Source organism: Macrosteles quadrilineatus, unplaced genomic scaffold, assembly GCF_028750875.1.
Source record: "Macrosteles quadrilineatus isolate MER2022 unplaced genomic scaffold, UCM_ALF_1.0 Scaffold_2__2_contigs__length_208266976, whole genome shotgun sequence".
In the NCBI taxonomy this organism is placed as follows: domain Eukaryota; kingdom Metazoa; phylum Arthropoda; class Insecta; order Hemiptera; family Cicadellidae; genus Macrosteles; species Macrosteles quadrilineatus.
Window position 1 is genome coordinate 193,148,382 of NW_026542595.1, and position 144,179 is coordinate 193,292,560.

The window sequence follows — 144,179 nt, forward strand, 5'->3', positions numbered from 1 at the left end:
TTCTTTTGATCGTGCATTTTCTAACTCCATGAACTCTACTTCAGATGTTGGTTCTGTGGGTCTTAAAGAAAGTATTTCATGTAATGTTGTGTTTTATTTCAAAAGATATTTGATTTTTAACAAACAATCGTTCAATAATCAAAATTGAAACTTTTGAAGAGTTGAGGGTTAAATATCCATGTAATTTCTAAATATTAGTTAAACGTTATTTGTGTTTCACAATTCAAACATATTAACTTTAACTTATTGCATGCAAAGATCCGTTTTGCATTCAATAACTTCTTGCAATTTCCCATTGCTTTGATAATTCACTATGCTCCATGAACCCTACTTTAGATGGTGGTTCTGTAAGAATTAAAGAAAGTATTTAATATAATATGGACATTTTATTTTCGAGTTTATTGTAGTATTAAATTATATATTGGTTGAGGGCTCAAGTATTTGTGAAATTTCAAAATTTGTTATATATTTTTTCCAAAACGATAGTGTATAGTATTGAATTTGTTTTAATAAATGCTTCGCTATCTTAATCTCTCATTTGAATGCTATTATGATCTTTTACTATAATAAGGTTAATTCAAAGGCATTTCATTGATAAGAAAATACAACAAACTTACTGCACAAAACCAATTTTAGTAAATGCCTAAATCTTTGAGGGAGGCATAGTTTATAGTTTAAAGAACTTGAATTCCTTATTATTTACACATATTTACTCAATCGTCCGTACTTTTATAATTTCATTTATTGGGTCTTTTGTCTTTTGACGAACATAGATGCTCTTATCACAATATATATATATTTTTTTTAATATTAAATATGATTTTATTACCTTCATCGAAAGTTAGATGTTTTAACGCCATAACCTAACTAGCAACATTTAGTCAGTTCTCTAAGTGTATCAAACAAGAATAAACTAAATACAACGTTTTACCTTGTTAATTAGGCAGATTTTTTTGTGAGAGTACTTTAAAATAAGTTTGTAACTTTATTTAAATGAGATATTATACAAGTTAACACTAATTAATTAATTATCTTGGCTTTAAAATGGTGCATCTTCTGCATTTGAGTATGTTACTCATCTTTAAGTATTGTATAACTTTAATCAGTGATAAGTGCTTATACTTTACTTATATGAATAATAATAATATTATTCATTTTTACTTGACAGAACATTCAGTAGATATCAAAGAGAAAAGTTTACCAGGGAAAGACATAATCTTCACCACCATTCTCATACGATCGTTACAATGGAGATACATGGTGGTTTGGTGCAGTCAGGAAATCACCTCACTTATCTTATGTCCCTCTTTCTCTCTTTTACCCCTTCCTATTTTACATGGTTTTTGGGTGGTTAGAGCCTCTTACTTGCTATGTATATTGTGTGTTATAAATATATAAATCTAGGTGTTAATAATTATTGTTATCAGAAAGAGAACTTATCATAAGTGTGTGAAATTGAATTAGGTGCATACTCTTATATGTATAATAGAACAGGCAATTGGTTCCTTAGTCTATGATAAGAGACATTCGAACTAGTTGTCATAAAAAAATAAATTACCTATTAAACATTTTTGTTTCTATTTTGGGTTGAAATCTATCTCCTCGGTAAAAAAAAACACACTCAACAGATACAAATTTTAAATTTTTAAATTAGTTAGATCGCTTTGCAGTACAATAAACATGATGATATGCCAACAATACAAATTGGTTATAACTAGTATTAGTTTTGTATCAACTATTTAGACTGGTAACTAGTAATAAACTATGTTTACGTTTTTACTGAATGCTTCAATATAGATTACGAAGACCGTATAACATATCCCCCGCCACAAAGGCTTGGAGAGCATCAACGGAGGGTAGCGGAAATGTTTCTTATCGCAATCCTGCAGACACCGTAAATCGTCGCCACATCATCCTTCATCCCATACATAGAGTAACAACCAATGATTGAGGACGAAACTGTGAACAGAAATACATAAAAAGGATGCAGAAATACATATGCACCTGAGTAGTAAAAACTTTTGTGAAGCAACACTAAAGTATAACATTGGTTAGCGTGTCAAGTCTTTTCTGAAAAAAACCTATATACGTCTAATAACACTTGTAATAATATATTTACAAAATACTGTTGATTCACAAGGTGCTAAATATAAAATATGGTAAGTTATGGTGATCGATTTTGATTGGACACTCCAATACTCCAATCATCATCAGACCAATGGCGAATGACAAGAATCTCAATGTCGTCCCTTATAAACTATCGGCTACCGGAAGTAGTGGCCAATATAATTCTGTAAGTGCAACTGGAGTCAAAACGTACTTGTTCTTTGATGAGTTTGTTTCTATGTTTAAATTTTTCCCTGTAAGAATGCAATATATGATTGGAGTGTCCAATCGAAATCGAAATCGAAATCGATCACATCTTACTATATTTTTTATGTTACCGTCTTGTGAGTCAAAAGTATCTATCCTGTAAACTGAATTACACCTGAAAGGAAATCTTATCAAAATGAGAAATGCAAAATTTCTATATTATAGTGAATATTTAAATGTTATTGCGTCACAATTAATTTCTCCTAAGAATTAGGTAGTGTTTAGACAATACTTTCAAACTGCAATGTTTTGCTGGAGTAAAACGTGGCAGCGGGCAAATCCCTGTATAACAACAAATCCCGTATTTGTTATTCATATGAGCCCCACGCTAAGCTGAAAAGTCGGGAATAATTACATATTATTTAAAGTTGTGGAATGTTTGTTAAACTCAAATTTAATTTTAAAGTAGCTTATTTAAAATAAAAAATTATATGAATAGTATTGAGTTCACTCAAGTTTTGAAGTCATTTAAACTTTAAATTAGTGTAATGTTTTGGTTGTTTATATTTTTTTAATTTTATCAAGGAGCAGCAACTTAACACTAATTATTATTCTGTACTAATGTATCGGCATTTTATCCGTCTATGCATCTTATAGAAACAATCAGTCCAATTCAGCTTAAACGTTGTAAAAAGATTATATACAAGAATAGGGTTGGAATTATCGTGTTTTTACGTTAAGCTTTTCCTCCAGCTTTTGCTATTTTTGTTGTTGAGTTATTTTAATCGATTTCAATTTCTTTTTCATTGTAGTTATGAGAGCCAAAATGTGCATTTTTAAATTTGCGTTTTTTTATAAAACTATTTAATTAGTTCGTTTGACTGAATATTTTACAAAACTAACTGGTTCAACCAATTGAGATATTTAAAGTTAAATATGGTCTAGGGTCTAGTCGTATATATTACTAATAACAAATAAAATACTTAAATGTATTTAAAATATATAATATTACTCTGATATTGCATTTTAATGCATCAATTGCATATGTTTTGTTATAAGTGTCAATATCTCCGTAAATGCCAATTTTCCGACTTAAACATTTTCACGTTGCCCGCCGATCACCAAACTTATCTTGAAAAAACTGTAAGAAAATAGCTTTATTATTTATATATATTTTGGCTGAAACAAAATCTAAATGTACAATAAACTATAATTACCACTGTATAATATAGTTATGACTTTTTATTTCATTTCAAATAACAGAAGAACAACTACAATCAATATTTGAAACTAGATAAATGCTAAGTAGTAAATTACGTTTGCTAAAATAATTTTCATTGCACATGATATCCTCCATAAAGCAAGTAGACGTTTGTGTTATAGAAAATCGGCTATCTGAGGCAGACAGGCATCTTAAATAATACCTTGCCAGCTTAAGAACAACATGTCTCCTAGTATGCATGTAGCTATGTACTTATCAGGAGCCACTTTCCAGTCGGGAAACACATCTTAAATCGTTACGTTAATAAACGTAAAATTATTATGCTTGATTTTATACGATGGATTGAATTTTCGTTCAAGGACAGTAAGTAAAAATGTACTTCATGTTTATTTGATAAGTTCAGTGGCTTTGATATCATTGTGATCTTATTGCTGAGGATTAATTTATAATGTGGCTTATATATCTTATGTTAGGTACTTTTAGTTTATTATGTTCACGTGAAATATTGGACTTTTTTCGTAATTGGGGTTTGCAATTTAAAATGTTATTTAGTTACAAAAAATACCCCAAATGCAAATAAAATTACTCCAAAACTATGACAAATGGTATAAAAGTCAAATTTACTCATGTCGTAATCCTTTTAAAGGATATTTTAATATTTACAATAGTTCATATCAATATCATACATCCATTTTAAATTTAAATAACCAATGAAACACGCCGCAAATATCTAAAGCCTCTCAACACTGACATCGACAGATTATCATGTTACTGGTTTGACATAGGATTTTGTCGTCAGAGTGGATTATGTTTAAAATGTATAAGCTGTTTCTCACCGTTTTCGGTATTTAAAGTTAAATTTTCCATCTACAAAATTTTTCATTGCCCAACATCCTCGGTTTAAATACATCCTTAAACTGATATGTACTTCGAAGATAAATAACGATGAGATCGTTTTCTATATCAACAATTTAAACTCAATTCCATGTCTTTGGCGCCAAGAAGCAATATCTAGTGATATATGTTGGGATGCAGCCGACACATATGTGGGATATAAACTTGGAAGCAAACACTTTCTTCAGGGTGGTTTCCAAGATTGCATTGTTTTGGGACTTTTTTCTTTGAATTTTTTGTTGTTCAATATCATTAATCGACACATTTGCTAAAGGATGTACTTGAAGTACGATTTAAGCATTCATTAATTGCAAGCTTCTCAATTTTACCTCTTATGCCACTAAAACCCAAGTAGGCTTTTGTCTACACTTATAACTCTTCACTTAATTCTTTGTTCTCTTCTGCAGCTTGAATTGTAAAACAAACAATGACTATGTATTTTTAACCTTTTTTCTGCCAAGAGACCATTGTCATCCAGAGTTATGCATGTATTTATTTCTGTTTATTTCTTCATTTTTACAGTCAACCTGGTTCTTTGCTTCTCCAAACATACATTGTATACCTCAACCATTCTCGTCAGGTAATTTAATAAAATAAGACAGGCAAAAGACCATGAATGATGATGAAACGTGGTTGAATATATATGCTTTGCTAAATTAAAACATTTTCTATCTATTATTATTGTAATTCTTCCCTGATTTATTTAAAGTAAATTCATCTATGAATGTCTAGTCTAGATTTACTACTGATCATTACTATAAACATACTCTGTGCTTCAGAAGAGCAATAGGAAAGTCTTCTGAGGGGGAACTGAGGGGAATTGCTGAGATGAACTGAAGGATATGTATTACATCCGTCTCTAGATCAATGCTCTTCCTAGCATATGGTTCAGGGGGAGAGGGTCGCTTAGGGTCTCGATATTTTGAAAGATGATCTCCAAAAATATCTCGATCTTTGTGACGATCTTCATAAAATTAAAGAGTGTATTTCAAAGTTAGAAAATTAATTGTGTATTTACATTGAATCATTTTAAATTCAAAATGTACATTTCAATAAAAATACCATTGAACCCTTAACATTTTCCGTTAGTGTTTTTATTTATATAATTTTTTGTCAGTAGGTTATTCCTACTCAATTTAATACAAAATCAACAATACGATGTTTTATAAGTTATAGTTTTCAAGTACCATTCGATGAAAACCTATTTTAAACATTGTTATTTCCCGTGATTAAATAAAAATAAATGAGTTACCTTAACTACATTAAGCTATTTAAGCCTTTGTTTTGAACACAGTACTTTAAACTATCGAGTGACTTTTAAATATATATTAAACTTCAATTTGTGAAGAAAAAAACTCCGTGCCGAAAGTGCCTATTTATCTTCGATACTTACTCTAATTGATATAATTTGTAAAGTTGTAAAAGGTATTCTTATAATGCACCTAATGTATTAAATACGTATTCTATAGGCTATATTTAATAATAATATAATTATTAAAGTTTTGTTTAGTATATTTACTTATTTCCATTATTATGCGACTGTTTTGTGCTATGGTTTTCAATGATTTGTTACATTTGAAATAAATGCTGTACGACTTTATATTATCACTAAAATATTACATAACTACTGCTAACTACTATGAAATTACATCAAATAGCGTTTCTATTATGATATTATGCTACTATAACGTTCTCGCTTATGCTGCTAACTTATTTTACAATTCTTATTGCCAATGGTAAGTATTATATCACTCCGGCATTACTTTAAATTACACACACAACGTTCAGCAGTTTCAAAAGGGGTTATCAAACATTTCGAATCCATTTACCAACTTAAGCCACTATCCATTAGTTACAAACTTAACAAACATCATAAACTAATGGAAGGTAGACAGCTTTAGTTCGAAAAGAGACTAGTTTTAAGTAAATAACTCGAGGTTTACCACGGGTGTGGAATGTTTGTTTTCAATTACAAGTGAAAATATTTATTACGGCAAACACAAAAGTGTGTTTACTGTTTCACAAAACCACTCCGTTTGTATGAATGAGGCCATAATTGTTTTGGCTATAAAAATCTCTTAATCGGCAGAATCATTGGGTTTTTTTTTAAGACCATCGCAAAAAAAATTTGTCGATAACAATATGTATAACAACCTAAAATAACGAAAATTCCTAACCCTCAGAACTAACTATCTTGAAGCATTTTCGAACGAAAGGGTTTGAAGTGAAATATTCCTATATAAATAACTGATTATCATTTGTAGGTTGAAATAAATGCCCACAAACTAATAACATTTCTAGTTTAAATGTATATGTCCACGCATTAAAGTTGCATCCATAGCACATACCTCTTCGTCGTATCTCATTAATAACGTTTCTTTGGGATTTTCCTCGTGTATATAGAAATCTCCTCCAAAACAATGCTCTACTAGGCTTGTTTAATCAATCAATCAATCAATCAGTTATCAATTATTTAAGATGGGGACGCCACTATGTGCGTATTTTAACCCAAATATGAGTGAAGGATGAGTGTAGGATGAGTGGCGCGATCTTGTAGTCTTGTTAGTGACTAAGGCCGACATATTCCTTAGACACAGCTGCTAATTAATAGCCCATACAGCTAATGGCAACTAAGGGACCTACAGTTTATAGTGGAATCCGAACCACATTTTCGCCTTGGTGTATACAAATTGGTCTAATTATCAGGATAGTACTGCGGACGTTAATCCACACCAGAGAGTATCGCATCCACAGTGCATGCCTATAAATATCCACAATTCTATATCCACAAATCATACCTTACCCATTAGTTAAATAATCAAAGTATTTTCAAACACTAATCATTGTCAACTCAACATGTTTAATACAAGTTGGCTGATCCATCATATATGTACCAAGAGGGTATGTCCACGTAGCAATCCAATATAAAGGACAGTCTGTACCCTGTAGCAGGTTTGTATTGGACAATGTGCTCTTTGTAGAGTTTGATTGTCCACGAGTCCTCGACGAACAGACAATGCCTAAGGTGAGTTTAAGCCAATCTGGCTAAATAATTTGAACAATTGAACTTGCCAATACATTAGTAATGCGTTTATGCCTAATAGTATTTCTCCTAATTTAAGTACAAACTACACTCCGTTTTATTACACATCATTTTAATGTTTACATTTAATCTATGTTTTAATTAATAAAATACTGGTAATAAAGGCTTTAAAGCATATAAACAAGTTCACCATAATATAATTTAGAATTTAGTAAACGAATCTATTGTGTTTCATACATATTACATAAAATAATAGTAGTCATCTAAGTTGATGAACTAAAATTTGATGAATGGTATATGTGTTTCCAAATAGGTATAGAAATGAAATCAAGGCCATTGTTAAACGTTAAATTAATTACTGCAGCATTGTATTAGGTTCTTTAATTTGAGTTGTAATTGAATTCACGTTAATTAAGCTTGACTATAATTAAATTCAGCACAGAGAAGGATGTTAAATTAACACACTCATTACGCATGACGTTTTAAAGGGTGTGCATGTTATATTGCTGATATAAAAAGTCATTATTCAAATCTACGGTAGACTATCACACTCGCAAACCCTGTTACCCGAATCGTTTTAGATTGATCTCCTTAGATGCAGATATCTGTTAATATATCTAAATGTATGGGATTTGTATACGTTATCTAGTAAAGTTCATAATCATTTCTTCAAGTTATGTAAAACACTGACTAGAAATAGTGTCACAAACAGAATTGTATACGTATATAGTCTAAAATAAGGGGATAACTTATAAAAAAGAATATTTTTCTATTCCAATGTTTTACTGCCAAAACTCTAACTACTATAAAAATAAAAATAAATCATTATTGATGATTAATAGCAGCAATCATACAAAGATCTCTAATTGAAAATAATTCACAAACTAATTATTTACTGGTCAAATTTCTAGGGTTATTCAAGTTCGTTGCCTTAATTAAAGTCATTTGTCATGTCCCTCCTACTCGTACCAATTCATTCCAGGTGGTGTAAAATGCATTGATTCACATTTTAAGGTATTATGTATATATTCTTGGATAAGGGAAATAATTTATAAAACACAATGTTTATCGGTGTTTATAGTCAGGTAGCGCAGAACATATGGTACATTAATTGAATGAAAATAGTAGACGTTAGCTTGATTGTTAAGGGTTATTAGTCCAGGTGATACTTTAACACACGATAAATTATATTTCAAAATTGTTTGCCAATAGAGTTTGTTTTTAATACCATAAATAAACTGTTCTTAAACATCAACATTTAATGGGTAAAAATTTAAACAGTATTGAAAGAAGTACACAAATGTGTTTTATAAACATGTAAAATCCACAATTTATTCTTTCTTTTTACTTCTAAGTTTTAAAGTACAAGATTAAAACCTATTACATTACATTCAATATCTTATTGCTATAAAAGTGTCTAATGTTAAGGTTTACCAACATGAAAGCCATAATCTTTACACATTTTACCCACCATCGCCGCAATGGAGACATATGGAGGTTTGGTGCAGACAGAAAATCTCCTCACTTTTCTTTTACCTCTCTTTCTTTCTCTTCTTAATACATCCATTCTATAAATTTTGATGGGTTGATTCTTGTTTCTAAGTAATTTTTAATTCATAAAAGGATTATGATAAATAAATACCATGCACTCTCTATAACTTGCTTTCAAGAAATTTAAGCTAAGTATAGAAAGTTTCTAGAAGATCTAAATAAACTTTACCGTTCAGATATTTTTATTATTTTTTACACTACCAACACAAAGCTTTTGTATCACAACAGCTTACGAATGTTAACATTTTTTGTTTCCTATATTCTCATACTAAACACTCTTTGTAGATTTAATAATCTTATCAATATATGTATAGTCTTAAACACTGACAAATAAATATATGTAGCATACAGGTGGAATAGTGGTTTAATGAGTAGAAGTAAAACTATTTTCAATTTTATTATTTTCAAATTATACGTGTTATTTTTTTATATATTTTATTTGACTGCTGCTTGAAGCAAACGGTTGAGTATGATAAAAATGATATTGCAATTTTTTTCAGCATATCGCTATACGTAACACGTGTTGTTTTATTAAAGAAATGTTATGCGGACTAATACCCCTTGGCATGTTTTAATTATCGTAATTAAATTACGCTTTCAGCAAAACAAAGTGTCCGCATCACGGATGTTTTAATAACGTAACATGATGATGCGCTTTTACTGTTTACCTCTGTTTCTCATATAAGTAACGAGCAAGTTTATTAATTATTCTTCTTCATATGGTTATTTGAAGGTATTTTCGTTTGGTTGCACTTTCAAAAAGTCTATTATTTGAAAGAATACTATTGTAAAAAATAAGGTTAAGAGATTCAATTTAAAGAATAATGTATGATTAGGTTGACATGATCTTCTAATACTTGGCATTTTAAAATCAATAAAAACTGACTATTGATGAATAAACCTGTATTTTGAACGTATATAGTGGCTATTTTATTGTGAAGCTTATTTGGCTTAAAGTACATTATCGCTTGTTAACAATTGTTTTATACAATGTTTGGCAATATGCAGTTACTTTGAGAATACACCTTAACTTAGAATATATCTCATAGCATATGGAATTTGTAATCTTAAATTTTTTTATGTATATTTAAATTATAAACGTATTTAGTTTTAAGTAGGCCTATATTATCTTTACACATTTTGCATAGAGCAGTACATTTTACATAGATATTATATAAAATCTTAATTTGTTTTTGTACACAAAATAATTTTTGTATGCCTTTCAAATGTTATCAATTTTACGGAAACAATTTAATTATATTATTTTATCATAATATTTTAAAGAGCACCCACATAAAATAAGGATCATAAATGTTGTTGTAAGTTTTTTGGTTAGGTTGGGTTAAAAGTTTATCACCTTGAGGAGTATATGCGGGAAGAAACGACAAAGGGTTTGAAAAATATATAATGCTCAATGATATAACTTTATATATCTCACATTTATGATTGAATTAGTTATATTAAAAATCTTATAATACAACTATGGGTTATGGGGTTAATATTCCAATTATATTTTTTTCGTAATTATCTGTCTTTTAAATTTGCCAACACCTAAACCCCAGAGTAGTTTTGATACCAATTATCAAATTTGGAAACTAATTTAAATTAAACTAATTTAAATCTGATTAACTTAAGCTGCGATCTGATTAACTGATTGCTGACCCGATGCGTTTCTCTGGTTGATGACTCGTGTACAAGTTTACTCTACAATACAAGAGCTCATTGTCCCACACAAACTTCCCACGAGGAAAGAGACGCCATTATATTACTACACTTTCATATAATTCTGCTTTCATGTTTTCAATCCGCCATGAGAACTGGTATTAATTGCTTAAAAGTAATCGTTTGAATTACAGGTGAAATCTATACACAAGGTTTGTACCCCGTTTTATAAGTTTTAAGTAGACAATATCAGGTTAACTAATAAATATGTACACTTATTTGGGTAAATCAACTTTTTGAGTTACAGCTGGTTTTTTCATCGCACTGAAATGTAAGCAGACGAAATTTCTAAAAAGGGGCCTACATAAAAAAACGCATATCAGCTAAAAACTAGAGAATTTCTGTACTCAGCATAAGTTCACAATAACCTATTAACTGCACACAGACTTATATTTATAAATTCGATGAAACCAAGTTCAGGTGTTTTGCTATAGTGTAGACACATCTTTGGTATTAATAAAAATTTATAGGGTGAAATTAATGTTGTGTTAGAGTTCAATAATTTTAACAGTTTAGGATTCTATTTCATAAATAATAATAAAAAAAATTATTATTCTGTGCTACAACCCTAAATTACTTTTATGTTACCTGTGAACCTGCAGTTCAGGTAAACCTATGTAGGGGAATGTTTAAAATCATGGTGGTAATATGCATTTCAAATTTACTCAAAATCTAATTTATATTGAAATTGTTACTGCTACTAGTTAACAGATTAGGACACTGTGAAATGTAAATCGTTATCTAAGTGACCATCGTAACGAAATCAACGCTTGGGAATCAACACCTGGCTAATAGGATTGTTGAATCATATTTAAGTAGATTATAGCCTTGGTGAGCAAAGTCCCGACGTTATAAAATAATTATATTTAAATGGTCGTTTGGATTATTGGTTAGTAACTATTGTGTTTATAATATCCTTGAAAAAAAAAAATAATTAAATCTTGAGATGGGTAATTTGATAAAAACACATCTCCTTAGGTTATTGCTTTTTTAACCTTATTTTGTTCCATGACACACATTATTTAAGTGTATACACTACAATATGAGCTTTTAATTTTTTTATGTTATTTGTGTTTGTAATATTTATTATATATGTTTGCAAACGATTTCGAAAGCTAGTAGTATATTTTCACCACATTCACTATTAAATGGCCCACGCTACACGTAGGGATGGTTTATTTTATTTTATTTACCAACTGCATATATATATATAGGTATACCAATTTACATAGATCATTCATTGACACCTAACAACAGAAAAATCTTGTGTTTTGAGTCTGAGTTAATAATATTAATTATAATGCAATGACTAAAATTAATAAATAATAATTAGAGATATCATGCAATAAAGATTGATTAAACTCTAATAATGTTAAATAATTATTGTTCCTCCGCAGCCACTCGCCTAACAGCCTCCAAACAGGATTAGAAGAAATCAACCGACCTTTGGTTTAGAATATTTGCAGAGTACGTGTTCAAATATAAAACAAATTGAAGATATCAGTTGATTTGCACTAAACCAAATGTAGATTTTTGCCAACAGTGAAATCTGCTCATTCCCACTCTTAGAGCGCCAGGAAAAATCATATACTAGATAGCTAAGTATTTTTGTACAGCATATTCATAATGGATTTTTATGCCAAAGCATGCAGTAAATGTAAAAAGCTACAACTTAAAAGAAAATTTTAAAACTGCGAGGTCGTTTTCCAGTAATTCATCCATCGTTAATGTTTATATTCCTTCAGACTTATCTTAAGAGAAAACTTTGGTTGGTTTAATAGCCAAAGTTGCTGCCGATGTTGAATAAATAATATTTTAATAGGAAAACGTAAAGGAAATGGTAAAACTATATTAGATCGTACAATTGTATAAACTATATAAAATAAATCGATTTAAACATAAATACAACAAGTAGAAATTATGGAAATGTGTTCAAGTGTTCTGTAATCTTGCTTCCGAAATTTCTAACAATCGAGGTGTACTTATCTATCCTATTAATTTTGTTGATCTTGGTAAAATAACCCTTGCTGTGGAAAGCAGTGCTTACATAATTACACTTAAGTATCTCACTATAAACATGTAAAATGTACGTTCCAAAAGACCAAAGCCACCGAATCAAACAATACCGCTGACTTAGAGGTTGTTTTGATAAAAACACGTTTGTGCCAGCGGCTCCATAACAAACAAGCCCCACAAAGTGGAACAGCTTATTGTGACACGATTGTCAATGTCACCATAATAACGCGTACATTTTCTAAACATTTTTTCTTTCCATTTATTTATATAAATTATGAACGTCTACATAACACTCATTCAATAACAGTCGTAGGCGATTCCCAGTACATATTAAACGGGTATTCTCATAGAGAAATTTTAGTTTGCAACTATTTACTTTTCTTTTTTTTATTCAAACACAAAAATAAAAATTTACAAACAATAACTTCCATTAAGCTGCAAAAGCCTCACATGTGATATCTGGAGCTAAGTTTAAATAAAATTCATGTTACTCAAAAAACAAAAAAAATCATCAGATAGCAGAATTCCAATATACTCTTGATTCAGCAAACAGCATCAATTGTGCTATGAGTATGAATGAATATATCGTTAATAAATAAACTTAAAACAAATTAGTAATTTATCAGGTAAAAATGTTTTGTAATTATTTGTAGTGCAAAATATTATTGGTTTGTGACATGTTTGTAGATATAATTCCAGCTGATTTCTTACCTACGCTATACAACTTTAAAACTGTATATAGGACTCTAAATACGATTAAAAACAAAGCGGGTTTGGATTTTAATTTATCATTTTAGTTGACAACAGATAATTGATAGAAATCGACCCATGAAACCAATTTGTATTCTGCGAAACAATTTTGAAGGAATGAAAACTCCATTACGTTTCTTTGCAAGCTTTACCAAAATTGTTTAACCGATCTTAATTGAGATAAAGTTTCTTTTCAATTTTACATTTAATTATTGTTTTAGTCTTGTCAATCTATTATTCATTATTGTTATTGTTTATAGTTTAACCGAGGAGAGTTTAAATCAATTATTAAATACAAATATTCTATGAGAAAGAACAGTCACGTCCAGACTGAAAGCTCTTCAAGATAACTTAATTAGTGAAGCCACTCTGTGCTGTGATGTTTCAGGGGAACATCTTCATTTCCTTTCTAAGCAACAGAGGATAATATATTATAAGTCGTTGTTTTTTTACCAAATCTTCTATATTTATAAAGTTAAATATACTGGGTGTAATACATACCCCTAGAAAAATTTGAGTATTGTCCTTGGGTGGATAAAGTATAAACAATATTCAAAAAATTCAAACCTCAAATAAAAGCGAAGCTGGAAACGAAAGGATTGTGTAAAACTACTGTATAATTGTTTTACATCCTATTTTAATAGTCACGAGTATATTTTAAACTGTAAAATGTAATTTCCATAGTTAAAGAGTAAGTTATAGGTATTGTACAAAATATTTGGTGATAAAATAGCAGCAAGGTTTTAATGTCTAGTAATGAAATTTAAGAAATAGATACTAACATCGTTTTGAAAATGCGTAGTAGCAAACAGTCTACTTGAAAACACAATATTGTTCTTAAATAGTTACAATTTCTAGCGATTGATTACAAAAAGAATTCCAGTTATGAAAAAGTACCAACAATGCCAAAGTATCCAACCCGGTAACGAAAGAAATATAAAGGGTGACATTTACCTCGTAAAACATTGCGGCAAATGAAATTTAAATATTCATGTTTGATATGGTGGGGTAGGATATTACTTAAGACAATTGTTACTTCTTAGAACTTGGCATTTCAATTAGGAATCAAAATGATAGAAACATTTCCATCATGTTGTATCAAGTATATAATTAAACATATACTTTATTATAGCGACATCAGCACTCATGTGTGAGTTTTCAGTTATATTTGTAAGTTGATTATTTATTTATTGTTAGCCCTAATACCAGTGGATTTCTATAGTATTTTAGAATTTGTATTTTCATAGTACAGACCAAACATTAAAATAATATTTAATTTTTTTAAGTTATACAAAAAATACTTGGCATTACATATTGGCAGTGATTGGTAGAATTCGCAAACTTCGTTTAAATAAACGCGTCAAAATATATAGGATATTAAATCAACAAAAAAGACCACAAGAAGCAAGTAGTCAAAAGCGGTTTGTGATTTAGAAAATCCTTCTAAGCAGATTTCCCAGTGTTGTCAAAGATAAACCATAATCATTCGGCTACTCTAATTGTATACTAACCGTGTATTGATTCATGCTAATCCATTGTTAGAAAAACAAACTTAAAACCTTTTAGTCTAACCTAGAACTACGAAAGCCAATCTAAGAGGTCAGATGAAAGTATTAAAACGTGAATTCCATATTTAATTCGTTATACAAATAAGTTATAGATTTGCGAGCATTATTTTTTTATTTATTGCAATGTGAAGAATATTATACATGGAAATGCATTAAAAAACTCATTAACCTATTACAATTCCCATTATAAAAGAGAATTTTTCTACATAGGAGGAAACCTATTTAGTAAAATATATATTGTTGGTATAATTGATAGTGAACAGCAGATATGCAAATTTGAAATTGATAATAGCTTAGAAAATACCATTCGTGAAAAATTTTTCATTCACTTTCTTCTTTTCCATTACTAATTTTATAATAAGTATACTAGTTACTGTGATCTAGTAGTATTTAAGGCGTGTTTCTTTCAGTAAAATTGTGTATGCAAGTAGCAGCGTTGTAGTGTGTCCTTTATATACTAGTAATATCTTTGTATCAATAGACTCTCTCACTTTTCTTTTAAAACGTGGTATTATATCACATAAAATCAAAACTATTAATTGCTTTGAAAACAACCATTCTTAAACATGAAAATATAAATAAATGAATAATTTCACAAGCTATAAAAGTAAAAGATTTGTAAGAAAAGATTTAGTTGGTTTCCCAAATTTAATCAAAAGAACACAATCTAGTCTCCGAAGAATCTAAAATCAAAGATTTAGTTGGATTTTGAATATTTTGTTTTTTGTACATGTTTTAAAGCCTAAGTACATTAAAGATAATCAAATTAGTCCAGCCTGGGTTAAAATAAAACTCTTTTTGTTATGCTTAGGATCCTCAGTGAAGATTAAGTGTACTATTTTGCCCTGTACCCGATTGTAAGTAGATCATGTTTTACTAACATGATAAATATTACTTTTAACGACCTACCCCCTAAATTAGTAAAAATTCACTAAAAATTTAATTTAAATTAAATTTTTTTATTAATTTTAATTTTTTTATTTTTTAAGTTAAATTTTTATCAGTATATTGTCTACTTTTAAAATAAACCTGTTACGTAAAACTGTTGTAAATTTATAAACGAACGTCATTTCGTGGAGCCAATTGAGTCATAACTAAATTCTATCAGAGATTTGTTTGTTTTACGTTGTAAATTTCTCCTTGACTCCATCCAACTCAGCGGCAGCCAATAACCTACAATCATGTCTGTTTTATAACATTCGTGTTCGAACACTCCGCTCTTAATCTGTCAGTAGATAATCTAACAAATCGTTGCCAACACGCAGCCCACTCTTGTATCCAATCTTTGAAGTACTCAAAATTAACCGTCTTGACCAATTCAAATATTCAGAAGATAAATTTGTGTGTTTTCCACAATAACTAAACAATTTTCTCGTGCTTTAAGGCTAAGCCTTACTATCATAAAATTCCCCATTGGAAGTATTTTAATGTTACAAAAATTATGAAATATACAGAGTGTCCCGTAACTCTCTGGACAGTTGTATATAGCGTTGTTCCTTAGGTCAAGACAAACACATTTCACCATAGGAACATGGGTCTGTGGTGTCTAGTTTACCGGCTGTCGGTATTTATGTGTTTTTTACAAAAAAATAATAACTCCTAAACGGTTTGTGATACAGCTTTGATATTTTGCAAAAATGTTAATCTTATTACGACCTATTAAATTTAGAAATTAAACTAAAAAATCATTAACCGTTTCAAAATAGCGGCCATTTAAAATATTTGATGCCAAATTTTACGAAAACCGTTAACTTTACAAAAAAATTGCAAGTAACAAAAAGGTTTGTAAATTTTATGTAGTTTTCAATAATACCTTATTTGTTAAGATTGAATAAATAATAACAGAGAAACTAGTTGTTTTCGTAATGTATGACCACTTTTCTCCATTTAAACAATGCTAATACTCCTTTTACGTTGTTTAGCATTGTTTAAATGGAGAAAATTGGTCATACATTACGAAAACAACACGTTTCTCTGTTATTATTTATTCAATCTTAACAAATAAGGTATCATTGAAAAGTACATAAAAATTACTAACTTTTTTTGTCCCTTGCAATATTTTTGTACAGTTAACGGTTTTCGTGAAATTTGGAATCAAGTATTTTAAATGGCCGCTATTTTGAAATGGTTAATGATTTTTTAGTATAATTTCTAAATTTAATAGGTCTTAATAAGGTTAACATTTTTGCAAAATATCAAAGCTGTATATGAAATTGTTTAGGGGTTATTAGTTTTTTGTAAAAGACACATAAATAGCGACAGTCGGTAAATTAGACACCACAGACCCATGTTCCTATTGTGAAATGTGTTTGTCTTGACCTAAGGAATAACGCTATATAGAAGTGTCCAGAGAGTTACGGACACCCTGATAACCCTTGTGTTTAATTAAAAAAATATATATTCCGATAAACGTATGTGATACGTAGTGAGACATTGTAGGATAAAATACACTACGAGGTTGTGAACATGCTAGCTTTTATACTCTTTAAAATAAATCAATTAATTTAATAACTGCCATTAGCCACCGGCGAAAATTCTGAAAGCCTAGGACTAACTTATGCAAAAGATTGAGGTTGGGAATAAGTTAGAAATCTTGCCAAGGCATATATGGATCAATTTCTAAATGTTAAACAGAGAAAAAGCGGACAGCTCATAGAACGGGTTGCGTATAATAGACAAACAAAAAACAATAGATTGTACTCGTACAAATAAAAAGACAAGCATCCAATATGTGAATAAATCACAGAAGCCCCTGAGTGTGTACTTGCACTGTATGATTTCGTTTGCATATGCAATTGCATATGAAACAATTTTTATACTTTAAATCCAAAAACTGAACCTCATTTCAAAGATAGAGTATTCTTTATTTTGTGTCAAGGGGTCGGTTTTGTCAGGTGGTGCGGTAGTAAATTACTAACTTTTGCGCCCCTAAAGCCCTTAACAATAACAAGATATTTCCCATAGGATAGCCTTGAAATTGAATAAAAAGTGTCTTTTAAGATTTGTTGAGCTATCATTGTGCCGTTATGGCATAAAAAATATGTAAGAGAACCAAAAATGTTTTATCAAGTATTTAGTTATTCGTGTGGTAAATTCTTGGTGTAATAGTGTTCTTTGTTGTTTTTTTTTCAACAATTGCAGGTTAAAATTAGTTAATGATGTAAGTGTTTTGCTAGTCAAGTGCTTAGTGTCTTAAGCTTTAGTGTTGGAGTACGGGTTTAATTCTTGGCCAATCCACAAAACATTAGTGTTTTGACTGCTTTCCCAATATCATAAAGTTTTAGACATTGAATAAAGATTAATTCTTGGTTAATTCCGTATTACTTTACAATTAATCTAATATTCCTTTAAAATATTTTATCTTCATTAATATTATAATAATATTATAAGTATTACATCATAATACCTAAATTATTAAAGATAAAACCTTCCATAATTACTGTACTAAAGTGTACATAACTGTTAAATTATTTATTAAATTTTCCAATCTATTATATTACATTTATAAATTGTAAAATGAAATAATTGAAATCCGCAAGTTTGGCTTTCACAGCACGAGGCAAGCATTTTCTCCGCAACAGCTGTTTCCCATTTGGAATCAGTCTTCCGTATAACACAACGTTTGTGGTACTAATGTGCTTTCATAGCATGGTTCAACACCTTCGATGCATCATGTGTTTACCATCAATGGAGCATAATGTTTGGTGTTCATAATCCTTGAATATTTAAGTATTTCATCACAATAAAAAATACATATACTGTTTTAAAATTAATTTTTCAATAAACTAAACTTTTAAGCATAACGTAAAATATTTTTACTTACCTTAGGGAATCAAAGATCCGAAAACTCAGGTTAACAAAGCAAGAATATTTCACGATTCAGGTAGCAGTAAGAGTTCGTTTCATATAGCTAATTAATTTCCCTTTGTGGAAAACTCTTTGAAGGCGGCCATTTGTAAAAGAGCTCACATAAGTCGTATTATATTTTAATTATTACCACATAAGCCTATATTTTTTTGTAACAAAGCTTGTAAGTTATAATTTATCAGGTCAGTTTTATTATTAGACAATGTTAGCAAAATGTTAGAAAATAGACGCAAACATCTTCTGGACATTAGCTATTTCCATATATTGTTCTTTTACAAAATGTCTTCAAAATGTGATTTCCTCAATGCACGGATTAATAATAACTGTAGAGATACATATTTAATTAACTGATTGTTTGTGTTATTGAATACTACGCATGTTCGTACGAGGAGTGGAGCTTAGAAAGGCTGTCCCATTGAAACGTTTTCTTTTATATACACAGGGTGTCCCGTAACTCTCTGGACACTTGTACATAGCGTTATTCCTTAGGTCAAGACAAACACATTTCACCATAGGAACATGGGTCTGTGGTGTCATTTATGTGTTTTTTACATAAACATTAATAACTCCTAAACGGTTTGAGATACAGCTTTGATATTTTGCAAAAATGTTAACCTTATTAAGACCTATTTTCGTTAGAAATAAAAAAAAATTGAAAACTAAATAAAATTTACAAACTTTTTTGTCTCTTGCAATTTTTTTGTAAAGTTAACGGTTTTCGTGAAATTTGATATCAAATATTTTAAATGGCTGCCATTTTTAAACGGATAATGATTTTTTAGTATAATTTCTAACGATAATAGGTCTTAATAAAGTTAACATTTTCGCAAGATATCAAAGCTGTATCTCAAACCGTTTAGGAGTTATTAATGTTTATGTACAAAACACATAAATGCCGACAGTCGGTAAACTAGGAACTATAGTCCGCGCGCGATAACTTTGCACTTGGGATTTTTGGTGTTCCGTGTGAATTTTGTATCGGCAACGTCGCACCGCCGAGGCGAGCGCCCGCTTCTTGTCGCTTTGGCTCGACATGTGACAGGTATAGGATGGGGTAGCGAGCCCTACAGCGTTGCCAAGTTGTGCAAGTCCCAAGTGAAAAGTTATCGCGCGTGGAGTATAGACCATGTTCCTATGGTGAAATGGGTTTGTCTTGACCTAAGGAATAACGCTATATACAAGTGTCCAGAGTGTTACGGGACACCCTGTATATATGTATATTTTTAGCAATAAATAAAACAAATAAATTATGGTTTTACCTTAAATTAAATTTCATATAATAGTTACCACTTAAAAGACTCAGTAAAGGTTGCGTGTTTTATCAAAACTAAGTAGTGACACTGTTTCCAAGCCTAATAGTAACTAACTACTTGTGCAAAGATGCTGAATGAAATTTAAGTCCTCATAGGACAAATTGACTATTTGCTGGTCCACACTTCCTTTAAGTCCTTCAAGGTCAGGGACATCAAATACATAAACAATAGGTTTACGGAGTTATTAACCATGGAGATCTAACATAACATTAACCTCTCTTAAGTGAAAACTCAAATGATATGACAATACAGAAATGTATACAGATTTTACCAACACTTACAAATCAAAAAACATTACAATGATAACATAAAATGTATAATAATAATAATAATAATAATAATAATAATAATAATAATAATAATATCTTTATTGCCGTGAAACAAATATAAAATTGCATGGCATCCGTCAACATTTAATACAGGCATAACAAGCGGCAAAACAAATAAATACAACATCATAAAACAATTAATAATACAAATGATTAAAAAATTACACAGAACTTGTCATTTGATTGATTGAAAACCTCAGAGCAGCCGAACACCATCTACTCATTTGTGTCAAAAAACTCACCCACAGTGTAATATTCTTTATTAATCAGATATCTTTTCAAAATCCGTTTGAACCGTTTTTCGTTCCTTTCTTTCCTTATCTGTTCAGGAAGACTATTCAAAAATCTCACCCCCGTCTGAGAGGGCAAGCTTGAGGCTGCACGGGACCTGTTTTGGGCCAACCTATATTGTTCTCTGCCTCTAGTTGAATAGGAGTGAATGTCCTGGCCTTGTGTTAGGCTGCATTTAAATTTGGAAAACGTGGAAGCTTCCAAGATGTACAGAGAGGCAAGAGTAAGCAGGCCTAGCTCCCTGAAGACGGTCCTACAAGACTCTCTCACCTGTAGTTTAGCCACTATTCTGAGTGCTCTCTTTTGAAGACGGAACAACCTATGGAAGTCCGCTTCTGCACATCCACCCCAAATTGCAATTCCATAAGAAAGATGGGGGTAAATAAGGCCAAAGTAGGCCATTAGCAAGACATTTTCTGGACAAAATTTTGAGAGGACTCTTAAGGCAAAACAGCCTGAAGATACCCTCGTGCAGACGTTGTCAAGGTGGTTACTCCAAGTGAGCCCCCGGTCAATGGTGATGCCCAGAAACTTAAAAGAATTTACTTGTTCAATTTGTGAGTCATCAATCATGACCGTTACAGTCTCACTTGGTTCACCGTGCCTGTAAAAACGGATGAAATTTGTTTTTTGAGAATTTATTTTCAAATTGATGTTTTCAAAAAATTGAACACATGAATTTAGATCTACAAAAGTTTTGATTTCTAGATTTGGAAGATTTTTGGCACTGCAACAGAGAGTCGTATCATCAGCATACTGAACCAATTCGCTAGATCCAGATGCTGAAGACAGATCGTTAACGTAAATTAAAAATAAAATTGGACCAAGAATGGATCCCTGCGGGACACCATACTTTAACAGAGCTGGTTTGGAAAGATGATTTGAGACCTGCACCTGTTGAGTTCTGTTTGAAAGGTAAGATTTTATCCAATGCAACGGAACACCTCGAACACCGTAGTGTTCTAATTTTGACAGGAGGATACTGTGGTCGACGCAGTCAAAAGCCTTGGTAAGATCTAGAAAGACACTGAGTGTCGGGTGATGCTTGTCCAGATTCTCAATTACCTTACTGACAAGGCTATGCACTGCATCCACTGAACATTTCCCCCTTCTGAACCCAAATTGATCAAATGAAAAAATGTTGTGATGATTGAGGAATGCTAACAACTGAATCAAGAACAGTTTTTCAAAGATTTTGCTAAACACAGGCAAGAGAGAGATAGGACGGTAGTTGTTGGCATTGAGTGGGTCCCCCTTTTTAAAGATTGGAATAATTTTTGCCCTTTTCAGATCTTCAGGGAAACACCCACTCTTGAAAGATGCATTGACTGCTTCCGTCAATGGACGTAATATATGCTCAGACAGTTGCTTGAGAAGCCACACAGACATGCCATCGACATCTGTTGATCTCTTCGACGGTAGTTGATTTATGACAGTTGCAACTTCCTCCTCTGTTACGGGGAAAAGTCCCATAGACATAATGGGACTATCACCTATCACTGGCTGCATATTTCCCAAGGATGTCACATTTGAAATTGCTACTTGGGAAAAATAATCATTAAGGTAGTTTGCCACATTCGAAGGTTCTGTGACTACCCCACTGTTTATTCTTACATGAATAGGTTTTTCAGTTTTCTGGCCTTTTATATTGTTGATCACACCGCATGCTGATTTTGAGATATTGTCACTATCTTTTAATTTTTTTCTAATTTCATAGGATTTCGCTGCTCTAATTAGTTTTCTGTAAATTCTTTTGTAATTTTTAAAAAATATTTTGAAATTTGCATCACTTGTTGCTTTAGCCGTAATATAGTGTTGCTTTAGTTTTTCTCTAGATACCAAAATACCTTTAGTTATCCAAGAAACATTTTGAGATTTTATTTTTATTTTCATCTTTCTTTTTGGACAGTTTGAGTCAAGGTGATATCTAAAGCTGTACATGAAATGTTGAAAAACATCAGTTGATTTGGTTTGTGATAAATATTTCCATTGCTCATTTTTTAAACAGGCTTTAAATGATTTAATTGTTGAGGGGTTGACAGTCCTTCCCTCATAAACCGAGGAGGGAGTAGTTGCTGGAGAACAATCATTGATATATATCTGCTGCGCATCATGGTCTGAGATGGCTGTATTAACAACTGATGTTACCAAATTTTCACAGTTTGAAATTACATTGTCAATGGCACTAGACGAGGTTGCAGTTACACGTGTGGGTGAGTTTATGCGCCATTGCAAACCAAAAGACCCTAAAAGGTCTCTCAGCTGTTTAGTCTCAGGAAGAGAGGCGTCTAGTACATTGATATTGAAGTCACCAGCAACTACGAATTGACTACTCCTTGAGCTTAAGTCGCTCAGCAAAATCTCAAAATTTCGAAAAAAAGCATTTAAAAGACCATCAGGTGACCTATATAGACCTATGATGATTATAGGGCTTTGATTTGACATTGTTACTTTCACTCCAGCAACTTCGAAGTCTTTGTCTGTGGTATTCGGAACAGAAAATGGCGCATAGACTATGTGAGATCTAACAAATATATTGTATATCACACAAAACCCCTAAGGAATTGTAAAACAAAAATGAGGACTTTATATGCATGATTTTATTAATTTTGTAGAACGGGCAAAATCAACGAGCCTTAGAACCGAGTCATAAACTATTTTAGGGTAATCTATTCAAACATAAAACTACATTTTGCCTCACTTTGGTCAACATGAAATAAGATCGGTAACCTTTTATTGAGCTCAGGCTGACGTGTAAGAGAGTTTGAAAGTTCAGCTTGATTCACTTCTCAACCAATCCTGAGGGAAATCTTCTGTTATTTTTTAGGGATTTTGGGACGCAAAAGTTTGGCATCACCACCACCTGCCACCATACAGGGATAGAATCCTGATAATTGCCTTATGAATGCACTATTTTCCCAAACGTATAAATATCAGTGTATGAGTTGATATGAATATTACATTGTTATTAAACCAGTTGGTTGTTAAAAACGGGAGACACATATAAGATGGCTCAGCGAGTAGGCCTGGCCTGAGGGTTTGTGAAACAAAGCAGAGATTTTCTACGTCTGCGTTATATTGCAATTATTATATCTTATGATCAATATACTTCATTCGTGTTGTGACTGTTCGCCTTCTGATTTGATTGTAACGTGCAAGCATACGACACACAAGAACGGGCAAGGACAAGGGTAAATTTTTCTGCCTACCTCTAAAGGACTTTAGAAAATAAAAAGCTGAATAATTTTATTAGAACTTGGTTCTATAGACAAAGATCGCTAATTCAAAGAAATGTAACGTCAGTAGTAGTCTTTGGGGGACTTAAAGAGGGGAGTAAGGGGAGCAACACCACCGCCTCCACCTCCACCACCCGCCTCCTGCGGCCGCACCTCCCCCCCCCCCCCACCCTTGCACCACCCCCCCCTCCCCCCTCCCCCGCCCTTGCACCCCCCCCTTGCACATCCCCCCCCCTTGCACCTCCCCCCCCCCTTGCACCTCCCCCCCCCCTGCACCTCCCCCTCCCCCCTGCACCTCCGACCCCCCCCCCCCCCGCCAGTGGTCATCCTGCATCTCCGGATGTGTGAGACCTCCCACGGAGAGAGGTGTAGTCAGCTGTCCCTTTGATGTTTCAATACAATGGAAAGCAATTATCAGCGGCGCTCCCTTTGATCCTAGAATACAAAGAAATCCACTTAACGGATGATTGACGGATCCATTATTTGAGTTTCTAAAAGCTTTTACGAGACGCGGTCTCTTTCTTTAAGGTTTATTAGGCTAGGCGTCGGGGCGGCGGCGGCAAAGTCTGGCTCGGATTCTCAGAACTGTCAATTACGGATGATAAATAGTTCCATTAGTTGTTTACTAACAGCTTTTACAAGGCGCAATCTCTTTGTTAGAGCTTTATTAGACTTTATTAGGGGCTTTATTTATGCTCCTTTGTTAGAGCATTATGTGGTGGTGGCAACGTGTTTGTTGACAAAGCAACAGCTTTATTATCGACTTCCTAGAACCATCCAGGTCTCTATGGTGGATGCCTGACAGCACTTATAAGTCTGTTACTAGCCTGCAAACCGTCTACATCAGTATCTACTTCGCGATGGAGATCAGTGCTAGAGATATGATTAATCTATCACTGAATAAAGCTTGTGTTGGCCGTAAACGTAAAGACATGCGACGTTTGCTATTGATTAACAGTGTGTTACAGAAAGCGAGAAAAGTGTTTTTAAATGAGGCATTCTTCGGTGGTCATAGTTCTAATAGCGAAGAAACATCATCCACGTAGCTAGGTGGTAATGTAAGCTTGTAATTACATCATCTTGTGATTACTAACATCAGAGTAGTTGTTGATTTATCCGCAGCAACACGCTACTGGTGGTGTCAATATCACAATACATCCGAAAATTCAGTTAGTTCTGCGAGTGCAGTGAGTACAGTCGTTACGTGCGCGGTTTGTGTTTATTAATATTATGTCTACGAGTATTGCCGATGCAGAAGAAACTATTCGTTTGATTATGGAAGAGATACATGCGATGGAAAATAACACAATTAGTACTTTTCCTATGAATCATGCAGAGGAGGAGCAGCAGCAGCAGCAACAAAATGAGAAAAAGAAAATTATCAAGAAACCTGTGAAGACGACTAGTGATGTGAAATATGTACAAACCGATAGTGGCAGCGAAATTAAAAAAAGAGAACCTGAACAAGACGCACAACATACAGGATGGATAGTTAAATCGACAAATGATTCGCCGGTTATAATGTGGATAGACGAAGATTTTCAATACACCGTACAGAATCCCGCTAATCGAGGTCGAGTTTTATTGAAATTGCAATTATTTGACGAAGGAGTGCAAACACACAGTTCCGGCATATATTTGAATGAAAAGAAAGGAGATAAAATATACAACAGTGTGAATAATTTACTGACACAGTTAGAAAATTTATGGGTTGATCGTTTGACGGGAGTTCCAAAAATACACGGTGTGATACAGTCGATGATGCCACTACCCGCATGGCGTAGACCAATCGATTGCGCAATCGAAAACGGTGGAAGAATTAAACAAAGGAAGAAACGTTCTGTGGCGCCAGTGACTATGATGCAATCGAATGAGACAAAAAATAATGTTAACAATAGCGATGATTCCAAGAAGCCACGTGTTGACGCGCAGCTGCAGCCGAGGGGACGAAACAAAAAGAAACAACTACAAAAAACCGGTCTGTGCTAGAAACTTCTACAGGAGTGGATTCTGAGAAATATTGCGAAACACCTGCATTCTTCTCTCCACCACTGCGCTGTCGCTGCTGCAACAATTCATTCCTCGACCAACCACTGTGTGGATCGAACGTGTGTACAGTTTCGCTTGACTTTAACTTTTTTTAATAACACATTTATTATGTCGAAATGCGAGTCAGTCAGTGTCAATGGTAGTGGAAGTAGCAGCAGTGGTGTGATGAACTTGAAAAATGAACTCAACACCGTGCAAGTAAACACGCCGTACACGAAGATCGTCGATCTCCGTGAAGAGTGTTCTTATCGTATTGTGAAATTCGAACGAGTGACCACGCCGTACGGAGAGACTGTCATGGCCGTGCTGGAGGGACTAGCCGGCGATGAACACTACATGCGTGTCTACCTACCACGACGCTACAACGAGGCGATCACAGATCAACGCATTGACCAGTACAACAGGGGATTCGAAGATAGACTTAACCTCGTCAGAAGAAGCGCTCCACCTGGCAGTAAATATACTCCATTGGAGTTTGTTTGAAACAAATTTAAATTTTAATTTTTACAAAAACTACATTCGTGTACATAAAATATTTTTTATTTTATTAACCTCAAAACTAATGAAAATTGTAATTTTCTTAAAATGATATTGTAACTTTCATAGGTTTTGTAAGTCAATACGTATAGTCACGTTGAGAGCATAATCAATTCGTCTTTTATTTACACTCCTTATTCCCTATTGTTATAAATTAGTTTGTAGTGTTGTAAGTGTAGTCAGTCAATCAGTAGGTGAGATGGACTTGAGGTGGAAGCATCCATTTTCGGCCTTAGTAGCCGGCCCTTCAGGGTCTGGAAAATCACAATTTGTCATGCGTTTTATAGACCATGCTAATGAAATATGTGATACAGATTTTGCTAACATATATTGGCATCATCCTCACTCAAATGATAATGTGCAGCAGAACAGCAGTAACAGTGGCAGAGGCAGTATTGTCCAGTATAAAAACTCTCTCCCAGACATGAACGATTTCGATGGTAGTGTACCTAATTTGATCATAGTGGACGACATGATGCGTGAAACAAACGACAGTGTAGTGGATTTATTTACAAAAGGCTCACACCATAGGAACTTGAGTGTTTTCTTTATAACGCAGAATCTATTTCATCAGGGCCGAGGTCAGAGAGACATCTCATTGAATGCTCATTACATAGTGTGTTTTAAAAACCCCAGAGATCGGGCTCAGATAAAACATTTAGCCCGTCAAATTTATCCGGATAGTACAAAATTTATAGAGGAAGCATATGCGGATGCTACACGTGATCCGCATGCGTATCTATTAATAGACTTGAAACAGTCCACACCGGATGAGATGCGCATTCGTTCGACTATCTTTCCGGACGATCCGATTAATTATGTGTACCTGCCGAAAACAAGCAATGTCAGCGGTCACAATAAATAGAAAACGTCTATAGCGGATCAGTATCAGTCGTCATGTCGCAGTGTGTGAGGAAAGACGCAGCTCTACTGACAGCACTGGTGCACGCTACACCGAAGGAACGTAAAGCGCTGTTAAAAGTGTGTGACCTCAGTCGTATACGATCAGTGTGCGAGTGTGCATACAACCTGTTGCGTGGTAACGTATCGGTGTCCGATAAACGCAAAAGACAATTGAAAAAGTATAAATCAACTCTCAGGCGATTGGTGAAACGAGGTGAGAGTTGGGCCAAGAAACGCAAGTATCTAGTACAAAAAGGAGGTGGATTCCTACTACCAATACTGTTGAGCACCGTACTACAAGCCGTACTTCATAAATCCATTACGTAATAATACGGTAATAACACAATGATGGAGTACGCAAAGAAAATGGTTGTTGTACCGCAAGAGTTAATCGAACGGTTAAAAAACAGCGATATCAATACCACAAACAACAAAAGCAACGTGGATAATAGGAAAGCGTCATCATCGTCACGTCGATTCGGTGGTGACAGCAGTGATAGTATCGATAACGAAATGCATCGTATATTGATGGATAAAACTTTGAGTGATTATGAAAAATGGAAACAGTATCAACAGGTGCTGCAGAGATTTTTACATTTTGCCTCCGTCAATAGACAACCGATCAATATACCGATCATGGAGACAGCATCGTCATCATCATCATCATCATTACTGCAAGCAGCAACAGCGTCGCCACCACCCGGTACAATGGAGGAGATTGTGGACACGTTTTCCAAATCGTACAAGCCGGACGTGCGTAATCTGTTACGATTTATCGTCCGCGAAGGTAGTGTGATAAATTGGGATAAGAACTTTGCGGTGTATGTGCGAAATGAAAAAATTCCCGATTCAAATATCGTGGACATATTACACTGCATAGTGAGAGTACGTATGGTGGATTACATGCCCGCCGGGTGGTACGAAGTCATGAACGCGTTACGCGACATGAATGTGCCCAAGGAGTATATCAACAATTCTACAGCATTACAGTATCTGGGTGCGGGATACAGATCGTTACGTGGTGACGCAACGTCAGCTGTAGCGAGTAGTTCGATCACATCATCGACTCCGAGAACACCTATGCGTGATCGTTTACGTTCGGCTTACAATCAGCAGCGTACGTTATCCCCTACGTCACCATTACCCTCGTTGGCGGCTCATCGAAGACAACGACAGCTTGATAGAGATCAATTACAATCGCCGTTGGACAGGTGGGAACCGTTTTCGCCGTAGTGCGGATAAATCATGAAACGAGTGTACTACAATCCCGAAGATCCTGCATCATACGGTGGTGTCACACGTCTATTACATGCGATACGCGAGAAGGAGGGGAAAGTTAAGAAGAAGAATAGGACAAAACGCCAAACAGTGCTGGACTGGTTACGGACACAAGACACTTACACGTTGCACAGACCGGTGCGTCAACGATTCGCCCGCAACCGTTACGTGGTATTCGGTCCTGACGAACTGTGGCAAGCGGATTTGAATGATATGCGCGGTCTGAGCTCGTTCAACGATGGAATCAACTATCTGCTGACAGTGATAGATGTGTTCAGTAAACGACTTTACGTGATAGCGTTGAAAACAAAAAGCGGCAAAGAAGTGGCCGACGCATTCGAGAAAATATTAAAAAAACCCTCTGTCACGGTACCGCGCTGTCTACAGACGGACAAGGGAACTGAGTTCACCGGCGTCAAGGTAAAACAGTTGTTCAGAAAATACGACGTTAGATATGTTACAACACAGAACCCTGACGTGAAAGCGGCGGTCGTGGAACGTGTGAACCGCACTTTGAAATCACGCATGTGGCGTTATCTTACGTATAAAAACACGTACCGTTACATCGATGTGCTACAACAACTGGTGAACGCCTACAATCACAGTGCGCACAGCAGTCTGGGTACTACTGCTGACGGCAGAGCCGTACGTCCGATTGATGTGAAAAAAGAAGATAAGAAACTCGTATATCGAGTGTGGCGACACATGTACAGTAGTGGCAGCGGCATCAAGACTAAATTACCTAAGCGTAGAAAGGCAAAATTTGTGGCGGGCGATACGGTACGTATTGCAAAAGAAAAAAATATTTTTGCCAAAGGATACGAGACGAATTGGAGTAAAGAAGTGTTCGTGGTGGACCGCGAGTACGGTCATCATCCGTTACCGTTGTACGTGTTGCACGATTTGAACGGGTCACCGTTGATTGGTCGTTTCTACGAAGAAGAATTGCAAAAAGTCACCGTGCCGCCAGACCGACTGTACGATATCGATAAAATATTGGACACTAAAGGCAGTGGCCGCAGTAAGCGTTATCTCGTCAAGTGGAAAGGTTACGGCGACGAGTTCAACTCTTGGATACCGGCGTCAGAAGTGAAACAATTATAAAGGACAACAACCGCGTATCAGTGACAATGAGTAAACATAATCAGTTCTATTTGACATTGCCCAGTAACAGTTCAATGAATTACTATCCGAACAACACAGTGGCTGATTATATAACTCAACTACCTACGTCTATCCATCTGACGGATGGTGAATGGGAAGTGGCTCTAGTTGAAGCGCATTACCCCTGTTCATTTCTGACGGTGAGCGATGATGCGAAGATATTTATCTACCATGAAGATCGCAGCGCTATAGCCACTGGCGGTGCTGACAAAACCAATAAAGTCAAAGTGGACATTCTCAAAGTGGAGCCTGGCAACTATAGCGATATCACCGAGTTGATACAAGTGTTGAACGCCATGGAACGCTTGAGGTTTTACGCCACTTTCATGTACGATGAAAACACCAAAGTGGTGGAAATAGCGATTCGCAGTCACGTAGTACAAATGGAATTGAGCACCGGTCTCGCGCTGCAGTTGGGGTTCGATCCTGTCGAGACGGACATGAAGACCAACAAGAAAGCCAAACTGCCGGCCAACATACAAGCCGGACTGCCGGGTGACATGTATGTGTATTGTGATTTGGTGGAGCCTCAGTTGGTGGGTGACACGGTGGCACCGTTATTAAAGATCGTCAACATCGATACGACAAACTACATGTACGGCGCGCACAAGACCGTGCATTTCACCGATCCGCATTACGTGCCCGTCATCAAGAGCACATTTGAGAACGTGGAAATTGACTTAAGGGGCAGCACAGGCGATCATCTGCCATTCCACTTTGGGACTACGTGCATGAAACTACACCTGCGCAGATCGCTCACGCTGGCATAAATATACTAGCAGCAGCAACGTAAACGGCGTCGACGGCGAAAACGACGACGACAACTAAAACGACGACAACAGCGAATACGACGGCGAATTCGACGGCGAATACGACGGCGATTACGACGGCGAATACGACGGCGAATACGACGGCGAATACGACGGCGAATACGACGGCGAATGCAACGGCGAATACGACGGCGACAACATCAACGAAGACGACAGCAACAGCATAAACATCAGTGGCAGCAACAGTAGGAGCAACAGCAGCAGCAGCAGCAGCAACAACCACGATGAATACGAACGATCCGTATTTGGCCTACTATCGGCGACAGTTACAACAGTCGGGTAACGGTGTATCGTCCGTGTACAGAGGTGCACCGTACCAGCGCGGTCATGGCATCGGCAGTTTCCTCAGTGGACTCATGCGGTCTGTAGTGCCGTTACTAAAGTCTGGTGCAACCGCCATGGGCAAAGAGGCTTTGCGTTCAGGTGTTGGTTTCCTCGGCGACATAGTGTCCGCTGGTGGTACACAACATCCGAGGTACGCGGCCGCCACACGCCTCAAAGAATTCACCGGCTCGTTGAAACGCAGAGCCGATGACAAATTGGAACGCGTATTGAGTGGAGGTGGTCGTGCCGTCACATATAAGAAAAGACGTGTCCATCGCGTCACACCGCAGTCGTTAGCGACACTTCTCAGAGTAAGGACGTCCACCGCTGCCACAACAAAACAGAGAAGGAGTAGGAAGAGTATGAAAAGACCTGTTATCAATAAGGGACAGAAAAAGCGTAAACCTACAACAAAAAGACTACCTCGACGTTCCGGCGCCAGCAGCAGCAAAGTTAAAAGCGTCAATAAGAAGAGTAGAAACAGGAGGAATAGATCTACTAAAAGAAGAGTAGCAAGAGGAATACCGTCGATAGACGATATATTCAATTAGACTATATTTTCCTACAACAAGAAGAAGAAAAGAAAAGAAAATGTCATTCATTCATCAGAAATCGTGTGAATGCGTTAAAACCGAATTGGATTTATTCTCTTTACCACCTACTCAGACTAGTATAGAGAACGGCAAATGGATTCAGTACAAGCCGATCTCGTCTTTGACAGACGATTCGCCGATAGAGTTTGTCATACCGGCTAACGGAGAAGAATACACGGACTTGACGCAATCTCTGTTGCACATCGAAGCGACAATAGTGAAAGATGACGGCACAAAAGTGGAAGAGGCGTTAGTCGAAGAGATGGGTCCTGTTAACAATTGGCTCCATTCGCTGTTCAGTCAAGTGGATCTGTACATCAATCACAAACTGGTGTCACCACAAAACAACACTTACGCTTATCGCGCCTATTTGGAAAATCTACTGAACTATGGCGGTAGCGCAAAAAAGTCACATCTCACCAGCACAATGTTCTACGAAGACATAGCCGACAAAATGGACGATTGCGAGGCAAACAACGCAGGACTAGTGAAACGACGCGACTTCGTTAAGAAGAGCACGTACATCGATATGGTGGGAAATTTACATCTAGATTTGTGCAATCAAGCCAAGTTTATGTTGAATGGTGTGGAAATGCGATTGCGTCTCGTCAGATCGAGAAACTCATTTGCCATAATGTCGAAAACAGCAACGAACTACAAGGTGCACATTCGAGAGGCCAATCTGTTTGTGCGTCGTTGTAAGATCAATCCCGGCGTGTTGGTGGCGCACAGCAAGACGCTGGAAAGTGGTACGGCCAAGTATCCAATCACACGTGTGGACGTGAAATCCATCACGCTACCGAGTGGTATTCTGGGCAAGACATTGGACAGTGTGTTTCTCGGTCAGTTGCCGAAACGCATAATCGTGGGACTGGTGGATAATGTGGCGTTCAACGGTGATTTCAAGAAAAACCCGTTTAATTTTCAACACTTCAATTTGAACTATTTCGCTCTGTACATCGACGGTGAACAAGTGCCATGCAAGGCGTTGACACCGGCCTTCACGGGAGACTCGAAACTCTACGCACTCGCCTATCACACGCTGTTCACCGGCACCGGTATACAGTTCGCCGACAAGGGCAACGAGATTGGCAGATCGGCTTATCCGAACGGCTACTGTCTGATGGCGTTCGACCTGACGCCGGACATGTCGGCCGGCGAATCGAGTCACTGGAATCTGGTACGAAACGGCAATTTGCGCATCGAACTGCAATTCAAAGAAGCGTTGGCCTCGTCCATCAACTGTATAGTGTACGCCGAAATGGACAATGTAATCGAAGTGGACCGACATCGCAACGTGTCCGTGGATTTCAGCGGCTAAATACAAGAACCAACCCCCACCGCATAGCTCAGTATCGCACTGACCTTTGATCGTGATGGATCGTTGTTACCTTCAAGCTCCGTCGCACCGACAGAAACAGCAGCAGCAGCAGCAATGTAGGCACAGTGATTGCACAGCTGTGGTTTTGGACCTACAGTGTTTCAAGGACAACAACAACGATTTCATAGTGAAAGAAGCCAGTGTAGTTGACGTGTCGACTGGCACATTGTTATTACATCACATCGCACGTGCGCCGTTCGATCGTGACGCGTTGACTGCGGATAAACTCAGAGAGTCCTATTGGTTGACCAAACATTGTCACGGACTCGACTGGAATCGCGGTGACGTGTCATACTCCGTGTTGATCGATAAATTGCGCACTTGCCTCTCGCGTCGCAGCATCGTATATGTTAAGGGAGTGGAAAAGAAAGAATACATTATCAAGAATCTAATCACAGACGTGAACAACAAGTACAATAGATGGAGTGACAATATTACAACTGTGGTGGATTTGTGCGATATTGGCTGTGGTTCACTTGCTTCGATTGGCAATCTACTGTCCGCCAACGTGTTGCGATGTGGTCGACACAAAACCGTACAACACCGTTGCTCGCTCTCAAACTGTACTCTGTTACGTGGCTGGCTACTACTCACCGCCGAAGAGGCGAAAACGACACACTGCTGCCCATTGTACGATGATATATCGTCAACGACAGGAGGGCCGTCACCGTCACCATCACCACCACTGTCACTTATAACACAAGCATCGATGACAGTGACGACTACATCGATCAGTAGCAACGCCAGTCTCAATACTATTCCCGAAGAAGACGAAGAAGAAGAAGAAGACGTGACACAATGAACAGTACTGACATCAAAAGATATTTGTACCAATTACCAAGAGACAGAATCACGCACATCGGAGTGTACGCATCAGACCGTCTACCGACACGTATCGAGCCTTCGACGGCCATAGTGGTGAACACCATGCCACACACGGAGAGTGGTGAACATTGGGTAACCTTCTACATGGACAGTGACGCTACGCATATAGAATATTTCGACAGTTTCGGCCGTCAACCGTATCTGGCTGAATACCAACAGTTTTTAAGACGCAATTCACGTCGTTACATATCCAATAAATACCAACTCCAACGCTACGACACTTCCGTGTGCGGTCACTACTGTCTGACTTACCTGTACTGTCGCATAATGTACGACATGACGATGAATGATTTCATACAGCTGTTTGACGGTGATGCCACTTCCTTCGTCACACCCAGCAACGCTGTCAACAACGATGTTCTGGTTCGAAGACTCTTCGACATGTTTTACCACTGATTTTACTTACCTGTCTTTTATTTCTATTTGGATTGTATAAAAAGCTAATTTAAATTTGAATAAAAATAATAATATAGTTATCTAATGTACATTAGAATAAGTAAAGATTGGGAAAAAATAAAAACACAAGTGTATTTTGAAAACAATGTTGGTCTTTTTATTTTCCATCATGACTCTATATAAATCAAAACAAGAAAAAGTGAGTGAATATATTTTCAAAATAGTTTCTGTACAATTCACAATTATGACCATAATATAAATAAGTATATATTGATTAATTTGTTTTTTTTTCAGTTTTACAATTACAGTAATGTTACAGTTGAAATAATTTGATTCTAAATTAAATATCACAGTTTAAAAAAGTTATCAAATATCACAGTTGAAAAACATTGACTTATTAAAAATTTGATTCCCTAAATAAATTACTATTTATTATTAATAAATATTTGGTATTTTGTTATACATTTTACTAGTATTTGTCCGTCAATTGTCTTTGCCATCACCACCACGACGACGATCCGAGGCTTATGCACCGCAAACACGCGCACTATGTTGATGTTATTGTTGAACTGCTTCAATCTACTTCTTCGATGTCAACGTCGTTATCGCCCGCATCCATTGTCGCTGACGGTGACGATACAATGTTGCGCCGACGGTGGCATCTACTGGCGTTCCCGTTGCAGTCTTCTGGAGCCGATAGCATTGCCCGGTGCGCTGGAATTCTATAGTGGCCCCACGGTAACGTATTGACGCCGTCCTCTTCGATATAACGTTTGTCATCGTACGGCGCCATCGATCGTTTTGACACCACAACGGAGTATATTATGTGGTGCCGTGTCTGAAATCGATCGTTATCCGTGTATAAGACCCGCTGTTCTTGTAGACATCGTCTGTAATCGTCTACAGTCAGGCCTTTGGCCACTACGGCGCGATTCACCCCCTTGGCTCGTTTCACAGGTGGTGTATCGTCGCCGACACCGTCTTCGCTGCTACCGGTCCGCAGGAACATGAAGCAGTACAGTTTCGCCATCAGGCCGATGAATTCACTAATGATCACCCCATTGGCTTCGTCCTTGAATTTCCCCAGGACCCGGGCGTTGGTCGGATCGTAGCAGATATGGTCCCGGGGATAGTTGCTGGTGTCGAAGTCGTCCAGGTGATTCACCATGTCCTCGTACACGTCTACGGTACGGATTAAATAGATCAGCCCGTCAGTGTCAATGTAGAGAAGTCTGAGCCGATCTATTCCATACCGCTCTTGCAGACGGTAGTGGAATCCGTACATCCACGTCTTACTGTGGTCCAGAATGCACATACCCGCGTACACCGGCTTGTCCAAGATGACGCGGACTTTATTCATGTGTAGTAGGGCCAAGTCTTTGTTGTACCACGTCCGGTCACTGAAATTAGACTTGGCCACGTACTTGGTGTACGTCTTCGGGTTTGTAGCTAATTTGATGTTGATATGTTTTCTTACATTCTGGAGGCTCATACCATAGACAGCGTTGACCATAAGCTTAAATAATTCTACCTCAAACTTGTTCTTGGCCTGCTGCCTTAGACTGGTATTCATCGCCACGTACGGTTGTAGCCACTTTCGCTGCTTGAAGCGCAGAACACGATGTATCCGACGCACACGCAATCCGTTGTCCATCGCCTGCTGAAGTGCTCGATAATGGATTACGTATGCGTCTTTATCAAACAGGGTGACCATTAGTTTTGCAGATTTGCCTACGCTGTATGTTCGGAGGACGTCATCCGTATATGGCAATTGGTCTCGAGGTGCTTTACGCAGTTCCGGACAGAACGGTAGGTCTCGGTGTTTGTCATGGAGTCGAGGGTCTCGTGGATACTCCAAATCCACCTCCAAGACGTAGCCTACATCTCCGTCTGTCGGTATGTCCTCGATGACCAAATCGTCTATTTCCTGACGCGACAGCCACTCGAAATCTTTGTACGGGAGCGACTGGGACATGGCCCATCCGTATAGGTTGTTAGCGTCGTAGTACATAATATAATCTCCATATTCGCTGTTATTACTATTGTTGTTGTTGATGTTATCTACGGCACTAACACTAGTCGCAGGTGCGAACCGACCGTCTCGGCTGACGCCATCTTCCAATCGCCTCTTGTTGTTGCTGCTCCTGCTACCACCTGCTGATGTTGAAGGATTGTTGACGGTGGTAGCTTTGGTATATTTATTATTGGCGACAGCGTGTCGGGTTGCGCACTGGGTCAAGCCGCCCCGGATCCCTTTCTCGAAGAACAGGTACATATCTACGTCCTGTAGGGTATCCAGGGTCACGTCAGTTTTAAAGAGCATCACGTCCCAAGCGTACGACGGTAAGGTCAACCAGTGGGCTGGATCGAGGTCGTAGTGTTCCAGACACTGGTCCCGAAAACCCTCGAAGACGTCCGCCAACAGCAACACGTCTGTTTTCAAATACAAGTCGGCGTAGTCTCCGAGGGTGTTGCAATTAAAATGTGACCATACGCGTCGGGCGTGAGCGTAATCCTCTTCTTTTACGTCCTCCTTGCGTAGGCTGTCTCTGAAGGATTCCGGTGGAGGTAACACGTTTTCGTCCAATACCGAGAGTGACGTTACGTACTCGTATGGGAAAACTCCTTTGCAATGTACAAGTGCAAAGTCAGCATCGTTAGGGAAAAATGATTTGGTGATTCGAAGATTTTCTATTGGCATTAGGGAAACTAAATTTGACAAGGCTCGGGACAAAAATCTATAAGAGTCTACAAATCGGAGTGTGAGTCGGTTGTGACGATTCGCACCGTCATGTACGAATCGTTTGCTAAAAGATATGTATTTTTCTTCTGTATTGGCGAGTACGTTTACGTCACCTCCGTCTATGGCCAGCTCCCTTACCACAAAATGAGCGTCGTAGTTACTCAAATTGTGGAAGTAGCAATGTATCGTGTCTTGCTCCTTGAATTTTAAATTGCAAGACCGATGAGCTGCACCTCGAAACGTGTAGGGGGGTGAGTGTTGGTGATCACGAACTTTCGGATCGTTTCGGCCGTCACCGTCATCGACGAATGGTTTCTTACAGATGTGACATCTGGTGGCGGCACGAAACTCCGCTTCTTGCTGCGCATCTAATCGTGGTTCGGTCCGGCGTGTTTTGTACAAAACATCTCCTATACGCCGGACGTCTTTCTTGATGGATTGCATGAAATGATGCGCAGCATTCTCACCCCTATACAGACGAAGTTCCGAAAACGTGTTACCGTGGTCCTCTTGATCGGCTCCTAACCTGTGGCTATCACGAACGTAGTAAGCGTACGCGTACGGTCTGTGAACCTTCCTTGTCCTGACATGTTCAGAATCCGGTCTATTGTTCTTGTGATGATGGTGATGTGGCTTTCCCCCTCGCTGTGTTGCTGGATCTTCATCCGGAGGGGGAACGGTTGGTGGATCTGTGAGAGGTCGGTTGTCTTCTCGATCGTATGGTACGAGCGCACACTCGAAGTCAGCATAGATAGTGAATCTTTGTCGCTGTGTACGCTCGTACCTATCAAATTTGATATGTTTCTTCGGAGCCAGATCGGTGCGCAATGGCGCGTGGTCTAAACAATACTTCTTGTGTTCTGCAAGTCGCTGCTCACCCCGTTTACCGTCGACTGTCGGTCTGTTGTCAAAATGAGCGAAACAGCGCTTGCAGACAAAGAGTCGTTCACGATGTCTGGTAATCTGACTCCGGACCAACCTCTCGAAGTCAGCAATGAATGCGTAATGAGTAGAATTGTCATCTGTCAGGTACAAGAGGTCGAAATGGTTATCGAGTTCTCGGTCTACTACACGGAGTGGATATACGATGTATTCATACTTTGTTGTAAATTGACCATCTCTCCGTGTAGTCCGGACCCGATCCAATCCGTACACGTTCACGCTTACACCAGCATTCCTCTTCTCGAATGTCGGGATCTGTTCAAGTTGTACAGGGAAAGTGATTTTTGTGGAATCTAAATTTATTCGCGCACGGAACTCAGGTGGAAAGTCCGTGCCGTCTAACTGACGATTAAACGAATTTTGAATGAATTTAGATAGAATAGCGTACATAAAACATTTTTGATCCCGATCATTCCGGACGTTGATCACGGCTCTTTTTGCGGCGACGCACTGGGGCAATGGAACGTATGAACTGCCTCCGAGAGGACGATAAACATTTATTCGGATTTCCATATCGATTATCCTCCCGAAGGTCCAGCCCGAGCCCTTCATTTCACACGTCTCCTTTTCATCCACTAACTTCTGAAACAACTGACCGCACAGGTCTTCAATGTCAGTGGACCGGAAGACGGTGACGTTCTTGGTTTTGAAAGCGCGTCGACACGTTTGGTCGTGAACGTTGGTAAATTCACAGTCCAGCCACAGGTTAGTCTTGATGGCAGTCACGTGTTCTAATATGCGGTGCATAAGCGTAACTACCTGATCAAACAAAGTCGTCAGAAATTCCGGGATAGTAAGCCAAGAGGGCGCTTCGTTACGTAGGCGATACGTCTTCAGACGCCCAAGAAACGCCGTCTCGACTTCCTCAAAGTCATCTGGTGAAATGTTTGTCGGAATTTCTGACGGTTCATCATCATCATCATTGTCCCTAATACTACTACTACTACTACTACTACTACTAGTGTTTAAGTTGTTACCATCACCACCTCCATATTGAATACTATTATCGTTTGAGTTATTGTTGCTGACCGAAGGACCAGCAGATGGAGGTGGTGATGGTGGAGAATCCGCAGTGCCCCATATCCGCACTTTCTCAGCAACGCAGTGGAAGCGGGAATGTCTGTTCAAATGGTAATGCGTTTTGAATACTCTATCACACTTAGGACACTGGAATCTCCGTAGTGGTGATAATAATGATGATGATGATGTGGTCGCAATCACTACCGGACAATTGGTCTCCCTATGTCGATTCAGGTTAAATCTTCTTGTGAAGGAAAGACCACAGTCCGTACAATTGAAACTCACTGTTGGGTTACGTGGTGATGGCTGTGGGGGTGGGGATGTTGGCTGACGATGTTGATCCAAATGCTGCTGCTGCTGCTGCTGTTGCCACGGACGCCAGAGATGCTGCTGCTGCTGCTGTGGTGGCTGCTGCTGCTGCTGTGGTGGCTGCTCCTGCTGCTGCGGTGGCTGCTCCTGCTGCTGCGGTGGCTGCTGCTGCTGCTGCGGCTGCTGTTGCTCTGCTGGTTCTGGCTGCGGCAATGTCGAAGCCGAAGTTGTCAGATCTATGATAAACAAATAAAAGAAAACAATTTGATTAGAATAAAATAAAAAGTTATACTTCTTGTAATTGATAATAAAAAAATATGACTTTAAAATTGTCATAATATTGAAATCTGACTTAAAAATTGTCTTAATATTGGAATATGTTTGATAAGTGAATGTAATAATTATTTATATTTATTTCCATTTGGTTCCATATTGATCTGGTCTCATCTTAATATGATGGTTCTGTCTTATATATTTTTTTTATTCACAATAATAAAAATTGCATTAAATTCGAACTTCTTTATTCTCCAATCAAGTTTTAATCTTGACGTATAAATTGTAAAAATAATATTTATATTACATACCAATATTATCCGGAATGGGTGGCGAGTTGTGGCCAACATCATCACCGTCGAAATTGACAGGCAACTCGTAGTCAAAATCCAATGATGGACCAGCCGTCACGTTCTGCTCATGCATGGTAATGGTATCAGACCGTCTCTCTGCAAGCAAATGATAACTTTTGTCAAGGTGTCATAATTTATAAAATTTAATAAAATTGAATATGGATAGTAGCAATCTCTGAAAAAAATGTACAATCTGTTTTTCTTCTTCTTTTTCTTCAATGTGATCCGTTGTCAATTTTTACATTATTATTTATTCTCAACAAGTGATCTCTATTCCATTAAATTAAATTCCATTTAAATAAAAATGTTCTACTTCTTCATTATAATATAGGTATTTAAATTTTATTTTATACAGTAAATCAATTTTTTTTTCATCTACCTTGACTTGGAAATAACAAATAGTAAAGATTTTTTTTTTTTATTCAATTTATAATTGTATAATAAACAAACCTTCCGCTAATTCAACGATTGGTTCCGTCGTCAAGCGATTATCATCGTTGTCATTGACGTCGAAGACCTCTTCGATCCTCAAGACGTCGTTGACTTTGTCGTTGTTCTCGTTGTCATCGTCGCTGTTATTCTCCGGCGTCTCAAACCGTCGAGAGTGAGTCTGCGGCGGAGAATGTGGCTGCGGCGACGACTGTGGTGGTGGCGGATGTGGAGCTCGGCCAGATCCGTGAGTCACCGCATAGTGTCGTTGGAGATTGCTCCGACGGGAAAACGAAACGCCGCACCAGTCGCAAGCGTATCTCACCATTCGCAGGTGGACCGTGCGCAAGTGGCGCGTGACGCTATCCCGCCGTGAGAATTCCCGATGACACACGGGACACACGGTCGGACCCAGTTCCGCCGCCGCTGGTGGTGGACCTCCGAATAAATATCCATCCATCTGCGACAATATCATGCTCACGTTAACCGATTGAATAAATTAAATAATCAGTTGGTAACCGTAAATACTGAACTAAAACCACGCGTGTGTAGTATGAAATATGACCTGAGATTGTCCTGAACTGTCATCACGTATTTAAATAAAAAATTCCAATTTCAAAAAATTAAAATAAAGTAAATACTTATCAATTAAAACTTTGAATAAGGCGAATCAATTTTTTTTTATTTGTTCAATGTAGTGTACAGTTACAACTAAATTTTACTATTGTGTCAGATAGACTATACTAACGTTACACACTATGCTAATCTCACTCACATATCGGCTTGTATTTAATTAATCATAAAAAGAAACTCTCCATCTATACTAACATTGGCTACAACTCTTCGTTTGAACGATATATGTTAGAGACTCCTAAATGTAAATGAATGATAAAAAAAGAATTCATATATTTATGGTAAAATTTGAAAAACATTATTAGAAGAAACGTTTAAAAAATAAATATATATATATGAAACTAATATGTTTAACTTAAAAATATTAAAAGTGTTGTACTCAATGTTTAAGTAGATATGTTTAAGACTCGTAAGAATAGTAAAAAAAAAATCTTTAAACGAAATAAATATAGATTTAAGGTTAAATGGATTAATAATGTTACATAATATATATAATCTCTGTAAACCTCGTATATTACATCTGTTAAAAGTTCAAAAAAATTATAATAATACTATCACACACTTACTATATAAATATTATTTCGAGTACTTACGGCTTTTAATCACAATAATCCAATGTGCACAAACAGTGATGCAATAGTTGTAGCTGCTGCTCGAACACACAACCTATCACACTGAACACCAAACCATAACTGAGGGTCTGCTGTAGGGACGTGACGCACAAAGACGAATCTTCTACGTCGCAGTGTCAGGCACTGGCAGGTACGGTGTATTGGAATGGAAACTTCCAGGAATTTTAAACTAACAATAGAGAAATATCCAGTGGTAAACAACACGTGTTCCTTTGTAGGCATCTATCGACGGAACGTTCCAGGAGGTTATCCTTTGTAAGTGGACTAAACAAAGCTCTTTAGATGCTTGTCACGATTTGCTCACCTTCGTCAAATGTAATGGCCTTACTAAAAGCTTTTAGAAACTCAACTAATGGATCTGTCAATCACCCGTTAAGTGGATTTCTTTGTATCCTAGGATCAAAGGGAGCGCCGCCGTTTATTGCTTTCCATTGTATCGAAAGATCAAAGAGACTGCCGACTACACCTCTCTCCGTGGGAGGTCTAGCACATCCCAGGATGTGCCGGTGTATCGAAAGATCAAAGGGAGCGCGGCCGCCGTTAATTGTTTTCCATTGTATTGAAAGATCAAAGGGATAGCCGCCAGCACTTCGCTACGTGGGTGGTCTGGCACATCTCGGAGGTGCCAGATGGCAGGGAAGAGGAAAGGGGAGGTGCTGGATAGTGCTGGAAGGGGGGAGGATATGTGCAGGATTGAAGCAAATGAAACTATCGAATGAAACAACCGAATGAAAACAACCGAATGAAACAACCGAATGAAAACAATCGAATGAAAAAAATCGAATGAAAACAACCGAATGAAAACAATCGAATGGAAACAACCGAATGAAAACAATCGAATGAAAACAACCGAATGAAATATCGAATGAAACTATCGAATTTGTGTTGGGGGGGGGGGAGGTGCTAGGGGGGGGGGGGATGTGCAAGGGGGGGGGGAGGTGCAAGGGTGGGGGGGGGGGGGAGAGAGGTGCAAGGGGGGGGGATGTGCAAGGGGAGGGGGATGTGCAAGGGGAGGGGGAGGTGCAAGGGAGGAGGTGCAAGGGGAGGGGGAGGTGCAAGGGGAGGGGGATGTGCAAGGGGGGGGGGATGTACAAGGGGAGGGGGATGTGCAAGGGGAGGGGGAGGTGCAAGGGGGGAGGTGCAAGGGGAGGGGGATGTGCAAGGGGGGGGGAGGTGCAAGGGGGGGGGGAGGTGCAAGGGGGGGGGGATGTGCAAGGGGGGGGGGATGTGCAAGGGGAGGGGGAGGTGCAAGGGGGGGGGGAGGTGCAAGGGGGGGGGGGGTGCAGGGGGGGGGGAGGTGTGGCCGCAGGAGGCGGGTGGTGGAGGTGGAGGCGGTGGTGTTGCTCCCCTTACTCCCCTCTTTAAGTCCCCCAAAGACTACTACTAACGTCCAATAAAAAAATAAGTCAATATGATATATTTGAATTCGATACAATAGTTTTTTGTCAAAATTGGTGGTTACCTTTTTTCATTAAGAAGGGTTTAGTGAAATAAATAACAACGAACCTTCTGAAAACAATATGCAATTCATGGAATTTATAAAACATACAATACCTTAATGAAAGGCAGCCAAGCACAAAAGTTTCATATCAAAAGACGAATTAATTAATTACCTCAAGTGAACTTCTGTCATCATTTTGCGTCTCCAAATTTAGCCTTTGTTAACTTATACAGCTGGGTTTTATTAATTAATAAATGTTGGTGTGTCTATTGTTTAATAAATTGAACTACTTTGACATATTGACTCAAGATTCTAAACTCTTGTTTAAAAATGAGGTTACAATTCGTTTTATAACTCCTTCAATTACACACGCTTGGCAATTACCTGCTTTTCATGAATGCTACAAATTCTTCGTTCAAAACTTACAGGCGCGGGCATCCATTGTATATTTTGTTACTAATACTTACTTAGTAAATATTAGGATAATATATTTTACCTGCATTTTTAACATGTTTTTAAAGTTTAAAATTCTTTGTTGAGTGAAATATTTGTTTATATTTTCACGTAAATGTATTTCTGATAGTTTTACTTTTGGCTCGTTAACTGTTGATATTTTAGTATGGTATAGCTAAAATCAGAGTTAGTGATGGATGAAAAATCTTAACCTTAGAAAACAACGTTTAATAGAAAGTCTATGAATTATTCTCGAAACACGACTTGTTAAACTAATAATAAGTACAGTTCCGTAATGAAAAGCAACACAAGGGTTTCGAAACAAAAGGCAAATTAATTAATTACCTAAAGTAAAGTTCTGGCATCATGTTGCGTCTCAAGACTTGTCCTTTGTTAATATAAGCAGCTGTTTTGATGATTATTAAACCTTTTACAGTTCCGTTCTTAGCTTTAATATAAACTTATATCAGTTGGTATTGTAATCAGTAAAGTATTTTCTGGAATTTATTTTAATTTAATCCAACCCTTCCTGTGTACAACGAATATGTTTATCTTCAAGATGTATTAATTTACTTTAAATTGTTGTTCTTAAATGTTGTAGGTACAGCCAAATAAGCTTATTAAAGCAAAGTTTGATTTCTAGTTTATTCTTAAAGAATAAATATTTTATATTCAGAAATTAATTAGTTTCACATATTTATATGATCCATTTGTTTTTCCGTTTTAATGGTTGAAAGTTATTTATTTTTAAATTGCTTGATAAGAATCCTTCTCAGCTTTTAGTCCTTATGTTTTCCCAAAAACATTCGAGCCACGATAGTTTATATGAAAGCTGTTTTTTCATATACAATTTTAAATGGTAATCAGATTAGAAAATAATTGAAGCTCCAAAATAGAACTTATGACATGTATACTTCGTCTTATATCAGCTTAATAATGAATGCATTGAAGTATTACGTTTGCCGGGTAGATCCTAAGCAAAATCTATTCCGCTTTTTAATTGGTGCCACTTGTTATTCAGCTATCTATTTATGATGCCTTATGACACCGGTGTACTTTACTTAGAAATAAGGTCAAGGTTTAGAAAACCCCTTACTAAAAACGTTAAAATGGTCAACAAATTCAAACCACCAGTATTCATTTTCGTTGAGGTCATTGTATAATTATTTGGCAAATACGATATCATCGGTTTTCTGATTCGACTCAATTTGTTGGTCTTCTACTTCGATAAGCAATGGATTTTTTGGGATAAACCCTGTTCATTTGCAGAATTGTGTAATATGTCTAGAATACTATGTTATAATAGAAAAATATCACTTGAATAGTGGGCGAATTACAAATGAAAAAATAAAACCTAAATAAAATATTTTTACTGGTAGATGAGTGTGATATTGGAACTGTACATTATTCTACTATGTAGCTTGTTCACGATAATTGGTCCCAGCTAACATAACACGTGTTGGCTCAGTTGTGTAATTTCATAATGTCCCTGAACAATATCTGTTCGAAGTTTACGTAATTCTTTTAATATTCATCATTCGTTGTTACGGATTCGTATATTGTGCGAGAAAAAGGTTGCTAGAATGTTGAAATCCTCTGATTTTGCAGTTGTAAGTAAGGTGTTGTAATACATCGTAATATAAATAATTTTTATCTGTAGCTCTTATTGTGAGTTTCAGATAATACATTGAACAATTAAGGTATAGAACTCTAGGGTCGGATGGTTTTTTTTTACAAGAAACACTTTCAAAGTAAAAAAATCGCAGAATATTTCTTTAGGATACATTTCTTTGTCTTTCTTTCAAAGCATTATCTTGGATTGCAAAAGACTAATTTGTTCAAAATGATGTTGAATTCTGAACATGATTGTTTTACTTTTCAAGAAGATCAAATGAAACTCGTGGGCCTATGTGAAAATAAATCGCTAATGTAAATATGTGTAAATAATGGAAAGTAAAATAAAATAAATAATAGGGAGTCGATTTTCGAAAACAACACTACATAGAATTTCAATAATATTTGTACCACATTTGGTGGATATTTAGAAAAATTATTGTTCAGGAGCTTAACTCCAAAATATTATGATACAAGATTTTATAATTTTCAAGGGTAATATTAATTTATTATACAAAAGATTATAAATGTGAATTTATCCGATGATATCTCCTGGTTCTAGAAAGTAATATAATATATTACTATAATAGTATGTTATACTATTTCAAAACATTTGATATATATGTTAACAAACTTTCGTAATTTGTAATTTTTGACACATGATAACAAACTGTCGGATAACACTTGAAAATACAAACATATATGTAAATATAAAAATTTTACTAAATAAATCCCATAGAAATCATTAGCGTATGCTACAGAATTTCAACTATTGTTTTCCTTGAATGTATTAAATGATCATATTTCTCCCTATTTGCATTGAATATACATGTATATATTATTTGGAGAGAAGGGACAAAATCCCTCCAAGCGGTAGATTGGAGAGGGTCTTATGTTACAAAGGGTAGCAAGCCAAAGTACCCTTAATTAAATGGCAATTTTGTGTGTAGAGTGCCTATTAGGAAAGGACTAACCGGCTAAGAGGACTGTAGGAATTAGTGCCCGATATATTCATAGGTAGAATAATATTAGACTTTATTTAGGATATGTATCCATTTAGTTTAACCCTATGTATTATAAACAATTCTAAGGTATCACGGTATAAATTATATTTCCCAATGACGAAAAAATGATGTTGGCTTCTTTAAAATATATATTGATTATCAATTTCTGTGCTTAAAAGCTCATTTTGAAAAGCTAAGGGTAAGCTAGAGGTACCCCCTGATGAATGAATTGCCCTGATAAATTTTTAAGGGGCCGTTGTAGGACCATAGATTGAAGGAGCAGACACTACTCCTTCAATATGTATGGTAGGACGCAAACCCACTATGTCGCTGCCTTGGTTACATAATATGTCGAGTTGGCGACTGAGCCAACGACATATGCATACTGTACAACTCAACTATACAATACAGTATTTTTGTAGAAAGATTATATGGCATATTGGCTGGTATTCTTTGAGTGTATTTAGGTAAAATTTTAGTATTTTTTTTTATTCAGCAAACACTAAAAGATACGCTATCTCCAGTCTAGGTACTTGAAGATAAGCTTAGTAGGCGTTGATTTAAATAGCCTCCCTGGTTGGTTCTGTGGCACAAGTAAATTGAAAAGACCTAAATCAGTATAGTATTCGAGGTGCTTAAAGATTTTAAAGCACAGTTCACTGTTGGACCACCAAATAACACAAATATGCCAGGCTTATTATCAAATTCATAAAATAATCTGGTTTATCGTAGCCTATAATCTGCTACATAAATAAGTATGGTTCTCATTAAAATGAAGAAGCCCGTAACCAACCAAGATGTTATGTTCTATGTAAAGTTAAATAAAGTAAAAATTTACCACGATATCTCAGTCACAGAAAGAGTTAGTTCACTAATTAAAGTAGACGTTACTGTATAAAGACTTAGCAATAGTTGTTAGTTTCAAAGAGTTATACATCGACTTTAACTAATATATAATTAATATAAAATATTAATTCTTAACATTGATAAAACCACCCACATTATTTTATGGATTGTCACATAAATATATTAATTGTGTTCTTTATGTGTAAATATTACTGTAAAATTCATACGTATGAAGAAAGAAACTTATGAAAAAGGTTTCATTTTATAAAAATGCCACTTTAATCTCAAACCTATATACGGTATTAATTAATACATGCCATATTATATTTGATGTGAGACTTGCATTAGTGTTGTCTTGACACTCAATCCAAGGTTTATAATTACATACTCCATTAGCCAAGGTTTATTCAGCGGCAAGTACAGTTCACAGCAGTGCCTCTCACAGGCTGTGTCACATTCATCACCCCAACAAAACCTGTTCCATTAGGCAAATGCAAACTACCTCTAGCATTGTCTAAGGGTTCAACTATTTGTTCTGATGATGATCGGAGTGTACAATCCAAATCGGCCACTACTGCCATCTTTCATGTATATAGGCCTACTAGCTTGTTAAAACAGTAAGCGTATAGGTGTAAAAATATGTTCCAAGTGTTCGTGTTTTAATTTTCATTGCGTAAATCATAAAAAGCCTGAAACATATGTTAGTACGTTTTGTACAGGGCCATATATGGCAAAAATCTGCACTTTTTGATTGAGATATGGCACTTTCAGTGGTCATAGCTGATACCAAAAGGGAACTTTTATGTGTTTAGGTTCGAGAATGGTAAAACCCGATTTTTACCCCATAAAACCCCCCATAATTCGCCGTTCTTTTGGTCCGGTCATGCTGGTTCGAAAACTTGTTTTAAAAAAATGTAGGTATACGTGTTTATACCAAATTTCATAAAAATCTGATTTTTTTTGCACAACTATAATGTTACTGACCAAAACTTTCATAAAATATTATTTTTTTAGTTTTTATAAAGATTCTGCAGAACGATTAGGTTTTACAGTTAAATGTTAAATATAAAAAAGTCTCCTCTACAAAACAGCTTTAATATAAAAAAATACTTATTGAAATCAGACCATTAGAACCTGAGGTACAACAAATATTGTGCAACAGTACGAAGGCATATGGCGGCCATTCATTTTGGTGTCCTATACGGAATTTGAAGTGGCTCCCGATCTGAAAAGTTCCCTTTTGGTATCAGCTATCACCACTGAAAGTGCCATATCTCAATCAAAAAGTGCAGATTTTTTTTGTAGGTCTACACACCGTACTATGTGGACAAGTAAGCCCCCACCAAATATTTCTAATCGTCCAATAATAAAACTCCATGTTTTCCCTATACTATGTTGAATTCGAATAGTAAACATCCCAGACTTAAGTACGAAGAGATTCTCAAGTACAGATTCAAATAGTGTATAATTTATATTTCCTAATTAAAATATTATTTTTAGAATTTTGTTTAGTGATTCACGTGTTTATATTGCAAGTTTAAAGTGTAACTAATACTCATTTCTGTTCCAGCTACTCTGCGTTCTTATTGCCATCAATGTAGTAAGAGGCAGCGGCGGCCATGGCACGGACACGACTTCCAGTTCAGGCGAAGAAGGAAAGAAAACCTCAACGGTCTCTGAATCGCACGGAACGACAACCCATAAGAAAACGGAAACCCATACCACAACATCGCAACACTCGGTCCAACAACAGACTAAATTTAAAAGGACCTTAAGCGTCGGCGTAAAGTTAGTAACAGATGTTGTAGGTGGTGGTATCAATGGTGCTAAAGAGAAAGCGATGGCATTTTGGCACGAACATCACAATGGTCAAAAGGGACCTCACCACTGAGTGTGGCTAAACCGAATACATAGGTTTTGTCTGATTCGCTATTTTATTTACCTAGTAACTCAACCTTTAACTCAATAGTCTAGTGTAAGAGCGTGGTTAAATGTTTTTTTTTTTAGTTTCCTGAATAAAACTTTATAGGTGATTTTAAATGAATTCAATATACTTTTAAGCTCAAAACACTATTTGTGTATGTTCCTACTTACATTGACCTTTCTTGCTGGTAGAAGATTTCCCTTACATTGAGCTAATTATTTTTCCTACCACTGCATAGAAAGGATTACATTGCCACACCTGTAAACAGTACGAAAAGTAGCTCATTTTCGCTGAGTAGGAATGATCCAGCTCACTAAATCACTAATCAGCTGATTTCATTGTTGGTGTTTCTATAAAACAACAACATTCAGTATTCAAATAACATAACTTAAATGACAGGTTATATAAAGCTAAAAAGTTATTCTGTGTGTTATGAAACTTTTTTTATAGTGGTAAGAAAAATCATGATTGTATTACGAGCATAAACAGTCATTGCTGCTCTCTAAATCCATGACCATATACAGTTCTCAAGTGGCATTTACGTACTTTAACACATACAATAGTTATTATCTGTAGGCTGTAGACGTACCGAGTGCTATACAGAGTATTTTGAATTCGAAGTTGTTTTAACACAACATATATCCACCGTAACCTAGATTCTCACGGAGGAAATTCATTTGTATTCGGCATAAACTCAAAAATTAGACTCAAAATTCAAAAATATTGAAATAGACGTGTGCAAGTTAAAGTATCAACTAGAAATTCTCTTAGTTTGCAATAAACTGCGCAGGCGGTGTTCTTTAATTTCGTTATAAAGGAGTCTGTCCCACGTAAACATGTAAAAGGCTGCGACATATTAATTATTATTTATAAGTTTTCAAATACTCTATTTGTACAATGAAAGAAAAAAACTGCTGTTTAACTGTGTGTTTAACAGCAGTCTGCTTGAGTTTCCATAAGGGGCTGAAATTATTAATGAAATAGTGTAATAACACAACCATCAAAACTGAATATATTTTATAAATATTCGTTATTTAACATAAGGTCATAATACTTTATGATAAAGTATTACAGCAGAAGCTACAACAGTGAATAAAAACGATATAGCATGAGCCTTGATTGGGACAATTGTACCAATTACGTCTAACAACTGCTAACCACCGCAGTGCGCTCTCTAGCGTTGTAATCAGTTACTGATGAAGCAATTGAGTGTTTTAGTCACTAGAACATTCGCGAATAATATATTGCGAACCATCTTTCTCAATTCACAATTTGAAACAACAGTTTTTTTTTTACTGATTTGTCTCGTAAATGTATTAGAAAACATATTTACCGAACATTTATTTTATATCGCAATGAATTGAAAATTTAACTCTCACTACGATACTTGCTTCATTGATTTTCATCTGAGATTGATTTTTCTACTCGTATAAATTACGTTAAGGTAGTAGTGAGGAGAGTTAATTAGTAATTTCAGCCATATATATTTTTTTTTATTTCAAGTTATTAGATATATGGGGAGTCGGTGGCTCAGTTGGTAGCGTCACGGACTTTGGGCCCAAGGCAGAAGTGTCGTGGGTTCGGATCCTGGTTACTGCCACAAACTTTTATCAGTACAGTTCACCTTTGTACTGTACCGGCTCACCCCTTGCTTTGCTGGATACGTTCCACGCACAGATCTGTAGTCTATGTGGACGGGCAAATGCAAGGTTAAAAGAGGCCGCCAACCTATTTTTTTATTATAGGTGACTAAGTCATATCTCACTTTACGATTAGTAGGTTTGATGGAATCCACAAGATTACTACATTGTATGTTTTTATTATTTCCTTTGTCAAAATTTCAATTTCTCTCATCCACACTTTTCAACCATACTTTTGTTATGCCACACAACCGGTACCAAAAATATCTTCTAGATGGGAACCGGAGTTTTGCCAACGGGTGTCAGGTAGATGGGGGGGATGCCTTCGGCCACCTCTTGGTGCGGAGATTTGCCAACGGTGGTGGTGGGAGAAAGAGTGTGACGGAGGGAAGGAGAGCGATTGTCAGGGTTGTCTACGCTTGGCAGTTATGCGCTTGTCGCAGTGGGTTAGGTTAGGTTAGGTTAGGTTAGGTTAGGTTAGGTTAGGTTAGGTTAGGTTAGGTTAGGTTAGGTTAGGTTAGATTAGATTAGGTTAAAAATTCAATACATATCCTTTCACAGTCAGAAGTGCATAACTCCATTACTTTGAACACAGTCAGCATCTTGCCTGGTTTGTCCACCCCTAGCGGAAGCCACCCTCACGGTCACGTGTAATCTCTCTCCCTCCTCCACCCGTCCTCTCGCGCAACCCACAACCGTTGGCAAGACTCCGCAGTATGTGGAATTCATGGATGGGGACCCTTTCTACCTGATACCCGTTGGCAAAACTCCTACACTCCTTCTAGATTTACCAAGTGAATTATAATCTCCCTACAACTTATATAGATTGTAAAGCAGGATGCCTTGTTAACACATTTTAAATTCATGTTATTGCTCTATTGACCAACTTGATAACTAAGGCTTAGTATGTTTATTACTGGGAATGTGTTTGATGGTGTTTGAGCGGAGGGAAGCGAAGCTCTTTGCGATCGGCTTCAATGAAAACTTTCCAACACTATCACTCAATAACGGCTTAACATATTTTAGCCAAACTTACCAATGTTGTTTCAACGAATGTTTTGAAGGTTTGAAACTAAAATATTTCAATTCTTTTAAATGCCTATATAATTTTGTAGTAACTTAAAGTTATTAAATTTTAACATTGCCCTGTTGGTTGCCATTATGGTTACAAAGTAATGAAGTAAATTTAAACAAAGCATCATAGCACATGTTTAAAATCAAGCGAATATACGACCTAAACAACGTACAAAGGAAAATCTGATGACCACTGATCATATCATACAGAGAAAGTATAACATACCATTTGGAAACTACCACTGATATAAAAGGTACAGTATTTAAAAGATGTTATTTATGTAATATAAATTATGTTATAACAAATAATATTTATCTTACGTGATTGGGAATTATAACTACTTTATGAATCAGCAGTATAAAAATAACTAGGTGTTCTAAAATCAATATTATTACCTTAATAGGCTATTATGAAGATGCGGTCTTTACTTTAAACAGTGCTAGTAAACTTATCATCCTATAGTGTCATTTAAAACCTATTTAATGCTTGTTTCATGTGGAAAGGATTTAGTGCACCAATGTCGACTATATACCGTGTGTTTCATAGAAAAATACAGAATTAATATTGATCTTATGTAAATGAGAGTAGTTTGTTTTTAAGGACGATTTCAGAATGCATTTTAAAAAACTGCCTGATATTTGTAGAAAATGAAGACGAGCATTAACTGCCCCAAACGCACGAACAACTACTTTTAGCAATGTTTTGAGATAGTTGAATGTAGAATACTTGATTGAAAACAATGTTTTTTATATGTCAAAAGTAGAAAATTTATGGAAACAGACTTTATAGTATGATTAGAACAATTCGTGCAATTCTCTCAAATCAGGTAAGTATTAACAAAATTACTTCTAATAATATGGATCTATCAAGAATTATTTCTACCTGAATTGCCAAATCTGACGAAGATTGAAGAAATGTCTAATAGTCGGGCTCAACCAGAATTGTGGGTTCACCAGATGACCTTAGCAAGCAAACATAGAAAAATATCGATACAAAGTATATGTATGAAATGTCCACATCTTTCCTTATGCAACTTGTTTTGGATGTTGATAGTTCTGTTCTGAGACAAACTGATAAGTAGTCGAAATGATGAAATAGCTGTACGGGGTTTAATCTTATATTATATCTTAAATACTTACATTATTACAATAAACATTATTTTAATTTATTGCTTTAAAAACCATAAAACGTAATTGCTCCGCTCAACAGGCTTTGACTGCTATGAAAGCAATCCTAGTTATTTTTTCAAACAAAGGTTAGTGTTTCAAACTTTAGAGTGAAAAAAATTTTATTCATTTGGACACATCAACGAAAATATTATGGTTTTGGGCCACATTCCCTAATCGTGTTTTTAATTATCTACTTCAAAATGCCACTGGTGTAAAAATCTACAAACCGTCTTTAAATCTTTACTGTTAAACAGATTATTTGTTATGGTACACCAACATTATACAATATTTAGCATATGAAACGTTACATGATATGTTTCAAAAACCAATATTAAAACACAGCTTGGTGGCAAAATATTAAACTTCTAACAATATTGTCATCCGTTCCTTTCCTAAGACATTGGAATATAAATTTCTTACTGCTAAATATGGTTTTTATACGCTAAACTGATACCTTCGATTAATACAACCTTTGGCCAAGTGTCTTTACGTTGTTGTTCACTTAAAGCAGCAGTATAAGGAGTGTGTTATCAAAGGCCAAAACAATTTATCTTATTCAAGTAGTTAATTACAGTGCTAATCAAGCTGATAAGGAGAGCAAGGCAGAACCCGCATAAGTGGTGAAGTCCTATGAGGGTAGCTAACGTTACAAAGGATAATGTCGAGAACTCTTAATGAAACTCTATTGTAAGGCTGGCAGAGAGTTTGTGTATGTACCATATAAAATAAATTATTTTCCCTCTCTTCTAAAAAACAGAGATAACCTGTTCTTACGTTACAGGTACATTTAAAATAAATGTTGACAATAGTGTTTCTGAGAGTAAACAATAGCTGATTCATTTTTTCTTTTTGAAATAAATATATATATTCACTATACAGGGTGCTTTTTTATTCTTTTTTTACTTGATTCTTTATTTATGTAAAACCTACAATAGATACAAATATACAGTTATTTTTCGTCTATTGACGTAGGGGCACAATTGTTGTGAATTTAATGTCAAGTTCCCATTCACCCCCTTTCTCCCCCTACCCTTAACTTAAAATGTTTACATTGCAAGGTACCCCTTTTTACATATGAAATGTGAGGGCATGAAAAAATAAAAGAATGGCGCAAAATAGAGATCCCTACAACAATTCCATCAATAGATATTGTAGTTCAAAATTTAAATTTTTCGCCCCCTTAAAAAAACACATTTTTTTAAACGGTTGTAGTACGAAATGGTAAGAGCTAGCAAAGATTTGAAAGAATTTTTTCGTGGTCAGGAATTACATTTTCTACAAAACAATCTTAAGTGTTTTCCGAAAATCACATTCCTCCACCTTAAACAATTGCCCTACTTCTAAAATTTGCAAACTTTCTCCGATTTTTTACGTTTTTTTTATCGAACAAGCATTTTCAAAGGTGTTACTAGGTTGTTGTGAACATGGTTGTTCAATAAAAAAGCAAGTTAAAATGATTTAAGATTCACATAAGTTTTATTTTTTTTTTATTAATAATCTAACACCATATGAATTTGGTGCATGATAAAAAACAGTTGTGAAATATTTTAATTTTAAGTTTTGGATACCTAATAAATTTTTAAACGTAAAAGATCACATATTGCATATTTTCTTAAAAAAGGTTTGAATTAATGTAAACCATTTACCCAAAGTCTGACAGTAAAAAATTTAAAAATAATTTAGAAATATGTATCTTTCCACGATACGCCAAACCGCCGTTAGTGATATAGATGATATAGAAAATTAGGATGCAGATTACACCCATTATGGTGTGTAAATAACATATAGAATCACTATGTTGGATGAGTTAGCATTTTTGTTTTGAATACAAGCATATTTTCTAAATTTTCTTTTGATAAGATATAATTTGATTTTCAAACAACACTTACGAAGGTAGATTTTTTACTTGGATATATTTATTTTCTATTTAAAAAGCCAGCCATCTATGACACCATTATTAGAAATTAAATAGCCATATCCATTCTACTTTAAAATAATTTATCTAATAGACCAAAAAGAATGTCATTTATTGATAAATTGTTGTTTTCATAGTTAAATATGCCTCAACGTAAGGTACAGTGCACAGTATATTTTTACTTTTTAAAGTAGTATATAACATACTTGGTTGCTCACAATACCCATTTTTGGATCATAAAAATATTTACTAGTTACTTGAAATTGGGGGAGATGCCCAGTTTTTCGGTCAGAAAATTAATTTTTTGTTTATTGCATTGAAAAATTCTTCATCTCTTCCTGATTCAGAAAATTTATAATTTTAATATATTTACTACAGTCTAACAATCATAAAAAATAATATAAATAGTACTACACACTCGGTTTTAGTCACAAAAGGCTGAATTAGCATCAATAAAATTTAAGTTAGAAATTACATTTTGTTGAATGGCAGCACTGAATTAATGTTGTTGCTAGGTTAAATTGTCAGCAAAAATCTGTTTCTGTTTGTTTTTTTTTCTTCATAACAAATGTGTATAATAATAGTGCTGTTTGTGATGAGGAATAATGTGGCATAAGGGTAGGCCTAGGCCAGCCTAGGCTTGACTTAAAATGAGTTTTTCCGAAACTGTGTTTTTTAATGTTTAGGTACCATTTTCCAGACTACTATAAATACCACTGACTTCAAATTTTTTTCTGTTACTTAGGACATCATGGCCCACAAAGTGTACTAAAAGTTTGCTTCTATGTTTAAAAAAACATGAACAATAAAATTAATTAATATTTGTAAAATAGTGAAAAAATTATATATTTTTAAAATCTTAATAAAATATGATTTTTTTGGTAGAACATATTTAAATTAGTACAGTTTGTTTTAAATATCAATAAAAATAAGTAGTTAAAATTTGATATGCATAGCTATAAGGGTTCTTTCTTAAATGGTACCTAAGCAACACGATGTTTACCCATATAAAATGCATTGAATCTAAAAAGTGGGCATCTCCCCTTAAAGCAATGTTTGATTTAAACCACAGCCACCTCTAATACATGTATACACACCCATAGTAATGTATTAGAGGTGGCTGTGTTTAAACTCAATCTCGTTTAACTTACCATAGTTTTTAAATATGTATTGCTAAAATATACACACAAGGGAGATATAAACACAACATTTATTAAAAATAAGATTTTTATTCACAAAAACTTACAATATTTAAAGCGTTTTCGTTGTTTTATAGTATTCGAAGAAATAGAAACTCATTTGAGAATACATAGTGGTTAAAATACAGTATTATAAATATCATAATAATTATGCTTTGATAGTTTGATTATATAAAGTTTTACATATTCCATACCAATATAAAAATACATTTTGATCGTCATGCATTGAATAATAAGGCTTCACGTTTAATACTGATGTTTTAAGTCACAGCCACCTCTAATACATTTTTACATGTATTAGATGTAGCTATGTTTAAGTTCAAGTTTAAACATTGTAATTAAGTCATATGCTCGTTTATAGGAGTTAACATTATAACAATTTAACATTATACTGTAGTTTCAAAATCATGCATAAGTTTTTAACCCCTTAGTTATATAGGTATTTATAAGTAAAATGTTTACATTATATGTCATCATCAATGTTATTGGATTAATGATCAGATGTTGTATTATTTCTCTAATGCTAATGAGGGGTTGTTAATTAAATACTTAAATTACTCGTAGTATTTTTGAAAGTGTGTCTTGTTAATTTATTTTATCTGATAATCATTGGTTCAATAAGTTGTATCAAATGACTTTTTCTATCGGATTGTCTTTTTTAATATCAATGATTTTGTATCTCCCTATTTTCAAAGCTTATTTTCAAATCTTCTCATTCTCAAATCAAATGTTTAAAGAATACTATATACTGAATGAAAGTTATATCATGATATAATAGCTGTTTAAATAATATCTGACAAACGTTTTTGGCAGAGTTTCATTAATTATTCATTGCGAACGTATTAGTTACAAACTAGTCAAAGCTGTTGTTCTTCGTTTTAACTAATTTTTTTTAGTGACATACTCCTCTTCTCCTGTGTTCTTGTTCTTGTTCAAATCTCATTCTTCAATTCTCCTGCTGTTGACCAATTCTTCCTTTTTAAGGTATCCCTCCTATTCGCATATTTAAACTTTGCCCAATTTTCTGCTTTTGTCGCATTCTTCCTCCAGCTAAATGTCTTATTTCCATACATTTGTATATTGGAGTATCTTAAATCTGGATCTATTCTTCATCTTTAATTATTCTTCCTCTAATATTTAACCCTATCTCCTCTTCCCTAGTATTTCTTCTATTGGTGATTTCCTGTTTCTGATTAATACTTTTTGATTATTTTCTATTATTCCTCTGCAAGACCTCCTCTTCTTTGTCCTCATATCCTCTTCTTGTTATTTTCTCGTCAGAATGGAATACTGCAGAAATTACCTCATTTTCCTGGAGAGGAAGTTTTTTTAGATTCTGCAGGCTGGAGATTGTAAAATTCCTCCTTTTCCTAGATGTTTGTTTTTCATGTATTCCTTCTTCGCAATTTTTTTCAGGAATTCATCTTCTTTACTGATATGACCGCTTTACGTGTTACTCTCTGTAGGACTTACTCCTGAGTCAGGTCACCGTTTGTTCCTTGACAGAAGGTTGTTCAGTTTCTGCAGATTGGCGAGCGTCACTCTATCTCCAGGCGTGAGTCTAAGAGCCTCTCTATAGCTTGAAGCTGCCTGCTGATACTTGCCTTGGAGGTGAAGAATCGCTCCTAGGTTGCTGTGACTTGTGGCATCCTACAGCAAAATAGAACACAGTAAGTTTGGTATTTTTACTTCACTGTTATTTCAATTTGAAAACATTTGTCTCCAGCTAATATGATTTTCTTTATTTTGCTTGTTTTTCCTCCATTACGTTAGAAATGAGAAGGAAGCTGTAAGTTATTTCTTGTTTTAATGTGTTTCGTGTTTACGAGCATGTATGTATAAGAAAATAAATTTTCTTATAGTTTAGTTTTGTACAAATATAGTGCTTAGATTCTCGGACTTCGGTGTAGGGGGGACGGGTTCAATTCCCAGGATATCCACAAAACATATGGGTTTGTAGCGTTTTATCAAAAGAATTTGAATAACACTCTCTCTCCAATCTCTTCCAAAAATTGTTACAGGGCGTAGAAAAGAGTAATTTTAAATTTAATAATGCACTTAATGCGTCGTAATATGTTAGGATGATTGCAGGAACACAAGATGGAGTAAGGTGATCTATTAGTATTTATTATTTATTTCTACTACGTCACAGCAACAATTTGACATAACGACCTCAGATTTTAAACTTCATGGAATTTGTTTTGTAACAATTGTCTTGAATATTATCTTAAAACACGTGTGTAATAAGCAGGCATCTAGAGAAATTAGTTGTAAATTCAGAATAAATTCTTCATTTTAGCTTTACTAAAGAAGCAATATCAAATATTTATGTTTCTGAAAGTACATAAAAATAGATTATGGTAAGCGGTGATCGAATTTGATTCCAATCATCAGACAAACAATAACCAGCTTACCGCTAGTAATAGTAGATAATAGGTGAATGAACTTTTATATGTAAATACCGTCTTGTAAAACAACAGTGCGTTAAGTATATTCATGTACTTCTAGTAAATTCAATAACATTTACAATGCTGATCAATAAGTTATTTACGTCAACAAAATTAGCGCCAATATTTCAACTCCTGCTGCTACATTACCTATATTTTCTTATCTTTCTGCAATGTCACTAAACTCTGTATCTCTTTAGTAGTTGTGTAACATCTCTTTAAATTTACAACCTCCCACCTGAGGGCGCAGCTCCCTCGCCTGACGGTACATAGCCTCTGCCTCTCCAAGTCTACCGGCGTGTCTAAGAGCCACGGCTGCAGAAATGACAAGAGAATGATGCTGGGGCTGCAGCTGAGCCGCCCTTAGATACAGTGAAGCTGCCTCACCCTTCCGGCCCTGCTTGACTAGAAGCTGTCCTGGAAAACAAGTATGGAGGAAACAGTTAAAATATTTATAGGGAATGTTTTACATATTGGTAGTGTTAGATGTAATGGAATAGAGTTCAGCAAGCTTACAGGAAATAAATAAATTTCAAAAGAGCTTAAGTGAGATGTTTTTTTTCTAATCAAAGGGTTCAATGTGGCTTCGATGTCTTATACTCCAACTAGGAACAGCAGTAAAAGTGTTTAGTCAGTAGTATAACTAAATTATAGTCAATAGAATCAGCCAGATATTGAGTAAAGTACAACTTTGAACCGAACTAGAAATTCCATTTTCATGTTGGATTTTTTCCGGTTTTAAAATGAAAGTAAACGTAGCCTTTAAAGGTATTGAACCTCTGGGAAAATGTGATGCTGACAATTACTGATTTATGTTGTATAGTCTACTCCAACTTTAGACCCAGGCCAAAACACAAACTCAAAGGTCACATAGTTTTTATGTCATTTTTTTATATCTAGGTTATAAAAAAAATGGTATACAAAACTAAGAAAAGTATTTTCACAGTGGTCTCAATTTTATTGGCACTTAAATTGATTTTCATGTTTTTTAATTGACTACAGCTTCTACACATACATGAAATGTGTACCCTGATATCTAAAAGTCTACGTTGTGACTTAAACACACGGATATCAATAAATTATAAAAACAAATGTTTTGAACTTTTATCACAATCAAGTATAAAAATTACTTTATCAAGATTAATTATATCAGGTAAATAAATATTGGATATAAGTTATTAAGTAGTAAGTTCTCTGAACGTGAACAATACCACTTGATTAACTACCAAATCTATATGTTTATTTTTGAATGATTACCAAATTTATTGCTTTTTTGTGTCTTTCTTGGAGTAAAATGTGAACAATAATACTTATTTCACTAAAAGGCTTCAAAAGAACATTTCCGTAAATTACTCCTCTTTAAAGTGGCAAAAGAATGAACAAAGGGTTGAATGTGATAAGAGACTTTCTGCAGGAAAATTAATTACAAAAGTGGACCAAAAAGAATGGGTCTCAGCGGTTGTCACGTGAGGGGGGGGGGGTGGGGTAGGGCGCGGTCCTGTAATAACACAAACACTCATTATATGGGACAAAATGACTAATGAGGAGTCGCCACAGGAGTGGCTTAACGCTGTTGGTCGAGTCAACTTTTGCCGCAACGGCGCGTTTCCTTACCCTGGCATGTTAATTAGAGTTTATTATGTTGAATTTTAGTCTCAACAAAATTAAATATTCAAAACTGCTTAAATTTCCTCTTTAGGTTGTAGTGTAAGAGGTTTTCAGCACTGCATTAAATAACCACTGCTCCTGTATGGATGCAAGACCATAATAAGGATGACCAGATGAGGATTTTTAATTTGTTTATTATTCAAATTCCACATTAAATTTGAGGGTGGCCAAAGAATGTTTCACTCTGATTCAAACTAAACATAAAAGTGTCAAAGTTTCCTGAACGGCAATGAACTGCTTTTTTGGATACAATTATTACATTTCAATTCATAATACGAAAGCTGAGGTACGATTTCACTGTGATATACTATCATACCATATTTTTAATATAATTATTGATTATTCATTATTAATATAATCATTATCAAATGTTAATATAATTTTTTTTGAATAATTTTAATATAAAAAATAAACTAAATACAGTAGTAGAGGTACATAAAATTTATGTTTTGCTGTGATAAAGTATTCCTGTAAAACTATGTTATGAAAAATCTGAATCAGGTAGAGGCTATTTTAAATATACCTTCCGTGTGAAATACAAATTTAAAATATGTATGATAGTAATATTTTGAAAATAAGTGTGACATTTGACTCCTTTGATGTAGATGGTGCATATGAACTTATATATCAGAGAGTAAATAATTTTCAATGACATATGCAAATAATCTTTGCAAATGATTCTACATGATTAATGAGTTAATTTGATCACCTACCGTAACTCACGTAGTTAGCTGGATTGTTCGGGGAGCTCTGAAGATTGTGAAGGTAGCGTTCCTCCTCTCTGGAAATCGCAGTTCTCTAAAAATAAACGAATCATCTTTGATTAAGAAGATAGTTGTAAAAAATTCATAAAATTAATACTAGTCAAGAAAACAGTTCATTTTTTTTTTTTTTTACTTTTTTTATTATTATATAGGAGAAGATAGTTTGGCAAAAAATGTACATACAAGTCATTTAATTCTTAGTGTTCGCAACATGTCTACTTGGAGTCTGCTTAAACCTACCGAAATTTTATATATTCAATGGTATCTCAGTAAGAACTCAATTTCGATTCTCCTAGTCACCATCGGTTTTAGAGTAAGAGGTTCCTCTGTACATAACACGATTTTTATCTCCAAAGACCTTATTTTATTCTGTGAAAGACATCTGCTTAAGTTCTCCAAGCCAACAAAGCACGGTATTTTCACATATATAAAATTCGTACAAGACTTGGAAGAGGGTTGAACACTGCAGTCATAATAGCATTTCTGTGCTTTACTAACTTGGCCTCTTAAGTTCCATATCATTGCCCTACGTACAAATAAAAGATGTAGCTATATAAGTACATACATGACTGTTAAATATTATACGTGATATAGATCAATTTTATATTTTAACAAGGCGTTCTAACTTCAAAAATATTAGTACCCCTTAGAGCAAAAAATACAACAACATATAAAATAAATATTTTTCGAACACGGTGGATCAAATCGTCTAAGCTACTGTCTAAGCTACTACTGTTCATGCCCAGCTTACATCAAAGCATGGCTGTACGAACAGGCGTTGCTTTTCAAACTCGAAATCACCCCTTCGTGTTGTCACTACTTGCTTGGACATCGTACTTAAATATCATATTACGTACATATGAGTAGGTATATTAGTAACAAACAAAAGGATTAAACAAGAAAAAAAATATTACATCTCGAAGTTTCAAGCTACAAAGCATCTCCCTTCATGTCTAAAGTTTGTAATAACTTGTTGTGGTTAATGTAAACGTAAATCCGCAGGTTTAAGGACTTCATCGAGTTTCCTCACAATTCATAACATCAACAAGTCTTGCTGTATAAAGATAAGCGGTGTTGATCTAACCGCTATTAACCCTAGAGCAAACAGAGCCCAAGTTTATTGCATCAGCCGTCTAATCACTGCCCCTAGTTTGTTCAAACTGTTTGACCGCCCTTTCCCAAGTTTACACAAACTTCATTACCTTTAAATGTTTACCATCGTTTGACGCAGATAAATCATAGTTATATTAGTTTCTAATTTAAGCTCACATAATGCGTTTCTGTAATAAATTTAGGGTGTTATTGTTTGTATAATATGTAGGTAACATAAATCATTTATTTTGTATAATTTCACTTTTGCCAAGGATTTTCGTTTTTATATCAGTTTTATAAAATAACTGTACATGTACAAAAATAAGATTTACATTTAGAATAAAATATTTGTTAATATTGTCACACAAAAACATCTTCTCTTAAAGTTGTTGGAATATTAATATTTCTGTATGCACTTAAATTACCAATACTGATAATTTCCATTGATAGACATCAACTTTAAACATCTAAATACCTAATATCAATGATCTTACTTACATTTTTCAACACTGTGTGGAAGTGGTTGTCGTTTAAACTGAGGTTTTCAACATGTTTCTTTGTTAGTTTGAAATTGTCATTTTTACTTAGATCCCCTAAATCTTTTCTGCTGGTTGATTGTTCCTGAAAATAAGACATAATATTTAATTATAATACAGCAGTAATTATTTCAATTTTTAAACTGTTTTCCTGCATTTTTGATGAGTAAAACAATCTTCGTGATATGCAAAATCAATGTGATTTTTAGCGAGGATTGTTAATATTTTTTTTATTAAAAGGAATTAATACATTAACGATGTGTAACACAACCAACGAACTGGAATTGGGATATTATACAATATCCCATCACTCTACTAGCAAACATGGTAGGCTACGAAAATCCACATTAATAAATTAGATTTTAATGAGTACCAGGCCCACAGAAATAATAAAAGTTGTTACCTGAATGATAATCGAAGTCTGATCTCCGCAACTCTTTTCCCCACACAACCGTTTGAGACAATGTAGACAGGATTTCTTAGCTTCTTCGTGGGCTCGAGGATCTTTCAAGCCTTCGGTGTCAAGTTGGAGACACTTAACGTAATGTTCTTCAGCCTCCTCAAAACGGGTTAAGGACTCCAACGTCTGTCCCAAGTTTAAGTAGGCCACTGAAAGCAAAAGGTAGTTTACATAAATAATATATAAATTGGCAGCTTTATTCGACGTTATTATTCTAAACCTCGAAGTATCAACCTAACACTTACTACTGATATAAAAACAATATCTTTAGTATGCAAGAATGGTGTATACTCTTTTGATTACATATCTTGAATCGTTATTGAGAGATTTAGGTCAGATTGACTCATTATGAAGATAACATCATTGGTAAATATTAAAAACATTTCACGGCTTGTTTGTTTTAAGAGGCTTTTGAACTTCGTTTTAGCCTTTTGTATTTGGTTTTCAAAATAATTATTCGTTAAATATTTTAAATTGTTTTCGTTAGAGTAAAATAAAAAGGATATACATGTTAAGCTGGGAATTCTAATTTTAACAACAACAAAATAAACTATTTATATGGTATTAACCATTTGCATTGTATACTACCCTTATCTATCAATGCAAGCATTTCCCTTATCTATCAATGTTTGAAAATTTAATTAAATCATATCACATAAACAAGTTGACGAGGTAAGTACAGTTCAATGCTTAAACAGGTTCCAAGTAAATTATTTAAGGACTTTTGCAATTATAGTATAAAACAGAGACTTCTTTTTGAGTTTACAATTTTTTTCCAAGAAAAATTTTATTTTGCACATATATGCACCTCATACACCTAACTAAGATTTATGTTAAACATGAATTGAAAATGTACTTAGAAATACAAAGGAAGATCGTACACTTCAGTAATAAACACTCTTCCGATTACTTAAGTTGTAAGTTTAAGTAATATATCACACACATTTGATAATAAGAGATGCGGTAAGGAGCTCCAGAGTTTCATTTACCTGCCAAAGACGGTCTGTATTTTATAGCACTCTCGTAAGATTCTACAGCTTCTTGAAATTTGTTTTGGCGGTTCAGCAAATTCCCTCTGAAAATTTAATTTAATATTTTAGAGTTTAAATAACAACAAAGAATCATTTTATAGCCCCTTCAATACTTTGGTTGGCATACAGTAAATAGAATGAATGGACAGCCAAACGAAACTTAAAATCTGAAACCAATCAAAGTGCTGTTTAAAAGCAAACGTGACCAAACAAACCAATCGAAACATCTATGGCTTTTATTCTGAACCAAATCTGTATATTTTCGGTTGTCCAATAAACAAACTGTCTTTTTACATCAGATAAAGTTTAAATCGTAATCAAACAGATGATCTAAGATAGTAACAAAGATAAACATTATATTTTTCCTACAGTTACCTAACAATGTACATGTTCTCTCACTGATTTGAGAAAGCAAAGTGGCCAATTCGCTCATCAGTGAGACAATGTTAACATTGTCTCACTCTAATTACTTTGTCTCACTCCAGATTTTCAACGTGAAGGCACGAAATAGTGAGCGCGTAACATAGGCAACGCCGTATGCGCGCGAAATACGTTGGCAGCACTGGCTGTAAATCAGCTGGTCAGCTGTTGTACTGTTGTATTTGTCACTTCACATTAAATATTATATTAAAAGTTCACTTCTATGTAAAAATAGGTTATGTTTCTTCACCAATTTATTTGTTTTATGGTAACTGTAGGAAAAGTATAATGTGCAACTCGAGTTCAAAGTACAATTGCCTCACTCGAGAAACCATTCCTCGAGTAAGGATTTCTCTCGAGTGAGTCAATTGCTCACTTTTCTCACTAGTTGCACAAATAACTATTACCATTAGTTTAATAATCTACATTCACCTTTTAGAGATGTTTTGGTTTAAACAGGTTGCGTTTTGTCTCCGTCCTTTATTGATATGTGAAAAAAACTTTAAATTAACATTTATACCTTTAAACTAGTCACGAAGTTTAGAAATACTAACATAGAAGACTTATATTTTAAATTAGTTTACATCTTTTTCTAAGCTCAGAAAACTACTAATCAATTTAAAAATAATTTGGGTAACTTGCAAGAAATTACATTAGTTAATTTTATTAATAAAATTTTTGTTATACTTCCGTCTTATTGTATCAGTATACCAATTTTAAAATATGTTTTTATTCACTTTAAAAATCTGTATTTTCATTAAGCTATACGTTGAATTGTTGACAATACGAGTGATACAACAGAGTATGATAAATGTGATCTAACTTTTAGTACCCTAGCTAATATTATATGCATAACACCTGTTTATGTAGGTCGTTGTTTTGAAGGTCATATACTCGTAGGTTGATTTTTGTCGTACAGTCATTTTTGTTTTAAAATCCTCCTCAGTACTATGTAAAACCCCTAAACGTAATAGATCTATATAGTATTTTAGAATGTAGTCTGCCTTTTTAAAACTTCCATTTGTCCTTCAAAACTGGCTTTGGGCATGTTCGTTCGTGGAACGAATCAAGCCAAGCAGAGCCGAACAGTACAAAGACTTCTGTGGCGGATTTTACGCCCAACGTGCTATCCACTGAGCCACCAATTCACTGACTTAGAAAATACGTTATGAGGACGAAGGAGAATACAGTTTTCACATACAGTAGATCCTGACATAGATATATTTACATTTCTTATGATTTACAAACAACATTGCGAGAAACGATCAATGTTTCTATTGTTAGATACTTACAAGTTATAGTGTACATCAGCCATGTTTGGTCTGTAGTGTAGGGCGAGTCTTAGGGCCTGTTCAGCCTCTTGAAGCCTTCCTGCACTACTCAACACGCTACCGAGGTTTCCATATGCTGGGAAAACAGAATGCAGATAATCGAAAACCATTATATTTTAGATTTGTGCTAAAGATAAATAAGTATGTTAGAGAGGCACGGCAGGTCTAATGGTTAAGGTTTGTCTCTTGATCCTCGCTGTCTAACTGGGGACTAGCTATTTGTATAAGGCCAGGTAAACGGAAGGGACTGTTTCCAACAAACCGACTATAGTAGTTTTCTTTCCCAATGACTCTTTTTTAATTCACTTTCCAAAAATTTGTGATGATGTCGTAATACCGTGGTCAGGAGAGTATTTGACATAGACATGAATTTTATTCCCAGATGAGGTCAATGTTGAAAATATCATACGATAGTTTGGTAACATGTTAGTTTTATAAGCTTTAAAAAACATATATGCTGGAGTTTACTAACTTGGGTAATCATACACAAAAGATGTGTACCAACATTGTTTGGTGTATGAGTATTGTTAACTTTGCATTTAACTGATAAACATTCTATATGATACACAATTTCACGCAGCATATTTTAAATTTAAAATCATAGCGTTACTTTTGTAAATGTGTTTTGTAAAAGCAGCAAGTATAGTCATTTTTATATCTGACAATTAAGGCATTATACATTATTCATTATTTCTTACTAACATATTGAAAAGTGATTGGGTCTAAAATATTTACTTGGAACAGTGTTTTGAATCATTATCAGAACAAAGCTTTGAGATTAAATTGTTTCAATAAAAATTCTAGATTACCTTTAGCAGGATTGACGCTCGTTGCAGACCTATACAGGCTCTCGTCATCTTTCCAATCGCGGTTCCTCTGTAGAGTCTTTGTAGCAAAGGCAGTCAGTAAGAGGAAACAGCAGACTAGAACTAAAGACTTCCTCCCATTGGTATACAGTACATGCGACCCAAGGGCAACAAGAAGACAGAACCCTATACTAGGAATGTACAGAACCCGTTCAGCAACCACAAACCCTACGTAGAAGAAAATGTTGGCCGCTGGAATAAAAGGAAGGGCGATAAAAACAAGGCACAACATTCCAGCAGATCTTCTGTTCATTAGTGGAAGAAGGTACTCCAAACACACACATTTCTGGATAGGGTTGTTGTTGTTATTGTAAAGCCTACATGAAGAAATATGGGGTTCTGAGATATGCTGACATGTTTTACAACAATTTTTTGGTTTAGAGAAGTGTTTAGAGGCTGGAAAGTAGCTTTTCAAAGACACTTTTATTGATCGAAACAGTAAAGCGTAAAACGCAATTGTAAAAACGAATCTATATTCAAATAAACTTTGAACTCTAGGAATTGCATCCATTGACCAATCGAAGCTAAGGGATTTAGGGAAAAGTAGAAGTATAAAGTTGAACAGTGGTAAATAAAGAAACGAAAGAGTTCTTGTGATAAGTGAACCATCTTTTGCTATCGGGTTGTCTGCTTTTGAAAAGCTGGGAGTTTTTAGACCCATGATTAGGAGTCGTGTGAGGATAATGGAAAAGAAGGCAATCATAGAAGCTGAGGCACTCGGTGGACTTGACCATTTCTGGAACAAATAGCAATGGTATTACTAGCCTTATCGTTGTTGGTAAGTAAACGCCCATAAATAGATGTGTGTTTATGTGAAAAAAATATGTTGATAAGGTAACATTTTAACTTTAAGCTATTTTTTTATGTAAAGCGTTTATATGAATGGCAGTTCAAAAAATTCCTGTTTGACATTTTTATCAATATAAACTTCTCTTATCGTCATCCAACTATCTTTCTCAGAGATATGATACTATCAAACATCATATAACTATTGTCATAACCTATTATAACATACTAAAATCCTACTATCCTACTAATATTATAAATGAGAAAGTTTGGATGGATGTATGGATGTATGTTTGTGACAAGTGAACGCGAAAAATACTGGTCGGATTGGGCTGAAATTTGGCATGATGATAGCTCACATTCCCGATTAACATATAGGCATATTCTTATTTAAAAAATCATTTTGGGCTCCGCCCCAGTGGCTCTGGAGTTTCCCATGTTAACCTTATGAGAAATGGAATTATTGAATTTTAACAGCTGTTTCAACTAAACAAGTTGGTTCTGTTCTATGATGTTCAATAGCATTAAAGTTACAAGGATTACCAACAGGGTGCAGCACTATTATTTCTTTTACATTTATGACAACAGCTAATTTGCAACCAAAAGGTGAGTGAGCATAGCGAACGAACTTCAACCTGGAGGTGAGTTAGCGTAGCGAACGAGCTAACCTGAAAGGCAAGTGAGCGCAGCGAACGAGCTCCAACCTAAAGGTGAGTGAGCGTAGCGAACAAACTTCAACCAGGACGTGATTGAGCCATGCAAACGAGACAATCTTGAAAATTAAGAAGTTAAACGGGGCAAAGCCCGCGGGTTACAGCTAGTGCAGAAATAAAGTTACTCACGTGGTGTTTGAGCTTGGTCGATCGAAGATGAAGAATAACGTCATAGCAGACCGCTACTGGTATCACAGTAACAGCTGGTTCCTTACACAACACAGCCAATACAGCAAAAACAAAGAATAGTGTGTAGAAAAACGTTTCACTTTTTGGAAAAGTAATTTTCCCTAATAATTGTAAATATAAGCTACTTCTTGTCACACAAAAAGATCCATTTTGTGTTTTCACAGCACAACCTTTTACCGATTTAAATTTGACACTATTCAATCTCAATGCACTGTCTCTCACTTTCACATAGTTTACATAAAATAAAAACGACATAAGAAAAAATATAGCAGATAGAATATCGGCTCTTCCCACGATTCCGGCGACAGCCTCCACGTGAATAGGGTGGACGGCGAAGAGGGCAGCGGCGAGAGTAGGTGACCTCCCTGGCAGGAAGACCCGAGCTGTCTTCATCACCAGAGTGGAGGCGATGGTATGCAGGAGGACGTTGGTGGCGTGGAACCCAAAGGGGCGGAGTCCCGAGGCCCACACGTTCAGGCGAAAGGACAACACGGCGATGGGGCGGAAAGAGCCATGAGAGCTGCTAGACGACAAGGGAGTGCCCCAGAAGTCATTGTGGAAGACTTGGAAGATTGAAGAGGAAGGTAGAACATCTGGGTTGGTCAGGATCGCTCGGCTGTGAACAAAATGTTGAGTTATATAGTCTGTTTGAAGTTTATAAGTTTTGAAATAATCAAATATTTAAGTATGTAAAACACCATGTTTAAGCTAAGACTATTTGTTATTGACATAACACTTCGGCATTATACAGGTAATTTTCGGAGTCCATTTTTTTGAAACTAGTATTGCAAGAGATAAAAACATGTTGATGCAAGAATATTAAACATATATTACAAACATTAACGAAGTTCACATGAAAACATTACCAATGGACTTGTGTCCAATTTTCATTGCTTTCAAAGTTCAAACATAGCCAAGTCTTCAAGAGCAGAGTTACATAAGTGAATCACCCCGCCTCTTAGATAGCTGCTTGGTATGCTAATGCTCGTAATACGGAGAGTTGTCTTTGACTCAGTTAACTCCATCCCACTTAGTATATTATGCACGCACTTGGTTTTGTTGAGATCGGGCTCGGCTGAGTGGAGTTAGAAACACATTTGCAATCTGTTTGAATATTATTTACCTTTGTAACAACTTTTACTGAAACCTTTCAAGAAGTCTAATTGCGAGGAAGTATTTCAACGTGTTGGATCAAATAAAGTGTTTCGTTGATTGTGAATAATATTTTGATATGTTTTATTTGGTTAAGTTAAACTTAACTCAGTTTAGGTTTGAAATAAATGCATCACTAGGGTAGGTTTTTTTTATATGAATTGTGTACAGTATCACAATGTAGAATACAATCAAAACTATTAGGCAAAAATATCATTTCCAATGTTAAACGAATGGCCAAAATGGAGTACGAACTAGACCATAAACATTTAGTGATGAAACCAGTTTATTGATAAGCCCTTGGTTAATTAATTTACAATTAGCTTAATTCCAAGCAAGGTTATGGATCTAAATGTCATTTGTGATTGGACTGTCAATTTGTGATTGTTTACTGCAAGGTTGACGTTAATGGTAACGAGGCTGCAATTCTAAATATAAACTGTTTTGCTTGGAGGATATTAACTTAAACAATTTGGATTTTTAAAATAAATTTTACTGACCAAGTATTGATTAAGCCATCAAACAGTTAAGAGCCAAGTAAAGCACCTTTCGAACCAGTTAGTTAATCTGGAGTATTAAACGACCTGGTGATAAAACGAGAAGACGATAAATATTTATGGAGCGAGACGAGATTTGACACAGTCATAAACTCTAGTATCGTTATACGAGATGACGTCACGTACGGGAAAGTCGTGTGACGCGGAAACGAGGGAAAACTGTATATTTTATATTGATCTTATCAAACTCAAATGTAAAATTACATAAGAGATATGGAAGAAACTGGTTATGAAGAAAATCTTTAGTCCCAATTCCTTGAGTGATAAGGCTTGAGATACTAAGGCAGATTTAAACTTACGTAAAGTGAATAAAATAGATCCAATAACATTTTTTTTATGTGTCGAATAGTGATTTGTTAACTTGTAAGCTATTTAGATTAAAATTATAAGCTTGGCCAAAATAATATTCGTTCCTTGTCTAACCTAAATGTTCTTCAAACAGTTTATAATTTTATTGTTGTTTGCGCTGATTTAAGCAAAGTCAGACAAAAATACTGTTTTGGAAAATATGAAATTTAGTACGATGATCATGCACCTGCTTAATTTAGAAGAAACTGCGTGTTCTGGTAGAATAAATTATAAATTAGCTTGTCAATATGGGAAGATTTATAATATAATATAACTTTTGCATTTTAGAACATTAACTTTAAACTCGTTATCCTTCTTAAGGTGGATTATAATTTTTAAACGAACATATTTATTCGTTTTATTAAAAAGAGATAGTGAGTGGCAAAATCTAAATTGTGTGTATCTATTTACGTACATTCTGGCCACAAAATACTTATCATCTGTTTTACAACTTAATATGAATTCATTTAATTCTGATAATGTACTTGAAGGCTAAAATTGTATGGATAGTGATATCCGAACAAACGGTTGCTTTCTCATTATTGTTTAATTTGGTGGTATGCCTGTACAAAATAGTTAACCGAAGAGGGAATTTCAAAATGGAAAGTCAGGGCGTTTGCATTGTTTACAAACCTCAAGCCATCTTGTTTACCTTTGTAGTGTAAAGATTAGAATGAAATGTAATGTCCTACTTAGTTTGCTTCTACCAAATATGTTTTTTTTTATTTAGCTAACATTTCCATATTAGCAATCAGAGTCTAAAAACAATATCACCATCAATCTATATGTAAAATGCAGTTCATGTTTAAGACAATTTATTGGTTGTCTAAGAAGATTAAAAGATACTTTTTCCGTAAAAATTCTGTTTTTAGAGGTGCTTGCCATAACACATCAGAATTGAATGAATGGATAACTTTTTTGTCTAAATAAATGAGCTTGTAAATATTTTCGTGAAAGGTAATTAAACTACACCAACAGTAATTATAAACTTAGTTGAACTGTGTTCATCCTATCTGGAGATAATTTTGGTTAATAAATTTACTATAACTTTATCGGAATATCATTTGATACAAAAAAATCCTGGATGATAAAGTAAATAAGTGCTATGATTTTTTTTCTTTTTCTAACAAGATAGTATGAATGCTGAGCAGGTTAAATTTACAGCATATACCAAATTGGAGAGTATAGCTGAATATATGTCTGTAAATTTATAATTGACATGTGTAATAGAGATATTCCTTTCACTCTTGTCCAATTAGATGGAAACTTAGACGGAAATCAAATAACATCGTCATAGCAAAGACGACTAAACAAGTTACCTTGACAACTCGCACTCTACTTGGTATGTAAATGTCTGTGACATTGGGGGGATGACTTTGGCTGTCATCCTATTTGCTGCTGAGTTAGACATGTAGCCTATTTCAAATTGAATAAAGATGGCGTAGAAAAAAGGCTATACAGTGGCTACGTGGTATGTAAATTGGAATTTCTTTCGTTTAGGGAGATTTACTAAATTATGATGATGAACTATTATTATTAAATTAAATATTTAGGCATACAGAATTTTCGAATGTACCGATTCATTTATTGAGAATATAGGATAATTATTTTTAGTACAGCAGTACATCAGCTCTCATGTAAAATCCCTATTAAACATTTAAATTGAGACTTGAAGGGGACAACACCCCCCCCCCCCCCATCGACCACAGACCCCCAGACATCGTGGGTTACAAAATTAGTATTAAATCTTAATAGATCTTAACGTTTAAAGTGTACTTTGTATTTGCAGAGGCCTATAAGAACATCTAGTAGTATGCAGCACTGTACACTTACGATTGGCAGGTATATATAACATTTACGATCGTAAAAGCAAACTACACCCTCTAGTCATGTTACGAGTTAAACCTTCACGTTACACTATCAAAACTGTTATAGCAGTAACACATAGTGTACCTTAAGAGACTGCATGCATCAATTTATGCAATACCAACACTAAAATAGTAGTTTACGCAACGATTGTGTAAAGATAGTGTTAACGTCACGAGTAGAACATTAAAGGTACGTTACTTGGAGAGTGACTTAAAAACGTCTACGAGTGATGTTAACACTACGCGAGTATTAATTAATGGCATATTAGCGGCGATGTAATAATAATTAAAATACCTACAAGTTTATATAAATTGCCTCAGATATAACACTGAAAAACCTTTACTTAATTCACAGTAATGGATTCATATTTTTAATAGCATTTGTTTAGAAAGATACGAAAATAAGTTTTTGTAATCTTTGTACATGACTTCTCGGTCCGAAAAACTATAAAAGCAAACAAAACTTTTACAAAAGAAATATAATACCAGTATAACAACCAGTGCATGTATGAGTGGCACGTGTTGTTGCAGTAAAGATGGCCACCAGTACATGTATGAGTGGCACGTGTTGTTGCAGTAGAGATGGCCACCAGTACGTCTATGAGGGGCACGTGTTGTTGCGGTAGAGATGGCCACCAGTACGTGTATGAGTGGCACGTGTTGTTGCAGTAGAGATGGCCACCAGTACGTGTATGAGTGGCACGTGTTGTTGCAGTAGAGATGGCCACCAGTACATGTATGAGTGGCACGTGTTGTTGCAGTAGAGATGGTTACCAGTACATGTATGAGTGGTACGTGTTGTTGCAGTAGAGATGGCCACCAGTACATGTATGAGTGGCACGTGTTGTTGAAGTAGAGATGGCCACCAGTACATGTATGAGTGGCACGTGTTGTTGCAGTAGAGATAAGACCGTGACCTGACAAGAACTGCGTGAGGTAATAGTCAACCTCACCGTGCCGCCGTTCTACCCACGGTTGGACCTGCCTGATGAGTCTGGCAGTCCAACGTCCTCGAGTCTCCCTTTCCCAGCTTTCTTGCCACATCTGAAAAGTGCGGGAGCGCTCTTCTGTTCTTGCAGCGTCCTTTCCGATGTAGCCTTGTCTCTGGTAGATTGCCTTCCTCTCCGCTGCCAAGAGTTTGACTGGGATAACTCCAGCGATCACCAAAACGGCCGGTTCGGACACCGTACGGTACGCGGAAGCGACCCTGAGTGCCGCCTGACGCTGCACTCGTGCGAGCCTCAACCTATACGCCTCCTTGTTAAGCGCGTCTGCCCACACCTCAGAGCCGTAGAGAAGCACGGACTGGACTGCAGACATCAGTAGTCTTCTACGGCTGGACCGGGGACCACCGACATTGGCCATAAGCCTACTAAGAGCAGCGACACTCCTAGCAGCCTTGTCCGCCGTACGGACGTGTTGTTGCAGTAGAGATGGCCACCAGTACGTCTATGAGGGGCACGTGTTGTTGCAGTAGAGATGGCCACCAGCACATGTATGAGTGGCACGTGTTGTTGCAGTAGAGATGGCCACCAGTATGTGTATGATTGGCACGTGTTGTTGCAGTAGATATGGCCACCAGTACGTGTATGAGTGGCACGTGTTGTTGCAGTAGAGATGGCCACCAGTACATGTATGAGTGGCACGTGTTGTTGCAGTAGAGATGGCCACCAGTACATGTATGAGTGGTACGTGTTGTTGCAGTAGAGATGGCCACCAGTACATGTATGAGTGGCACGTGTTGTTGAAGTAGAGATGGCCACCAGTACATGTATGAGTGGCACGTGTTGTTGCAGTAGAGATGCCACCAGTTCATGTATGAGTGGCACGTGTTGTTGCAGTAGAGATGGCCACCAGTACGTGTATGAGCGGCACGTGTTGTTGCAATAGAAATGGCCACCAGTACGTGTATGAGTGGCACGTGTTGTTGCAGTAGAGATGGCCACCAGTACGTGTATGAGTGGCACGTGTTGTTGCAGTAGAGATGGCCACCATTATATGTATGAGTGGCACGTGTTGTTGCAGTAGAGATGGCCACCATTATATGTATGAGTGGCACGTGTTGTTGCAGTAGAGATGGCCACCTATACGTGTATGAGTGGCACGTGTTGTTGCAGTAGAGATTGCCACCAGTACGCGTATGAGTGGCACGTGTTGTTGCAGTAGAGATGGCCACCAGTACGTGTATGAGTGGCACGTGTTGTTGCAGTAGAGATGGCCACCAGTACGTGTATGAGTGGCACGTGTTGTTGCAGTAGAGATGGCCACCAGTGCATGTATGAGTGGCACGTGTTTTTGCAGTAGAGATGGCCACCAGCCCGTGTAATGCGGGTACGCCCTGCCGCCGCCTCTCTCAGACAATCGATCACTTCCGCTTGTCAGTGTACCAAGGGACGAGAACAAACGGCCTCGGCAAACGTTGTATCTACTGCATGCTTGTTGAAAGAACCCTTATTTTTATGTGCTGCAAATGGTTATTTCGTGTTAGTTATTCGGTCTATCTTTCCTTTAGGGATTTATGCCACACCTAAAATCTAAGTCTTTGTCTTTCTTAACCCAACATTGTAACTATTCGAATGTTTGTACATATTAATTAGTTTGTTCTGTCCCTTGAAAGATATTGTTACTGTTTTTGTACTTAGTATTAAAAGTTGATTTAGAGATACTGCATCTTAAATGCGTGTTACGTACTTTTTAGGAGTGTATTTTCCACTTGTTTGCATATTGGAGACAAAATAAAATATGTTTTAAATTACGTTAATACCTATTACAAAAAACGGTATCCTCTGCAAACCTTTCAAGTATTTAACAAGTTCATTTACATGCTGCGTAAATGCTTCACAAATGACAAACAACGTTATAAATCAATTCGTTTACGACAAGAATATACAAATTGTTCTTACTGGTCATCGTAGACGAACCCGTGGCCGAGGGTGTTGATGTAGACGACGAATGAGAGGAAGCAGACAGCCAGGCCGTCCAGGTCCCAGCGGCCGAGGCCCATCATGCCTCTGAAACAACAAAATAATTGTTAGTTACAGGCTTGTAAGCATTGATTGTGTTAGATACAATTTTTTAAAGTTAGTAATGTCTTGTGATTCCAAAGCGATGATATGTGCAAACATGGCGTTGATGTTCATAGGACTCTACCACCTGATGTTGATTTTGATAGAGAACGTGATTCTGAAATAAACAACATATTTTTTTATCAGCTTTGACCGTTTTTAATCGTTAAATACAGTGGGATTTAAAGTTACTGGACAATAGAACGATCCTTTTCCTGGACGTTTTGGTAGAAAAGTAATCATACACAGCTCTTAAAAATAGTAAATTATTATTATTAAAATACTGACCAATTTTGAGACCGTTTGTGGGATATAGAATTTATCTAATCCGTCCAACAAATAACTGTTCAACTGTTTGGTGAATATTATAAAATTAATTATTTTTCTACCCTTAAAATTGCCAATTAGGGATGGACAATAGAAAACAAACCGATACCTGTTTAAAATGTACTGCACTTAAAATAAATTGAGTAAAATGTGTAAAGGATAATATACTGTAAGCCGTTAGTTCAAAAATCATAGGCTACAAAATTCTATCACTAAGAGCAGCAGTGAAAACTGAATTCCCATAATACCGAAATGAATCAAAAACACAAATAACCAAATGGCACAGTCGCATTAAATGCGCACGACACAATATTCACTTGAATAAATATTTCCAACCTGATTTATTTATAATACACATTGAATGCATTAGTTTCAAATCGTGTTGATGTAAAATAGCGCTGCAGCAATCGTTTTAGTTGCGCATGCAGCGTAGAATAATCCAATTAATTGCATGCAGCCCGACTCGAAAAGTGACACTTGTCAATTAAATTAAATTTTTCCAATAATCCATTTGGTGCAAATTGAATTGCGCTGCAGAATTATTTGCTGGCTGGATGTAATTTTATCAAATATATTCCATCCCGCTCCACAACGTTAATTGGGTTTAGTCGTATAGTCTTGTTATTTGACATTTTCATCTTTGTATTTATTTATCTGGTATTAACGTAATGAAATATATACCGTACATATATACTTTGAGAGGGACAAATAAAGCATAGTGAAAGCCTTGAACTAAAAGACGGTTTTATACCTTCGATCATTGTTTACTTAACGAAATCAGAAGTTCCAACTAGAATATACTAGAATAATATGTCAATCATAATTACTTCTATTCAAATTGATATGTTTATTTTCTGAACTTTGGTTCTACAAAACTAAATCAAGTAATTACTATACATTTATGTAAAATGAATAGTATACTTTATCTACTTAAATACACTTATAAAGTAATAAATTTAGCTTGGTACGATACGTGAAATGTGGATTTAATTATTACAGTACAGTACTTCTGAAATCAAAATGTAGTCGTTTCGTATTAGGTCCTAAACATAAAATGAAATTTTTTTCAATAGTAAAAACTTAGTTTTTTATTAAAAATTACTATAAATTTATCGATTGTATATAGAAACTATACATATCATTTTATTTAGACTACAACAAAATTGCCATTTCGGAGCACTATACTCATATTTTTTCACCATACTTTCTACTGTATACTAACTTTTTCTTTAAAACCAATAACAAAACACATTCTACACAAATTATTATGATTATCTATAATAACACTAACAATATAACCGTGACTCAATAACAGTTAAAACTCACGTTCTGGACGACATTTGGATGTGTTGAAGTCATGAAATTTATAAAAGTTATTATTGTCACTGCACTAAATAAGTTAGGTATCAAAATACTAGAAAAATACGTAAAAAATTTACTTTTGGAGGGAAGCCCGCGTAAGGACCCGCATCGCAGGGCCCTCGTCACTGAACGTGGAACGGTTCATCAGGATCAATATCGGCGCGCGCACCTGCACACACACACACACACACACACACACACACACGCACGCACACAAACCACCACTTGTTGACCACGATGAGTCAACATCTGTTGCACGCTTGACTTTTTGCCCGCAACTCTTTCTGTTTATCTTAATCCGACCCTTTCTGCTCTTTGAACTTTGGTGTGAATTGACTTTTTCGTGTTATTAAAAGTGTCTGTATATGGTGTTTTTCCGTTTTTCGTTCTATGGGTATGTCTGTATCTCATAAGGTGCGTCCAAGGGTTGATCGTATGAATCTTTGTGGAAAAACTTAGAAGTATGACTAAGAGCTTTCCATGTAAAAACTTGAATTTAAAAACTATAAAATTTGTCAACATTTTCTCGATTACATTTTTAGTTAGTTGTTACTAACTAAAAGTTAAAAAATTTCAAATTTGGCACGGTTTTAGTTGTAATTTGATAGAGGAATATAGAATAATATAGAAATAATTATCCCGTTTGTTTACTTAAAATATATATTATATTTAGGGGTTCTCAAAGTATGTTTTATGAATAATTACAGCAAAAGCATATAAAAAAGTTGGCTCCACAGGTTGGTCCTCAAACTATGATTACTTTGAAGCCTCTTAGGAATATCATAAGGCTTTTCTGGTTCACAAATTGTAAAGATCCATGTTATCTGCAAAAAATTTGATCTACGTTGAGTTAAAATTTATTTTCCGAGTAAGATTTTAGAGTAAATAATTCTATTCTGTATAAGATATCATGTATCCAATATTTCATAGTACAGCTATGTGTTAGTGACACTCAATTCTTTCCCTTTGTCGACCCTTCCTGATGGATATGTGGCTTAATAGTTTATATGGATGTGGACATTAAGATTTAGCTTTCTAAAGGGGATAGTTTGTTTAATCTTTAGAGACAAAATAACTAACCAGGACAGTACGTTTATGGATTTTTATAATTAAAATTAGCCCTAGTGGTAAACAGCTTAGAAGATAATCATAATTACGTTTTAAACGCCAATTGTTGGAAGTTTATTAAACTATACCCAAAAATTTAAAAAATGCATACATTTGTATTGTATTTGAAATTAATTTAAGTCATAAATCCCCATAGTTAAAATAAGAATAAATCGCAAATGAGTACAGTGTTAATGCATTTGTATATATGTATATATTAATGTGAAATTGAATCAGATGTTCATTATTTACACATTAAAAGGTATTAGTATAGTATTAGTATTAACTTAGTATTTGAACTATCATTGATGATGAAACTCAATCAAAATTAAATAAAAATAAGAGTATTTAATATATTGCTCGCTCTTTAACCAAGAAAAACTTTAATTTTAATAAGAGAGTCAATTTCTTATTTAAGTTTAGACAAAGCAAAATAAAAACAAAGAACTAGACGAGGTTTACGTGAATATTTGAATATTATCTATAGATTATTAGGACAATAGTTTTAATCTGTCGTAAAAAAACCGACGTTTATAATTTATCTGTAAACAATCATTATTTTGATAAGGGCTTTAACATTTAAAATAAACGCAATATATCAAAAAACCTTTTGTGAGTATTTCCCTGAACAAATATTATTTTGGCAAGATCTTCAATCTATCATTGCAATACTGCCAAAACGCAAAAAGCCCGAAAAAATTATAGCAAATATTATTCTTCTCGATGACAAGCTAACGACGTCATTTTGTTACAACTATTATGTGGCAGAAGCGTCAATCCAACCCACCAGGGAACCAAAACTAAAGTACAACATAAATTAAGTGAAATTCTCGTTCTAGAGGGAAAGCAGAACAAATGATTTCCCTTTGAACATACACTATTTGAAGAGAGCCTTAGGGCCTAATCGTTATAAAAACGGAAAGAAAATCATTTACCGTTGAAAAAAAAAATAAATTAAACAAGAGCTTCTGTGTATATAAAACTGCTTAAAAAACAAAAGGAGTTTACGAATATAGTTTTGTAAAACGGGATGATGCAATACGATTGATTTACCCAAGAACAAACATTATGTTGTACTGCACTTTAGTTTTGGTTCCATGGTTAATTGAATTGACGCTTCTATCAACATAATCATTGCAAAAAAATGATGATATTATTAGCTTGTCATCGAGAAGAATAATATTTGCTATAATTTTTTCAGGGTTTTTATGGTTTGGCAGAATCGCAATGAGAGATTGAAGATCTTGCCAAAATAATATTTGTTTAGGTAAATACTCGCATAAGCTTTTCCTTAACAATACTCTATATTGTTCTAGAAGTATTGTTTTATTTCAAATGTTAAAGCTCTTATTAAAATAACAAACAATTTTACATTTATTCGAACGAGTTCGCAAACCGGCATAATCGGACCATGGGATCACGGGTTTATGGGGTTTTTATGGGGTAAAAATGGGTTTTTCTCATTTTGACCCTAAAAACTTAAAATTTCTAAATTTCTTTCTAGACCATTTTGAAGATTATAAGATCTAAACCTTTAATTATAGATTATAGTGTTTTGTGATTTGTTATTAATTGCATGTTGTATCATGACTTGACTGCTATACAGTGCATATTTTTTGACTACTACCCACGGTAGTGTATTCCAACTTAGGTTGGACGTTTGTGTATTGTTAGTTGTAATGTGTTAGTTAAGTTTTTTCACCTGAAGACGGGATCAGATTCCAGATCCCGAAACGTTGTGTATTGTTTTTTACATTCGTGATGGAAAATGTCCGCAATAAACCTTTGAACAACATTAACTCACCATCACCAACAATGAACTTCAAACAAAGGACATTTTGAAGAGCTTAAAAAAACAAATAATTTAGTATATTGAAGTGTTTTTGAATGTTCATTGACAACGGAGAAAATTAAAAAAATTGTAAATTTAAAATTACCATGTTATTCTTATGGAGAATAAATAAACAGTTCTAGTTTGCTTGTTTATGGATATATTTTAATCAAATTTGGCAATTTGGTTTATTTCATACTGAGCTATCAATATTTCAATTGAAAAAACACATTTTAACATCTTCCCCGTAGCAGCAAACCTAACTACTCACTAATATTAATGTTATTTAAATAGGAAATAAATCTGAAAATTTATAGGGAATATTTTAGTAGAAATAAAGCCGGGTAAATGGAAATTCGCTTAGTATGCAGGTTTGCTGCGACGGGGGTATTTTATCAGAGCTTCAATCAATTGTTACCCATGGAATACAATTACTTTTAAAAGACTTTCAATCCATCGTTGATAAAACCCAAAGAGTAAAATAAACAAAGCGAAATTAAGAGTATCGTTGTGAAGGACAAGCTCTTGCTAATTGTCCCACGGAGCTCCCCCAGCCTCATTGAACGGGGATTAATTAACATGGAATGTAATCAGCTTTGTTACTCGGGCATTAATCATTACTTTAATTATTTTAGAGTGCCTTCGATTGGCTGATGGGAAGACCCACTCGAACCATCAATTATCAGACTCTTTTTCGTCATTTTTTGTAAAATTAATCTCCAATCTTTTGTTTAGTTTTTCCTCCACTTTATTGGATTTAATTTTATATAAGTTTTTCCCTCTTGAGAATTTTATTTGAATACATACTTAAGTATAAAACATCGACTATATATGGCTATATTATATTTATGTCACACCTTTAGCCGGGAACTTACTACACACTACTTCAAGCTAGTCCTACAGGGTCGTGGCATTAGGCCTATCACATAGATAAAATCCATTGGTGATAGGTGAGATTAGAACCCGGGACTTTGGGCACCGAGTTCTACCAATAGATCAGCTCGCTCCCCTTGTAATTATATTTTAGATAGTCATATTTAATTTGTGTAATAACAGTATGGATTAACTCAGCTGAGGATAATTTACAAGTACATGCCTAGCAAAACTCGATACTTTTGTATAGATAGCTTTGTGTTATTTCATTTTGCATTGGTTAGTTTAAAATAATTAAAATTATTTCAAACACATAGAACGATTTATTTGTAAACTATTTCGTGTTATAAAGTATCACGAGTAAAAGGTAAAAAATGTATGTTAACATTAAAAATTATTCATTGGAATCAACACACTCGGGTACTCTAAGTCAATGCAATATTCTTTTAAGATATCATATATTCATATATGTCTCTAACAAAATCATAATGGAGATTAGTTGTAGACTTTTAAATTAATAATAAACTAGTAGTCGCATTCTAACCAACAAGTGTCCAATTTAAATAGTTTTAAAATAATCTAACCCTAGTAATTTTTTACCACGTATATTTTATAGTATGCTAATTTATTATTCTATAAACATTTTACACAACAAAAATCAATTAACTATCTACGACTAACAATAAAAGTTACAATAGACAATACTGATCACCCCTCTTTTCTTTCTATCAGATCTACAGCTTTTAATTAAATCTCCGACCTTTCAACTCCCTCAGTTCGATTCGACGAATGCCACGTGGGCCTTCAACCATAAATTAAAACGACTCGCGAGGGTGAAGCTGCCATTTGATTCCTAGGGGTGTCGTGGGGTGGGAACAATGATCGGATTTTTGAAAGAGCTCTGAATTGCGCCGTAACCAGACAGCAAATTGCAAATGATGAAACAGCTGAAGGGCTCGTCGCTTTATCGTTGTTTGGTTTTGGATTTGATTCTGCATCCTGCACAAACTGAGTAACCGACTTGATTATATTTCGTTTCGTTTTAAAGTCTAGAACTGTTTATAATATTTTGGTAAATGATTGTATAGTAGTGTGAAAACTTGTATAGAATCAAAAACAAATTGTATTTGTTAATTTACCCTAACACTTACTGCATAATTTATAAATGATATAGTAAATTAGAGAGTTATCTGATCCATATGTAACGATTTATTATAATTAGTCATCCTTGATGAATGTAGTGAATTCGTGAATATCAAAAATGTATAAATTTATATATTTCATACTTGGGTTTGTGACCTTCACATAATTAAAAAATAAATATTAAATTCAAATGTTCAAATTAGCCTTAATTACAGATTAGAATATTAAACAGGGGCCTAATTTTAGAGTGTTTTCTAAGTAATGTTTTATCATCTGAAATAAAATTGATTTGATTCGATTCGAAATAACATTACCATATTAAATAAAAACCAATAACTGATTCACCTTAACAATCAGCGGCACGTTATTTAAAATGTATCTGTGGTTTTTGATAAACATATTTTTGTTGCAGCCTTATGTTATGTTGGCAATTTTTTATACACAATGAGGTCCCGAAAAAAAACAAGTAAAACAGAAAATCAATACCAACTGTTCAACATTGTGTAATACAGTACAGTAGAACCTTGATAACAAGACCCTCATGGGGATTGTAAAATAAGACTTGTTATCAAGGTTAACTTCTTATCGAGGTTTGTAATAACATGTGATCAGGAGTAAAATAATTTTAAGGTGATTTGAAAATGACACGGGTTGTTGAAGGGTGACTTGTTATCGAGGGACTTCTTATCAAGGTTCCACTGTAGCTTTATCGGATGAATATGAAATAAATTGTTCTATAATTCCAAGTCGAATTTACGAGCATTAAATAACAGCACGGTATAATTATCATGTAATATCCTACATTACATTATGAGCCATCAGCTAATGTGGCTGAATATGTCAAATAGCCTCAGGGTAGGAGAGAGACTGAGTTATGCAGATGCAACAGTCCATTACAGCTCTGCAGGTGCAATAGTGTTAATAGTGCCACCCTGTAATGAACGTATTACAACATTGTTGTCATAGCAACCTCTACAGATCACCTCCCCCTACCGCTGGACACAGATGATATGTTACGTAAATAGCTAAAGCAATTGCAATATATGAGTGTAGTATTTACGTTACTTTATATTGATAATGATACCTAGGATATTGTTAGTTATAGCAAAGATTACACATACCACAAAAATGTTACGTAGGATCTTTGGTAATAGGTAATATTGTAAGAGTGACATACGACAACGTAAATATATTTTTGTATTGGTTTATTTTACAATTTCATAGCCACGTAGGCTGATAAAATAACAGTTGCTTGTTTCTATTAGCAAATTAAATTGAAAAAAGTTAAGAAGTAGGTTTGGAGGGTTATCTTTAAACGAAAACTATTTTAGTTATTCATCATAGTTTATTCAAATTTAACCTGCATTTGAAGAAAATCTAGTTCATCACACGGGATAAGTGTCTTTTCAATTCTCGCCCATTTTCCGACCTTGGCTTTTGTCTCGATCGTAAAAATTTAGCTCGGTTCGAAAAGAGACATTTTAGGCCCTAGTAATGAAATATACTTTTCATGACTTGGAATTATAAAAAAAATTTAGTGAACCCAAAATGGGGAAATGCGTATTTACCCAAATATATATACTAATATTATCTTAAGAAAAAAAAGGTTATATAGCTCATTAGAAACCTCATTTTAAATAAAGAGCCCAATATAAAATGGCATTTAAAAAAATATTCCCTCAATTTCTACAATATTTATATTCACTTTGTTGTTGTGTTAAGGAACTAGATGGCTTGTTATAACAATTGAACTATGTGAGGATAACTATGCAATTGTGTTAACATCAACCGAGTTTACCGAACACGGCAGCTCACTTTTAGCATCCTCAACTGATAAGTCAGAGATTTCTGTTTGGAGACAGGTTATTTTAAACATATACTATCAAATAACTGCTGCTACTTGACTTCATAAAGGCACTTTTTCGCCAAACAAATAAAACCATGGACAACTAAAATAAAAAAAATGTTATTTTTTACCAATTATTTTCACAGCCACCCTTTCGAGTTTGCAATTAAATTATTTAAATCCCTCAATTAAAATTTCTACTTTCAAACCCTTTGCGATTTCCAAATCAATTTCTCACTCTGACTCGCTAGAATGAGTCTAAATGTGGTGAATTGACAAACGTCAGAACGTGCTTATCGCATTCGTGAAAGGATAATCTCACCTGCAACTCGTGGGTTCTAACAAATAACAGCTCTCAATTAATCCCAAAATCCCTCCAGCACAGCCCTCATGTCACGTAAGCCCACATGTCACCCCCTCACTATAACTCCCCTTGGCTCCTGACTTACCTTCCATTATTACATTCTACCCTTCACGCCCTGCACCCTCGTCATGCTATCAATTATTTCGAGTCGGTTATGAAACAAATTACTGATGCTGCTATTTGCTCTGATCCCCTTTGGACAAATGATTTTTCTGAGCATTTGAATGTGGGTTGTTTTCAGAGGTATTTTCGATTAATTTTAGTGGGGAGTTCTTTGAAGTAAAAAGTTCTCCATAATCCAAATACTTGTATTTATTTAAAACTAGCTGTTACCCACGGGCTTCACCCCGTTTGACTTCATAAGTATTAATAAAACTATTGATTGGTTAAGTTAACCTGAAATAAACAAAATACAGTAAAAGAAACTGATTTTAATAAGGTAATAGCCTAAATTGAAAGAATTACAAACAAATAAGTACAGCTGAGGTATTTTAACATTAGGTATATGGAAAGTTCCCTTTAAAAAGGAATTACGACCTTAAAGGGCAATTTATGAAATAATGGATAATTTTGCGCAAGGTTTCTCGTCATGACGAACATTTTAAGTATATGGTTTTTGGGGGTGTGACTTGTAGTTTTCTCAAAAGTTCATGGGTACTTTTGGCTTTATATATAGATAGGAAGTTCAGCTTAGGAAGAAATACTAGGCAGGTAACGTAGTCAAATGTTATTGGTGATTTGTAAGACTATAATCCATAGTAGCATCTCTAGAGTCCTCAGCTAAAGTCAATAAAACAGTGATGGTACCGTATATTTGATACCATTCGACGGATTTTATAAGTGTTATAGCTGATAGTATCAAAGGTGAACAATAGGTGACAAATAGGTGCAATTTTTTTTTTTTGCAATAGCCTTCGTAACCAATAGAATACTTGCCTGACAACAGTAATGACGGAAGTCTTTGAATATAGACTAAAATGGCAATCATAAGAAAGTATTTTTGACACTACGCATTCATGATTCTTTTGTCCCTTGAGATTTTAGAAAAAGTCTTTACGAGCGGCCCAACCGATGAATACTACATCCTCATCACAAGACGATTTCAATCATACCATACTGAAAATTATTCGAGAGTAAAAGAGTTACCTGATGGATGACCCAACATTGAGAATATGTGGAATGAGCCTTCCACGTCCACAGACACAATGGGAATAAGGTCAACCGTGTTTGAGGATCAATGGGGAGGAAAATTCGATTATTGAAGATTGAAATGGGGAATGACACATGGTCTATCATGAAACTGGGGTGGTGAGATTTAAATTATCAGATACAACGTATGTAGTGTCCATTTGTACTAATTCCTGGAGCGAATTGCCCATTCTTAATGATTGAGTGATGTTGAGTTTCCAGAGATTTTAAACTTTTTTCTCAAACGGTCAATTGATCTCATATTATGAAGGACAGTGTGCTGCATGAATACTAGGACAGACACGGTATGGATCATAAACATAAACAAATTAGTTATGTTACTGGCCCAAAAGTAAACATTATCCAACATTGCTTAAATGGTACTGTCTAAACAATTTGGTAATGTTATTGGTATAGGATTCGGGCCAGTTACGTTTTTTTATGTTTATGATCCATTCCACTTTTGGTTCTAATATTCGTGGTATGATCTATTAACAACTTACTTCAAATTACCTGTAAACCATGCTATTGCTTCATGTCTTTAAAATAAAAATACTTCACGGCACTTAGAAGACTATAGTACCATATCACTTTAAAGTCCAAGAAAGAATCTAAGTTTTGCTCAAGGATTAATTTTTGTAAATTTATCTACTAATCATTACAATTATTGTTCCTTAATTATACGTAGTTTGTTGAGACGTTGAGCCTACCAGTGGTATACCACCACCAGGGCGAAGCTCCCCAGTTTAGCAAGTTTGCCAGTATATCCTGGTTATCGCACGGCTCAAGCAAGGGCTGCTAATAGGAGGGGTGCCCTGATCAATACTTTGTACCCTCTATTTCCCCCAAACAGACGGATTACGAAGAAAGAGGGGACATTTTATTTGGCCAAGTTTCGCGGTCTCAGTTTCTCAGATGAGTAAACATAAAACGTTTAAATATTCTTATATTTGTCCGAACCAGAGAGCACAGAATAGAAATCACAGAATAGACTGGTCCGAAAAGCTTCCCGTTAAGATTGCATACATCTAATATAATAACTGAAAAGCTAAGCCCCGATATAATTATTTTAACTAAAAATGCAAAAATATTTGTAATGCTAATGATGTTTTCACTTATTAAAAATTGGTTCAGTATAACACATGTTGCACTAGTAATGCAGTAGTGGTGTCTATGTAAATCTAATAGAAAATGAATTATTCTTATACGGTCTAGCTAGTTAAATAGTTTAAACTAATAAATATATATTTTGGCATGCAAGCACAGCATTGATTCTGAAGCATCAACTGAAAATGGAACAAATTTCGAAAATATTTTTTTAAGCATGAGCTGTGTAATACAGTGACCAGTACATTTCGCATGTATAGTTAGATTGTAAAATATATGGAATCAAGATTATTATCTTTACAATTACATAAATACAAATACAAATATGGATTACGTTAAAACTAAAGATTTATATTTTTACCTGCAATAAAAATGTAATAAATTCAGTCAAAATCATCTGTAATAGTATAAGAACTTTGGGAGAGTACATTTTTTTTACAAATTATTTAACTTACTTTTTTAACAATATTCCTACACTACTTAGCAAATATTATGTAAATAACTGCCGAGTGATAACCTTCCCAAATAATCATTCCGTATTAGCCACTCTTAATTAATTCTCTAAGATTCAAATGCCTCCTCGCCAAACCGCAGTTAATCTACATAAGCCTTATCTAAAGTCAGTACCCAGGTGGTGAACACTGATCACTAATTAGACAAGAGTTAGCAGCTTAAGTCAGCTGTGTCGAAGACGATGTAGGGAGGTTGTAGTCGCGATTGGGGGATTTAGGAAATACCGGAGTCGGGGGCTTTGGAACTAATGAGGCAGAAGGACTTCTCCTTAGCGGAGGGAAACAAATCCTTTGGGAAATCTTGTGTGAATTCGTCTATTCTTTTATATTATTTACTGTCTATTGAACAGCATAAAATCCATAAAGGATATTTAATAATTTAGAAATGTTTTGTATATTTTAGATAGGTTATACATATTTTGCAGGAAAGAATATTTAAAAAAATGTATATCAAATACAAATGCATTAAATAGGATTGCAGTATTATTATTTCCTTGTTAAATACTTAACACTTTAAAAATAGAGCCCTTAAAAAATATATTTGAAGTCTTAATGTTAAGCTCAAATAAGTAAATTTAACAACTGTTAATACTTAAGGTAACCATATAAGGAAAATACAAACGTGATTCCTTAGATAAGTTGGGTTGGTTCCTGAATTATGCTTAACAACCCAAGGTAAAAATTTAAGTTATATTTAAATAATTTGTTTATGAGTCCATGAATCACAAATACTACACATATCAAATACAAATAAATAATATAAAAGCAAAACTAAAAAAGTAAAACCAAAAAAACAAAAAAAGTTAAAGCAAAACTACAGTATACACTAAACGAGCTATGGTAATGGAAATTTACGGGAGTTTTAGACAGGAGTTTCAATGAGTTAAATAAATAATTAGAAATTCCGAAGAGAGGAGAATAGTTTTTATACAATTTTGAAAGTATAGAAAGAGTTAAAGGAGATGGACAAATTGGTATCGAGAACAATATATTTGCAGACAGTTTCGGACCCCTACTGTGTTTAGCAATTAGAAACTGTACCCACTAAACTCTATTTTTTAACTACCCCCTTTTTTACCCCCTCTCAAACGTGTTCCATTTTTCCTTGACAAAAACATAAGTTTCAAGAATGTATAAAATGGGTTTTTCTTTTACAAATTTGACAAAAATTTCATACAATAAACTAAAACCATTTATGAGAGTTTTTAGTCCTAATCAATATACATATGGACTTGAACTAAAATGTTTATTTTTTTCTCCCAGGTATACCCCTACCTTGTAGCCAATTAGGTAGTATACTTTAATTTAGGACGAATCTAATTTAAGCTGGTAGTAGAAATGAGATAAATTAAAAGACAAAGTAGGCCAAAGATGCATTTATTTTACGGATGTCAAATTTCTCAAAATACACTTTCCAAATGAAATTAAATATCCAGTTGTTACTTCCAAAAAATTATACTAAATAATAAAATAGTGGAAAGATCTTACTTTAAACAGAGACACTGGTTTAATGGTCAGAACAGGCACTAGCAGATACCATGCAAACTAGAAGTGGTGCAAAAAGCTACTGGACCAATCATAAGAAGGTGAACAAGAAGTGGTAGTACCAAGAAGTGGTTGATTTCTGTCTGAAAACATCACACAAACCCAATAAAAACTATTCTCTATAAATTCTAATAATTAAAAGTAGATTTAAGATCTTTACAACTTCTTGTGAAAATGTGCTTCTCCTAGAACAAAACTCAACAGGTCTGTATAAACTTTACTTGTTTTCTTTTCTTGTGAAATGCAATAAAATTGATTTGAAAACTATTCATTCCTTTTCATCTTTTTCCAAAAGTGATTTCTACAAAGCCATATACAATAAATCAGCTAAAATCTTATTACTAAACAATATTAAAACTACTTACAATTTTCTACAGCAACCACAACTTAGATGACCATATTTCCAGTGAACTTAAAACTGACAAAGTTGAACCTGGTTATCACTAACCACTACCAACCCTACAAACTAAATCTTTTAAACTGCCGGACACTCTTTCTTAATCTTAATCTAGCCAATGATTAAATAATATTGTTTTGTTATTTCAAATAAAAACTAACTACCATCGGTACAGAATTTCCCCTCCTTAACTTGAAATTACATAAACAAAATTATACACTCTTTCTCAAAATTAATATTTACATTTCCTTTTAAAACAACAACTCTACAAAAGAAAATAAACAAACCTTTTAAAACAAATAATAAAACTCTAACTCCGTTTGACATTTCAACTAGCGCTACCTATCAACAAATTCTACAAACACTAACTCCTAGTTCAAATAGCCTCCACACGTTTACAGCACCTTACAGAACCTTCTACTCAAAACAACAACTTCTATTTACACAATTTTTCATTTTGAACCATTTCATTTTCCTATGACAATTCAAATATTATCAATCTTATTTACAAAATTTATACCTTAAAATAAAACCTTTCTTTAAAACCCCCAATTACTTAAGCGATCTTAAACAAGCCTATTTAAATCTCTTTTGAACTCTTCACATCCGCTCACAGTTCACTGACCCCTCCCAACATCAACTCCAAACAAGACAAATAACTTTCACTTCTCCAGTTTAGTTTAGTTATGTCGTTTGCGTGTGCTGTGTTTTTCTTTAGTTTTCCCTTAATTTATTTATCCCAGTGTGTTATATTCCCTGTTTTTATGTTCCCTCGTGTGTTTCGTGTGAAGTGTTTTGTGTTCTGTGTTATTTTCCCTGTTTACAAGTGCAAAATTAATCAAAATGTTATTGTGCGTCCTTTAGTAAAAAAATCCCACTCATACACTACGTTCAGACTCCATTTTAGATTCATACAGATTCATACTACCTTTTGCTGCCACAAATACTCACACATTCACCAATACATACACATTTATACACTCTCTTACTAAAAACACTTTAAAACTTTGAAAAATTCTTAAGAACCTAAAACAACTCCCACAGTACTAATTTACAAAATTTCAAATTCCCTCTTAGCTTGCTAAAATCCCTTAACTAATTAATATTTCAACTAAACAAATCTAACTTCTACTTTACAGACATTTCATAAAGACCAATTTAGCTTCAGTCTTCCGTAATCTTCCATTTAATTCCATTTTTCATATTTCCTCTTCCATCAATACATTGGTTACTTTTGGTCCTCTTCACTACTTAACTCTTCTTTAAATCAATTATATGAATTTTCTTCACGTCTTCTAACTTGCTAGGATTTTGTACTAGTACTGTTGAATCACTCAGAAAATAGCGTATTACGTAAGGTCCAACGTATCTAGGTGCTAACTTCTTGCTGAATTTATTCGCTGCATTACTTAAATAATGTGTCTTGATGTACACTTCCATATTCAACTTAAATGGATGGTTTCTCCGAGGATAGCTATATCTCTCCCTTCTTTGATTTCTGGCAATGCTTCTTCTGACGTTATTTATGGCTTTCTCCAAATTTTCCCTCCTTTGATCAGGAGTTAACTTCTCCGAAATAATGTCATTAACATTCCATAAGTTTGTCAGTGCATTGTTACAAGGATGGGCAAACATTAAACCAAAAGCAGTCGATTTAGTCGAACTATTTACAGCAGTATTCAAACTTGTGGCAATCAGTCCCAGATCTGAATCCCATTTATCATGTTGATTACCATAAAAACTCCGTAAAGCATTATTAGTCTCCCTCAAATATCGTTCCGACAAATTTCCGTTTGCTCTGTACGCAGCTAGCTTTCTGTGTTCCACATAGTTATTGAACATGAATTTCTTAAATTCCTTGGATGTAAAATAACTCGCATTATCAGACACAAGTATTCGGGGTACTGAGAAACTATCAAAAATTATCTTCAATTTTTCTATGATGAATTTTGTCTTGCAATCCTTCAGAGGGTACAACCATACAAAACGGGTAAATGCATCAACCACAATTAAAATGTACTGATTGAGTTTATTTGATCGGGGAAACGGTCCAGCTAGGTCAATAAACACAGTGTTTAGAGCTTGAGTTACAGGAACAGATATCAGTCGACCTTCAAACTTACGTTGTTCCGACTTAGACATCAGACAGATCTTACATTCACGGACTTTACCTTTTACGAATTCATTTAATTCAGGATGGTGAAAACTTTCATTTACTTTACTTTGAGTCCTAAAAATTCCCATATGACCACCAATTAATGAGTTGTGATAGAATGCGAATATTACACTAAACAGTTTCTTGGGCAAATAAATCTTCTTTTTAAACAATAAAACTTCATTTTTCAGGGTATAATTTTCATTATTAGTCTTATTCTTGACGCTTTCAATGATTTTCTTACACTCTTCATCGCTCTCTTGATGTACTTTAATGTCCTTAAGATCCAATGGTATTTCATTTAACACATTACAAAAATAGACTTCATTGTTGATATTGCTTAACAGATTAGTTTCGTGAATTTCCGTCTCACTCTCTTTCTCTCCACTAAACATACGTGATAACGCATCAGCTATTATATTCTCCGAACCTTTTACATGTTCAACTGTGAATGGAAGACTAAACAACCTTTCAAACCATCTAGACAATCTTCCACGGCTTTTTCGAGATTTGAGCATGAAACTAAGACCTTGACAATCAGTAACTAATTTAAAACTTCTTACTTCCAAGAATTGATGCCATTTCTCTACACACAATATTACACTATAAGCTTCCTTTTCGTAAGTGCTATAACGCATCTCAGTAGGTGTGAATTTCTTCGAATAGTAAGCAATAGGCATTAAATTCCCCTCCTCATTTCTTTGCAATAAAACACCAGCGGCTGCTAGGTCGCTTGCGTCGGTATGCAATTCGAATTCTTTAGAAAAATCGGCCATTTGTAGTATAGGCGGATTTGCTATCTTACTCTTTAAGGTTTCAAATGCATTTTGACACTCCTCGTTCCATTTGAATTTTACACCTTTCTTTTTCAGCGCAAACAGAGGTAAACATATCTCAGCATACTTTGGAATATATCGAGACCAATAACCACACATTCCTATAAACTGTCGCACTTGCCTTACAGTTTTTGGAGCAGGAAATTTCATTAATGAGTTAGTTCGCTCGGGATCTATTGTGATGCTATCTTGTTTAATAATATGTCCTAAAAAACTTATTTCCTTACAAAAGAATTTGACTTTTTGTGGATTTACCGTGAGTCCGTGTTTTGCTAATCTCTTAATCACTTCTGTAACGTGCTCAATATGGTTTCTCTTATCAGGGCTATATACAACTATATCGTCACAAAAGTTAATCATATACTGAAATTTGATGTCATTAAATATTTTGTCCAAATAATGTGATAGTACGCTACTGCCTATTTTCAATCCAAATGGAATTCTCTTCATACGGAATTTACCAAAAATTGTACTAAAAGATGTTAAATCTCTGGATTCTAAAGCTATGGGACATTGTAAAAATGCTTTGTTTAAATCTATGACTGTAAAATATCTAGCTCCTTTTAGATGCTGATACATATTCTGCATATCTCCTAGCGGGTAATCTACATTGATTAACTTCTTATTGAGTTCAGAGTAGTTAATTACAAGTCTGTCATCTTGAGTCAAAAATGCAGGGGCGCTATATGGACTAGTGGAAACTTCCGCGACATCTTGTTTTATCCAGTCATCAATTATAGCTTTCATCTTCTCTACTTTGGGTGGACTTAAAAAATAAGGGTGTATACTAACAGGTTTATCATCCGTCACTTTAAGCTCAATTTCCAAATCAAGTGCTGATCCTATCTTATCCGTAAAAACAGTAGGAAAATTCTTAATTAACTTCTCAGCTTCTTCACACATTTCAACATCTCCTACTTTAATACTACTTAAGCTTAATTCACTCAGGTTTGTACTTGGAATTAACTTAATTTCATCTTCAGGTTTAAATGTAAAATAACCCATTTGTCGATCCATATTTAGGTTTAACTTGCTTGCACACATAAAAGGGTATCCTAAAATCATGTCAAAATATTTTAACTCAACCACTAAAAATGTTTGTTTCCAGGTAAATGATTTTATCTTAATCAAAGTTTCACATTGCTTATTTATGTTCAAAGGTTCATTGTTTGCAGCAACTATGGTTCCCTGCCAAGTATTTTCACTCATAATTAATTTATTTCCCAATAATCTGTTGTATAAATCCAAGCTTATAAAGTTTTGACTAGCTCCAGTGTCTAACAAAGCTCCCACACTTAATTTGTTTCCTAAATCCACAGAAATACAGGGTAAATGTGTTACAGTTTTAGCTTTTACTTTCTTTAATCCAGGTGAATTTATTTTATTAAAATCCTTAACAACTCTTCTCAGTTCAGACTTAAAATTGGGACTATGAGAACTATATACAGGTTTATTATTTCCGAATTCTTTCTTGCCGTCAGGAAAAACAGATTTGTAGTCTAGGCTACGTGTTTTTCCTGGCTTAACTAGTTTTTTGGATCTGGTCTGTAACAATTTCGAGCAATATGACCTACTCTTTGACATTTGAAACAAACAGGCCTCTCATTGTTACGATTTGAGTAGTGACTTTTAGGTCGTTGAACTCCTGGGTTAGGTTTATCCATCCTAGGCTTATCATCAGTTGATAGATAAGGCTTGCTAACACTACTATTACTAACTGGAAAACCTTGATTTCTGAGGTAATCATTGTATGTTACATTGTTTAAACTTATACAAAGATGATCTAAGTCTAAAAATGTTTCAGGGTTCTTCTCAAATATTAGTTTGTTGCGCAAATCAGGATGTATTCCATTCTTAATAAAACTAACAAGTTGACTCTCAGTTAAATCACACTTTAATACCTGGTGGTTTATTTTTATTTCATGCACATATATAGACAAAGGTTCAAGGTGTTTTTGAGGTCGAAATATTAAATCTTGTTTCAACTTTTCCCTTAAGGTGATTGGCAAAAATGTAGTGATTATATTAGCATGCAACAAATCAATTGATTTTGATTCCCTCTTGAATTCTAATATTTTATTCACTAATGGTGCTGTAGAATAAATTGGTAGAATCTCATACAAATCTTGCTCCGATAAAGAAGTTTCATTTCGGACAGTAACTAGGTTTCTCAAAAACTGCAACAATGTGTTTGTTTCTAAACCATTACACACAGGAAAATTTTTTAAATAAATTTCCAATGGGTTTGACAACTTTGTAAAAAGGCTACTAGGACTTAGGCTACTATTTACAACTGTACATGAGTTTGGTTGATTATTTATGACTTGACCCGGCACATTTTGTTGAAAACAATCCATTTCTACTTTTTGAGGTGTTGATGAAGTGAAGTTTTCAGTTGGTGGAACTACCGATTTAGACTGATTTAATTTTTCCCCAATTATTTCATTCTCAACTATAGAGTTATTCAGCTCCTCTTCAAAATCCCCCATCTCCTGGTCTGAGAAGGTATGCATTGTTTTAAATTGCTCAAAACTATTTAAGATTTGCTGATTTAATTTGTCTAAACTAACCTTCTTATCTGGATCCAGCTTACATTGTAATAGATTAGTAGTCCGGTTTTGTACATGCACTAGTTTAGCCTTGATTTTAGCTATTTTAAGTTTAGTCACATTTTCCCTACACTGTTCAATTAGAGAATCAATTTGTTCACACTTTTCCCCAATTATAGTTATTTCCCCAGATAAAGTGTATGAACCTTTTAAATTTGTTAAATCGGTATTCTGGTTAATACAAGATCTTAAAGTTTTTCTTAAAGAGTCTACATCACTATCACTCGTTTCTTCCCCTCTTATTCTTATCTCGTACAGAAGTTCTTCTTTGTTTAGATAATTTAAATTGTATTTTGACATGTTGAAAATTTTTCAGCCTCTACTTATTTGCTGTAGTTCTTCTAACATAGGCATAATCCTCAATAATCATGTAGGCCTATGTATTTCTCACTTTTACCAGCTTCTAATTTTAAATGATTCATTAGCAGAGTGGCGCACTTGTATACCCCTACCTTGTAGCCAATTAGGTAGTATACTTTAATTTAGGACGAATCTAATTTAAGCTGGTAGTAGAAATGAGATAAATTAAAAGACAAAGTAGGCCAAAGATGCATTTATTTTACGGATGTCAAATTTCTCAAAATACACTTTCCAAATGAAATTAAATATCCAGTTGTTACTTCCAAAAAATTATACTAAATAATAAAATAGTGGAAAGATCTTACTTTAAACAGAGACACTGGTTTAATGGTCAGAACAGGCACTAGCAGATACCATGCAAACTAGAAGTGGTGCAAAAAGCTACTGGACCAATCATAAGAAGGTGAACAAGAAGTGGTAGTACCAAGAAGTGGTTGATTTCTGTCTGAAAACATCACACAAACCCAATAAAAACTATTCTCTATAAATTCTAATAATTAAAAGTAGATTTAAGATCTTTACAACTTCTTGTGAAAATGTGCTTCTCCTAGAACAAAACTCAACAGGTCTGTATAAACTTTACTTGTTTTCTTTTCTTGTGAAATGCAATAAAATTGATTTGAAAACTATTCATTCCTTTTCATCTTTTTCCAAAAGTGATTTCTACAAAGCCATATACAATAAATCAGCTAAAATCTTATTACTAAACAATATTAAAACTACTTACAATTTTCTACAGCAACCACAACTTAGATGACCATATTTCCAGTGAACTTAAAACTGACAAAGTTGAACCTGGTTATCACTAACCACTACCAACCCTACAAACTAAATCTTTTAAACTGCCGGACACTCTTTCTTAATCTTAATCTAGCCAATGATTAAATAATATTGTTTTGTTATTTCAAATAAAAACTAACTACCATCGGTACACAGGAATTGCAAAACATAAATTATGAAGCCGTCTTAGACCTATTTTTTTTGTATAAGACCACAATAATAACTTCCTTATTGAATACACGCTGCAACAAATAGAACACAGCACAATACACGCTTAAGTATTCTGCCGCGCTACCCCTACCATTTCCCTGGGGTTGATGTTAATTACAGTCACCCCAGTGTAGTTGTGATTGTCATTCCTAACGAAATTACAAGGGTACCAATTACACTTCTCGCCTCTTGTGAAAATAAAGAGAATACTTTAAATTCCTTTTGAGTTTCGAAACTCGGAGTTCTGCATTAGACTTTGTATTTGTTATTTCTGCTTAAAGTCGCTAACATCCTTTTATGACGTAACTAGGATTTTTGAGATAAGGATGCCTATATGTTAATCGGGAATGTGAGCTATCGTCATGCCAAATTTCAGCCCAATCCGTCCAGTAGTTAATGCGTGATTAAACTTCAAACAAACACACAAACTTTCACATTTATAATATTAGTAGGATAAAAAAGCAATATATTATTTCTATTACAAATTTTATTTGATATAAGTTATCTTGGTATCAAATACTAAGAAAATAAATACCTAGTATTTAGAGTTTAATTTATATTTTAATAATATTTGGCAGTAAGTGGTAAAAGTATGGGATGCATATTGTATACGCTAGTATAAAATATTCAATTCAATTAACTTCGGTATTTTAGAAGCTTATTACAGATTTTAAACAAAAATAGGTCAAATGTAGCTTCGAAATTACGTTTTATGTTTCGGGAGCCCAAAAAAGGATTAAAATTACTGAAAAATATATTAATTAAAAATAAAAATAAAATATTTTTTATTAAGAATACTTGTACGTAAAAGCTAATAATTTTAAATCAAATGCAATTGTTAATAGCAATACTACACTGCTAAGAACAAACAAAAAGAGAACGACAATTTCCAATGAAAACCGTCATAGTTATGACATAATTAGATGTAAAATTGCCCCTGAACTGGTAAAGAACTAATATAACAGTTTAAATACCTTCAGTCTCCAGTTCGAGTTAGGTCGGTTATTGGGACCTAGGTTTCAGCACGACGTTTTGCTATCATCAGGCTTCCAGTCAGAAATGTGAACTGTATATAGTTATAGTTTAACTAAGCGATGTCCAATGGACTGAACGTTTCCGAATGGAAGCCTGATTACAGCACAAATCGTGCTGAAAACTAGGTCGCAATAACCAACTTATTTTGAACTAAAGACTGAAGGTATTTAAACCAATATATTAGAAAACCTTCATTATAATATATGGGAATATTGATCTGCCAAAATAAATCATAACATAAGTAATGAATTACTTAACAACATTCACTCCCATAGTCCACTTTTACTGTAATAAATGATTGAACCCAGTATTTCACATTACAAAATTGTACGTCGCAACTAGCAAATATATATTATAAAATGTTTACTTATTTTACCTCTAAATAACTTGTTAATTACATGAGTTATTATGAAATCAGCTTCAATGTGTGTTACAGTGCCTAACTATACAGGGGAAATGTACCAAAGTTTGTCTACCATCCCGACGGTCCGCCCAGTTAAAACAGACCCTTCCACCCAAGGGGATGTTAATTGCTTGGTCACCCTAGCAGTAGTTTAGGCGTGATTGTCGTTTCAAACTGAATTACAAGGGTGGAAAATTACCATTGCAGTATCACGTAGATCACTTAGCTCGTAACCGCATGTGTGACTACGAATTAGTTTTCACTTGAAAAGTTTAGTTGCGTGCCTTTTTACCGTCAATATCAAATAGATTTACAATAAGGTTTAGTTATAATAGTTTAGACTACAATGTAATTTTTTTTCTTGTGGACTTTGTATTTTAAAGGTTTTTATAGATAGAAATATCTTTGATATGAGACTTTTCTTGAAGTTTGAGAGGTTAAGTCTTAAAATAATTACAGATTTATATTAAAATATTATCATTTTATTACTGAGAACATGTTAACAACTGAGTATCGAAGAGATTGTACAGCCTAGAGGAAAATGTTTTCAATATTTTCAAACATAAAATTTGTAGTGTGATTGCAATTTCCTCCCTTTTTCGTCCTAAGACGTATTTCTACGTAAGTAATAAAATACGGGCATGGCGTGAGGAATTTCAATATAAATGCACTTGAAGAAATTCCACAAAAACTCTTGACGCAATATTAAAATTCCCTGAGCTTGTAATGTCATCGTGTTTTGTATTAGATTCTGTATTGGGTGACGATAGAATTAATTTTAAAATAAATACCTGAGAAATAAATAAAATATCATATGACATTAGTAATATAATTCTTTACCACTTAGCTAAATTGTTATAATAAGTATTTTGTAATGTTTTATCAACCAGTTCCAGTTCACTATTATTGTGAATGTAGTCTGAAGAACTTAATTTTAAATATGACATACAGTGCTTCACATTTAAAATAACATTATAATACATAAACATAAACTATCATATTCAACAATGCTTGTTATGTTTTATTATGACCTAAACTATAAAACGTTAATTCAAGTACTCTAGTTCTCCATAAATCTACAGTGATTTATAAATACATATAATAACAAACAATATATTAAATATCGCAGGTTACTGTTTTATTCTACAGCCACAGATGAGTTCAATGTCCCCATTAACTCCAGGAGTAGTTAAAACAAGTTAAATTATACTTTTAATATACAGTGTTTATTTTACTAGTGTTATTTAATAATTAAACTGCTTACGCATTTGTACTACAGATAACAGAAAGATATTTTTATATTAATTTATTAAGTTTTGTATGTAACCATGTATAACCTATTGTATTATATTTTTAGAATCAAATTAAAAAGATTCTTTTGTTATTTTCAAAAATATTCTGCTAAATATTGTACATAAATTATGCTGCTTACGTTTTAGGTGCTGTTGACAAAATGATTCAAATTTGTTCAAAATTTTTACCATATATTGGCGTTCCATACCGGGTCAAATATTGGTTTTGCAACATTTCAACCTGAAATTATGGTTTTACCATATTATGGTTTAATAACCTTGAAGAAGCTTAAATTATCTTGTAACATGGGATTTCCCTCTAAATAGAAACTGAACAAATGTTATCTTCAATTATCAATTGCACTTTAACAATATTAATCAACTACGTAATAAGCCATGGGACGGAAACAGTCGTATCCAATACTGTTGTCGATATTTCTTCGTTATCTTCCCTATAAGAACGGGGGATTCTAATAGGGAGAACTTGGGGCTTATCTTTGGGAGAAACAGATTTACCACTACATGATCGATACTTGTTTCCCCATTCGACCATACGGGGGAAGTTTTGGGACACAATAACATTCTTAATATACAGAGAAATGTTGTGTATTAGTGATTGAAACGATCATACAGTTGAAGGTATTTACAGGTTTGGTTGGTTTTGTTATGTTGTTTAGCTAATGAATTGTAATTATTTATTCTGGTTTTGCTTCGTTGCATTTTCCTGAATACTATCAAGGAAAATCTTTATTGTCATCTTATGATTGTATTTGCATACAATATAAACTTCCACAACTAATTAAACATAATAGTATAGTGGGAGTGGGATGAATCAACAAGCAATTTGTAAACAAATTAATATTTAAAGTACCCTGAATAGTAACTTATTTCAACTTGTCAGACGTTGAATATTTTTTTTATTTCTCGTAATTCGGAAAATGTATTTACATCAATTGAAGTGGGATACTTCGATAATAGCATAACAAACATTATAATATGTAGCACCTAAATAAAAGATACTTATTTTATTTCTTTTCCCCAAAATGAAACACAAACGTATGATAAATAAGATAACATACTGCATTTAGTCTCAAATGTTAATTTAAAACGGCTCACCGAGTTTTTAAAATTTATTTTCTTCTTTACTTACGATTGAGCTAATAATTTCACAGAACCAATAATTTGTTTAAATTATTGCATTGGTAAAATATTATCGAACTTTATCAAGCAGTAAATTATCAGGTCATTTAAAAGACCATAGTTTAAAATTCATAAAATCTATGGATCTTTAAAAACAGTTTGATCAACTACTAACCTTTTTCTGTTGGTCTATCCATAAAACAAAATATATCACTTATATTTATCTTTTGTTTCATACCTATGAAAGAAAATGATTAACTCTTTAAATATGTAAGTTGGTTGAGTAATGATTCCTATAATTTTATTCTGAAAAGCACAATTTTATACTGCAATCTAATTTATGAAGCTAATTCTTTATTAAGGGTGGTATGGAAGGTGAGTAGGTATGATGTATGCATACAAACAATCTAGTACTATTTATATCTAGTACTATTATATATTAAAACACAATGAACAAAGGCAGTTTTGTAATAATAATGTTAAAAGATACATTTAACACGTTGTGTTATGATTTTAAAATAAATGAGTATTCCAGATGAATAGAAATAATTTGGTGTTGAAGATATCCCGTAAACCCCTTTCAATATTGCATTAAAATCTTTTACTTAACGAGATAACAAATATTATACTCGAGTTTAAGTTCATAATAATGTTTACATGTTAATAATATGGATTTAAATCCATTTCCTATAGCTTGTAGGCAACACATAATAGTTTAAAAACTACACCATATAAAAACACTATTTATATTTTTGTGCTATTTATCTTCTAAAACTTTCCGCTACAAAAAAAAATACAAAGAAGAAACGCAGCCTTAAAACGAATATAAATTTGTAATGGAAGTTTTCAAATCTTTCTTAGCAGTTCTTTTTCAAGATCACATCCAGAGCCGAATCAAATGTTCAATTATTAAAGAGAGAACGGCCGCGTCCAAGAGAGATGGCGGATCCTGGGAGGGAGGTTTTGACATTACAATGGTACTGAGATCGGAATTTCTTAATATACATTCCACTTGGGAGATAACTGTCTTTCCTAACAATGAGGATTCTCTGAGTCATATCTAGAGATGAGACAACGCACATGTTTAACTCAGCATTTGGGGAGGGAAGGGTGTGAATAAAAGGAACACCTCTTCTGCTGTTTGGTATTTTAAATACTATTCAATATAATAAAGGGTTAAAGGTAAGTTTGGGATTATGTATTTTAAAAGACAATATTAGGTAAGCCGAACTTACTAACTTTTATCCGCACTATAGTTTCCCTGTGTCCTCTGTGTCGACCGATTCACCTTTAAAAATGTAAAACTACATTTTGAAAGTAGATAAATAAATATAATGTTACTTTGCTTTTGCTTAATTAATATGGGCTATAAATTGACTAAAATGTTTAATTTTGCTCCCAAAATACTGGGTATGGTTGCTACTTTACAGTAAATCCCACCAGGCATATCGTCACTTTAAGACGTACACTAGGCTTAGTTTCCTAATGTTATCTGTTAATACATTTGGGTCATCCCGATATGATTGTATTTTGTTAAAAAATATTTGAAAATATTAAATTAATATATATTTTGGCTAGAACACAAGATAATTCCTGGATGTTTTTTATAGTGAATTACAAGTCCTAATAAATCAACGATAGGTTTGGTGGCAACTTAGGTGTGGAAGTATTTCCGTGGGTATCTAATTATGAGGGTTTTAATTATTTCTATATTTTTCTGATTGCTACACAGGTCATGCTGGAACCGAAATACTTGTTAAAATAAAGATTTTGCGTACATATTACACATTCGCCAAATGTTACAATAGATACACTAATTTCAATAGTGGTCCAGCCTACAAAATAAGTTATATTAAAGTTCTCGGGTTGTATGATGTAACCATTTCCACAATCTGAGATGTTAGCTAAATACAATTACTAATAAAATAGAATAAATTATGTTAATTTTTTAAATTTAGTATAGTAAAGAGAAACGTTAATTCGTTTTATATTTTTTGTGTGTTAAGTATTTATTTATTCCTAACAGTTTATTCCTCTTACCCTTGCATAAAGTAGCTTTAACAAACTCATCATGATTCTTGTACTAAATTGGAAAAATCCAACATAAGAAGCACATCACATTCCTCAATTTTGTCACAAACCTTGTGTTGCTGTTTACAAATAATTTTCGGAATACAGTTTGTTTTTGGTTATCGGTAATTATATTTTCTTTTTTTTATATTACATATGTAGCTATATTGAATTAGTGACTAACAAAGTGAACATGGTAAATAAATTGGTTCAAAGGAAAATGCAAGGTGTTAAAATGTTTTGAAAGTTTAACAATTTTTTCAAACACAAAATATTACCCTAACACAATTTTATCCTGAAAATACTTAAACATACGAAATCTTAACAACGATAATAAGTATAATATCATTAAAATAAGATTTTTGTCAGAACCACTAAAGTCATTTTAAATGTTTTGCACGTTTACAATTTGCAAGGTGACTCTGTCAGGAATTTCATAAATTTCGATCACCCCATTCTACTCAAGGTTCCTTTAGCCCATCTAATCGGATGATTTAATCTCCAGACGGTCTTTAGACGTCAAAGGGTCAATGGAGTTACATCAAGATCCACCCTATAGGCGGCTCTTTGGCCTCATAGGTGAACCCTTTGTAAAGGAAGAATCCTAATGCATTTTGCTCCATTTCCTTTGAAGCCCCATATCCACTCACATCGCAAGATGGAGTTTGTTTGGCTTTGTTTCTCGTTTAATGTTGTTTGTAAAACAAGATGAAACGCCTTCGTGTGTTTGTTTAGTTTCAATTTAATGAACCTTTGTTTACCCCCTACGTGAGATGTTAAATACGGTTGAAGTAGCCTTGTAGTTTGTTGTTTTAATAAAAACAAAAGTTGTTTGGTTAGTAAATGATTTTGTTAGTGAATTGTCATAAGTAAATTGAAAAACGTAATGAGTGTACAAATACTGCAACAAAAAATATTCTTATACCTTAGTTTTTTATTGTTTTCATTTTTATTTTATTATTTAGGAATTGAAAATTCACAATTAACAGTTAAATAGTATTTGTGATCTTCATAGATCTACCATCGTAAAGGAGTTAAGATTATTCAATAATTACAGTAAATTAAGCCTTTTTCTAACACGTTTTAGTCCAAATGCATTGCAATCGGACTTTATCCTAACGAAATTCCGATATTTTAGGAGTATAAAAGACACGTTAAGACGTTGTTTTGTAGCCGTGTTATAGTAAAAATGATTAAATAAATAGCCTTTTATTTTTATAAAATATACAGCTAAAATATTTCACAAAGATTATTTTTAATGTAGGTGCTATTTAAGTCTTAAATATTATATCTCTTAAAAATTAATTTAACTTACCAAGTCGAAAACAAAGAAATTGATTTAAACTCACTATTAACCAGTTCAGTTAGTAAAACCTATACGTCTAATATCTTCCTTTGTCAATTTCAATTTTGAAGTGATTGTAAAAAAATTAAAAGCTTCTTCAAATTTGTATAAAAAAGCTGCTAGTCACATCGTATATTCAAGTAATATTTAGGCATCCACAAACAATGTATATATACATACAGTATTATATAATTTATTTTATAAGGTCTTAAGTATTCAAATCCAAATAAAGTTAAAACCGGCTTTAGAGAAGTTCTCATATCGGACTATTACAGAAAGTCTCATTGTAAGACTATGACCCAAGACCGATTCACTTTTTAGTTTTAAGTCTCCAGAAGTCGAACACTATATTGATTCAAATTTATATGGAAGGCCATTAGTATGATCACTCGAGTAAAACTGATCCGATTTTGATGACATTTAGTGCAACCGCGTAAAACTACATTTATTAGAAAGAGTTGGCGTATAAGCATGACTGGGTTATGCGGACGGGTTTAATGGGGAAATTGGGTTATCTAATTTCTATACCTCCAAATATATTATTTTACAGTTTATTTCCGAACCATTTGTTTATCTTAAAACACAAATATGTTATATTGAAAGTTGTACAAAGTCTAATGATTAAAATACTGAAAAAATTGAATCTAAAATCCCCTCGATACTCTTATAAAACACTGTTGTAGTTAAGTTGTTTATGAATATAGTTTGATCAATTTTAACGAATTTCTTTATCCAATACTAAGCTATTAACTTCCAAATAGAAAACATACTTAATTACCTTCTCTGTAGCAGTAAATATTATAATGATTAAAAAGTCGAAATCCAACTAGGCATATGGACAATCACTTAGTCTGCAGGTTTGTTGTTGTGAGGGGAGATATTTATTACTTTTATTCTTTTTTTTTTTTAATACATGAATTAAATACAATAAAAAGTGTTTTTTAATATTTTTGCATACAACTTCAAAGCAAAAATGCGTGAAAAAAAATACCTAACGGCATTTTAAGAAAAAAGAATGACGTGAATAATTTACAATAACAGGGCAGCTAAATATAAAATATTTCTAAACATATTTAACCAAACCAGGACTCTTTGGACACCCAGTATTATAAAATTCATAACACAACTTTAAATAACACTATTGGACCATTTTCAAAATCAGCCCTTATTCAATGGTTATATTGGCATTTAATGTTCTTTATACGTAAGATTTACAAAATAACTTTTGAATCTATTCAAGCAGCTTTTTAAGACCTTAACTACCCTTTTTTGAGATTTTAGACCCATCTCAAACAGTTCACCAATAACAAAATGCACTCTACCAGAATATGTTTCATAGACTTTTCACTCATTTTTTAAGGATTTAATAAATTTATCAACACAGATTTCCCTCGAACAATAAGTATATTATTGAATATTTAAGTAAACCTACAGAAGCGTGTACTGGAGGGGAAGTATTTCGTGTCGACCCTGCGTTACAAACTGTTGATTCCCTCAAGTTGAAGTGACTCGAGAGTTAACCTTGTTATATAGTTAGCAACGCCCTGCTCACGCACGCACACACGCACATTTCTCCAACACGTTCGTGCTATGATTTCACACTTTACATTACCATAATGAAGTTTTTCAATATCACTTCAGAACTAACAGATTATTCATTTGGTGGTATGTGTTACGAATGGAATTTGTGTTTAGTTTAGTTTTCACGGTATTTTTGAATTCAGCTATCAAACACACATTATTCAAACACACTGCGGATTATGCACTTTAAAGTAACGGGTTAGTATTAATTACTTCTGAATTTCTTTTGTGGCGTTGATAAGTTTTACATCAGTTTTGTAATAGTAACATGCTAGTTAATATTATTTGGATTGTTTTTCGTATTTTTTTTGTGACCATTCTCTATTGTACAAGTCAAGTTGCAAGCATCTTTCATATGTAGAAGGTTTATTGTGACTAATTATTATGACTGGAAAATAAAAAAAGTAAATAATAATGGGCTTTAATAGTTTATGCATACAGTAAATGTTAAATGTTGGCATAAAACGGCAAGCATAATTTTAAATCTGATAGAAAGATTACTTTTATCTTAACGGTCGTTTAAGGGTTATTTAACCCTTAAAAAAGTAACTAAGACTCTTTAAATTATTAAAAAGTAAGATTTTTAATTTACTTTAAACTTTAAACTAAGACTCAATAGACTCCTTGTAATATTATTTTGGAAAAATAAATATTTAATATATATTCAAAAGTTTTTTTTTTATTCTTCAAGGGTTTACAAACATAATTTTTTTGTTTCTTATATTGAATTTATTTCTATTTATGCCGTTAAAAGAATTGCTGTAGTTTTACTTTTACTACCATAATTTTCTTCATTAATACAATATATGTTGTGGTTTTAATCGTCTTTTTGAGTGTCACAACTCTTTGAAAAAAATTATATTTAAATTATTTGGAAATATTTTTTTTTTATTATCTAAACGAATAAAACAACTTATGTTTTTAGAGTTTGTTTTAATTATGTATACTGTTGGCATCTTTCTTATATTGTTATTTTATAACATCCATAAATGCTTCAACTTCGCGAAAAGATGCGTAACAGATAGGAAAATTTCTCGTTATTAACATTCTTAACAATATTTAAAAAAATTTCAATGTTTTCAGGCGTAAATAACAATCCTTACTCAAAGTATTGTAAATATAAATAGTTTGAGGGTAAAATGTCAGTTAGCTAAATAGCTATACTAGAAATATTTTGTCATTTGTCATTAGAACCATGATTCCGTATTCTTAACATATGTTAAAAGTATAATATGCATTTACAAAAAAAGACCTTGCATAAGTGTATGTAGAATACAAGATCATAATAAGTTTAAAGCAATACATATGTCGTAATATACATAATAAACATAATGTACATGTCCTTTAGTAACACTTCTTGATTATTTCTTTCATATTGTTTTATGACTTGACTGCTATATACAATGCATATATTTGACCACTACTCTCTGTAGTGTATTCCAACTTGGGTTTGAATTTTGTATATTGTTAGTTGTAAGCCTAATGTGTTAGTTTTTTCACCTGAGGATCAGATTCCAGATCCCAAAACGTTGTGTATTTTTTTTTTCACCACTGTAATGAAAACTCCCGCAATAAACCACATGTATTTTTTTTTTTTTCTAAAACTTATAATCAATAAACCAATCCAAACTAGTTAGTAACAAAGTTGTCTCCACCCAAAAAACCCACGAATGTTTAACTCATAAATACCCTTAGAAATTTTTAAAAACAGTATTTTCAAAAAATATTCTCAACTCACCTAAAGTGACGTTATCCAAATACGTAATCCTGTTTACGGAGCGACGTAACGTAGCCCCTGTGACTTCGCGACGGTACTGGCGCGGGGACTTTGCGATATACCGGCGTCGGGACGCTACGGGCTTGCGTCGACCCCCCCCCCCCCCCCCCCCTAGGAAGACACGCCCCAGCTGTGGCCTCAACTATTTCTCGACCTTCTTCTTGTTGCTGCGACACTAAACTCCTCCCTTGACCTCGCCCAACCTTCCAGCAACATCTATGCAGATCTACAAAAAACATCACTAGGGGTAGGGTTTAATTGATTAAAATGTACATAACTTATATTGGAGATATTTTATTAGAAAACCACAGCATTAAGAAGAAATAATAGTTTTCAAACGCGCTTGTTGGATAAAAAATCCAACTTATTTTGGCCTTTTGTTCCTTATAATGTAGTATTACAAAAGAAATTAACATAATTATAAGTGGGTTAAGGGTAGGGTTTTGAAAAGAAATCAATCCGTATTACATTCCCTGCTGTTTGTATTGGCGTATTGAAGAGTTTGCAAAAATTGTGTTTAATCGATCTTAAATAATTGATGTTACGCTGAATACCAATAATTTAACATGATACACAACCAATGCCAATGCCAATATATTAGGTAAGTTGATTATGCAGATAGTTTCACCATTGCACGTATTTATTATTTTACATGTAGTTAAATTTGTCTAAATGTAAAATTGTATAACTAGGTTGTGCCATTGGTTTAGAAAACCAGCATATATTATATATTATGTAATCAATTAATTCTGGTTATGTTGTAGAGATATATTTATATACTGTTTGGTTAAAATTATCAATATTTAGGTTTGATAAGATTATTCACTCTAAACGGGTGGTTTATGAGAAAGGTAACTACGGCAATCTAAGTTTGAGCTGTTATTTACTATGGGGAAATAGGATACAACTACTAATAGTAGATGTTTATTAAGTGATTATATAATTCAACAATTTGGAACCACAGAATTAAACAAACAAACAGAGTTTAGATGGGAGCATGTTTTGTAGTTTAAAGGATTAAAAAGTACAAAATTTGTGCAATTGTCTCAAGTATAACATTTGCTTGTTATGGTTGAATCATTATTCACTCTAAGGAAAAAAGCATACTAATTACATAATTGCATACAAAGTATTTTTAACCCTTTTGTTTTATTTTTCGAATTTGGTATCTACGGATATGATTACAGTGCATAGCTTATATGTGTGTTTTATATTTGAATGTTGAAACTCTCTAGTTATAAGTATGTCCTAAGCAGAAAACAGGTTCTCATATAATTAGTTAGTTATAATATGTTCGTTTATGTTTAACAAATACTGCATAGTATAAACAAAAATATCTATTTCAGAATCAACATTAAAGTTCTTGATCGACGTCTAGTTCAAGATTTCGACTAGCATCTGTAAAGTATGGAACATTAACTTATATAAAATCAACCAAATAACACCTCAAACAGCGCATTATAGTGGCTTTATTATAAGAGTTTCTTATAAAATAAAGGAATATATTGAGTAAAAAAAATAGAACCTTGACTTATCCATGCTTATGGTTTCAAATATGCTATGAAGGCTTTCCTTTCTGATCAAATTGACTATTATGAATGCTTTTAAGTGTTACTGAATTTCCATTTGTTCAAATCGTGATTTAAGCTATCCCTTGATAATTTGAAAAGTTTTCAAGCTCATCGGCCTCGATTTATTTTATTTATATGTCTTACCCGACATAATTATGATGACTAAAAGTTGCAAGATCAAAAATATAATTAAAATGTAACTTAACTTTAGTAATGGGTGAATATTAACAGGAAAAAAACTAAAATCACCACATAAACCTCGACATTCACAATTTAGCATGATATTAAAAAAAATGTCAAAAGGAGCCTAACTCATGTCTAAGTGAAATTCAGTTTTTAAGCCGGAATAACGAGAATAGTCAGGGTAATATCACAGAAGGGGAGACCCTACGGCTTATCACATCGGTACTGATGCATCACCCTCAGTCCCTGTATGTTAGGGTCCCTATCGTCCCAGAAGTGACTGTGTCACATAATATGAGGTACTGTGGAGCATTGAACAACCTGAATTGGGTACACACAATGGACACAAAGATTTTATTAAAAACCAGCCAGCCATATAAAATGTAATAAAAAATAGTTATCCCTTAGCTGTGTGACTGTTTCTTTGTTTTTTGTTTTATTTTCTATTGTAAAATAAATGTATAATGCATGAACCCAGACTGGTACAGTGGTGCACTTACATTAACGAAAACATGAACGAGATGATCAAATGCAGTATATAATCGTTGCTTTAAATAACTAAAATTAATACTATCTTCATAACTTCATAAAAAAACATAATTATATAATAAATTAGAAATACAATTTGATTTGTGAGACATATCGCTATTAGTGGCAGTATTTATAGATCATCCAAGAGCTGCAATTTTTATCTATGTATTTTACAAAAAAATCTATAATTTCAGTAACGGTGTAAAAAATGTATTAAACACAATAAATCAAAGCGATTCTAGTTAAGTAATTGTATAATTAGTTTCAACACTGTCATTTTAATAATAGTTTACAACTATTATTATTCAAACATCTTTTAACATTGTTTGATATTTCAAAAACAAAAATGTTTGGTAATACCACAGACAATATAATACTTGTTTCCCTTACATGTGGTAAAAAGCGCCGTTGGGTAGATAAAAACTACTACAGTATACTGTATAAAAAGTAACCGGGTGTGTTATTGTAATATGAATTGTATTAAATCAAATAAATGTCCAATTACCTTAACACTAGTAAAACATTTTCTAAAGAATCCTACACTTAAGTATGTAGATTGGGTGAAGTAGGCAACCATCCAGACCACTAATGCTGTTTGAGGAAAGGAGACAGAGGACAAGTGAAACCTAATTTCCCCTGAGAAAACCACCTGACACTTCAGTTTACCTCAGAAATTGTATTTTTTATGGTTCAAAATAAATTCCCCATCGAAACATTCAATTGCAATCGAAGAAAAAAATTTTAAAGCTTGATTAATTGGAATTAAATATTGATTTTCTCACATTTGAAATTCAACAATAAATTTATATCTGGTTAAGCATGTTTTTATTCGTAGATCAACAAAAAATATTAAGCCAGATGAAAAAATGCAATTATCTTATAATGATAAAACGCCGAAATATTACAGTATTTTATGTTAATACGGATATAAGTGGAGAATCATAGTTGAAATTAATTAAATGACAGTTCATATCGGTGGTTTCTTTAGTAAGAACCATAGTGATTAAAAGCCCAACGACCAAGGAATGCATGAGTTAAAGAGGTCCGGGATTTTCCGAGGATTTAATCGGCAAACTTATGATTATTAGGGGAGATTATATTCAATTAAATACCTAGATGAAGAAAGAATATACATTATAAGTACAAATTAGGCCTATAATAAATTGCAACACATTATGTAAGCTGTAGAGCACGATAACACCTTTATTAGTCACGTGCGCTAAGAGTGCATGAAATTTCCTAAAGAATTATTGCAGACATTTGTCACCATGATTGGTAAAAACTGTGAGAAAATGCATTGATATTGAATATGTAAATGTATGTAATAATTTTATATGTAGTAAAACATATCGATGAGTAAAACTAACCACCACCAAAATTACCTTGAATAAATAACAGATCATAGTGGTTTGCTTGGTTATTTTTCAGATAAATAAATATCTGTGTTCCGATTTAATATTCATATTGGTTCTAAGAACTATAAATTAAGTTTTAACTATCTCGTTTAACTGATCATGTACACTACACAATGGTGCTTTTCTTGCAATATAAATTTAAGAAACATAAACTCACACAACTTGGACCTAACGTTTATAAATTTCATTTAGGTACCAAAATATGCTGTATCTGCGTAGTACTGTCAAAATAACAAAGAAAGATAAAACTAAGAAGGAGATCAATACACAAATAATTAAATTATCTTACATTATATTATTTCCAGTGGGTTTTAACTGAAACTGCATAAGTCCACAATTCACTTAGTTTGCTAGCTATGGTGATTTTATTTTATCAAATTAGTGTGACCAATTTTACGTTTAGTCTGCAATAGCATATAGATTTTCCCATTCATATTCTAGTGAAATGTCTACTGAAGCGCGTCGTCCATTTCAATTACTTCCATCAAGTTTGACAGGCGATCCTTCAATTAATTTGTGGCCAAGTCCGGCCACCGGCAAAGCTTGCTCTCATAATACACGAACCACAAACTACACAGACTAACATTCCTCTTATTTGACTTACCTCATTTTATAAAATTAAATTGCTAGGCTTGCTTTATGTATCGATTGCTTTCCTTAATGGTTTTGCATAGGTGGAAGATATATTTTGAAATATGCCCGCGTAATAATGATTAAATATCCGTACTAGCATTTTCGAATTTATTTGTTATTGTTAAGAACAAATAATGTTATCAATTATCAAATTTTAATTTTTAATTAAAGTAAAAAACATGAAATTACATTAATAAATAATGCAGTACTTTTGTACAGCTCAATTATTATTTTTTGTAAGTCATTAAAATGATTAATTTGGAAAATTTTTGTACCGAAGTGTATTTAATACAATACCAGTATGAAACATTCCATTAGTGAAATTATATATGAAACAGCTCTACTGACAGTACGTACTCTTTATGTAGTTTGTTTCCTGCAATACATCAATACATCTACTATTAAAGTTCAATATTTGACCAAAATAGTATAAGAACCAGAATTTTAAAAGTCTGAGAAATGGTGTGCTGATTATTTTGCTCAAGATAATTGATGTTGCATGAGATTCAGTATTTTTTAACTTGGTGATCATTTTCCATGGTAAAAAAATACGACAAGTTTTTATGTGATTGCACCTTCTAGCGAAATAGTACATTTTTAAAAATTAGTATAATCCGTACACATTAACATGTTGGAGAAAAACAAAACAATAAGCCATAATAATTTTTTTTCATCAAGATTGTTCTGCCTCTTTTACTAAAGTTTTACTCGGTCTTACTGCACTGCTATCATTATTGTTGTTGTTATACTGGTTTTGTTTTTCGAATCGCTTGTTTTGTTTAACTGTTCAGATAGTTTGTTATTTATAGTTGTTATTTATCTTTTATGTCTTGTTATTGAAGTCTTGTTTTCCAGTTTTTCACAACTTTTGTGCTGGCCTGTGATAATCGTAAAGACACTATGTTTTCCCTCTGTTTCTTCTTTCTGTAAGACCATTGTATTTTTCTTGTAAAAAATGGTGCAACCGTTTATAAATAAATAAATATCAGTAAAACTGTTTTATGTGCAAAATGGTCAAAATCTTACATGAATATTAAGGACTCAAACCAATTAGGAATACTTTGACCATCCCATCATGGTTTATTTATTTGCAAGCTCGCAGATAGCCAAGAACTTTTTGTGGCATAAAGCAGAATTTTTCCCTGTGCAAACGGATATGTTGTTACAGCGTATGTTTCAGTACGCTCTCTAACATGAACACCATATCAACCCCCGTGCAGAGTAGGGGTTGGGGCGATGAGGCAGGACAGATGTGATAAGCCTGGGGTCGCAACCCCCTCAGACATCACCCTGATAATGTGTCACGCCCGTGTACAAGATTAAACAATGACGGGAGTCGATGCAAGGAGGCAGTGGATGATTAGACTTGGTAAGCTGTTTAAGTGATAATGTAAGTAATCGAGTAATGTAGTTTAATGGATTTTATGTATTCGTTTATCAGGAGTTGACAGGATTAGGGAAAATACAGAATAAAATTGAATTCTGAACTTGTAGGCCACTTGCATATACACATGACTAGTGAGCCAATAAAATTAGAGGCTACATCACCATTAACGCTTATTTTTATATAAATCCGTTTATTTTTATAAAAATATAACATTGCCAGTGATTGAAAAATACTTTGTTATGTTTTAATCTGAACTTCTTCAGATACGAAAATAGGAAGGGGCTATGAACACACCTTGTTAAAATTCTGAAATTTAGGTCCCTTATCATCATGCTCACTAGGCCGATTTCATCCCTTCACATTTAAACCTACATATTAGATAAACTACAATAGTCCTCACTATTTTTGCAGATATTTTTAAATCCTTTTCATGAAGATTCGTGTACTTGGAAATATCACATTTTATCATAAAAGATTCTTAACACAAAGTGTAGGCAAAATTTTTTGAAACACCTACACTTCAATATCTTCAGATATGCCTACAAACTATTTTACCCCTAAGGCTATGCGTCAACAGTGACTCGTTATCCATGTGATTGCACAAGTTTTAGAGTTGACATGAGATAAATATCAGTAAGATTAAATTTGATTGTTAGTTAAACTTTAAATGCTTGTCTCTTAAATTATATTAAAATACATTTTACATATTGTTTTCCTCGCTCCAACTTTCCATTCACCTACAAAAATGTTAAACTACTTTTCTTGTCAATAGTTTTGGTTGCAGACTTATACTAAATTTAACAGATGTTTAGATTCAACAAATTTGAGAAGTGTTTTACAAGGAAGTATCCGAACCACTAATGTCGTTTTCAAGAGAAAAGGAAGCGAGCGGACAAGTGAAACGTAATTTCCCCAGAGAGGAGCACCTGACACTTCGGTTTACCAAAACAATTGTCTTCTTTAGAGAGTGCACTAAAAGGATCAATAATGTAACTGAGGCGATTGGGAAGAGTTTCTTGCAAAGACATTTACTGGAAATTTCCCCATATTAAGCTTGTGTTTTTATATTTATTGTTAATTGTTTTCTGTTTGTAATTTTGAGCGTCTTAAGAGGGGTTATGTATATCAAAGTATTCATGGTGTTTTTAGTTACACTTTCACAACTCCTTTCATAGTAATAGACCCATAAGTGAGGGGTGATTCATAAATCCATAGTTAGTAGATAGATGAATATGTGCACTGGTTTAGAACAGATATATATCTTGATTTGTACCTTACAATATAGCAAACCTAACTTGTAAAAAGTTGTTGCACCAAAACCATTTTTATGTCAAATATATATACTGTTTAACACAAAGCCATGTTTATCTATAGATTTCGCTGTTGGTGAGCTGCGGCCCAAATCTCATTTTGCGTATGAGTTGCGGCCCAGACTGAAAAAACGTTTTGTACGAGTTGCGGCCCAGGTATAAACAGGTTGATTGCGGCCAAGGATATGGTTGGTTTAATGGTACATAATGTAAGAAATCAGTTTATTGTGTTAGTTCGGCTTGCACTCCACGTTGTTATAGGTTTGTCATTGTCCATAAGTTTATTGTGCTGGCAAAAATTTAACTAACTGTTTTCAGAAAATTAAGAGAAGCACATTCACTAGCTGCACATTTCAGTGCCAAAGAGTATGTTTTCTACGTTTTCTCAGGCTGCAAGAAAAATGTCAATGGTACAAACGTTTCATTTACATTGAAACTTAAATCCCTCATAAACAACAAGCGGTTTTGACTTCTCACTAATAATAAACTCCATAAGAATAGATTTAGAACATTGCCCAAGCACAGCAGTGGAGGAACTGATAGACATATACATTTCTGTATTTTGTATACCTGTTTATATTTGGGCCGCAACTCACCTTTAGCCATAGATTTTATCATGAAATAGTAGGTATTCATATCCAACCAACTATTAATAATTGTACTGTACAAACTATACTATTTACTCAAAAAGAATCCTTTCGCATTTCTCTAATACTTCAAATTTGGATAATATTCAAGTTTATTCTAATAACATGCAATATGCCTGATGTCATTAATTTGTTTTCATGGATATACAAAGATATAAGAAGATGTGCGCAATATATTGAATTTCCATGCGATTGCAGTTTATCTATTTTTAATATTTACACAATAAACTGGGAGCAGTTGAGAAGTGTAAAATGAAATATCCATTTAAAATTAAATACACTTTTAGCAATATTGTGTTTTGGCAATGATATTCATACATTTAAGCTTAAGCGTATTAACAACAAACGCTTTTCCACAAAACTAATTTAATTTATTTTTGAATTTAATAATTTTGAAAATGGCATTCCGATAAAGGAAATATTATTACAGAAACTATGTATATTTTGGAATTGGTATACGATAAGCTATCACATGTAAAGTTGAAATAAATGTATTTTTTGTCTAAAGAAAAAACAAGTATTGTGTAAAAACGTGCCAACATGACACGTTAGGGACAGCTAAAAAGTGAAGTGTAGCACCCTTCAGGCATTAATTAAATTTTACAACTCTTGACAGAAAGACTGCTCCGCCACTGCAGTCCTTTTGGGATTCCAAAAAGTCCATTTCCCCTCTCCGGACCTTTAAATGTTCTTTATGTATGTGATGTCCTACTCTATGTAGTATAGTATGTATTTCCTATTCGTTTAAAAATAAAAGCAACTTATAAATAAGCTACCATCCATAGTATCATTCACATAAAAAGTCCAGAATTTTAGTTTAGAATTTTAGTCAAAAGATAATATAGTAACTAAAAATCTGCCTGAAATCGCTGGGCTCCTATTTAGAAAACTACCTCTTTGTGGGTTATTTGGAGGGGGCTACCTTTCTACACAGAACTCTTGATAGACTGGCCAGCCTTTCCTCAAAAAATGTTCAATGTGACCCTTGAGTAGAAAAAAGTGAAAAAAGTGGAAAAAGTAGATAAAGTGGAGACCCCTGTAAGCTTAAACAAGGCTGAGCTTAAACATTTATTACTTTCATGATAAATTAAATAATTGTTGTATTTTTTTTAGTTTTGGTTTAAGTAGCATAAATATTTGTTTTGGTCAGGATCGAATCTTATAATTTCTGTTCATTGCATTGATTAGTTTGAGAAATAATGTAAACACTTGGCTTAAAATACCTACCTTTGTATGGTTGCCAATACATTGAAAAGTATTAAAGTATGTAATCTCTCATTTAATATTCGGTATTTTTCACTAAATAACTTAAGTTGCAAATAAGGTAAATAGGTGGTTGTTTATCAAATTTAGTGTACATTCATTGCCACTAAGCTGCACAGCTGGTCTGGTGTTCCTCTGGGTGAATGTTGGTAAATTTAGTCGATGCGGTCAACAACCGCATTGGAATTTACTCTGTTCCAATATCGGATAAACATCGGTGTTACACAACAAGCATCGATAGCCAATTGAGATATTTTTAAATGTATGTAACTTGATCGTCAAAACTAAAAATTTTGTCACTTAAAAATAATATATTGTATTTGATATTACTAATAGCGTGCTCCAATAAAATATGTGAAATGTTACAATGATCTTTCGAATTATCAGATAGCGGCTGAAAAAATTACATAGAAAAACTTTGCCAGTTTAAGTTTCTTGTTTTACATTTTCAACCAGTAACGTAGAATCCGTGGAGCATAAACCAACTCATAAAACAATTACAAAATCACAAGAAAAATGTCTAATCTACCCCTTGACATTTCAATTAAAATTCACTTGGTATTAAAAAAAATTTTTGAGATGGTAAATAACTCTTCAAAGACTGTTAAGAAATCAACATTGTTCTAATGGTGGGCAAATCCAAGATGGACATCAGTTTCCAATGGCTCCCTTAATATTATAAAACCACAATAAAAATGTCTTTTCTCATAGTTTCCTTGTTATTTAAATTCCAATGACTTTAGTAACTGAACAAATATTTTTCAATGATAAATAACTCTACAGCAGCTGTTTGCAATTAATCCAAAATGGGCACCAGCCTCCAAGGACTCTTAACAGTGATTTCCAGCAAGTTAAATGTATAAACATACATTTTAAATATGCTTATTAGTAATATTCGTACAAATTGACTCTTTGGGCTGCTTCAAACCAGTTGCTATGGCAACGCAATTGAATTTATTTACACAATCAATAGAAAGTCAAGATTTTACCCCACAAATAACACTCCATTTCTTTTTACAATTATATTATACATACTGTAATCGTATATTTGGTAGTCATTTGAAAAAAAATCATTTAAATATTTCAAACCGACAATTTTAACGTTGGTAACTTAATTATTGTTCCCGTGGAAACCAAACAAAAGAACACCCTTAATAGCCTATCAACACATTATACTATACTTATTAATCAAACATAAATGTTCAATGACTTTAAAATCTTGGCGTTTAAAAATTGTATCCCGTTAATAAATGCGTCAATCAAATAAATGTTATTCTAATTTCGATTGCTACAATACTGAACAGAAAGGCCAGCACTGCAATGCTGCGAGAGCACAACACCAAATTCACTGACACTTGGCAATTACTAGTGCTGGTAGGACAACGTGTTTGACCGGGGTTTGGTGAATTTGTGGTTTTGGGGCCGCCAGCCACAATGGTATTTGCCAAATTATTGGGTCATTCGAACATTACATGTCGATAATTGCTTTAGTTGCCTCCGATTATTTGGTGCTCCAAAGCTAAGTTACATCTTGTATACGGTAAACTAATAATTATTCATAATTTTAGGTGTTACCAGAGCAAATTATTCAAGTAATAATGGTTGGAATATCTATATTCTTTAAAAATAAGGGTCCAATCAATAAACTTGAGATTGTAGTACATTTTGGTGAATATATTTATCTAATTGGTTAATTACTTTTTTTTGTTCTGAAGGTGTTTGATATAGGGGAAATACTATACCTTACGTATTTCCATTTAAATACATAAAATCGCACAGACTTTTGACATGCAGTTATCTGTAACCAAAAGGATGGATGCAAAAACTGTGTTGCTCGAATTCTACGTGGTCCTATAACTGTATCTATCTATTAGAGGAAATGTTTATATCCACCAAGAGGTTCTAAGCATTAAATGCAAATGCAGGACTCTGAAAAGACATATAATGACATCGAAATGTTATTAGAGTGATTGAAATAGTTACATATTGTTCCCAGTGAAGGGAAGTAAAAACACTAACTGTAAAAATATTGACTATTTTTATCAATCCTATAACAATTCTATCAACACAAATATTTTCTCAATTTAAAAGTTGTAGGTAAACAAAATAATAAAGCTTCATGGTAAGGGTCAATGATGAAATAAAATTAAAATACCCTCTGATAACTATGCTAAATTTTGTGGACGCCTCTGTGAACACCACCCAGTTAAATTTACTTTTGACAGTTTGATTTCAAAACTAATGATTTATGGGTGTTCACCCTAACCACACTTCTACGTGTACTAGTTTAAATGCCCCAGTACAACGACAGGGTTGCCCCAAACACCGACACTAATGAAACAACCTGCCACTGGGGAAATCCTCAGGGTAGTCACGGTTCACCTTGTACAGGGGTGATGCTAACTACTTTGATGTCTATTTGCCTACTTCAATTAAACGAATAGTTCACAAAACTAAATGCTCGCGGAATTTTATTTATCTTTGTTAAAGATTGCGTCCAAATTATTTTTTCAGTTTTCTTTTACTGAAATTCACATGTACGGAATAAACTATTACCGTAGGTCTCATGGCAAAACCTGGCCACAGGACCGACTTAATTTTTCTTTTTAATGTCTCTAGAGTCCAAAAACACCTTCCCTTCATATTAATATATTGTATGTCCCTTAGCACGATAACTCAAGTAAAAACTATTCGATTCCGATTACATTTGGTAAGAAACTTGCAAACCTACGTGTATTCAAACGAGTTTGTGAACCAGCATGACCAGACTATTGGAACGGGGGTTTATGGTGAGTTTTGTGGAGTAAAATTTGGTTCCCTCATTATTGGTACTCAAAACATAGAATTTCCGAACTTCTTTACAAACAATTTTGTAGAGCTAATACCCCAATCAATAGCATCCTGAAGTATTTTCGTATTGTGAATGGTTACGGAAAAAATTCTAAAATTGTAAGTTTGAAATTCCCATTGAAATCCATAGTGATGGTTTTCGGCGTCAACCGCGTCGTCAGTTGTATTTCACTGCCAGACGTTTCTCCCAACTGTCGACGCGGTTGACGCCGAAAACCATCACCATGGATTTCAATGACACCGACCACGAAAGCCTACGCATGAAGATTGAAATTCCCATGTTATTCTTATTGAGAATAAGTTGATTTTCAACTTGTTCTGTGTGCTTGTTCAGAACTGGTCAAATTGTGTCTTAAATACTTAACAAACCGTTGTTGAATAATATTTAAAACAGGCATTCTATCAGATGCATTTTTCATTCCTATTTCTATTATCATATTCATATTAATCCGCATTGCTCGACATTGTAAGACAGGTAAATGTAATTATTGAACCATGTTGCTAACATTATCCGGACGTAATATCGTTCTAAATTAATCAATACTTCGATAAATACTATTATACTGCAACGTCGATTAACTGATGTCCATTTAATCCCAGTATTCTACAAAACACCAAACCGTCCACATTGCCTCTAATTCCACTCATTCGCTCGTGGGACTGAAAACCTGTGGTATTATTGTAGGATTACACATTACACATGCTGCCAATAGCACTGTTTAACACTTTAAAACAACCAGCGTACTGGTAATGCATGAGCTTTAATCTTTTTGTTCGTGATTTAAGTTTTATGTAATCGAAAAAAACAATTCACATTGCATATTATGGAGGGGGTCTTTGTGTACGTGGTTTATTCAAAATATACTTCAATAATCGACGTACTGGACCATTGTTTTATCATTTCGAATACCTCGATTGTTTTTAACAAAAATATATCCAACCTTATACGGAATTTCACAAACAAATTCTAAAAAGTAATATACTGTATGTGTTGAACCATAATTATGACTCTCTACTTGAATTACTTAGTCTACTCTAATTCAAATGCAGTTGCAAAAGTTAACATTTTTGTTGTTAACTACACTATATATTTCACTCAAAGCCGCAACGATAATTGTGCATAAAAACTATTTTAATATGAAGTAAAATAACAAACTAATATTGCTTCGATACAACTCGACTACGTTGCAGTTGTATAAATAACGTGTTTGTAAATACTACTAAACATTATTTGGTTACCAATATTATGTAGTTTTACTGTTTTTAAACCAGCAACATTGAGATGTTCTCAAATCATTAAATGATATGTTTAGATTTTCCTTACAAGGTTTGAGTTACGGATTCATTAGGTATCGGATGTATCGTTAAGATATCAAAGTTTCCCGGAAAACAAACATTATTCTTAGTTGATCCTTAGAACCGTTGCAACAGAATGAGAAGGGAATGCTTCATATAAGAGTTGTTTATGTTTTGATATCAAGACTTCTACGATGAAGACGGTAAGTGATAGTTAGTGCATTTTAATTGATTCGGGAATGTATGGGGTTTAACTTCAAATGAGGTGCAAATATTTTTTTGCCTGAATAATTAAAACATGCATTCAACCAATATAGCTATAACTAAGGTGTAAGTGAATTTTTTGTCTAGGCTTAAGTTGTTAATAGATTTGCATATGAGATTATGTTTATTATTTCGTTGTCAATATTATCATTTTATCTATTGTCAATGGAGACCGTCATTTTCAAACAGTGTTAATTCATAGGCCTATATTTTTACACAGTGTTATAGTTGTCTGTTACACAAAATTTGCTGTATTTATAGCAGAAGTTTTTAAGTGGATATATAGATTGGACATAAAGTATTAAACAACATACTTTTGTAAGATCGAAAACTATTAACAATACTTGTTTAGCTGTTAAACAAATCCCTAGTATTTTTGCCCTCATGTGTACCCTCAACACATCTTACCTGGTGAATATATCCACAGCTCGAACTAAACTGTTGTCTTTCCGAGAGGCCTTTGTCCTATGGTCAATAATCTTAAGGCCCATCAAAAATATTCTTACCACATGGTTTATACCATGCATACGTCGTAGTCTTTATCTTTTTTTCCATTACTACAACGTAAAATTATATTTTTAAACATCAGTATCTCCCAAAGTCTGTTGTATACGTGGCCAGACTTCCAACCAGTTCAACAACACTGTTTGTTTGATCAAACTACAGACTCTTCTCTTAGTTCTCTTAGGGACATTAAACACCGAGATTCAACTCCTGCGTTTATTCAAGCTTCTAGTGGAGTGAGGTTTGATTTAGAGAGTATGAAGCTACTACGGATTTATAGTCAATGCTACTACTCTCTAACAGCAAGGCTGCAATGCCTTAAGGTGGTTAGACCAATCCTGAGCGGAATCAATTATAGATAGATATGCCATTTGTGATTTTTCTCTAAATTAATCGTGCCATCCAACAATTAGTCACGTTGGGTACTAACAAGATAAGGGTTGTAACGTTAAAAAAGAATTCTAGACTCAATCACAAATGAAACCAAACTTTAGCGATGCTAATTTTCTAGTGGCTGCTCTTGTGCATTCTTCTCCCCGTGTGTCACTCCCAGGCTGGTGCTACCCTGGCAGGGTACATCCCAGTGTTCCGAGTAGGAGAGAGCCTCAAGGTTCCCGTGGTCGCCACTCCAGGAGCCAATGGCCAGGATGCGATCTCCCAGGCGTTGGTCGACCTGGAGCACGCCCTCCCGTCCAACATGGCCTTCCATGTGATCACACCCCAGGCCCAAGGGAGCAGGAAACCTACGAAGGTAAGGTTTAACTTGTTGTATTCATATTTTTTTATTTTATAGTATTTTGTGTGTAAAACCTTTAAGGTTATCGAGTTTATAAGTCAGTGGGACTCAGAAGCATGACAATCAGTGAAAACTGTGGGTGATATTGTGGGATCACCCCGGTGCTGAAGTAAAATTGATAAGTGTAATGTACCGACTCACTTGTTTTTTCTACTTTTGTATTGCACTAACGTGGAATCCATGTAGGCAGGTGAACTCTAAGTAAAATGTGACTACCAACTTCCAAAAAAGGCTCAGAAGTTATAATATCATGAATCTGTTAAAATGGAACGACAATATTTAATGGTCATTGACATCACAAATTAAAGCTACATCAGTTTAAGATTTTTTTTTAAATAGTTTATTAAGGTGGTTAATGAGAGGTAATACATTCATTTATTTCCAAGCAAATGTCTTTAGTAGGCGATGTATTGAAATACACATTACCTTGGTTAATAATCCGTAATAATGGATTTATTTATTCGGTAGTAGAACCTACATAAGTTTATAGAACTTGGTACACTTGGTTTGTTGTGTTTCGTTATTATTTACTAGCTACACCATCAGCATTAAACTCTGTTTCCCCGCCCTTGTTCGCTTTATTAAACGTATACATCCTGAAAAACCATTAAACTATTTTTCATAAACTTGATGCATACTTCTTATCTATTTCTCAACCAATACCTCAAATCTGATATTCCGAATAATTTGTTTACTACTACCATTATAGGGACTGCACTTTTAACTTATTGTAAAATCTTTTAAGTGATAACATTCCCATTCTTAATATCATTTCAGGCTGAGGTGACAGCATGTCTAATACTTTTAGATATGCTGAAACCTCCCCCTCCTCCCGTAGACCAGACTGAGAAACCATCCACCACAACTGATCTGTCAGAGCTTGAAGCCACCTCCACACCATTTCCCCTACCTCCACGACCACTTCCACCTCCACCTCCTCCTCCACGACCTCCACAGTCCATCTACAACCTCCCCCAGACCTTTGGGTCCCAGGAGGGCGTTCGCCCCGTACCACACAGACCACATGTCGCAGAAACTACTGCAAAACCAGAGACGCACACTGGAAAACCTCCCAAGCGGAAAAAGAAGCCTGACCATAAAGATGTGGAGACGACAGATCAAATTCCAACGAGTGAGAGACAGCTACCGACCTCTTACCAGTAAGCTGTGTTATGTTTATTTTGACATTGTACTCTATATGAAATTAACTATTTTGCATCGCTATTCTGCAGCTTTTAAATTTCAAATGCATTACTACTGTATACAGGGTGATCAACTCAAGGAGGTCACCATTGCGATGTCGGAAACGGTAAGAATGAGAGATCAGTTTAAATGGGGAAAATTCCTTAATTTTTTGTGACAGTTTAGAATATGAGTTTTTTTATAAATTCATCCGCCATTTTCTAATATGGCGGCAAACTTTGAAATGTCTTTTGGAACACCCAAACAAGTAATTTTTCACTTTTTCAGTCTTTAACTTTTCAAGTTAGCTGCCATTTTGGAAAAATGGTTGTAATTTTTTAAATAATAATTTTTATAATTTTTTATGGATTTTATGGTTCTTTTGGAATGTAGATGCAGTTTTAAGAATTATTTACTATTTGCATTTTCTCTCTAAAATTACTCATTTAGGAGCTACATGATGCAAATTGTACACCGGAAGTAATTTTTTCTTAGACATTAGCTTCTAATCGAGTAGCTTTAAAGAAAACATATCAAGAATAAACGTTTTTAAATTGCATGTTGTAAAACATGATTAAATATAGGGTGTTTCATTAAAAATCTCAAAGTTAGCATGTTGTAAAATGGCGGCTGAATTAAAAAAAGCTAAATTCGTATTTTAAACTGCCACAAAAAAACCAAGGAGTGTTCCCGATTTAAACTTTTTTCTAATTCTTATATCTCTATGGTGGCCTCCTTGAGTTTATCGTCCGTAGAGTTACTTTTGATCATTATGATTTCATGCTTGATCTAGGAAAGAGCTCAAAGAGAGCACTTAGCTTTTGATGGCTTAAACCTGGGCCAAAGTATAGTCTTGGATTTAATAATGATCGAGAGAATATGTCGTTCTTACCCAGTGATAAGGCTTTAATCCCTTCCATCATTCATATCTGTAAAAAAAAACACCCAGGCATCGCATCGTGGTTAATAGAGTAGAAACGAATCTACAAGACATTCATAAACTAGGGACCTCTCTGTTAAATTTTCTGCTATAATTTCAGTAAGTTTTGTGAGAATACCTGAAATAAAATTTGGTTTTAGTGGTAACGCCTATACACAAAACATGGACTGTTTAAAGTTAAACTAACCATATAAATGGCTGCATCAATTTATATGCAGATTTGATCGGTTTAAAGTTATTCTTCTCCTTCAAACTATACTTGTATTTCTGTGTAAACATAAAACCAAACCTTTCCATAATTTCGTGGGAGATTCTTATCTATTTTCTTGGCTTACTCTGTACAATATCTTGTTTTTTTTTATTAAACTAAGAGCTCTAAGTTATTATTAAGTTATTTAAGTTATTATTCGGTCGCTTTACGTATATGCAACAATGCATTTTTTTTTGCACATAAGTAGTCATAGAAAATAGAATATTAAACTAAAACGTTTAACCTGAACTATAATGAAAATCCGTTTGAAGACACCATAATCAAATTGTTCAGCACTTTGAGCTTGCGTGTAATAATTTGAGTAAAATACTTAAGACCAACGTTTAAGTACTTAAACATTAAAACTGTTGTAAAATGTTGTTTTTCCTACAGGCTTGAAGCTATTGAAAACAAAGCAGTTATGTACACTGATGTTCCCAGCGGCAGGAGTGTGTACTACGAATACAATGCCAACCCTGTGCATCCTCTACGTACTGATAGTATGTAGACAACATAGCCTCAAACGATAGTTGCTATTGTTACACAAGCAAAACATGTCCCCTAACAATCTAAACAAGATTGAATGTTATGTGTATGTGTATTTATTTGTTGATGATTTCAGTAACGGTGTAATTATTTTTTAATATTTTGTATTCTCGTTGAGCTTTAGTAATTGCATTTAAATTCTTGTTGTGTTAATTTATTCCTGTTTGGTGTATCCTCTGTGGTTTAGTGTAAGCGAAAAATCTCCAATTGAGGTATACTGCAATACAAAAGTTTAAAAGAAAACAAACATGAATAATATAAACATTATTAGGAGGTTTTTAGACCTTATGCCATACTGACTTAATCTAGCAACGAATTTGTGAACTTTTTGACGAAGATTGGTCTAGTAAATCTAATGAATAAACTTAAAAAAATACAATTTACAACTTTTCATCATTTTCTTTGCGTTCTCATTAATTAATTTATGAGTTGACATAAGGCTAATGGAATTTTTATTAACTAAAATTGTTTATCGAATTTATATTTAATATGAATAAAACTCTTGAAAAGGAGTTTGCTTATTTACTCGTATCATTGAGTTATATCAAATTTTCCTTTCAGTGTCCTTTTGAAATACTATTTGTTATTTTCAATGTATGAGTGAAACTATGGGATCATTATTAATGAGTTTGGATGCTAAAACATTAATTACCGATAATTCCATACATACGTGGTAGTATTTTTAAGGCGCAATATGTGTTAATGTAATTTAAAGTATAACACATTCCAAATTTGCCATCTTTTTTATATTTACTGCAGCAAAATTATGCTTTTGAACTGATTAAACCGTTTAGGACTTTAGTTTAGGGTTACAGTTCCTATCTACATGTTTTGATCTGACCTGGAATTTGCTTTGTCACAGAAACATATCGTCACAAATTCATAACTTTTTATTTACATAAAAACTTATTATAGAATCTTGGGTAGAAACTATCTCACTTTTCAAACAGTAACCATTACGCTATCATCAAATCCGTTTCTCTTATTACATACAAAACCACAATGCCATTCCAACTACGCAGGGTAGTTTCATATTACATACTTTGTTAAACATTCTTGGATGGGACTACAAAATAGTTCTGAGAGGTTTGGGGTTGCGGGAAGGGTTGAGGGTTGGCTATAAGGGTTGTGGTCAGATGCTTTACGCACCACGCGGGCCAACCACCAAACTTTCACGGCCTCAGAGGGTGAAAGTGTAGCTCTGATCGAAATACTTTGAAAGTGAAAGTTCATCTGGGGTCAGGAATCAATATTAGTCACGTAAAAATACATCAAGAAAGATAACTTCGCTACTAATACGTAGTCATAAACCACATTTTTTTAATGGAAGATAACAAAAATATTACCTAACATTATCCTAGGAGATGTAACAGCCTATATTGTACGTAATGTGATACATTTTTCTCTACAGTGTATTGTACGGTAGTTAGGTTATACATTTTTTTACTCTTTTCTGTGTATATTTTATACATTGTGAGTTCAGTTGAGAAAAAAACATTTTTGCACTGGTAGGACTTTACTAAAGTATATCATACTAAGGGGACTGTGACTGCCTATCTTATACTGTATACTGTTATCTACAGGGTGTCCCGGAACTCTCTACCAATATTTTAGGGCATTGTTCCTGGGTAAGAAACATATCTAAATATCATATTTAAATTGTCCGGAAGTCCTTAGTTACTCAGAGAGCCGCCATTTTGTTTTTTCACTTATTAATTTTTTTCTGAAAATTGGTTAAACATACGTAGTTGAAACTTTGCACAAACATTTATGACAACTAGACAAAGCTACAAAAAAATTATGACGATTTTTCAAATTCATAAAACAAAATGGCGGCTGTTTAAAATTGTGTTTCTTGAATTACTCGAAAACCGTCGATGTTACAAAAGTTTTACAAGGATAACTTTTTTAAGGCAATTTTATTACAAATCGATCGACACCTTAATCTTTAAGATCGACGAGTATTAACTGAGATATGGCAGTTTTAGTGATACGTGATCGCTTTCAGCATGCGCTGCAACTAATATCCGGCGGTCACGTATCACTAAAACTGCCACATCTCAGTTAATACTCGTCCGATCTTAAAGATTAAGGTGTCGGTCAATTTTTAATAAAATTGCCTTAAAAATGTTATCCTTGTAAAATTTGTGTAACATCAACGGTTTTCGAGTAATTTAAGAAACACAATTTTAAACAGCCGCCATTTTGTTTTATGAATTTGAAAAATCGTCATAATTTTTTTGTAGCTTTGTCTAGTTGTCATAAATGTTTGTGCAAAGTTTCAACTTTGTATGTTTAACCAATTTTCAGAAAAAAATTAATAAGTGAAAAAAAACAAAATGGTGGCTATCTGAGTAACTAAGGACTTCCGGACAATTTAAATATAATATTTAGATATGTTTCTTACCCAGGAACAATGCCCTAAAATATTGGCAGAGAGTACATATCTAGAGAACTATGACAGGTAGAGCCTTAATTTTTTTAAGGCCATATGTTTATCTAGTTCCTCCTAGAAGATTTAAAAAAAATATTTACACCAAGTGTTTTTTTTAATTTTAAAAAAATTACAATCTTTTCATAGAAATTTAGTACAAAAAAACTTTTTTTTACGACTCGTGGGTGTAATAAATCAAAATCCTTTTGGGAGGAACTAGTATATTAAGTATAAAATATGTGGTAAAAATTTGGATACTCTAGTCCTACAGATAGCTGAGAAAAGTGACATCAAAATTATAAAAAGCTAACCTACGGGAATCGCAGAAAACGTAGGCCCATGTGTAAGATAACTAAACAATTTTTTTTTCCTATGAGACCGGGTTAAAACGTTTTCTTTTATATTTTTTACTAACTTCCAGTCAAGCTGGAAAAAAAATAATTATACCGTTGTAATCAGAAGATTTTAATAAAACCCCAAAAAATAAAAATGTCAATTGTTGATAATTTTTACGGTCACTATCAGATTACTTTCCCCTTTATAGTATGTCAAAACAAGTATCAATGATAGAAACTAATATGTGAACTACTTTTACGATTAATTTCAATGTTCATATATTTATGGAAGTTTTTTGAGTAGTTGTGGTATATAAAGTTATCATATGCAATCACGATATATAACCTGCAGTATTAGGCAAATAAAGAGGCTCCAGCGAGTAAAAAGTGTATATTTCATACCTAGGGGCTATAGTAATTCATTTCGTCACTCAAATTGAGTGACGCAGAAATGAAGTCGAAGTCAAAAAAATAGTGAGGTCAGTGTGAAGGCTAAATTTTCATCATACCGCACCAGTATTTATGGTAAGACGTAACCCTAACAATATTGAATCTAGTGCAGTGCCTAAGCCAAAATCCTAATCCAAACATTCTTTCAACAAGATATAGAAACAAGAACAAGAAGGATAGGATCATAAGACAATAAAACTTCTGACTACCAAGTAAATTTACGAAATCAATAGTACCCAGTGGTAATTTTAAACTACCTACAAGTTTTTACAAATCACATATATAAGATCTCACTCATACCTCGGCCAATGTGTTCTGCATTGATGAAACAACCTCTTTTGTTCACTTGATTTGTGTAAAACTGCCTTTTGAACTTTTTTATATCACTTTTTTTACCACCAATAATGACTATACCAAATTCACTTAGTACTCCCAGCCGTATTGAGAAGGAAATTAGTTTGAGGCAGTTGGAGGGAATTATTTCAACAGCTTAATGTATGTAGCCTCAAGACAGGCAAGTTTCACAACAATATCTCAACTCAGCAGCCACAGCCCAGAGAGCGGTTGCTGTGGTACAACCCATCATGTCAAACTACTTAGGCAGACTGAGAGTGTTACGTTTCAAGTTTATACTCGTGTATGGAAATGGAAGATATGAACGATAAAACTGTTGTGTTTGCTTAAATACATTATTACAGTTTGATTTGTTTACTTGTGTTAAGTAACTTTTTGATTAGAATCCCTCGTGCTGGTAACAATATAATTCGTATTTCATCACTGTCCGGTATATTTACACCTATAAAATATGTTGCAACAAAGATCGATTTCAACTACTCTCAACTGTTATAATCACGACTAAACAGAAACCAAATGGTCCAAATCTTCATAATTGTAACATCATTATATCATTCTGTAAATGTTTACAGCATGAATCTAAATAAATCAGACATTGATAAAAGACGTATTTAATCGAAAATACTTCTATAACTTCAATTGAATGATAATATCAAATCTGTATATGTATACTATTTCATTCGTTTGAATACCTGAGCACATACGATCACCTACTACTTTAAGTTAAGAAACCTAAAATCACTAGACAAGATTTATATAAAAAAAAAACTGCCTCCCTTCAATGAAAGAGCATTTGATTTACATAAAAACCATCAGTTTTATAAACTCTTCACCTCTCTAAAAGCTCTAAAATCAATATTTCTTTCAAGTGAGTTTCGTAACCTAACCGGCTTTCTATTACATAAGACTGAAAGTTCGTTAACCTTTCGATAAATAAATGATGATTTGATGTGAGTATAACAATCTACAAGACTAGGGTTTAGATCATTTATATAAGACATGACTCACAATATTAAATTAACGTATGGTGTTTCGTAAAAGAAGATTTCAGATGAGGAATAGTCCTTGAATTTAATTCCCCTTTTTTGCGAATTTCCCATATATGGAATAAGCTATTACCGTAGTACTAATGGTAAGACCTGGGCCCGGGACCGATTTACTTTTTCGTTTGGAGGTCCTTAGAGGCCAAAAACACCATCAGTTTGAATTATATATGTCCGTTAGCTCGGGCAAACTCGAGCAAAAATTATCCGATTTTTATGAAATTTTGTAAAAACGTGTAAACCTACATTTATTTGAACGAGTTCACAAACCAGCATGATCGGATTATGGGAACGGGGGTTTATGGAGTTATATGTGGTAAAAATGGGTTTTCCCATTTTTGACCCTAAAAACATAAATTTTTGCAAATTCTTTTAAAACTATTTTGTAGAGCTTAAAAACAAATAATTTAGTTTAGTGAAGCGTTATTATGCGCTAATGGTATAAACAAATGGTAATTCGCTTAGTCTGCAGGTTTGTTGCGGCGAGGGTATTATATCTAGCTTTTGATATGTGGACTCGTGGCGTTAGTTTCTGAAACACAAAAGTATCTTTATCAACTCAGGACTAGTCACAATTCATCGGTTATTGTCGGTATGTGAACCCAGGTGAACCTCTAGAACACACATTAAAAAATTTACTTTTTAATTATGAAAAGGTACAGGTACAAAGGTCTGTTTGTGCATATAATATATGGCCTCTTTGTGAGCTATAAAAAGGCCTTAATGCAAGAGTTGTTATAAAAATATCCTGCATTGTAACCATCAGAATAACTACTAAGTTCACATAGTACGGGGATATATTGAGGATTTTTTTGTTTATAGGTTCTACGCTCTATTAGTATATTATACATGCACCGAAGGGTATTATTTAAAAGCAACATAAAGCAATAACTTATTTTGCTTCACATACGGTGGTATTTTCCTTATTAGAAACTGTTTTGGTTTTCAAAACCAAATTGCAAAATAGTTTGCTAAATATTCTGCAGAGTTCCTCTAATATTAAAAATCTAATACACTATTAGAAAGTCTGTTAACAGATTATTGTAAGCAGTAAAAAACTTTGGCATGCAAGGTTGGTAAGCACATAATTAATGTGGATAAACATTGATTAATAACTTTGTCGTGTTACTATGGCAAATCATCAATATTGTATACGTGACGAGTTAATTTAACGTAATTGATTCAAACACTTTCAAACGCATGTGATGCATCAGTGAACTACTGCATGGTGATTCACCATGTAATAGCTACTCATATTAGCTTTAGTTTTAAAAGTCATCTCTCAAATCTCCTTAAATATGTCCCTGAAATACTCGTATTTAATCTACGTCTCCATATACATTGTTTTTAATTTACTGTTTGTGTAAGAAATATATTTTTAGAATAAATTGTAGTGTGTTGTTTTTTTATTTGGTTTCAATAATTGAGCACGCAAGTGAAAGTGAATATAGCTAGTCACAAAGTAAGAAAATTACATAATTAGTCGGACATTAGTAAATGCACTATGCCGTATTCTACAATTAGTTTTAAAAATTAAATTTTAAAATAAATCATTGCTCATTAAACATTGTATTTAAATTTTAAAATCATCACTCATCGCACAAATAATATGCATGTAATATAAATTTCGCTATACAATTTTAAGGAAGAAATACTGTTAACATTCTTTCCCCAATAAGACTATAGTAAGATATAAGTTAACCAAAGTGTTTCAGGTATAGGTTATACCTTTAGATAGTAAACACCTTGACGGCATCCTCTTCTCTTATGCGAAAAAAATCTGAAATATGGTACAGTGCATTATAATGAAGAATTTGTTTCTTTACATCTGTTCAATAGTTCTGGATAAACATAATAAATCGGAACAAATTATGCTAAAACTATTGAGTATACACGTACGCTGTACAAAACTGTAAAAAAGGGTAAGTTATCAACTCGGCGAACACATAGTTTTTAAAGTTTCATGGAATAAATGTTGATCAAGCTGTAATTTCGGATTCTCACACATTTAATTGAATTATTGTTAACAACAAACATTTACTTTTGTTTCTATAATAAATAGTGAGTGTGGAACTATTTTGTTCAGAAAACTTATTCAACAAACATGTTTCTTCTTTCTCCTGTTGTAAAAGAAAAAACATAAGATTATCACACATTTCTTTAGTAACAAGTTCGACAAACAAAAACACTCCTTTTTTACATTAAACAAAATACAATACTGAACAAATAACTCCAAAACAAGAGCAGTATTGTCGGTGCTAAGCTGACACTTGGTATTGATGTATGCGCGGTTTTAGCATGCAAACAAAGCACCCAAACAGGATGTACCGGACAAGGGATGCGATGAATTAAACAACAACAACAGGAATACGTTACAGTTACTGTAACCGGTGATTAACTATACACGAGCTGGTGAATGCATTTTGTATGAACCTGTGTTTTGTGACCAGCTTGATGTGAATGGAGGGAAATCGGAACAAGAAATGAATGATCGATGGAATTTAAGTAGACGTTCTTCAAAATATACTTTTATATATATATGATACTAAGATTTAGAAATATTAATGAATTTCCATTCAATGAATTGGTACGGCCTCTTTCAACCTAAATTATTCTTTCATCATAGAAATCAAGGCTGTTTGGAAACCATAATTTAAATATCCTTCCTTAGTTTTTTCCTTCTAGTAAATCGAAATAGACAATGTCCGCCCGGTTTTTTTAGAGGAGTGATGTATTAAGTTAATACGTAACCGACTTTAAATCTATTGGCTCGATTTTACATCTGCAAATTATAATTTACAACGAAACATAAGATCATAGATGTACAGCTACTACTTCAGTTTACTTAGATAGTAAACATCCACTCACTGTCTTTCCCCTCAATTGGAAGGTCACGTGATCATTCTTGAGGGTGTATAATTATTGGCCACATAGTCAATGAATGTAACCTTTATTGGTGATTTCGGTGGCCTTTATTGGTGAATTGTTGAATTGAGTGGAAAATATATGTAAGGAATGGCTTGAATATGTTATCTATCTGTACTTAACTGAGATAGATGAGTTTTTTTAGCTTAAAAGGAAACGTATATATTTACACTGTAATGAATTTTGCTTTAGTAAGCTTCGCCAAACTTCATCTTCGTATACCTCAAGCTTATTAAACATACAATATGATCAATATGGAGTCCTTAGGGATCAATTCTGTATCCCTTGTTATTCCTCTGTTATACTGGAGGGTCTGCCGGGAGTAATGTGGGACAATAGCATTAATCACCACACTAGCACCTAAAACCTTAAAATGGTGTTTCACTACATATTTCTTAGGTAGTAAAAACCTCCTTCTAAATTATTGTAAAAAGCCTAATGTACGCACCTTGTCAATTAAAAATCCAAGCAAAAAAAGTCCTGCAGTATTCACAAGAGATTACTTGTTTTATCAATTGTAAAAAAAAGGTTTTTTTTATTAATCATAATGAAACCCTGTTATGATTTCACCATGTAAATATTTTAGTTTGTAAAACTTCAAGTGTTTTGTAAGCTTTAAGAAATGTCAACCTCTTGCAATATGCATATTTTAAAAACTAGTTATTTCACCTTTACACATATACAGGGTGTCCCGGAACTCTCTACCAATATTTTAGGGCATTGCTCCTGGGTAAGAAACATACCTAAATATCATATTTAAATTGTCCGGAAGTCCTTAGTTACTCACACAGCCGCCATTTTGTTTTTTTTCGTTATTAATTTTTTTTCTAAAGAATGGTTAAACATACAAAATGAAAACTTTACACAAAAAACAAAATGGCGGCTGTGTGAGTAACTAAGGACTTCCGGACAATTTAAATATGATATTTAGGTATGTTTCTTACCCAGGAGCAATGCCCTAAAATATTGGTAGAGAGTTCCGGGACACCCTGTATTTATAGGCTATCTTATGTGTCAGCCATTGAAATTAATTTAGTTCGAAATTGTTCTGGCTGTAAAGAGCTTTAACTTTAGTTCTGAATCAACAAGAAATTCAGGTTTATTTAAACAATAGTTTGTCAGTAACAATATTTACTGCGTACGGTTTCTTTAGTTTTGTACAAGTTAGTAAAATCTACCAATAAAGTAATATTTTGGTAATCTTATCAATGACTATACAAGAGCCCACTGATTGGTTGAGTGGAGCAGAGTGCACCAAGCAACGGTCGCGGAACGTTCCTATCTGGTCCTATTGCTCCATGACCGTTTACAGTATTACATTCTTACTAGGCCTTGTTGTCTTTATATCGTGTTTTATATTGTTATGCGTTCGTGTTCAGTGTGCATTAACCGTTTAACGACATCGGAAGGTGAATTTGGCTTGACAAGAGCCGAAACCCGGGTCATTTACTAAGGATGAATCAGAGCTGTGAAGGAAATCATGGTATGTATATAAAATAATGGCAAGTTTACATGTAGTGAAATAAGGAGACATGTGATACAATACGACGATAGTACTATTACATAAAATTTATTACGTAAACATATACTATTATATGTTTATCTGAAAGCACATAAAATACGTCAAATAACACTTATAACAAAATATTTACACTTAAGGTAAAGGAAGGTAAGTTAGTGGTGATCGATTTCGATTGGACACTCCAATCATCATCAGACCCAATAGGTGAATGCTTATTGTTAGACGAATTATGTAGACGAATTCGCCTCTTGGGTCTGATGATTATTGGAGTGTCAAATCGAAATCGATCACTACTTATCATCTTTTATATGTATTTACCGCCTTGTGAGTAAACAGTATAAGTGTAAATATTATTATAAGTGTTGTTTGGCATATTTTATGTGCTTTCAGGTAATTTAATAACACCAACGATGCTGATCAAGAAATTATATAAATGTTTGTCTTATTATTATGAACACTATAATTTACTATATAAGAATACATCAACATATTAATATAAGGTTCAAACTTGTGTTTCCAAACATGAAGGGGTCCATGGCAAGATTATTGACCACCCTATGTTATAATCGAATTCCTAATGTGTGAATATGACTAAGTTATCAGTAACATCTGATTTCATTCAAATGTAGTTATTTCTGGAAACTCCAACGAACGTTAATGTATCATTCTGTTTAGATAAACACACAACATCATCAGTATTCCGAGCCTATATGATGATTTGGCAGGTGAGTGGACACTTTAGATGATTTGTGTAACAAAAGTTTTAGTTTTTGTTCTCATTGATAGATTCAGTAATCACTCTTCATTAGTAAGTAAAATGTATAAAGACCATTAAGTGTCAGGCTGGTCAAGGAATATCTTTCTACCATATTGATTTTGCAGGGCTATATTATAAGCTAAGTAAAGCTGAAAATAGTGGTTTTCGCAACGACCGCGTAAAGTAGAAGAAAACACCTACGAGTGTCGTCAGTTATTACACTACTTTATCCAAAAACGTTTTTAAAACATTATTATCCATATTTATTATTTATTATTTATTTTATTTTACCTTCCAACGGTCATGAACCAATTTACAATGTGTTGTATAGATGACTTAATCTAACTTAAACATATACATACAAAATAATTTTTGACAATGACATGCAGTAAGTAAATACAATTTGATTTGAGCAGTATCGAAATAGACGTACACAAAGCAGAACTTTAAATAACAACCAATGAACAAGAACAACAAATAAGAATAGTAAGTGAAAAAATAAATGAACGACAAACAATAAATATATGAGTTTCAACAATAACAATAAATATATGAGTTTTAAATAACAATAATATATGAATTTCAACAATAACAGTAAATATAATTTCAACAATACAAAGAAAACAAGATTTTTAATAAGATAGAAACATTCATTGGTATGAAACAAATAAAATAGAGTAATTTTGGGTGGTAACTATGATGAGCGGTGGAAGTCAGCCAGTACCCTCTTCCGGATTGTTTTTTGGCTGTCTGTGAAGATGTCGAAAGTGGCACAGAAGACATTCCCATTCCGAAGCATCCTTGCAAGGGGTCCATGGTACTGGTATCCACGTGCATAGTGCCTCCTTCCGAATAGGTCCTGGGATCCATACTCTTTCTGTGTAGGATCCGAATAGGTTTGTTTGAACAGGGAGTTGGTACTGCTAGCAGCATTCTTACTCTAAGAACCTTCTTACTGTTTCAGGTACAAGTAGTATTGGACCAGTTTGCTTACAAAATTTAGACCAATAAAAAAATTAAAGTATCTCTGTATATATTATTTTTATGTTATTGTTGTTAGTGAAGGATAGTCAATAAAAGGTTTTGCATACATATTAATTTCTCGTAATGTCTCTTTGATTAAGGTGGAAAAAGATCATTAAAACCCGTTTAAACCCTTACTTCTGTGTTGACTATTTCACTAGAAGTATCTGAAATTTTCAAAAAACCGTCCTGCGACTGTTGGTTAGCAAATCTTTTAGTTTAATTTTTAGGTAAAGGAAAATATGTGTGTGTTTCCAGCGGTCACAAGTCAACGAATTAACAATTCAATTGTTGTTCGTTATTAGCTGATAAGTTGGCGATTGAAGCATAACACTTTTACGTCGTTTCTCCAAATCCTAGAACCTCGTCTGTTACTTTACTACACTAGTACTGTAAAGTAAAACAACAATAGGGTAGAGAGTAAACAATGCGGTAAAGTGAGTCTTTTCAATTCTATGAACCGAATGGAGAGCCTAATTCAAAAACTGACGTAGGTAAAATATGTTATGTAATGCTATGAAAATAACGTAACCTAGTTTAAACCCTTGAATCCTTTCATTTTGGTTTAGTTAATGGCTAGGCTAATGATTAGACTTATTTTAGTACTAAACGATTGCTTCACTAATTTACACTTTTACAAACATTTTTGATCGGAACAATATTTGGTAGTATTTAGTACGAATTTCAAAACATGTTTTATGGTCTAGTATTAGAGTGTCCTAGGCTCACCAATCTAGGAAACCCAAAATAGGCGTTTCAGGTAATGAGAACTCCTCAAAGAAAAGAAAGGCTATGATGAATTATCGATTTAGTAATTATCTTAGCATTTTACTACTATATGAATTATTTTGAGATACAAACATTATTCACAATGATGGTTCTTTTTTATTGAAACACAAACATAAATTCTTCGAATTATTTCTATGTTGTATACCACAAAAATGGTTTTTAACCGTGTGTCGATTTATTTCATATGACCATTATAGACAAATGCTAGGTTTCCTTTGAATTGTTTATAATATTCAAAATGATGACAGTGATATACGAATCAACAGATATTATCACGACAAGTTTCATAATATGTATTTTCCTTAGAGATCATTAGTGTATGTTGATCAGAAGTTTATTCATATAGTTTCCTGGAAAATCTAAATGTCAGAATATACAATAATTTGTTGAGTCATATGCCAGTTCAGGGAGTGGGGATTAAGCTCCTTATGGATCAAAGCTCTTCAAAATGTCAGACGGTGTAATGCATCATTTTAAGTTGAAATATTAACACGAACATCATAACATTTTATGTTTATAATTACATTGAATTTTAAAGTACCGCTGTAATTTAAAGCAAGTTATCGATCATAAATTTCGTTGTTTGTTGGTGAAACTATAACTCCTGAGCCCCTTTTCCTCTGCACTAAACTAAATCCTTTCAACGGTATAACTGTATACAGAGCGAGATTTTAAAACTGCACTTAAATATCAATTAATTTGAATTCAAACTCCTCAATGAAAGGTGCAAGTTATTTCAGTGAAAATAAATTCATATAATTCAAACTATAGCCGAATAAGTTACTATCGATTCCTACTAGTTGTAGAGCATGACACACATTTCTTAATAGATGACGATGGTGTTTTTGTATTTCCATATACTGATAAAACACCTGTAGTTACTTCTAATATAAACATCTATCAACTTAATTAGTTATACGATACAAATAAAAACTGTACTCCAACAAAGCTTTGTTACAAAGTATCGTTGCATCATTTTGATGTACCTTTTGAATTGACTAACAACTGTTTTCAGATCAATGTGGTCACACTCTTAGTTCTTCACTGTTCTTCTGGCGAAGGCAACACCATCAATTCTCCCTATTCCTGGTTGCAGGGTTTAATTGACAACAGTGGTGTCCAAGGTGCTGATCTTGATAAAAACTTTCAAAATACGGATTACTTAAGTGAACAGCAATCCAGCTCCTTCAAAAATGGTGTTGACCAAGAAGATTCAATTCGAATTGAAGATTCAGGATACCCAGATACCAGAGATTCAGCGGGTGATCAGACATACAATATGGAAGGATCGGAGATCGGGGATGCTACCTATGTTATTCCTGATAATCCACGAGGTCTACAATTTACCATCCCTGCATATGAACCACCCAGGCGGTCTTACGCGTTTACCGTCAACGATGGTAAAATCATCCACAATGATATTCGGAAGGACAACGGGGAATATATTTTCAGGTATGCTCCCAAAAAAACATTAACTTTTATTTTACTTTGGGGGAAAATTTAAATATTTTAGTCAGAAATTTTGCATTCTGTCGTTGATTTCTTCAGTGAGTCAGCAGTTCAGTCGGTAGCTTAAAGCATTAAGAATTAATAGGAGTAATGTGGTGGGTTTTTCGTCCCAGTTATGCCACCAGTAATATTTATCAATAGAGTTTATTACCGTACCGAGCCGGCACCAGGTCCGATGTGTACCAGTCCTATGTGTACCAGGCACATGTCCTAATTCAATTAGGACGGGTGCAAGGTCAAAAGAGTTGCAAACTTGAAAAGGTTAGTTTATCAATTTCTGAAACTCAAAGAATCAAAAGGAGCCAGGGGGGAGGGTATAACAATTGCGATTAGTGTGTAGGAAACTTATAGGACTGATTGCAAGTTACAGTTTTGTATATATTAAAAACATAAGTAAGTACTGTAAAACACTTTGGTCAAAATAATAAATCTTATAATAGACTTTGAATTTCGATAAAAAATGTATACAGATGATTTTTATTTTGCAGTTAAAATATCAATTGTTTTGTACAAAACTCCGTTTCAGACTAAGACGCCTTTATCATGTGTATTATCATTAGTTCACGTTGATAACCGAACTAAACAAGTCAAGGTAATGAACCTCTGGTAACTTTAAACAAATAGTTTGCTAAGAGGTGAATGTTTCGTTGTAAGCCATTTGACGTAATTAATTTTTTGTTGCTATTTGAATAATATTACATGTAATTCAATGATTTCAAATGAGTAACTTCTTTTTAACTGTTGAGGCCTGTAAAATGTACGTAGTATACGGAAAAAGTGCAATACCGTGTGGACAAAATGTTGTTTATAAAAAATCTACAATCTATTTTATTTTTAATTATTTGTTCGAAAACTACAAAAAAATACATTTAAAATTACAATGGATGTAGAAGAAAAGGACACTTGTTGCTACTGGCTAGAATTGCGTACATCACATGTTCATCCACAAATTCCTAGAAAGTATTATACTACATCACCAGTGTCCATTGACCAAAATAAAACGTTATTATTGTTTACTGCAAGTTATGTATGTACTTAATCTCACCTTATATACCTTAGAGGTCAAAGTTTGTATTTATTGCAGCTACAAGAGTGCCGACGGGTCGATGAGGAGGGAGATAGGAAGTCTAGAGACTAACAAGATCGGCCAGAAGGTGTTGACAGTGAGAGGGTCCTACGACTACACAACCCCAGATGGCCAAAAGTACGGAGTTCACTACCAAGCTGACACCAACGGCTACAGGATCCTCAGTAACAAACCTATCGGAGACAGCTACTCCACAACCACACCTGTGACAGTTGGAACAGGTTCTCGGCCGGTAACTGGTTCCAACAGCAGACCAGGAACCGTTTCCTCTTTCAGCGTTGACCACTTCTTAAACACACCTGTGGCTGGTGGAACAGTTCCTCGGCCAGTAACTGGTTCCAACAGCAGACCAGGAACCGTCTCCTCAGTCAGCGTTGACCACTCCTTAAACACACCTGTGACTGGTGGAACAGGTTCTCGGCCGGTAACTGGTTCCAACAGCAGACCAGGAACCGTTTCCTCAGTCAGCGTTGACCACTCCTTAAACACACCTGTGACTGGTGGAACAGGTTCTCGGCCGGTAACTGGTTCCAACAGCAGACCAGGAACCGTTTCCTCAGTCAGCGTTGACCACTCCTTAAACACACCTGTGACTGGTGGAACAGGTTCTCGGCCGGTAACTGGTTCCAACAGCAGACCAGGAACCGTTTCCTCAGTCAGCGTTGACCACTCCTTAAACATACATGTGACTGGTGGAACAGATTCTCGGCCAGTAACTGGTTCCAATAGCAGACCAGGAGCTGTTACTTCAGGTAGGCCGGTACCTAGTATTGGTACTAGACCAATGCCCAACAATGTTAGACCGTTGACGAGTGCAAAACGACCTAAAGTCCCAAACATACCCACAAAACACACTATTAGTAAACCTCTTACACCAAAGCCAGTAGAAATATCTGCAGACACGTCTTCAAATTTCAAACCGAATGAAGATAACAAATTGCCTTCCAGTAATATTCCTGTCGTGTCCCATCCTAACAGTGGCAAACCAATGATAAAACCACATAGAAAGAAACGCCCTCTAAATACGCCGGTTTTCCCTTTACATTTTAAATTTCCCACCGAGGACTCCATAACACAAAGTGAGTTCATTGTTGATCCAATTTTATATGGAATTTGAAAGAAATTATTCTTTAATTTGGTATATACATTTTTATATCTAGAGCTCTATGATACTCACCATTAGTTACGGACCTTTCTTATTTCGAGGAACCAGTAGCTTTGTAAATTACCTAAAAGACATAATCGTAAGATCTGAATTTTTTTAGTTCAACAAATAATTGTATTGTTGATAGTAAAAACAAAGAGTCTAAAATTTTCCTACCTACCTGTGATTTTATTTCCATATCTTTATATCAGGCTTTTCACACATTAGATTATAATTTCCAGTTAGTTAAATATCATTTTATATACCATACAGACTGTTAAATATTTATTTTTACATAAACCACTTAAATCATACCTAACTTTATATAATACCTTCCCCTTATTTTTCAGCAGTTATTTTTCAGCCTGTCATTTATCGTTTTCCACCTTAACTTCTTACCATACACCGTTTCCTAATAGTGCTGGTAGATTTCTAGTCCCATTGTGTTATTTGAAGCGTGATTTAGGTGTGTTCAATATTTGTCTCTCTCAGTTGAAGGGAGATTTTACAGTTTGTGCTACCGGTATACTTTTTTAGTACAAAATAAAAATGTAAATTATATATTACTAATTTATTGTAGCATTAACTTAGAATGGTTATAAAGTTGGTTGAGTAGCAAAAAACAAACCCCCCTAACAAAAACTGTAATGAACCTGAATACTGCTAGCACCTTGTCCACTAGGATGTTAAATCTATAAGTATCGCAATCTTTTAAAGCGGAAATCAATAGGGTTTTTCTCTATCTAAATCTTGGCAAATTCGCATGCAAAATTGTTAACATGTTATCAGTTTAACCAGAGTCCCCCACCACTTATTTGTTCCCGCCACCGTTACGGAAGTGCATTGTATTGTGGGAAGGGAGACAGAAGAGGGCTTACCACAGAAACAAAGGCTTTTGAAGGGCTGTACAACATGTAGAGAGTAATGGTAGGACAAGTGTGTGCGTGTGTGAGTGTATGTGTCCATACCAGTCTTACAAACTGTAGTTTACGGCTAACATTACTACTATACTGCCTTACTGTGGCTCAAAAAACGTTTAGAGCAAGTACAACTTGTAAGAATACTCAAGAAGTATAGTACAGTTAATTAAGTGAAGAAATACAAACCATGAATACTAGGAAGTGATATTGTATCCTTGTTGTATACACAATATTGTATATTATAATATATATAAAAATAAATAGTATATTGTAGCCTTTATTCTTGTTATTCATTGGCTAACCTACCCATTTCTCCAAGTTAATGGTATTTTTGATCAGGACCTACGTAAAAGAAGAAGTTTGTCGGAGGTTGGAACGAACTGAGCAAAATTATAATATCGTGGCTATCTATTAACAATAGTAAGTTTTTTTATGTGATAAATCATAGAAAGTCTTGTTTTGAAACTACTTGGGTTGGTGACTAAGTTTAGAATTAAAATTATTTATACTGGCATAATTTTAAAGGTCCAAAAGCACTCAGTTATACAGTTTTAGCAGACAAAACCATATATGATATTTTTTTTATATCAATGCTATATATTGTAAACATACCTCTACAAATCTGAATGAATACTGAAAAAACTGTTTAAAGGTGAAAACTAAAAGTTTAAACGGCAACAGAGTATGAACTCGTAATAAAATATTGTATACTGTACTCAACAGGAAGTATCACAATTAATTATGAAACTCTAAATAACATTAAATATATCAAGTTATGGATAACTTAGATTTTTGTAAATATTGGCTTTGTATCAATCATCTATGTGGTAAACATTAATTTATTTTGTTACCATGAAGACCAATATTTACATTCTTAAGGCACCACCTCAGAACTCGGAAAGTACCTCAGGAAGCAATACCACAAGCATCATCTTCATATAACAAAGAAAAATCATTTATTATTTGAAATAGTAACCCAGGTCCCCTTCCCTATCATAGTGAAATAGCTGCAAACATGTAGAATAAACATGTTTATTTACGTTGCAACGATAATTCAAATGGATTGACTCGATTAAACCGGTGAGATTAATTACTAACGCATTTGTGTTGTTAAAACTGTTTTATAATACATCAATGAACAAACTACAAATCTGCTGAGTTTGTACAACTGTTTTTGTCCTTTTTTATTATACTATTATTGGAAATCAAAGGAAATCAAAAGCCCTATAGTAAGATGTAATTTATACATTAGCAAATTAAATTGAAAACAAGCTAGAGAGGTTATCTTTAATGAAACCCTTTTAAGTTTTGTAACATAGTTTGTTAAAATAATGGTGCAGTGTGACGAAAAAATATAGTAATTCACACGGAAAAAAGTGTCTTTTCGTCCCTCGATCATTTTTCGTCCACGGCTTCGCCTCGATCGTAAAACTTGAGCTCGGGTCGAAAACAGTCACTTTAAGCCCTAGTGATTAAAAATACTATTTACAACCATTTTAGAATACATAACAGTAAAATGAATTGAAAGACACGTCTTAATTAGTAAAGTACCAAAAACTTTCAATTTATTTTGAAAGTTTTACGTTTAGTAAATAAAAAACCAACGTTTACATGGTTAAAATTATTACCACTTGATTAATAAATGAGAATATTTTAAATATTTTTCTATTCAGTATTCTGATGAAAGATTGTTGCAAAGCCATCTCATTTGTAAAATATATTTCATTATATTTACATCAATAAAGATACAAATTCACACTTAATTCCTTATAGTAGATATAATACCAGAATATGACCCCACTTTCGGCGTTTTAGAGGCACTTTTAGGGCACTTTTTATAGGGGAAAAATGAGAAAAAAATGGAAGAGCTTTTTTTGGCCACTTTTTTTAAAGACCCAGCTCTCGACCTATACACCCCTATATAAATTTTCTACTTTTGTTAATACTAAAAATCACGTCTGGAAATGGTGAGCTTTTTTTGGCCACTTTTTTAAAGACCTGGATCTCGTCCAATACAAGCCTATATAAATGTTCAAACTCCATTAAAATTTCAAATCCACATCCATTCCCATGTATATTTTCAAAATCATGTGAGGTTTGTGCGTGAACTCAGGCATGCTCCTGGCTTATGACGTGCTCCCTTGGACATCCTTAGTGGAAATCCATGAGTTCTGGCTACTTGGGAACCCAAGCCATTTGACATACAACGAATCACCCTTTCTCCTAATTACCTTCTCTACCAAATACATGTCCTTATACTTGGTCTTTAACAACTCCTCTGTATAGAAGCCTCCCCTGATTATATTGCCATTTTCATCTTTCAAGATATAAGTCACAGGCTTTGTATTCTTAACTTCTGCTATTGTAAATAGTTCCCCTGTCCAATTTGGAGTATAACCTTTACTAAAAACATGTTTATACTTGGAAATCCTTACGCTATCACCTACCTTATATCTTGGCTTTTTAACTTGCACTACTTTAGAAGTCAACCTCTCATGCACATATTTACTATTCTTAACATTCACTTGGTTAGGCTTCATTCCTATAGATCTATGCACTTTATTATTATATTTTCGAATTAACTTTGGAAGTAAATCCAACCATTTATAACTCCCCTGAGCACTAAATTCTCTATATAACCAATTCTTTAAAGTTCTCTGAAACCTCTCCACAATTGCAGCCTTAGTTGTAGAAAATGTGTGATAGTGATTAATATTTAATTTTTTCATTAGTTTGCTAAAATATTGATTAAAAAATTCTTTTCCATTGTCAGATTGAATGTTTTTAACCCCCTTTGGTAGAATGGTTTTAATGGCTTCTGTAACCACTAACCCTGTCTTATTCTTTAGTGGAGCAGCATAAGCTTTTTTAGAAAATGTATCTATTAAAGTTAAAATATATTTATTGCCAGAATTTTCTCTAGCATAGTTTTGCATATCAACTAAATCTATTTGTATGGTTTCGTTTATACCCAATACTTTAAAAGACCTTCTAATGAAATTCTTTCTTGCAGGCTTATGAAGCTCGTATGCAATTTCATTCATTTTTTATAACATCATCCTTTCCTGTAACTCTAAATACATCACCATTAGCCCCAATCAATAGATTATCTTCCATTCTTTTAAATACATAGTTTTCTGGTATATATGGTCTATTATCTATATACTTAAATCCACTCAAAGATGTGGGGTCAGCAACTAATAAATCAGGATTATATTCCATCAAATTAAAATTTTTTTCTCCATATACAAATTTTGATCCATCGTAATGCATAGATTGTGACATTAGACAAATATCATCCAAATGTTCCCCCTCTGGTAGATTTCTTATAAATTGTTTTTTGGCATCCCAACATTTTTCTTTTTTATCAAAAGTTATAGTCTGTTCTTTTATAACACAGTCAGTGTCATCAATGGCAGGTTTAACACGTACTAACCTTTTACTATTAAAACTCCAATAGCCTGCTTCCATTTTTGGAACTTGTGAAACATTCACAGCATCTTTACTATCTGTACCTTCCATCAAATTACTAATTTTCTGTTTCTTTGCATTCCAAACACCATTCTCTGATTCTAAAAATTCATAATTATTATCGTCTTGTACAAATTTACCATCTTCTTTTCGTATTAAAGTCTGTTGTAAAGTGGGCACATCATCTAAACTTTCACCCTTTTCTACATTAGTAATTTTCCGTTTCTTAGCATTCCAAATACCATTCTCTGATTCTAAAAATTCATAATTATTATTGTCTTGTACAAATGT

The 144,179-nt window shown here is 34.0% G+C and overlaps 4 protein-coding genes across 5 annotated transcripts; 3 read left to right on the top strand and 1 right to left on the bottom strand.

Moving 5' to 3' along the window:
* Positions 1 to 28,849: 28,849 nt before the first annotated feature.
* On the top strand, positions 28,850 to 29,986 carry LOC128985240 (uncharacterized). Its single transcript, XM_054404631.1, has one exon. The coding sequence runs from the start codon at positions 28,850 to 28,852 to the stop codon at positions 29,984 to 29,986; it is 1,137 nt and encodes a 378-aa protein (XP_054260606.1).
* A 1,805-nt stretch (positions 29,987 to 31,791) lies between these two features.
* Positions 31,792 to 33,114, top strand: LOC128985242 (uncharacterized protein F54H12.2-like). Its single transcript, XM_054404632.1, has one exon. It carries the CDS (start codon positions 31,792 to 31,794, stop codon positions 33,112 to 33,114), a length of 1,323 nt encoding a protein of 440 aa, XP_054260607.1.
* Positions 33,115 to 45,160: 12,046 nt separating this feature from the next.
* LOC128987989 (uncharacterized) lies at positions 45,161 to 49,072 on the top strand. Its single transcript, XM_054409151.1, has 2 exons — positions 45,161 to 45,293; positions 48,718 to 49,072. The coding sequence occupies exons 1-2, from the start codon at positions 45,267 to 45,269 to the stop codon at positions 49,036 to 49,038; spliced, it is 348 nt and encodes a 115-aa protein (XP_054265126.1). The 5' UTR covers positions 45,161 to 45,266; the 3' UTR covers positions 49,039 to 49,072.
* A 7,068-nt stretch (positions 49,073 to 56,140) lies between these two features.
* LOC128987264 (protein O-mannosyl-transferase TMTC2-like) lies at positions 56,141 to 106,578 on the bottom strand. 2 transcript variants are annotated; one of them, XM_054408022.1, is made up of 11 exons: positions 106,519 to 106,578; positions 75,201 to 75,308; positions 68,313 to 68,988; positions 66,628 to 67,420; positions 65,780 to 65,894; positions 64,026 to 64,111; positions 62,980 to 63,185; positions 62,539 to 62,661; positions 60,898 to 60,982; positions 58,755 to 58,933; positions 56,141 to 57,719 (listed from the first exon to the last, which is right to left on the bottom strand). In XM_054408022.1, the coding sequence occupies exons 2-11, from the start codon at positions 75,302 to 75,304 to the stop codon at positions 57,555 to 57,557; spliced, it is 2,532 nt and encodes an 843-aa protein (XP_054263997.1). In that variant the 5' UTR covers positions 75,305 to 75,308; positions 106,519 to 106,578; the 3' UTR covers positions 56,141 to 57,554. The 2 variants fall into 2 exon arrangements, with proteins under 2 accessions (XP_054263997.1, XP_054263996.1); XM_054408021.1 differs by lacking the exon at positions 106,519 to 106,578 and adding an exon at positions 77,016 to 77,126.
* Between the last annotated feature and the right edge of the window lie 37,601 nt (positions 106,579 to 144,179).

Bases quoted from the DNA above. Each gene is read 5' to 3' on its own strand.
- LOC128985240 (XM_054404631.1), top strand. From the start codon at position 28,850: ATGAAACGAGTGTACTACAATCCCGAAGATCCTGCATCATACGGTGGT.
- LOC128985242 (XM_054404632.1), top strand. From the start codon at position 31,792: ATGTCATTCATTCATCAGAAATCGTGTGAATGCGTTAAAACCGAATTG.
- LOC128987264 (XM_054408021.1), bottom strand. The intron at 67,421-68,312 runs GTGAGTAACTTT...TATTTGTTCCAG, and splicing joins CGACCAAGCTCAAACACCAC to AAATGGTCAAGTCCACCGAG. The intron at 62,662-62,979 runs GTAACAACTTTT...TCTTATTTTCAG, and splicing joins AGACTTCGATTATCATTCAG to GAACAATCAACCAGCAGAAA.
- LOC128987989 (XM_054409151.1), top strand. From the start codon at position 45,267: ATGTTGAAATCCTCTGATTTTGCAGTT. The intron at 45,294-48,717 runs GTAAGTAAGGTG...TTTCTGTTCCAG, and splicing joins AATCCTCTGATTTTGCAGTT to CTACTCTGCGTTCTTATTGC.